Source organism: Mauremys reevesii, unplaced genomic scaffold, assembly GCF_016161935.1.
Source record: "Mauremys reevesii isolate NIE-2019 unplaced genomic scaffold, ASM1616193v1 Contig15, whole genome shotgun sequence".
NCBI classification, from domain to species: domain Eukaryota; kingdom Metazoa; phylum Chordata; order Testudines; family Geoemydidae; genus Mauremys; species Mauremys reevesii.
The window spans coordinates 845,401-987,000 of record NW_024100771.1 but is presented as its reverse complement, the minus strand read 5'-3'; the positions used below and the strand labels follow the sequence as shown (position 1 = coordinate 987,000).

Sequence of the window (141,600 nt, the reverse complement as noted above, 5' to 3'; positions counted from 1 at the left end):
TATGTCGTTGAATGGTAGCAGGCTAGACAGGCCTTGGCTGCTTGGTTCAACTCTAACCCAGGGTTTAAAGGGGCTCTTCTCTATAAAATATCCTGTGTTCTGCCAACTTTACTGTTTATTCACTTGTTACCTCCTCACAACTATCCCTTTGAAAGAGAAATCACACAGCTGCAATAGAATAAATGGGTTTGAAATCAGGCTCTTATCAGGCACTATTAATGTTCCCCAATTCATTTAAAGTTTAAGGCTGGTTAGAAATTTTCCGCTGTGTTCTTTTTAATGGAGAGTGGTTTTTCAGCTGAACAACAACAAATCTCAGAATCTGTCTGCTTTTCTCAAACATTTTGGGATTGTTTGGTAAAAAAACTTAAAACTTAAAAAAACAAACTGTTTTGGTTTTGAGATTTAAAACAAATCAATTTTTATCTGAAAGTTTTCATTTGCCAATAACTGGGGGAATATGGATTTATGGTTTTCAGTGAAAAATAAAAAAAAATCCCGATGGGAGGAAAAATTCCAATCAGCAGTAGGTATTTGATTAAACTCATAGTAAAGATCTTAAGCAGTTCATATTGTAATTCATATTTATCATCTTAATTTTCCCCTGTATGTTGATCCCCCAACATATTTAATTGAAATAGCAAACTTCCTATATTAGTCCTTGTGGATTTCTTCCCAACAGAAGACACATTCAGTCATCCAGCACTAGGATGTTTTGGTCAATATCTATCTATAGACCAGAATCTAGAAGTTAATGGCACAGGTATCTGAGAATCCTTTCACACCTCATTGTGCGATTGAACTAGATTCAAACCTGTTGCTCTCTGCAGACGAGCTGTGCGTATCTGGCTTTGAGCTGCACTGGCATTAAAGGACTGATGCTGTGGGAAGGTGATTTATCCATGTCTATCTCCTCACGCCCTGGAGCCCAGCACAGCTCAGAAGCAGAGACCCAGAGGCCAGGGCACAGAAACAAGGGTTTTAAAGCCAAAAGGTGATAAAGCCATTCTGATCCTCTAGTCTGACCCCAGCATAACACAGAGCGTATGATCTACAGCAGGGTTCCTGATTCCAGCCCAACTTCTGTGTTATCTGTGGCCCAGGATTAAAAGATGGTGACAGGCACCTACTGGGATTTATCAATGGTCCAAAATGAGCCAGGTGGGTAAATCCTATGAACATTCAGTGGGAGTTAGGCACCTGACCTGCTCAGACGCTATTGTAAATCCCACAAGGCACCTTGCACCTTCTTTAGGTGCTTAAACCCTTTGTCATCCTGGTCCTGTGTCTATCACAGGTAAAGTCAGTCAGGGCCGCCCAGAGGATTCCGGGGGCCTGGGGTCTTTGGTGGCAGGGGGCCCCTTCTGTTCCGGGACCCGCCGCCGAAGTGCCCCGGAGACCCGCGGCGGGGCCCCTGCCGCTGGCGGGACCCGCTGCCAAAATGCAGTCGGGTCTTCGGCGATAATTCAGCGGCGGGGGGCACCGGCCGCGGGTCTTCGGGGCACTTCGGCAGCAGGTCTCAGAATGGAAGGGCCCCCCCACCGGCGAATTACCACCGAAGACCCGGCTGCATTTCAGCAGCGGGTCCCACTTCAGCGGTAATTCGCCGGCGGGGGGTCCTTCCGCCCCGGAGCGGAAGGACCCCCTGCCGGCGAAGACCGGGAGTGGAAGAAGATCCGGGGGCCTGGGCCCTGCAAGAGTTTTCCGGGCCCCCCAGAGCGAGTGAAGGACCCCGCTCCAGGGTCCCTGAAAAACTCTCATGGGGCATCGGTGGGACCCGGGACCTGGGGCAAATTGCCCATCTTACCCCCCCCCCCCTCTGGGCAGCCCTGGTCACAGTGACAGTAGCAGGTGACTGGGATGAAGTGGCCACGTGATGGCAAGAAGGCTGCAAAGTGGCCCTTGTACAGTGGGTGCCCGTTTGATGACTTGATATTGCTGCTGATGTTGCACAATTTGTCAGGGTTCAGAAGGTTTCAGCAGATCAAAACAAGTGTGCAGCTGTCGTCCCATCATTAGAAAGACCGGGGATGCCTTGGTCATAGCATGAGGTGTGTATCTGTAGGAAAGTAAGAAGGTATCCAGACGCTTTTGAATAGAGTGTTGTCCCCTTGCTGAATTCAAAGCGTGTTTCATTGTCTGCACAACTCTTTCAGCTAATCCACTGGTGGATGGATGATATGGTGCTGAAGTGATGTGGTGTATCCCATTTGCCTTCATAAAATTTTGAAACTTCTGAGAGATGAAATGCGGTCCGTTGTCGCTCGCAAGTTGTTCTGGCAAACCAAGACGACTAAAGAGTCCTCGTAGTTTTTGGATAGTACTCTCTGCAGTAGTGGACTGCATTAGAAAGACTTCTGGCCATTTAGAATGGGCATCTACTGCCACCAAGAGCATGCTTCCTTCAAGAGGGCCAACGAAGTCAACGTGAATACGTTGCCATGGGTTTTCAGACCAGTCCCATGGGTGTAGGGGTGCCCACTGGGGTGCATTCCTCACACCCTGACATGACATACAAGCTTTTGCCTTCTCTTCAATAGCACTGTCCAATCCAGGCCACCAAAAAGAGCTTCGTGCAATTTCCTTCATGCGCACTATTCCACAGTGACCGGAATGTAGCTGTTCTAACATCTGTGATCTCAGTGGTGGTGGAATAATGACACGTCTCCCCCACAACAAACAACCAGATTGGACCGATAGCGCCGTCCTCCTGGACATGTAGGTAACAAGGTCAGATGAGACCGGAGAGGTTTGTCGAGTTTTTCCATGCATCACCAGGTCCATAACTTGGGACAATACTGGGTCAACATGAGTTGCCTTCTTTATCTGAGTAGCAGGGATGGGTGTATTCTCCTTTCCTTTTGGGCACTATCTTGTTGTTTGACCAGCAAAGGCAACCTTGAGAGGCCATCTGCATTGCCGTGCAGAGTGGATTTCCGATATTTGATTTCATATGTGTGTGCTGAAAGTAACAATGCCCAATGTTGCATACGACTAGCAGCTAATGGGGGAATGCCTGTGTAGGGTCCAAAAATTGATGTCAGAGGTCGATGGTCTGTGAGAAGAGTAAACTTCCGCCCAAACAGGTACTGATGAAACTTCTGAATTCCAAAAACAATTCCTAATGCCTCACGTTTGATTTGGGCGTAGTTAGTCCCTGCTTTGCTTAGACTGCGTGAAGCAAAAGCAATAGGTCTCTGTTCTCCCGACGGCATAATGTGTGACACGACTGCTCCCGCTCCATAAGGGGAGGCATCGCAGGCCAATTGTAGGGGTAAGGATGGATCAAAGTGCGTTAGAACTTCAGAATTTAGCAATGCATCCTTAGCTTTGTTAAATGCAACATCACAGGCTTCAGTCCACTTCCAGGCCTTGTTCTGCTCAAGGAGCTCGTGAAGTGGTTTTAGCAGTGTGGCTAACTGTGAGATGAACTTTCCTTAATAGTTCAGTAGTCCTAGAAACGAACGCAGCTGGCTTACATTTCGAGGTGGGGGAGCCTCCACAATAGCCTTAACTTTTGCAGGGGCCTTATGAAGACCCGCAGCATCAATGATGTGTCCCAAATATTCAACAGAGGGCTTGAAGAATTCACACTTGTCTTTGCGAACTCGTAGGCCATACTCTTCCAGTCTTTGTTGGGTAACCTCTAAATTCTTCAAGTGATCCTCTTCATTCCTTCCAGTGACCAGGATATCATCCAGATAGCATTGAACTCCTGAAAAGCCACACAAGAACTGGTCCATAGCCCTCTGGAACAGGGCGGGAGCAGATGTTATTCTGAATGGTAGGCAACAGTATCGATAAAGCCCCTTATGAGTCACAATAGTCAACAGCTCTTGGGACTTTTCATCGACGTGCATCTGAAAATATGCTTGACTCAGATCAATCTTACTGAACTTTTGTCCCTCAGCCAGGCCTGCTAAGAGGTCATTGATGCGGAGAAGCGGGTATTGCTCTGCACACAACACTGGGTTGACAGTGACTTTAAAATCACCGCAAATCCGGAGAGAGCCATCTTTCTTCACTATTGGAATGATAGGAGTGGCCCATAGGCTATGGGTAACTGGTATTAGGACTCCATTGGTGACCACGCGCTCAAGGTCTGTTTCAACTTTTGGCCTGATGGCATATGGCACGGTTCGGGCTTTCAGATATTTTGGTGGATTGTCAGGTTTAATGTTCAATGTCACAGTAATTCCCTTCATACTTCCCAGATCATTTCTAAAAACAGCAGCATGTTTCCTTAGTATAGGGGTTAGACTGGCTTCTTCTTTAGTCATCCGGTGCACTTCTGCCCAGTTCAGTTGAATCTTCCCAAGCCAAGACCTACCCATTAAGGCTGGGTAATAACCTCTCACCACAAACAGTGGCAATTTAGCAGCCTGTCCATTGAGCTCCACCTTAACATCAATAGTGCCCAACATGGGCACAGCTTCTCCCGTATAAGTCTTCAGAACAGTTTTTGTTGCCTTAAGCAGAAGATGCTGTAGCTTTTCTTTATACACAGTCTCGGAGACCAGCAAGACAGCTGTACCGGTGTCCAGTTCCATGCGTATAGGTTTGCCATCCAACAATGGGGTTACCCAGTATTCATGTGAGCCCATTGCCAAAGACAAAACATGCAGTGGCACTTCCTCTTGCGATGAGGTGTCACTTTGATCATCCTGGGTCTGCTCTAGGGTATGCAGGGTTCCTCTTTTTGTCGGCCAGACCACAGGCCTCTTTTTCTTTTGTTTACAAGCACACTCAATGTGTCCCTTTTTGCCACAGTGTCGACACACCAGGTCCTTACACCAGCATTCTGATGCCTGGTGACCCGGCTTACCACGCGGTAACATTCCTGACTCTGCACAGTTTTGTGGGTAGGTTCTTGTGACACTTTTTGTACCCTAGGGGATGCACCGATGGATTGCGCCTCCCTTGTAGCTAGTTCTATGGAGACTGCAATATCAACAGCCTTATGTAAGGTAAGCTGAGCCTCTGTCAGTAGGCACTTCCATATAGCTTCACTGTGCAGGCCACACACTAACCTGTCACGCAGGGCATCATTTAACATCTCCTTAAATTCACAGTGTTCTGCTAGCTTTTTTAAAATTGCTACAAATTGTACAACTGTTTCATCTTCTTTTTGGTCTCTTTTGTGGAACCTGTATCTTTCAGCAATTACCAGTGGTTTTGGGGGAAAATGGGACCCCAGGATTTCCACAATGTCACTGTAAGATTTAGTCTCAGGCTTAACAGGGTGTAGTAAGCTGCGTAGCAGGGAGTAGGTTTTAGCCCCTACAACACTTAAGAATATTGGCACCTTCTTCTCTTCTGTAATGTCATTTGCAATAACAACAAGCTCAAAATGCTCAGTATACACATGCCACTGCTCTATATTCTCATCAAAAGGTTCCAGTGGCCCAGTCAGAGTAGCCATGGTTTTTAGTTTCACTATCACAGTTAGTGCAAACAAGCAGTTTTTGTTTGTTTATTTGTTCTTTACCTTGACTTCTACTTCCTTCTGTTGCTGGGGCAGCACCGGAATCCCATCCTCGTCGCCACTTGTTACATCCTTGGGGACAGCCGGTTTAGGAAGAAATCACTTGAGAACAGAGAGCAGACAGCTAACAAAGCTACCATTTATTTACAGACATGAAGCTCACCTAACAGGCCAAAGCTGGCTGGGCTATCCCCTAATAATCTAACTCAGTTGCCATAGGAACAAAAACCATGAAAACCAAATACTCAACAGGAGGGCCACCTGCAAGTATTGCTAGTCCCAGCCACAGAAGGAGAAGAAAAAGGAGGAGTCAAGAGGAGGAGGGGGAGAAACCAGGAAAGTGAAACTGAGTGAGAGTAAAAGAGGGGGAAGGACAGGGAGAAGGGTAAAGGCAAGAGAGAAGGAATGGCTGGAGGTGGGGAGAAGGGATGGGAGAACAGGGGGCAATGGAGAGAGGGGGAAGAGTATGAACCAATCTGATGTGCATTGCTGTAAGCCTGGAAGGGAGAGCATATCCCCTGCTCCACAGGCAGTAACTGTCTAACCCACCCCAACACCCACTGGGGATTGAAGTGGGGACCTGCAGCGCTTAGCACAAGTCTCTACAGCTGGAGCTAGAGTCAGTCTGTGAAGTTCAGAGCTGTAAAACCTACAAACCCTGTGGCTCAGCCATCCAGGGGTGTGTGACACACTCACCAGAGGGTTACAAGTGCACTGAAGGGATCTTTCCACTCCCTCAGGAGAGGAGGGTGTCACTGAAGCTCACATAGAAAGTCAGGGTTACGGATGCTTTGGAAATTTCTGTAAATATAAATGCTACAGAACACTAAGAATTCAAAGCCCCTCCAGTTTTGAACCTCTTTGCTTTGTGTGGCAAGCTTTGGTCAAACCCTCCTGTCCTTCAGACAGTGTAAACTGGAGAACGTTGAGGCTATGTCTACACTACACAGCTTTTAGCGACAAGGCTGTGTCGACAAAGTGCTGTTTGCACTTGCACTTGCCGGGGCAAAACTTTTGTTGTTTTGTCCTTCAATTGCAAGTGTAGACTAAGCTATAGTCCCAGAACTCTGCCTTGCATGCAGTGACGGCACTCTGCAGGCAGGCAGTACAGTACACACTGGCACTGCATAATGGTACAGCTGATATTCAATTCCACACAGAGAACTACATTAAAAATGGTTACGTTGGTGAAGTCAAGCATGCAAATGTGAAATGCCAGAATTAAGATGCCTGAACAGCCAGATCACCAGCATCAAGAGTCAACAGGTCAGGTTAGAGCATCATAGGCACGATGTTTAGTGCAGTAACAGTAGCTTCATTTCTCTGTGGGCTCTGTGGGAATGTTGACATTGATTTCAGTAGAAGCAGGATCAAGCCCTATACAGGCAATTGAATTTGGGGGCTTGGGGCCAACTGCTAGAAAGGTCCAGTGCTGCGCCTTGGTTTTTGCTGCATTGTTTTCCCAGAAGCCACCAGTGTCCAGACTTTGTGGCTTACTCTGACAAGCTAGAGTTGATCTCCGTTTGAAGGCACAGCCTGAGTGTCTCTGTTTTGATGGCACAGTCTGGGGACCCACGTTGTCAGGCTGTAGATGGAGTTGGGTTTTATCTCTGATCCCTGCCGCTTCTGGTTTATGCAGCTGTAGCCATGGATCTCACCGTGCTCAGAGCTGCACACCTCAGGAGGGCATGGGAAGGAAGTGGCTTGGGGATGTTCCCCTCTGGGAGCCCCATGACCTGCTTCTGGGGGCACACTCAGGTTGGTTGGAGGAATTTACGGTGTCTGCCCTGACTCAGAAAGCTGCACATCTCTTCAGATACCTGCCAAGAACATCCTGACTGCAAACAGCAAGTTGTTGCTGCTGTCTGGCTCACAGACCAGAGAGCCCATCTAGTGGTTTATAAAGAATGAGACGTGGGAGGAGCACAGACATGAGGAGAAGTTCATACCAGGGTGGTTTTATCAGCGGTTCATGGGCACACGGACACCCCAAAACCCTGCAGTGGTGTCTCCTGTCCCACAGGGCTGGGCCTGGCTCCCTGCTGGGGGTGTGGTGACCTCGGGGTCTGACCACTTCCAGCATCGCCTTCCACCATGACCCTAAACCCAGCCTGGAGCAGTGTGGGGAGGGGCTGTAGCGTGAGCCTGCCTCTCACTCAAGCTGCAGTGGGGAGCCAGGCACAGCCCCATGGGACAGGACATACCACTACAGGATGAGTGTGGACTGGGTTTACTTTCCAACCCCCTGCCCTCTGGCCTCCCCTCGGCACTTGGCTGGGATTAGGGCTGCGTGCGGTGCTGAGGAAGAGTGTGCTGTTGTGTGTGGTCTGAGGAGAAGGAAGAGGAGGAACAGGCAGTGGCAGAGTGAAGCAGCAGTGGCAGTTAGGGAAGCCCATTTGTGCAAAGTCATCCACAATGTCACGCACGTTGCCCAGAGTCACGGACTTTCAGAGTCCAACGGTCGACTTTCCCACTCCGAAGTGGTTAGCGACTGATCGCTAGCAGTCTGGAGTAGCCAGGTTCCAAAAGTGCAATCGCCATGTGCTTCTCCACCAGCAGGGCAGCTCTCAGTCTCACTTGACCCAGGGCTGTAGGATGGGGCCCATGGGGGGGTCTATGCCCACAATGAGCCAGTGCAGCGAGGCCCTTCGCAGGCACATTCTGCAGTCTCCAGGGCAGAAGCAGGTACAGAGCTGAGCTCCCATTTTCAGGGCACGAAGCTCCATCCCCTAGTTCTGAAACTTTGAGCCCATAAGTTAATTTTATATGGAAACAGACTCTGCCAGTCCTAGCTCTTGCAGTGCTGTTGTCTGCTGCTGGGGCACTTCCTCTCTTCTCACAAACAACCTCCCTGCAGAAGTGCCAGGGGCTGCAGCTCCCCACACACAAGAGATGGTTTCCTTTAACCCTTCAGCTACTGCAGATACTAACTCTCCCACCTGCCACTATGGAGCACAAAGGGCCAGAGTCTTGGGCCAGGCTGAGCTGCTATTTCAGCAGGACCTGAAGGGACCAGGGCAGAGTCCACTGGTGACATTTTAAGCCCTATCTGGGCCTGATTGGGAGATTAAACCCCTGCAAAAATTCCTGCTACAGAACAAACCTTGAAAAGTCCCTTCCCTCCGCCCGCCCCCACCCCCGCCGCGCCATTCTCAAAGACCTGAGGGAATTCCTAGATTGGGGGAGGGGAGCACTTTTGTTAAACTGGAGCTAAAGGCTGCAGGGGAGAGAAGTGTCACTGGCGGGGAAAACTCCCAGGACTAAGGGAATTCTGTAGTTTTCTCAAAAACCACCAAGGTTCAAAAGCCTGGAGATCCTAAGTTAAGGCAACACTTTCAAACAAACCCCAATATTGGACAGTCAGCAAATGCACAGTTAGGTCACCAGACAGCCCCGGTTCTGTCCTGTGCAGCACCAGCCTCTCACCCCTGTCCCAGTGTACCATTTGTATGCCCTGTGCAAGGAGTGGTCTTTTATGAGGGAGGACTCTGTCTAAATGAGTGTTTGTTCATGGAGTTTCCAGGTTGGTGGGAGCTCTAACAGGCCCACAGCCACAGGCCAGGTCTGCACTTGAAAATTAGGTCGACACAGCCATTGCTCAGGGGTATGAAAAGTCCATACCCCTGAGAGATGCAGCTAAGCCAACCTAACCCCTGGCAAAGTCAGCGCTAGGTCCATGGTACATTGCTTCTGTCGACCTAGGGAGGTGGATTTCCTACTGTGCTGCCGTAGTGCTTCTAGTGTAGACCTGGTCTCTGGCTGCAGAAACATTAAAGTCTGACACTCCCCTGGATTTGCACAGTTAATCTACTTGTGCTACGGTGCCATCAAGCCATTACCATCTGGCAATGGTTAGGCCAAGGGGCAAGTTCATACTTCTATTTTTCTGCTGAACTCTGTCTGTTTGATTACCAGATTGGAAAGGCCCCGATCTGTGGCATTTCGACAGCAGCTCAGCTGCGCCACTTCATTCTTCGGCAGCAATTTGGCGGTGGGTCCTTCGCTCCGACAGGAACTGGGGGACCCGCCACCGAATTGCCACCAAAGTCCCGGATGTGCCGCCCCTTTTCATTGGCTGCCCCAGCACCTGCTTCCTTTGCTGGTGCCTGGAGCCAGCCCTGCCTATCCCACCACCTGCACATGTACATCTCCCCTGATCCCTTTAGGATCCCTTCATGATGGGGAGGGCTAATTCAGGGAGATCAGGGGGTTAAAAAGCCAGCTCATGAACAACTAGAGGCACCAGTGGAGAGATGCAGCAAACAAAGGAGTTCTGTGAGGGAATTTAGAAAGGGAGCGTGAAAGCCGGAGACACCTAATAAACAGTCTATAACCCCCCCTACAAGAATCAAAGTAATGCAGGCAGACGTCCAGCAGCAGGATGGGGGCTCTCCAGTTTATTGCACTGAATGCCTGCCTTGTGGGCAGGTGGTGTATGCGGGCATTAGGTACAAGCAACTTCTGGCCCTCCGAGACGGAGTACAGGCTCTGGAGACCGGAGTGCAGGGCCAGCTCCAGACCCCAGCATGCCAAGCGCGTGCTTGGGGCAGCGTGCCACGGGATGGCGGCAGGCAGCTACGGTGGACCTCCCGCAGAGGTCTACCGGAGCCGCGGGACCAGCGGACCCTCCGCAGGCACGTCTGCAGGAGGTCCACCGGAGCCACGGGATCAGCGACCGCCAGAGCGCCCCCCGCGGCGTGCCGCCCTGCTTGGGGCGGTGCAATTCCTAGAGCTGCCTCTGCTGGAGTGGGTGATGGTTAATGGGGAGACAGACATGCACTGGAAGGAGAGATACGGGGATTTCTAAGACCATAGATAAGCCCCATGTAGTGACACCTGTCGGAGAAAAACTCAGTTCTCGCTTTTTGTTTGGGTGCAGCAAAATCAAATACTTTATTATTTCTCCAGTAATTACAATGGAGGGAGAGAGTGCCATAGGACACAGGGTCACCCCAGTCCTGGACAGGTCTCTCAACTGGTAAACAATTACAGCAAGCTTTATACATTTGTTACAGACAATTTCTAGCAATAATACAGACCAGTGATGAGCTGCCAAATTTTTAACAACCGGTTCCCTCCTCCCTCCAAAATTTTAACAACGGGTTCCCTCCTTCCCCCCCCTCCGGGGGGGGGTCGTGCCCCATCCAACCCCTCATGTTCCTTGACACACACACTCCGAGACCCCTGACCCATCCCCCCCTTCCCTGTCCCCTGACTGCCCCTTGCCGCCCCACCCAACCCCTCCTCTCATTCTCAATGGCCCCCCAGAACCCCTACCCCATACAACTACCCCTTCTCTCTGTCCCTGAGTGCCCCCACCACCTCATCCAAACCTGCTCTTTCCTGACTGCTCCCGGGACCGTTGCCCCCATTCAATCCCCTGTTCCCTGCCCTCTGACCCCCAACCCCCAAACTCCCTACCCTCTCTCCAACACCCCTCCTGCCCCCTTACCGTGCTGCCTGGAAGTGGCTGGGCCGGGACAGGAGTCGCGGCCGGGCCGGAGGTTGCGGCGGGAGCCCAGCGGCCGGAGCCAGGTGGCTGGCCAGGTGGAGCCAGGAGGGCTGCGGCCAGAGCTGGAGCCGGGCAGCCGGGGCGCCGCCACGCCCAGACCCGCTGCGGGCCCGGCCCCTGGCAAAACAGCAGGGGCGGCTAGAGCCACGGGGCCAGGCTGGGCTGGAGGTGGGCGGCCATGTCCAGAGCCGAGCATCCCGGTAGGTGGGGGCACGGCAGGGCCGGGGTTGCGGCTGGGAGGGGTTCGGGGTTCGGGACGGGCCGTGCCGCAGCCGGTGAGGGTTGGGCGGGGACCCGGGACGGGGGCCGGGCACGGTCGCGGCCAGGAACGCGGGCCGAACGCGGGGCGCAGCCGGGGCGCCGCCGGGGAGGGTCGGGCGGGGACCCGGGACGGGGCGGGCAGGGTTGCGGCCGGGAGCAGGGCCGGGAACGCGGGCGCGGCCAGGAGGGTCGGGCGGGGACCCGGGGTGGGGAGGGTCGCGGCCGAGGCGGGGCCGGGACGCGGGGCGGCGCGGCCAGGGAGGGTCGGGCGGGGACCCGGGAGGGTGTGGCCGGAGCAGGGCGGCCGGGAGGTTCGGGAGTCGGGGCGGGGCCGGGAGGACGCGGGGCCGTGCCGCAGCCGGTGAGGGTCGGGCGGGGACCCGGGGACGGGGGGGGGCCGGGCAGGGTCGCGGCCGGGACCGCGGGGCCGGGAACGCGGTGGGGGGGGGGACGCGGCCAGGGAGGGTCGGGTGGGGACCCGGGGACGGGGGGGTGGGGGTGGCCGGGCAGGGTCGTGGCCGGGGAGGCGGGGACGGGCCGCGGCCAGGGACCGGCCGGGGCACACGTCCCCCCAGTTTCCTACCTCAGCGTCGTCTTCCTGGGCCGGGGAAGCCTGCTTGCTTCTTAGCCCTCCCAGGCTTCCCGCACGAACAGCTGATTCGCGGGAAGCCGTGGGGGAGGAGAAGCAAGGAGGAGCTTCATGGCAGGAGGTGGAGGCAGAATTCGCAACGGTTCACGCAAACCGTTTGCTAAAATTAGACGCCGGACAGAGAACTTTAGCATCCGGTTCTCTGTCCGGCGTCTAATTTTAGCAAATGGTTCGCGCGAACCGTTGCGAACCATCTGCAGCTCACCCCTGATACAGACGATCAAAAGCAACAAATACATTTTGTTTATACATAAGCTTTTCTGCTATCTTATTTGTCTTACTACTAAGAAAAAGCAAGCCTGCATATTTGGTTATCAATGCAAGGTCGCAATAACTTTGTACACAGTTCACTCTGTCTCACATTATCTTGCTTCTACAAATCTCACGTCATTAGGGTTACAGTATGGCCTGACTCTTGCTAACTGACTAACATGCATTAAAATCCCCTTCAAATCCTTATTAATTCTTTCCCTGCTTCCACACACCCCTCCCTGTCAGATGCTCCCAGGATGTGAAATATGGATTGAGGTGCCGGGTGTAAAAGCTTCATGCTGCCTGTGTCACAGGTTTCTACACAGCCCCAGGAAGGGTCGGGGGTGCGGACTGTAGCTATGGTGTCCGGTATTCCACACTCTTTGCTTGTGGGGAATGATGTTCTGGCTGTGAACACAGAAGGGCTGAATCAGGCCCCTCAGGTAGCTCCAGACAGGCAAAAGGACGTGTGAGCAAACCGCAGATAGAATAGCTGATGGGGAAAGGGGGTCACATTCCCCTGTTTAGACTCCCAGAGCATGGGCCGCATGTTTAATAGGCAGGGGAAGGCTGAGCCTGCCTAAACAGCCCCGCGTGGCCCCGCACGTGCTCGGTCCAGAGGCCCCCTCCCTCTGCTGCTACTTGGCCCCAGCCCAGACAGGCCGCTCCTCTGCCAGGAAGGGAAGCCTGCTGGGGCTGGGGCCAGGGACTTGGCGTATCTGGGGCTGCCCAGTGCTGCGGGGCCCTGGCACTGAGGCCATGCCGCCCAGTGCTCCAGAGCTGGGGGCAAAGAGGGGCTGTGCGCCACCTGCCACTCTGGGGCTGGAGGCGGGGGGGGGGGATCTGTACCCAACCGGTGCTCTGGGGGGCTGATGCTTTGAGGCTGGGGGGGGCATGTGCCCGCCTGGTGCTCCAGGGATGGGGGCCGCGTGCTGTTAGGATATAGATATTCAGGCCTGTCTGCAAAGGCCTAGACTTTAAGAACTTAGGTGTATTCTTATCACTTAGCTAGTTATAGAGGTATAAAAGAAAGAATAAAAAATCACTGTCTGTGTAGTGGCCTTCTCTTACTGTGACAGTCTGAGGCCTGGTTCTTTAGCAGCCATAAACTGGGAAATGTATGGTCATGTCCCCACATTCCAAACTAGTCATAATAAAATAAGGCAATCTGGGGCTGTTAGGAAGGTGATTCGATCTATCACCTCCAGGGAAAGGGAAGAGCCTAGAAATTTAGTTTGATAGTTTTCTGTCTGGTAAGAACTCACTTATCAATAGACACAGCTGGAGAACCCTTATGTCTGTATAGCTGTAGTTGTGAAACCCTCACTTCTGAATTGTTTTGTATGTTTATTTGCATGGTCTCTGTCTGGTTCTGTGATTGTTTCTGTCTGCTGTATAATTAATTTTGCTGGGTGTAAACTAATTAAGGTGGTGGGATATAATTCGTTAGCTAATCATGTTACAATACGTTAGGATTGGTTAGGTAAATTTTAGTAGAATGATTGGTTAAGGTATAGCTGAAAATATTACTATATAAATTAGGGGCAAACAGGAAGTAAGTGGGGATTCGAAAATAAGGAAAAGGAACTTAAATTTAAACTTACTGGAAGTTCACCCCAATAAACATTGAATTGTTTGCACCTTCGGACTTTGGGTATTGTTGCTCTCTGTTCATGTGAGAAGGACCAGGGAAGGGTGAGAGTGAAGGAATAAGCCCCCTAACACGTGCCTGCTCGATGCTCTGGGGGGCTGCATGGTGCCCTCCAGCCCAGTGCTCTGGGGTTAAGGGGGGTATTTGGCGCTTTGGAGGGGGGGGGCAATCACAGCTGCAGAAGGATCTGGGCTTCAGGATAAGGGGAAGGGAGAGGCGGGGCTCAGGCAGAAGGTCGGGCTGGGGCCTAGCCTCCCTGTGCCGGTGACTCACCCATCGCCCATGTCCCAGAGGAGTTAGGTGACACCCCCAGGTTTGCAGGCAAAGGCCTGAGGAGGAAAGGGGTGAGATCCCTGCTGCTTCGGAGAAGGGACAAGACTTACTGACTGAAAGGAAAATCCCCTGGGCCCTACAGCTCAGCTCAGGGAATTAAGCTCTCTGCTAACCCATCGGAGGGACCCAGGAGCTGTACAGACCATGAGGTTGGCAGTGTCTCCAGATACAAGTAAGGACATGGAGGCAGCTGCAGTGCACTGCCAATCTATGGCACCCACCCAGGGGGGAATGCCCAAGCGGTGGATCAGAAGTTGCTTGGGAGATGGTGAAGGATCCTGAGCCAGAGGGGAGAGGGAATTCAGCTCACCTTGACTCGGGTGGGGAACCTCCATCCAGCATTGGGGCAGCCAGCCCCTTGGGGGACAAAGGGAGCACCACAAAGTCCCTGGACACTGCATGGGAGGAGGGAGGGGGAGAATCAGGTCTCAAGTTTACATGCAAAGATTTTGAGCTCTAGCAAGGGTAAGAACTGGCATGTGAAAGCTCAGCCCCTGGGGTCTGAACTGAGAACTTATTCAGGATGGTTGACAAGTGACTCTACGGATTTTAGAAGGATGCTGCTGGCTTAGTAGCCGAATGTTTGTTATCTGAAGAGGTGAAATATGAAACTGTGAAAAGCAATGGCAGAACTGCCATCCAGGGCATACACCCATCAAGGCAATAAGCCAATGGGTTCCCTAGGGCACCGGTCATCACCCTCGTTACCACCACTTCGGTAGGCGGGAGATGTGACAAACTGACAATATCCTGTAATATCCTGAACACACCTTATGGAATTAAGATAAACTTGCTTGAATTAAGTTAGACCTTATAGAATTAGGGTTAATACTTTTGGGGTCCATTGTCTTAAAAATGCAATTCCGTGAGTGCTGTTGTTGCATTGTACGTAGGGAGGGGGGATGCTAATGAACTTCCCCCATTATCACCCTTGAAGTCGTCCTTTCCCCCACCCCTCCGCACCTGAGATATACATATGCTAGTTGGAACTGGATTCTCTAGCGACCCAGAGACAAAGAAAAGCTTTTTGGATAAAAGCCTGAGTTTAAAATGACTCAGGGCCTTCTTCCTGGTCCAGCAAATGGACAGAACCCTGGTCCCCCGAGGGCCCCAATCCTTAGGGGAGGATTGGAAGGACTTGGCCTGCTGAGGCCTCATAACATTGGGTGCTTGTTCTGAGCTGAAGCACTGATGGCTGCACAGGGCTGCACAGGAGAACAGGGCCAAGTAAATTTGATGCAGCTGCCAAGTGGCCTATGTCATCGATAAGTCTGCAGCAGCTGCTCCCTGCAGAGCGGGATGGGGGGACACATCCTGACAGGGCTGGGCTGCTGTGGCTGGGAGTGGTTCTTCACAGGCCCAAGGGTGGGTGGTGCCTTTGGGCAGAGACAGCACAGAGCTGCTCACTCCAGGGCACGCAGAGAGGCACTGAGCTTGGGCCCAGCTCCCAGGGACATACAGAGCCTGGGGAGACACTGAGCCCAGAGACGGACAGTAAGGACTGATCAGCCCCACCTCAACCATCTCTTCATTCAGGCCCTGAGCCTGGACAGAGCCTCACCCCAGGGAGACAGATTCAGGGTCCTGCATGTCTCTGACTCTCCCCAAGATAAAGAGTGATTTGTCTTCATGTAGCTGGGACAGGGCTGATGAGGGATCCCACTTCTGTCTGCACATCCCGGAGGGGAGAGATCTCTGCTGGGGAGACAGCTGGGCTCACTGGCCCCCAGGGCCAGGGTAGGACAGCAGCTGGGCAGGGCCCATCAGTAAGTGGGGGCTGCACGTGGCTCAGGCTCAGGGCTTGTTTGGGGCCACCAGGGTTTTTATCCCCAGGGGGAGGGGTTTGTGCAGAGGGGGATCCCCAAGGTGAAATTCCTTTTGGGAAAGGAGCGCCCCAAACTCTCTCATGCCTGGGGCATCTGCACAGAGGGACTGGAAACCTCCCCTCCCCCATTGCATCTCCCCTGGATCTGGGAGATGGGAACTTCCCTTCCCACTTACTGCTCCTGCTGCTTCTTCCAGTCTCTTTCCCCATCTCTTGCCTCCCCCACTCCCCTCCGGCTGAGAGATTCAGTCCTTGGCCCGGGGTGTTTGCTCTCCCGGGGCTGGCTCGGCTCAGGCAGGTGCTCAGGGGAGCAGAGCCTGGGTGGGGGGGAGGGTTAGGGAGGGCAGGAGCAGAGCTGGGACGAGGAGGAGCCGTTGATGCAGAGTCACTTTCCTGCCTGGCCCCGGCCCTTCCCCCGGGTCTGTCCCCTCAGCTGCAGACTCTGGCTCAGGAGCTGGTGTTGGCAGAGCTTGGGGCTGCCCCAGAGGCTGGTTCCAGACACCATACAAAGTCATCCCCCCCACCCAGGAGTTTTAATGGCCAACTCTTGAGTTTTCATGAAAGCTCAAGGTGGCTCAGGGCTGGTGCTGAAGGCAACTGCTGGGGGCTGAGGGGGGAGGGGCAGGGTCTGATCACTGCTGCGCTGGTCAGGGCAGCAGCAGCAGCCCAGAGAGGGGGACCCTCCCAGCCCCCCAAAGCAGGGATTGAGGGGAGGGCTAGGCCATGTCCATGGAATCTCTGGGGCTGAGCTAATGGGCTGGGTTCTGATCAATCCCATGATCCCTCCCCCCAACCCCAGTGGCCTCCACAACAGGGAACAGATGCAGGAGGGGAAGCAAATAGCCCAGATGGGGCCATGCCCCTGCTGCTCAGTGCAGACAGAAACTCCCAACCAGAGACCCCCTGCAACATCCCCCTCTGCTCAGCACCCTGCCCCTGCCCCCTCCATCCAGCACCCCGTGCCCCTGGCCTCTCCGCACAGTGCCCCCTGCCCCCTCTGCACAGCATCTCCTGCCCCTTCCCCCCGCACAACCTGCTACTGCCCCCTCTGCCCTGCAGCCATTAGTCATGGCAAGAGCCCTCCCCCACAGACCAGTAAGATGATTCCCATGGGAGTCCCCTCACACACACACTCATTTACAAACACACACAGCTATGTGCATGCACACATGCACATACTCACACACACACACACTCCACCTTAAAAAAAAGTCAGACTTTTGTTTTTGGTACTTGCAAAATTCCTTGTCAGTTTCCATACAGGGGACACGTCTACATATGTCCTCAGAGCTGTTCATATGTTTGTCTTATCTGCTGTTCTGGTTGCCTAAATCTGGTTCATGTCACCCACTGTGAATGTAGTTTCATTCAAATTAATTATTTACTTTTAAATGTGTTATTTGTGTTGCTATTATAACATTTCTTCTGTCATTTAGTATCTTTAATATTGAAGTTTTGGTTTTTTGGAATAACACAAGTTTATTCCTTGTGATCCTGTGATTTCAATGCTGACTGATTTCCCGGGTTGCCTATCTTGTGGCCCAGGGGAAGTAATTTGTGACAGAAGGGTGTGAAAGTAGAATGAATTATACTGTAAAAATACAAAGGATTAAAGAAATGCTGTATGTACCTTTAAGCAGAAATAAGAAATGTTGAAATACAGGTGCCAGGAAAAGAAACATTAGGCATAAACAATGGTGCTAATGGCGAAACGTTAACTGAAGATCGATAATTGTTAGTAAGGAAATAAGATATGCATGTCTAGCCCAGGTAAACTTATCAGATTCTGCTTCCTTTGTTATCTTGTTAAGTTCTCGCCCCTTTTATCTGTATAAATAAGATAGTTTGTTTCTTTCATGGTGCTCACGTTATCTGGGTGTTATTAGCAGAGCGCTGTGCTAATAAAACAGAGTGGTCTGACAAACTGTGAGTCCTGAGTCTAATTTTGACAAGGGGGTCCCCGTCAGACTTTGCTATCTGCACCTGTTCCATGGGTAGTTATTTGAAATGGGTGAATAGCAGCCCCTCCTGTCACACACCATTTCACACCTGTGAAATGTCTATTTTAAATTTGGACACAAATGAAAAAAAGATTTTTCTAATTTAAAAAATTATATTCCATTAGAATGTGTTTTGTGCCCAGATTTAAAACCGATTTCACTGTTGTAGCTCATTGTGCTGGGAGTGCTTCCATCTGGCGGAGATTCCACCTTTGGCCCATGGGGAACTGTGGATGTAGGTAATTGCGATAGTGCAGGGAAAAACCCCAGCGGGGTGTCAGTAACTGCTACCAGCTGGAACTTGTGACAGGGAGCAGTTTGTAACAGGACCCCTGGCTCCACAGGCAAGGTCAGTAGCTCCCTGGAGCAAGTGCTCTAAGTAAAGGTCTCAGGCGTGGGGCAGCCCCAAGGGCCATCAGGGGGCTCTAGCTCAGGGAGCTCAGGCAGGAGCCAGGGACCTGCCCTGAGCCTGGGAGACCAGCAGCAGGAACAGCAAACCCCAAACCACACACAACTAATGGAGAGCCAGAGTCACACACCATGGGGCAGGGACAGGAAAACACACAGGACTCTGGTGTAAATCAGGAATAACCCATTCGAGTCACTGTGACCCCTAAATCCTTTCCAGAGTCACTGCTTTCCAGGATACAGCCCCACCCCCCATTCTGTTGGTGTGGTCCATGTCGCTTGTTCCTAAATGTGGAACTTTCTACTTATCGGTATTAATAAACACTTTTTGCGGGGGGGGGGGGGGAGCAGGGGTTGCACTTCTGGAGGAATCTGAGTCCCCTTTCCCTGACCCCTGTACTTATGCCAGGACACACCGGGGACCCGTCCCTCTGGAGTTGTCTGAGTCCCTCTAAGTGCTTCTTATGCATGTGTCAGCATCTGGGGGGCCCAAACCCCCTGTTGTCCAGGAGGCCTTGTCTCTGCCTCCCATATATTTACAGAGATGTGGGGGGCCCTGCCCTTCTAGGTGTTATCAATCCAATCCCCTCTCTCTGTTACACAGCAAGTCAAGAGTTGGTGGGGGCCAACCCTTCCTGGGGTGTCTGAGCCTCTCTCCAGTCCCCTCATGTGAGCTGGGATGTGAAGAGTCTTGTCCCTCTACAGAGATCTGAGCCCCTCTCTCTGCCCCCAGGTGAGCCAGCAGCTGGAGAATCCCTGGGAGCTAAGAACAGACCTGCTAGGAAAATTCATATGCAGGGTCGGAATGAGCTCTCCCTGACATCTTGCGATGAGCTGGGGGAAAGACTTTAGGGACAGAGTAAGACCATGTTTTATATATGCCCACTATGCCTAGGTGCACAACAGAGGGAACTGCTCTGCCGAAATGATCACTTTTCGCTGGTGCGGGGTTACACAACACTCCAGTATTGAATGCGGGGTAATGGAATGTCATTAGCCCTATTTCATTAGCAAAGGGCAGCAGAGCTGTGCTTAGCCTGCCCTGACTGAGGTGAGTCACCCTCAACTGAACCTCACTTGCTAAGTAGAGATGCCAAATCCCTGTGAAAAGGAGGCAGGGTGGGTACAGGTGTTCCTAAGGGCATGGCTACACTTGCAAATGTAGAGCGCTTTGAGTTAAACCAGCCTTCGGAGACCACAGTAGGGAAAGCGCCACAGTCTGTCCACACTGACAGCTGCAAGCGCACTGGCGTGGCCACATTTTCAGCAGTTGCAGCGGCATTGGGAGGGTGAATTATGGGCCGCTATCCTACAGAGCGCCTCTTCCCATTCTGGTGCTATGGCTTGCGGGAAAGGGGTAGGTGATGCAGGGCATTCTGGATACTGTCCCAAAGCCCCATGATGCATCGGTTTGCATCCCAGCAATCCCTGTGCTTCCATCCATATTTGGCGCCATCTTTAAATGTTTTTTGTACTGCATGCTCTGTCTTCCGTTTCAGTCTGCAGGAATGGAGCCCGAACTGCTGAAGAATATGCTGACGAGTCTCACCAGCACTTCATGTTTGGCAGTCAAGTTACTCCTTAAGATCCAAACTGACAGCGAGGACTCTGAAGATATCGACTCGAGCAACGCATACCACATGAGATTGCTCGTGGCATTCGCGGACACGCTCAGCACTATGGGACGCCACTTTTGGGCTTGGGAAACAAGCACTGAGTGGTGGGATCAAATCATCATGCATTCTTCCAGATTGCAATAGCAACCCGCTTCTCCACCATCAGGGCAGCTCTCAATCTCGTGTCCCTGCGCCACAGGGTGGGGGTGAGCTCCTCACACAGTCCCATGAAAGTGGCTTTTTTCATCTGGAAGTTCTGCAGCCACTGCTCGTCAGCCCAGACTTGCATGTCGATGTGATCCAAATGATAACTCTAGCCTGTATTCTTGCATATAGGTTGTTAAACCCTGGTAATTGTGGGGAGCAGATTTAATCAGGCTCTATCCAGTACCACAGAAGTGATACCAGTATATACTGACAGCTACAGATTATTTTTCAAAACGGTAGTTCGAAGTGGAAATCCTTCTATGTGTCAAAGTTAGACTCAGGACTCACAGTTTGTCAGACCACTGTTTTATTAGCACAGCTCTCTGCTAACAACACCCAGATAATGTGAGCACCATGCAAGACACAAACAATCTTATTTATACAGATAAAAGGGAGAGAACTTAACAAGATAACAAAGGAAGCAGAATCTGATATGCATGCCTAGCCCAGGTAAACGTATCTTATTTCCTTACTAACTATTACCGATCTTCTGCTAATGTTTTGCCATTAGCACCATTGTTTATGCCTAATGTTTCTTTTCCTGGCACCTGTATTTTAACATTTCTTATTTCTGCTTAAAGGTACATACAACATTTCTTTAATCCATTCTTATTTTTACAATATAATTCATTCTACTTTCACAATCCCTCCTTTTGGTCAAGCTTTCGCCATGACCAACATTTAACTGGGTTCCACATATTAACCGTTCTTTATCTCTTTGTTCATCAGCGATATTTAAAATCATCATATTAGCACTCTATTCTGGGGCAGTTACCTGGGTGGCATGCCTTACACAATTTTGGATACAACAGGAGACTGCCTGAAAACATACAAAAATTATTAGGATTTCAAACAGGATAGTCAGGGCTCCCTGAAACAACCAGTTTCCTATGCAAGAGAAATTGAACAGTTTACTTAGCCACTTTCATAAAGAACTCGGCTCTTTATGGGGAAGATATGTGATTTGTTCTAAGTGGCTAGCGCGATCTGTTACCTCATTGGTGTTGTTTTTCAATGAGAGCGCAGTACCCTCCTTTGGCCGCCAGCACTATGTTTAATGCCTGACCGTTTTGGAGGGCCATCTATCAGATTGCCCCTGTTTCTTTGGCCAGGGCTTCTATACTTTCTCCAATTTTAGTTGCCAATATTTTAACTACTGCTTGTAACCTCAGGAGCCTTTTTGCCTGGCGTATTACTCCCCCAAGTGGGATAAAGGAACTGCCAATAGTCTTTTCCCAGGTGTCATTGCTGTTCCGTATTGTGTTAAATGAACGAGGTCCTCCAGTGAGGTCTGGGGAATTGAGTGGGATAGCCAGGACAGGAACACCAGTTTGAGAGTGGGCTGGGATGTGGCTGCAGACCCAGCATTTAGAAATATTAGGGGTCTGAGCTATCCACACTTGCTGCTGGATAAAAGAATTGTCATTGTGGATTCCCCAGACCTTAAGACACCAGCAGTTGAGGAACAGGCACCACCAGAGGCGCATGTTGGAGGCAGGGCCCTTCTGGTTCTGACAACCTCAACTGAGGGAACCGCAGTCACGGTTTTACGTCCACCAGGCAGCAGGCGCTAGGCTCACTACTGCTGCTTCTTGGGCCTTGCTTTAGGTCATCGTCTGCTTCTGGCAACCCTTACGAGAGTACAGATTGTAAGTTATTGCAGGCTGATCCTCTAAGTCTTCTTCTGGAGTCAAAATTGACTCTGCGTGGTCCTGAGGTAGTGATTGGTTCGCTCAGGGTGGTGCATTCTTACACTGCGAAGCATGTATTCACTCTGCAATGCCAGACCATTTAACAGCCCTCTGACTACTAAGCAGTACCTGATGATTCGTTGATGTTTTTTAAGTCTCTTTGCTTCTTTCCTTGACTCTGGCTGTAACAATGGCCTTCACACCTTATTTTTTCCTGATGCATACATTTCTCATTCACACAAACAGATTGAGAATACAAACAGTAGTATTTTATATCGAGCAAAAAGGCATTGCAAATTAAACCTTGCTAAGTTTTACAATTAATAACCAAGACAATTTACATTGAGACACAGGCCTTTAATGTTTTTTTTAATTTACTTAACATAGACACAATAGAGAATCCTGTCTCTTACTAACTAAATCTTAAAACAAAGAAATGTATATTTAACTAGGGTGCCTAATTTGTAATACGTATAGGAAACCATAGTAGACATTATAACACATCCTAAAACAAAAGGGTAACCATAATCACTCATAAGGATTGTTCTGCTCTGTCATTCCTTTCTGCTATTCAAAAAGGGTGGCTGACAGGATGAAATTAAATCATACATTAATTTTCATAGTACATTATAAAATCCAGCTCCTATATATTCCCCTTTTGACACTAAGATTATTAATCGCCAGTGTCACTTCTTATTTAGTCTGCATAATAGAAAATACTGGGAGGTGATTTGGGCCTGTGGCTCTAGCTTTGAATACATTTGTTTTATCCACTAGCACATTTTAAACATTTCAATTAAACACATACAATTTAAAACCAAAAACAATTAGGGGTAATATCATTAGTATGCTAGCAGCTGAGAGAGACTACTCAGAAAATATGTTATACCAATGGTAAGCTGTTATGTCTTTCTGCATTGGCAATTCTTAACATGTCCCCATTTGCATGTATAATATGAATGGTTCCGTTTCCCACATTGTTGTGTTTGTTTTTGTTTTTAGGAACTATGTTACTGTTGAGTCTGAACTTTTGATGAGCTTAAAGTTAACCCAGACTCGATGTCTCTATCTGAAACTTTTAATCAAAGCTCTGACCTGCGAACTACTCATGACACCCCTCCTCCCCTTAAGTAGACATCTCCCCCTTTGTCTTTTTAAATTTACATTTTAACCTGTTTTATCCTGTAGAATCTTGTTTGATTATGCATGACCATTATGATCTGTTAATCACTTTGTTTACTTCTGTGTATAAATATTGATGCTCACCCCTAATAAACTTGCCACACTTACTCCGAAGCCTTTTAAGCTAAGGATAGTGTGAGCCCGTTGATCAACGAATTGGTGTCTGGTCTCTGACAGATTGTGAGCCCCATACCAACTCCGCACGAACTCGGGTGCTGGAGAGGTGAGTAAGGACTTGCTTTTTACCTAACAATTTGGGGCTCGTCCGGGATTTCCTTCTGGTGCGGTGCCTCTGTCCAGTGGTCAGACCACTCATATACGAATTGGCAGGCGCCACGGGAGATTTCTCCCAGCCAATTCAATATTGAGGGGTCGTGTACTGGACAGCAGGATAAACGCCAGTTGGAAGGGCTCCTGTCAGACACCATGGGTCAAGGGACTAGCGTGCCTCTTGAGAGTCCGCTGGGGATTGTAAATAAGTTATGGAACGAAGGGAAACTCCCAGTACAGACAGGCATGTCTAGGAGGAAGTTGTACACACTGTGTGTAAGGAATTGGACTGGGTATACCGCGGTATTGGCCGACCTGGAGATGAGGTGGCCTTCGTATGGCTCTTTCGAACAGGCTGCCTTAAGAGGAGTAAGGAGCCAGATCGAAAAAGACCATCCGGGACAGTTATGTTACTGGTTTTGTTGGGACACAGCAGCAGAGCTGTGGAAATCTTTAAAAATTATGACAGTCAGGTATTCTCCCGAGAGTGAATCCCCTCCATGTTATTTCGATGAAGGGTGTAAACCACGGCGTGTTTTAACTCGTCAGTTGGTCCCCACTGCACCTGCCCCTATTCCTCCACAGGGGGACTCTCTCCAGAGCGCAGAGAGGAATCTGCAGGACTCCAGATTGGAATCTCTGCAGAGGGATAAGGAGGAAATGGAGGGGCACACCTCGGGAGGAGTTTTGCATGGGAGAAAGAAAGGGAAAGTAGTAAAAAGACAGAGAAAAAGGAAGAATATAAGTTGATGGCTTTAGCTTTTCGCGGTGGTATTCGAGGCAGAAAGCCGTGGACGTGGCAGGGGATTTCAGGGTGCTCGGGGAAAAGGGTCCTGGCAACCCCAGCCACCAGGAAATTGTTTTCAGTGCGGACAGCCCGGTCACTTTAAACGTGAATGCCCCTGGGGACGCCCAGAGGGTCCGGTCGCATCCGCAGATACTTACACCAGGGACGAATACACCCCTGCACCACCAGCCCAGCCCGTTCCTCAGGCCTGGATCAACTACGGGCAACAGCAGCAGCTGCAGCAAACTTCTCAATGACGGTACCCCGGGGGTGAAGGCAAACAATGTGATGGTCTTATTTCCTTAATGTCTTTAGCCGACTCCTTCCTCACTTTCTCCCCTCCCAGCAAAGAGCCTCGTCTAACCCTTTCAGTCCAAGGACTGCCTGTCTCTTTCCTCATTGATACTGGAGCTACTTTATCTCTTTTAAATCATGCCCCCTCTCCCTGGCTATCCTCTGAGGTTAAAACTGCAACTGGGGTGGAGGGCAACCCACAGTCTCTGGGACTCACTTTGCCTCTAAATGTTATTTATGCTGATAAATGTTTTTCTCACCGTTTTCTTTTTTCCCCAGCTTGTCCGATCCCTTTGATGGGCCGGGATTTACTCTGTAAGCTTGAGGCTACTTTAACCTGCACTCCTGAAGGGGTAGGATTATTGATGACAGTGTTAGGAGATTCAGCCCCAACTCAGGGTAATTGGGAACCCCCCCCCCTCCCCTGACCTCACTGACTTGCCTTTAACCCTCTGGGGAATTTCTGACACTGATGTTGGCCTGCTCCTTTCGGCAGAGCCAGTAAGGATTCAAGTGAAGCCCTCCTTAGCCCCCCCGTCAGTTCCCCAATACCCCCTGTCGCTGGAAGCCCGGGAGGGCATCCGCCCCATTATCGAGGGATTCATTGCACAAAAGTTAGTCCGCCCTCAGCGCACTCCCTGTAACACCCCTATACGGGTGTCAAAAAGCCTGTCAAAAAGCATCCTAAAAAGGACGGAGACCATATTCGTTGGCGCTTTATACAGGATCTACGGGTTGTTAATCAGTATGTGGTCCCTCTTCATGCAGTAGTTCCTGATCCAGCTACTATCATCAGCCAAATCCCCGGGATGCTGAGTGGTTCACTGTTATTGACTTAAAATCAGCTTTTTTTAGCATTCCTGTGCACCCAGACTCTCAGTATCTCTTTGGTTTCACCTGGGAGGGACAAAGTTATGTCTGGCAACGACTTCCTCAAGGCTACAGAGACAGCCCCACGATTTTCAACCAATGCCTCCGCCACGACTTGGAAGGCTTCACCAGTCCACAGGGATCCACATTAGTCCTATACGTAGATGACATCCTACTAGGTAACCGCGAAGAAGCCGCCCTCCGCATCGATGGTAAGGCACTTTTATTATACCTACACACCAGAGGCCACAAGGTAGACCCTAACAAGATTCAGTGGGTCTCACAGAAGGTCCGATATCTGGGTGTCCTGTTAACCCCAGAGGGGAGACAAATGGACCCAGTCCGCATAAAGACTATCCAAAACTGCCCTCTGCCAAACACCAAGAAGCAACTTCGAGGTTTCTTAGGATTAATTGGCTTCTGTCGCCCCTGGTTGCTGTCCTGCGGGGAGTTGAGCAAACCGCTCCACCGACTCACTGCTAACCTTGCTCCTGACCCTTTGCAGTGGTCCCCAGACATGATCCAAGCCTTTCAGTTACTCAAGGACAGTGTGGCCTCCTCCATGTCTCTCCGCCCCCCCAATTACAACAAACCCTTTCACCTTTTTGTCCACGAGAGGGGCGGAATTGCTAGTGGTGTCCTTACCCAACTGAGCGGGCCCCACCATTTCCCGCTTGCTTTTTACTCCCAGCAGATCGACCCTGTCGCTCAGGGAACCCCATCCTGCACCCGGACTCTGGCAGCAGCTGCCCTGCTGATCACAAAGGCAAAGAGCCTGACCCTGGGTCATTTTACCACGGTTTGGACCTCTCATGCCTTGTCAGCCCTTCTGCGTAGGGGCACAACCCAGGTCTTTTCGGCCCATCATCAGCAACAGCTAGAGGCCGAACTCTTAGAAGACACTAACCTAATTTTTGAAAGGTGTGGGCCCTTTAATCCAGCTACCTTGCTTCCTGACCTGCCAGTCCTCCAGAATCAGCACGACTGTGTGGAAGTAGTTTATAGCATCTTACGGATAAGGAACAACCTGTTTGACGTGCCACTGGACAACCCTGATTGCATCCTCTTCTCGGACGGAAGCTCCTTCTATGTTGATGGCAAGCGTTTCACCGGTTATGCAGTCACCTCTGAATGGGACATTCAAGAGGCCGCCTCACTGCCAGGCAACTGGGGAGCCCAGGCCGCCGAACTCTATGCCCTGGCCCGAGCTTGCCAGTTGGCCGCTGGTAAGACCGTTACCATTTTTACTGATAGCAAGTATGCTTTTACCCCGTACCAGTACCCGCTGCTGAACTACAGTCGTGGGAGAGCCTCGGAGCCACTCTGGTCAAAGGGACCAGGCTTATGCCGGATGGCCAAGCCTGCCTCCCTCGCTCCACATACCCCGTGGCAGTTCGCTGGCACCATGATAAGGGGGGGTCACTATGGCACACACGCCCTTGTGGACACCATCGCTCGCTTTTGGTATGCTCCAGGCATTCAACCCTACTGCCTGTCAATAGTGAAAGCATGCAGCACATGTCAGCGTAATGGACCTGCTCCGCCTCTTAACAAAATTAAGGGTGGAAGACCGCCACCTGCTGCTCCATTTCAACATCTTCAAATTGACTTTGCAGATATGCCAAAGGCTTTTGGGAAAAAGCACCTCCTTGTTTTGGTTTGCCCTCTGACTTCATGGGTCGAAGCTTTTCCTACTGCTAATTGTACTGCTGCCACAGTGGCAAAGATTCTCCTTAGAGACATTGTACCCCGTTTTGGCATCCTTCTCATGCTTGACTCAGATCGCGGACCCCACTTTACTGGTCATGTCCTTGGCCGTTTAGAACAAGGACTGGGCATTTCACACTCCTTTCATACACCCTACCACCCCCAGTCTAGCGGTAAAGTTGAGCGTATGAATAGGGAGCTTAAGCTTACATTGGCTAAATACTGTCAGGAAACAGGGTTAAAGTGGCCTCAGGTACTTCCCTTGGTCCTGTTTCACCTTCGTACTCGCCCAACCCGCGTATTGGGATTATCCCCCTTTGAACTGCTCTATGGACACCTCCCGCCTTTCAAAGGCGGGGCGCTACCACGTGCTGATGTTTCACTATTGGGAGGGGATCATATGACCGCGTGCCAGTTTCTCTCCCTACAGGCTCGCCTCCGTACCCTTTGGAAAGCTTCGCAGTTTTCCCAGACCGTGCCACTAGAAGAACAGATCCACCCGTTCCAACCAGGGGACTTCGTCTGGGCCAAAAAGTTCGTTCGTGGCGACACCCTCCAGCCGAGGTTTACTGGACCCCACCAGGTTCTTTTAACAACCCAGACTGCAGTGTTCCTGGAAGGACGCAAATCCTGGATCCACCACTCTCACGTCAAGCCAGCCGTAGTGGACCACAGTGATGGAAAAGCAGCTCTTGCCACCACTGAGGACACTGCCTCTGACCAGTGGACCAGCTTACCTCTTTCAGACATCAGACTTAAATTGACTCGAAAAAAATGAGAGGACCTTTTATTCTGACAACCGTATGTTTTTTATTATGCCTTTTTAGTTTATTTTCTGCTTATGAAGATAATGCTTTTATTAGATATTCCCACGAGGTTAAAACTTGTATTTTAGGAAATAGAAGTAATTGCTGGGTATGTACTCAATTTCCAGTAAATGCAGAATAGGGACTCCCCTTCACACCCATTCCCCTGACTACTGCTAATATGACTTGGACTGGATCTTTTACTCTAGCCGGTGGCATCCAACACAATCTTACATGGGACAAAACAGGAGTGCCAATTAACAGATATCTCAGGGTAACCAATCAGACAGGATCACTGTGTTTTGTTAAAGAAAAGGAGTCAACTTTTGTGGGAACAAGTAAATGCAACATGTATTTTAATGGCACCACCTTTAGTAAAAATCTTGGCTTCAAGTCTTGCGCATCCCACTTATCCCATATGTGGATCCCTCACCCCGATCCAACTTTTTCATGGGTGGGCAAGCCTTCAGAGTCAGCTTTTAAGAAGCCCTGCTCAGATCACGAGGGTGTCCAACTAATTGTTAAGGGATATACGATTGCCTTCTACAACTGCTCAAGCAGTACTACACTGCACTTTGAAAACACCACTACCAAATTGTGCCTCTGCGGTTCGCACAATGACCCCTCTACGTTACCAGGGGAACAGTGGTCCAACGGGTGGTGGGTTACCTCCTACTTTGAGAAATGGAATACCCGAAACGCACTGTATGGAACATACTGGGTGTGCGGGCCCAAAGCTTATTACTTCCTCTTCCCTGATTGGGCAGGGTCATGTTATTTAGCGTGGCTAACACCGCCTTCTCGCATCTCCCTCACTCCCCCTCATTTTCCCCACGTTCGTAACATCCGTGAAACTTTCAGAGATATTAATATCCGTGATGGTTTGTCGTGGCAGCAGTGGGCTGGTCTAGCAGCCCAAGGAGGAACTTGCGCCCTCATAAATGAAGAATGCTGTGTTTTTGTAAATGACACCTACCCTGACACTTTTCAACGTACCAAACATCTAAGGGAAATGGCTAAGAACTACTCCTCTGGCCAGCCACCTTATGAGTGGTGGGGAGCCTTATGGAATTGGCTGCCTGGATTTGGGTGGGTTAAACTCTTGGTGGGTATTGTTGGGGCCATAGTAATCCTTATAATACTGTGTTGCTGTATTCAGTGTGTCCCCTCTCTCATAGACTCATGTGGGTCAGTTTATTCTTTTCCTACTTCAGCCAAAGGCCTTACTCTCTTCGAGTTGGCCCAGGCTGAAATTGCCGAGCGGCCCTTGGCTCCTTAAAATGGGGTGTAGCTTTTGGTAAATAGTTAGCCCAAAGCTACAAATGGAGGAATGTTGAGTCTGAACTTTTGATGAGCTTAAACTTAACCCAGACTCGATGTCTCTATCTGAAACTTTTAATCAAAGCTCTGACCTACGAACTACTCATGACACCCCCCCTCCCCTTAAGTAGCCATCTCCCCCTTTGTCTTTTTAAATTTACATTTTAACCTGTTTTATCCTGTGGAATCTTGTTTGATTATGCATGACCATTATGATCTGTTAATCACTTTGTTTACTTCTGTGTATAAATATTGATGCTCACCCCTAATAAACTTGCCACACTTACTCCGAAGCCTTTTAAGCTAAGGATAGTGTGAGCCCGTTGATCAACGAATTGGTGTCTGGTCTCTGACAGATTGTGAGCCCCATACCAACTCCGCACGAACTCGGGTGCTGGAGAGGTAAGTAAGGACTTGCTTTTTACCTAACATTACCTTTTACCTTTTTAACAGATTGGATGGCAAACAGTTACCAATGCCAAGATTGATAGAGAACTCAGCTAAATTAATGCTTATAATAAGCTGAGACTTTTTGGTTGTGGCAAATAGTAAATGTGATTATTGGTAAACACAGTACTTACATTACATGTACATTTGTCTACTGGTGGGTGGCTAACACTTTCATTCTTTTAAAACACTTTTTTCCAAGAATTAACACACACATTGCCTGTTATACAATACTTTACAATACTAATTATTAATTTTATCCTACATACAGGATCCTAGTGAGATGTCTTTACTACAGGGCTTTGGAGCAACAGGCATGGATAATAAGCATACCCACTTTTGAGGAGTCCACTTGGTACAACCTCTAGTGTCCAATAGTTTCCCTTCCTCCCCAGCCCACTGGCTTGAGGTCTGAGGTAGCCAGAAGGATCCCAGGTGAAATCTGGGGAGTGGGCTAACTTTCCATATCTTTGCTTTCAGAGCCTGTTGGTGTGCAATTTTAACAACAATTTCTTCACTTAACAAATGTTGTCTCACCGTACTGGAGACGTGCTGCATCCATTTATATTGATAGGTATTAAACAATTATTTTTTTCTTTGCTTTAACAGATGTATCAAAACCTTAATATTCTCTGATATTACCCAAAACAGCTTATGTTCTAAATATCTGCATTTCAGTACATTCCATAGCTATCTCAGTATTTTTTTTTACCTTCATTTGTTTTTGTAATTGGTTGTTCTGTAGCTGGTATTAGCTTTTTCTGATTTTCTGAAAGACAAAAATAACATTTTTCTACCCCTTTTGGGGTGGCATTGATTATTGCTTAAAGATTCCTTTCTTTTACAAATACCCTTTCTGATTGCAGGCAAAACAGAGGAATTACCCCCATATTTTCCTGTGTTTTTTGTTCTATAGGCAAGCCAGGTTTTAATGGCTTCCACTTTTTAAGGGTTATGGGGAAATTATCCCACTGTTTAGTCATTAAATCCATGAGGTGGTGTACCTCAGTTTTTCCTCTTATATAGCAGACCAAGTTTGTAATGTTTTTCCTGCTGTGTTAAGCTTTAAGTTTATGCACAGGCAAAAGCTGAGAAGTATCAGGTATGTTTCTTATTTGCAGCTTCTTTTGTGCTGGCAGTTCTCACCTTTCTTTATCAGTTAAGTAATTTGCATCAACACAGGCTTGGCTTTTTGGATTCTAAGGCCTTGGCTACACTTACAAATTTGCAGCGCTGCAGCAGGGTATGAAAACACACCCTCTGCAGCGCTGCAAATTGCGGCGCTACAAAGCGCCAGTGTAGTCAAAGCCCCAGCACTGGGAGCCGCGCTCCCAGCACTGTCCGTTATTCTCCACAGGGAGGTGGAGTACGGACAGCGCTGGGAGAGCTTTCTCCCAGCGCTGGCGCTTTGACTACACTTAGCGCTTCAAAGCGCTGCCGCGGCAGCGCTTTGAAGTGTAAGTGTAGCCAAGCCCAAAGCCATCAGCAGAGCTCAGAGACTCTGTCTTAACACACAGAGATCTGAAAAAGAAAACACAGCCTATTGCGGCTTTTCTTGGAGCCCTAATGGGATTTTTTAATTCAGCAACATGTTCCATTTGCATTTCTTTTACCCCTTTCTACAAATATACACTGCACATGTCCTAGGGAAAATGTACATTCCTTCTGACTATAAACTTTTTAAAAAACATCAGCCATATCAATTTTTACATAAGGTGTAACTGTTTTTTTTTTTTTTTATAAACAGAGTTTTTATGTACCCTTATTAAAGTGACAGTCTGATTACACAGAGCCATTTTAAGGCTCAGTGTTTTTAACATTGCTTCTTTTTGTTTTGTGCACCTCACCTCTGCTGTTGCTTCAGCTATCCGCTATTGTTACAAAAAAAAACAAAAAAAAAAAACAACCAAACAGACAAAAAGACTCCAGAATCTCTCCCTATTCTCCTGATTTTGACTGCCCTATTGCAGCCATGACTTGGTTTTTATTTAAAAACATTTTAAATTTTATAAAGAATCAAGTTACCCCTTAAGGGTTAAATGCTAAATCCCAAAACCAAACAACACTAATTACCTGTGTCTTGCAAAAAGGTTTTGCAACTTTGAATTAAAGAGTTAAATGAATTTTTAGTGGCATTAAAAACAAAAACAAAACCAATTTATCCTACACCTACAAAACAGGAGTGTTACAAACCAGATGTGCTGGTTTAGATTCTTAGAACTTTACATATTTTCACAGACAAATAGATACATACACATTTTCTTTTTCTTAACATTCCTCTACACTGCTTTGTTTTTACATAGCTGTACATATATTTGGATGTACGAACAGCAGAGAGGCAAACAGAAGGAGTTTGCCTGGGATCCCTCTGAGCAGAGGTACGCTAAGTGCTGCAGTAGGGGGACTGCGCTGGTGAGTATCTGAGTGTCTGTTGGGGGGGGCAGTTTGACTGTGTGCTTGATTGTTTGATTGCTTGTTTGACCAGTTTGATTTCAGAGTGCTTTGTTCCAGCTGGGCCTGACTGTTATAAAAAGGCAGTCAGCTGCGAACCAGCTGAGCAGCGAACAGCAGAGAGGCAAACAGAAGGAGTTTGCCTGGAGAGAGCCTGAAGGGAGCTCTTAGAAGGAAGAGACCATGGATGCTGAGCAATCCGCCGTTGTGACCTGCACAGGATGCGCCATGTTTGTCTTCCTTCCACAGGATAGAAGCGACTTTGTCTGTACAAAGTGCAAGCTGATCTCCATCTTGGAAAAGAAGATTCAAGGTCTGGAGAAACGAATCTCAGCCCTGCGTTCCATAAAAGAAAATGAGGATTTCCTGGATAGACGTCAGGATCAGCTTCAGTGGGCACAATTTTCTGAAGATTCAGAGCAGGCTACGCAGCGGGGACAGAAGGCCAGCGAGGATAATTGGCGGCATATGACTTCCAGAAGTGGAAAGAGTACCAGAAACATCCATGTACCAGAAACACAGATACAGGTAAGCAACCGTTTTCATGTTCTCTCCACAGGTACTAGTGCAGAGAGTGGAGTGGATGATACACCTGAGGGAACAGAGCAGAAGGAGACGCCACTGATTGGAAGGCATGAGATGCACTGTCCTAGGGATGGGGGTTCCACGACCACCACTCCCAAGAAGAGGAGGAGGAGGGTTGTGGTGGTTGGGGACTCTCTCTTCAGGGGGACTGAGTCATCTATCTTCCGCCCTGACCGGGAAAACCGAGAGGTGTGCTGCTTGCCAGGGGCTAGGATTCACGATGTGACGAAGAGACTGCCGAGACTCATCAAGCCCTCGGATTGCTACCCCTTCCTGCTTCTCCACGTGGGCACCAATGATACTGCCAAGAATGACCTTGAGCACATCATTGCAGACTACGTGGCTCTGGGAAGAAGGATAAAGGAGTTTGAGGCGCAAGTGGTGTTCTCGTCTATCCTCCCTGTGGCAGGAAAAGGCCAGGGTAGAGACCATCGAATCGTGGAAATCAACGAATGGCTAGGCAGATGGTGTCGGAGAGAAGGGTTTGGATTCTTTGACCATGGGATGGTCTTCCAAGAAGAAGGATTGCTAGGCAGAGACGGGCTCCACCTCACGAAGAGAGGGAAGAGCATCTTTGCAAGCAGGCTGGCTAACTTAGTGAGGAGGGCTTTAAACTAGGTTCACTGGGGGAAGGAGACCAAAGCCCCTAGGTAAGTGGGGAAGTGGGATTCCGGGAGGAAGCACAAGCAGGAGACTGCAAGAGGGGAGGACTCCTGTCTCAGACCGAGAAAGCGGTACAATCAGCGAGTTATCTTAAGTGCCTATACACAAATGCAAGAAGCCTGGGGAACAAGCAGGGAGAACTAGAAGTCCTGGCACAGTCAAGGAATTATGACGTAATTGGAATAACAGAGACTTGGTGGGATAACTCACATGATTGGAGTACTGTCATGGATGGATATAAACTGTTCAGGAAGGACAGGCAGGGCAGAAAAGGTGAGGGAGTTGCGTTGTATGTAAGAGCAGTATGACTGCTCAGAGCGCCAGTATGAAACTGCAGAAAAACCTGAGAGTCTCTGGATTAAATTTAGAAGTATGAACAACAAGGGTGATGTCGCGGTGGGAGTCTGCTACAGACCACCGGACCAGGGGGATGAGGTGGACGAGGCTTTCTTCCAGCAACTAACAGAAGTTGCTAGATCACAGGCCCTGGTTCTCATGGGTGACTTTAATCACCCCGATATCTGCTGGGAGAGCAATACAGCAGTGCACAGGCAATCCAGGAAGTTTCTGGAAAGTGTAGGGGACAATTTCCTGGTGCAAGTGCTGGAGGAACCAACTAGCGGAAAAGCTCTTCTTGACCTGCTGCTCACAAACAGGGAAGAAATAGTAGAGGAAGCAATAGTGGATGGGAACTTGGGAGGCAGTGACCATGAGATGGTCGAATTCAGGATCCTGACACAAGGAAGAAAGGAGAGCAGTAGAACAGAGACCCTGGACTTCAGAAAAGCAGACTTCGACTCCCTCAGGGAACTGATGGGCAAGGTCCCCTGGGAGAATAACATGACGGGGAAAGGAGTCAAGGAAAGCTGGCTGTATTTTAAAGAATCCTTATTGAGGTTGCAGGAGCAAACCATCCCGATGTGTAGGAAGAAACGTAAATATGGCAGGCGACCAGCTGGCTTAACAGTGAAATTCTTGCTCGTCTTAAACACAAAAAAAAAGCTTACAAGAAGAGGAAGATTGGACAAATAACCAGGGAGGAGTATAAAAGTATTGCTCAGGCATGCAGGAGTGAAATTAGGAAGGCCAAATCACGCTTGGAGTTGCAGCTAGCCGGAGATGTTAGGAGTAACAAGAAGGGTTTCTTCAGATATGTTAGCAACAAGAAGAAAGTCAAGGAAAGTGTGGGCCCCTTGCTGAATGACTGATAGAGGATGTGGAGAAAGCTAGTGTACTCAATGCTTTTTTTGCCTCTGTCTTCACAGACAAGTTCAGCTCCCAGACAGCTGCACTCTGCAGCACGGTATGGGGAGAAGGTGACCAGCTCTCTGTGGGGAAAGAAGTAGTTGGGGACTATTTAGAAAAGCTGGACGAGCACAAGTCCATGGGGCCGGATGCGCTGCATCCGAGGGTGCTAAAGGAGTTGGCCGATGAGATTGCAGAGCCATTGGCCATTATCTTTGAAAAATCATGGCGATCGGGGAAGGTCCCGGATGACTGGAAAAAGGCTAATGTAGTGCCCATCTTTAAAAAAGGGAAGAAGGAAGATCCAGGGAACTACAGGCCAGTCAGTCTCACCTCAGTCCTTGGAAAAATAATGGAACAGGTCCTCAAGGAATCAATTCTGAACCACTTAAAGGAGGGGAAAGTGATCAGGAACAGTCAGCATGGATTCACCAAGGGCAAGTCATGTCTGACTAACCTAATTGCCTTCTATGATGAGATAACCGGCTCTGTGGATGAGGGGAAAGCAGTGGATGTGCTATTTCTGGACTTTAGCGAAGCTTTCGATACAGACTCCCACAGTATTCTTATCAGCAAGTTAAAGAAGTATGGGCTGGATGAATGGACGGTAAGGTGGATAGAAAACTGGCTAGATGGTCAGGCTCAACGGGTAGTGATCAATGGTTCCATGTCTAGTTGGCAGCCGGTATCAAGTGGGGTGCCCCAAGGGTCGGTGCTGGGGCCGGTTTTATTCAATATCTTCATTAACGATCTGGAGGATGGTGTGGACTGCACCCTTAGCAAGCTTGCAGATGACACTAAACTGGGAGGAGTGGTTGATACGCTGGAGGGTAGGGATAGGATACAGAGGGACCTAGACAAATTAGAGGATTGGGCCAAAAGAAATATGATGAGGTTCAACAAGGACAAGTGCAGAGTCCTGCACTTAGGACGGAAGAATCCCATTCACTGCTACAGACTAGGGACCGAATGGCTGGGCAGCAGTTCTGCAGAAAAGGACCTAGGGGTTACGGTGGACGAAAAGCTGAATATGAGTCAACAGTGTGCCCTTGTTGCCAAGAAGGCTAATGGCATTTTGGGTTGTATAAGTAGGGGCATTTCCAGCAGATCGAGCGATGTGATCATTCCCCTCTATTCAGCACTGGTGAGGCCTCATCTGGAGTACTGTGTCCAGTTTTGGGCCCCACACTACAAGAAGGATGTGGATAAATTGTAGAGAGTCCAGCGGAGGGCAACAAAAATGATTAGGGGGCTGGAACACATGACTTATGAGGAGAGGCTGAGGGAACTGGGATTGTTTAGCCTGCAGAAGAGAAGAATGAGGGGGGATTTAAAGCTGCTTTCAACTACCTGAAAGGGGGTTCCAAAGAGGATGGATCTAGACTGTTCTCTGTGGTAGAAGATGACAGAACAAGGAGTAATGGTCTCAAGTTGCAGAGGGGGAGGTTTAGGTTGGATATTAGGACAAACTTTTTCACTAGTAGGGTGGTGAAGAACTGGAATGGGTTACTTAGGGAGGTGGTGGAATCTCCTTCCTTAGAGGTTTTTAAGGTCAGGCTTGACAAAGCCCTGCTTTGAGCAGGGGGTTGGACTAGATGACCTCCTGAGGTCCCTTCCAACCCTGAGATTCTATGATTCTATGATTATTTACAGGCATTCTTTTGGAAAAGGGCCCATTTTCCCTTCAGAATGGCTGCGAAGAAACCAAGAATTCTCTCTGTTTAACATGGTGCTTTTTAACATTTTCACAAAGTTTAACTGCTTAATTCTCTCCAGCCTCTGCAGAGTTAACTTTTCACTCTCTTTTCTTAAATCACTTGTTTATCTCCCAAAATGACACCTTTATCAAACTCAGATTTCACCATTTTAAGTATTGTTCCAGGGGTTCATGCCTGCACTTACTGCTTTTCTTACTCCTGACACTATGTTCTTAGGGCTTTCAACCTGTTTTTCAGTTTCTTTATCTGTTGCTTGCCTGCTTGTCTGGGCCTGATCCTGCTTTTTTCCAATGAACCGTTTGTGAGTGATATTGTGTTCATTTCACAATTTTGAAAGAAATGTTTAAGGAAAACAGCTTGGAAAAGAGAAGACTAAGTGGGGATAGAGGTATATAAAATCATGAGTGATGCTGAGGAAGTGGATAAGGAAAAGTTATATACTTATTCCCATACTACAAGAACTAGGGGTCACCAAATGAAATTAATAGGCAGCAGGTTTAAAACAAATAAAAGGAAGTTCTTCTTCACGCAGCTTACAGTCAACCTGTGGAACTCCTTACCTGAGGAAGTTGTGAAGGCTAGGACTATAACAATGTTTAAAAGGGAACTGGATAAATTCATGGTGGCTAAGTCCATAAATGGCTATTAGCCAGGATGGGTAAGAATGGTGTCCCTAGCCTCTGTTCGTCAGAGGATGGAGATGGATGGCAGGAGAGAGAGAGAGAGAGAGATCACTTGATTATTGCCTGTTAGGTTCACTCCCTCTGGGGTACCTGGCATTGGCCACCTTCGGTAGACAGATACTGGGCTAGATGGACCTTTGGTCTGACCCGGTTCGGCCGTTCTTATGTTCTAAAGGGACCAGGAAGGATGGGGGCTAGTTGAGGAGCCCACCCTCCTTGCTGAATTGGTAGTGGAACACTAAAGAATCAGTTTTTGAGGCAGACAACAAAGGGAAACAGAACAAGGGGCTTTTTGTCCTTTTTACAATGAGATGGGTATATTAAGGGGGTAGGGATCGATCTGGAGTTTGGAGAATGGGGTAAATGGGAGCGCTCGGTCTGGTGGTGGGAAAGGAGACTTTTAATAAAGCTTTTAACTTATTATTTCAATATTTGAGGGAGGCGAGTTTTGATTTTGTCCACCTATGATTTGCCTCTTCCCACAACTGCATGAAACAATTAACCTCTCCTTTAGCCAATTTAGTTTGTCCTTTAAGACGTCCACTCGGCCTTTGTTTCAAGATTTTAACAGTGGCCACTGAGTTTGGGATCTCCCTGAGTTAGCCTAGACCATTTTTCTAGAAATTTACAGGAGTCCGGACCCATCCTAAATACATAAAATGAGCCCGCGTTCGTTTAGGGAACTGTCCCGACTTAGACGTCTGGTTACCCATACAGGAGGACTTCACACACCAATTGCACAAGAAGGAAATTTGGGTTCATCAGAGCGATGCCCGGTGCCACACACAAAAGGAGCCCACAGGCTACTGCCTCAATCGCCCTTGCTTTCACACCAAGGGTTTTACCCAAAGTGCGGTGCGGCTGCAATTGTGCAGATTCCACTCACTCAGACCGTGGGGACAGGAACCCCTTGATCAGCCCATCCCCAGACGGAGAGGGCACCCAGACTCAAACACTCCACAGGAGGACAGATAGACACAGAGACAGGACAGTCCTCAGTCCGGACAAAACACAGAAATAATTACCTGACCAGATTCCTGATGTCAGATCCCGGGATCCCTACCAGAACAGAGTGGGAACCAACAGGTTCGATGGCGTAGACTTCACTGTGGCCGTGTGCCTTTCCGTTCTGGTGGAGGACCACTGGGGCCAAATGCCCAGGTTCCGGCTGCCACGGTCATCCTACAAAAACGGTCAGGAATCACACGGCCCCAGTGAAGACGGTTGCCATCTCGGTAGGACTTTCAAATTGTCAAAGTTAGACTCAGGACTTACAGTTTGTCAGACCACTCTGTTTTATTAGCACAACGCTCTGCTAATAACACCCAGATAATGTGAGCACCATGCATCTTGCAGGAGGTCAGACTAGATGATCATAATGGTCCCTTCTGATCTCGAATTCTATGATTCTATGAAGACACAAACTATCTTATTTATACAGAGAAAAGGGCAAGCACTTAACAAGATAACAAATGAAGCAGAATCCGATAAGTTTACCTAGGCATGCATATTTCATTTCCTTACTAACTATTACTGATCTTCTGCTAATGTTTCACTATTAGCACCATTGTTTATGCCTAATGTTTCTTTTCCTGGCACCTGTATTTTAACATTTCTTATTTCTGCTTAAAGGTACATACAACTTTCTTTAATCCATTCTTATTTTTACAATATAATTCATTCTACTTTCACATATGACAGCACATGAGGGGGAGCAGAAGACTAGTAAAATTATATATCAACATGGCTGTGCAGAGCAGATACTGGCAGATCTAGGTTCTGAATTGAATAATGAGGTAACAGTTTACATTTGGTGTTATTTTCACTGTATGGTCACTTACACAATCATGGCTGTGTGACAGCGGTTGTGAGCAGCTACAAACTGAGCTCTTTGGAAGCCAGCACCCTGGTCACTGAGCACACCCAGGGCACCGGGTGCAGTTAGAGTAGGAGGGACTGAGTAGTTTGGGTTTAGAAGGGCAGAGGGGATCACTTGCACCTGTAGGGAGCCTGAGGAGGTCACTAGCTCAGCGCTGAGCAGAAAGCAGCAGTATAAAAGTCTAAACCAGGGAGCAGGAAGGAGGCTCCTTGTAACTGCTGCTATGTTGTGATGCACCATAAAAAGTAACACAGACACTTGGTGGAGGTTCCCCGGCAGACTGCCTGCTGCTTAATTCACACAGACGTCTGCCAGCCAGGGGTTGCAGGAACTGATCGGGGAACCCATTCATAGATATAAATTTAAAAAAAAACATTGCCTGCAATCTCTTTATGACACTTCATGCTGTCAATTGTGAGTGACAACACAATTTTACATTTTGTCAGATAGGGTAACATATAACATGTTTTTTACTATTTGGCAATATATTTTCCCCATGTAATAACACAATAAGACTGGATAAGAAACCACAGTAATTACACATAATTCAGTATGAAATAGAGAAAGGAACACAGATATTTCTGAAGAAGATTTTAGGGGGAAATTATCTATTTTTATATTACAATTTCCCTGTGTTAAAAACTAGTAAAAACACATAGCTTCAGCAGCCCATGCCAGCTAGACACCAGCAGTCAAGATAAAATACAAATGAATCCATCACAGGATAATTTTAGGGTATTTATTTTCAAATAATCAAGGTAAGTTTAGGGCACACAACCATGAATGTCATATTGTGAGTAAATCTTCAGAACTGAATTATTATATTGAAAATGTTCATAACACATCACGTTTAAAACAAAAAGTATTCCTAGCAATGCCATGTGCTTCCCCATATACTCTACTCAGTAGCTCTTCAAGAAATTAGGTTCAATCATTGGTTTAATTCCTTGAAATTAATCAGTCACTATTTTTACAGAGCATTCCAGAAGGTGGTGGACAGAAAACCCAGAGGAATTGTGATCAATTTCCTGGAGTAACTTTCTTTTCTTTGGCACCTTAAAGACTTACAAATATTTTCTAAATTAGAATAATAATTTTTCTTTCATATTTTTACATTGAGATTTCACAGGGGTAGAAAATTCTGACAGGAGTGAATGACCCCATCCACCCCCATCTGCTACCCCTGGGGCAGGAGCAGGGGACGGGAAAGGTGAGGGCTGGGGGTTGCCAGGTGTCTGGTTTTCGACTGGAACCTCCAGTTGAAACGGGAAACTGGCAGGTCTGGTCAGCACAAAATCTCCAGTTACTGCAGTAACTGGCCCCCACCACTAGGGTCGGGAAGAGCAGCAGTGCTGGGAGGGGCCAGTCTGTGCCGCGGGGTCACTGTCAGGGACAGAGATTCCCTCTGGCCTGAGCTGGGACCGAGCAGATGATCAGGGGAGCTGCATTTGTACCCCCAGCATTGGCACCAGGATAGAAATAAGGGCAGAGCGTCCCGGAGAAGGTGCCAGTGAAAGTGAAGAGATGGGACCTGTCAGTCACATTGTAAAACGAGACCTCGCCTGCCTCATAGTCCAGGAAAATCCCCACCCTGCCGGGCCTGACGCTCACGGGGAGGGGGGTCGGGGGGGAGGTGCCGGCCTTGTATCCCCCATCCCTCAGCCACACGACCCAGTATCCATTCCCAGGGGCGTATGCAAACTCCCCCTTCCTGCTCACAGATTCCCTACAAACCCCCAGGTCCCATCTCGTCTTGTCTCCCACCTCCACCTCCCAATAATGCCTCCCGCCCGTGAACCCCTCAGCACCCAGGACAATGGCATATCTATTAAATCTCTCAGGGTTGTCGGGCAGATCCTGGCGTTTGTCTCCGTATCTCACACGTTTCCGATCCTCAGACAGGACGAGCCAGGGATTTGCCGTGTCTGGATCCAGAGTCACGTCCACTGGGGAGAGAGTCACAGAGTCAGGGCCGGGGGCAGGGGCTGGTCACTGGGATCAAAGGGAAATTAACCTGCGTCCTGTTAATCACTCGGGGAGAGGGGGGGTTGTTGCCTGAGGGGAGTCAGGATCCCTCTGCCTGTGAGGAGACAATGGGGGGAAAGGGCAGGAGGAGCCAGGGAGGGGTGAGACGGTGTCAGGGGAGGCGGGGGAAGGGAAGTGACAGACTGATGCTGGGAGGAGAAAGGGGAGGGGGAGGTGACAGGAGCAGAGGAGGTGGAGGAAGGGGCAGAGGGGAGGCACACAAGGGCTAAGGGGTGATAAGGGAAGGGATGGGCACCAAGAGGGCAGAGGTGTGAAGGAAAGGGTTCCAGGGTGCTGCAGGGGGCGAGGGGAGGGGTGGGCACCAGGGCAGAAGAAAGGGATGGACCCCAGGGGGCACAGAGAAGCAAGGGAAGGGGCAGGCACCAGGAGGCAGAGGGGTATGAGGGAATGGGGGAGCTCCAATGGGCCAGGGGAAATCAAGGGCAGGGTGAGCTGCCAGGGGGTGAGATGATGAGGAGTGGGCGAGGTGGAACCATGAGGGGGAGGGAATGAACAGGCATTGGTGCCAAAGAGGAAGAATGGGGGTGAGGAGCAGGTGAGCAGAAGGGGGCAGAGAGGGGTGTGGAGACGGGCAGGCCCTAGGGGGGCAGAGGTGTGTGCAGGGAGATGTGGGCACCAAGGGGGCAGAGGATGAAGGGAGGGTGGGACCCAGAGGTTAGGAGAGGGGGAGGGGAGGGGTGGGGCAGTGCTGAGGTGAGGGGAAGGGCTGAGACCAGGGGTCCCAAAGGGGGGTGAGGGAAGGGACTTGCACCAGGCAGGCAGAGGGGGCAAAGGAAACAGAAGGCACCAGGGAGGCAGATAGGGCCAGGGTAGAGCTGGGACTTGGGGCAGAGGAGGAGCTGGCACCAGGGGACTGGAGGGGTGGTGAGGGGTGCAGGTGTCACAGAGCCATAGGGGGAGGGGAGGGGCAGAGGTGAGAAATAAAGAGAAGGTGGCATAGGCGATGGTGGCAGAGGGGCGAGAGGAGAGCAGGGTCAGTGGGGCAGAGGGTGGTGCGGGGCTGGTCACCAGGAAGGAAGGGGCCAAGGGGAGGGTCAAGTGTTGGGGGGCAGGAGGAGGGAAGGGGCAGGCAGTAGAAGGGTACAGGGGGAAGGGAAAGGGCAGGTGCCAGGAGATTGAGGGGACTGAGCAGGCACAGGGAGGGCAGAGGAGGGGAGGGACAAGCACCAGGGGGCAGAGAGGGGTGAGAGTCAGGGCAGGTGGGCAGAGGGAGGTGTTAGCAGAGGGGATTGGGGAGAGGCAGGTGCCAGGGGGTCAGAGTGGGTCTAGAGGAGGGGTGGGCACAGGGGGACGAGGGAAGGAGCTCCCAGCTGAGGGCCCAGCTCCTGGGCAAAAGGCTACAAGGGAAGGGGCGGCACCTTTTCTATTAATTGAAACTAGTCAGCAAACTCGACACGGAGTCACGAATAGATTCTGTTGACCCGAAATATAATTTTGCAGCAAATAAACTATTTGTCCAAAACATTTCACCCAGCTCCACTGCAAACCTGTCTGAGCAACTTAGGAGCCGCAATCCCAGTGACTTGCAATGACAGACTGTCAACATCCCCAGAAACGCAGTTACAGGAAGGCCAGGCTCAGGACATCAGCTATGAAACACTCCTGAGCTGCTGTTTAATTTGCCCTTTGCACACAAATGCCCCCGGGGCCCCTGATCTCACCCCCACAAATCAGGCTGAAAATGGAGACTTGGCTCCAGCCTGAACTCTCTGCCCAGAGCCATTTGTCCCATGGACTCTGCCAGCAGCACAGACCCTCTGCAGCTGCACCTGGGCGTCTCCCAGAGCGGATAACAGTCACAGAGACCATCTCAGAGCCCTAGGAGCTCAAGTGTCTCCATCTAATGACTGTGCCAGCCACCCCCCTCGCTCCCATTAACCAGCCCTGGGACAGACACACTGGGAACTTTCACACCCAGACTCTGGAGACACTTTGGGTCCTTCTACACAGCCTGCAGCAGTGAGTCTTGGAACAGGGTGGACAGATTCAGGCTTACGGGGCTCCCTCTTTGGAAGTAAAAATAACTGCATAGATTTTCAGGTTCTGGCTGGAGCTCAGGCTCTGAAGCCCAGAGTGGAGCCAGGTCTGCCCCTCACAGTGCAAGAGGGGACATTGTCTGTGTCCACATCCCCTTCACCCCCTTCCTGGGATGGGGAACAGCAGCCCCAGGGCCCCTCCCTTCACCTCCAGGGCAGGGGAGTGAGAGCCCTTAGCCTCCTGGGCAGTGGGGCCTCCCAGAACAGGTTCCTGGGTGAGCGCGAAGGTGTCTTCACACAGAGAGCTCTGTGCACCTGGCAAACACACAGATGTGCCCGTGGATCAGGATCCGGGATGGTGCTCTCCCCAGGAGTGATGGAAACTCCCTAAAAGTAGAGGGGTCACCCACTCATGCCAGCCCTTCTCCCTGAGCTCCTGTCCCCGCATCCCTGAACCCTCGCTCTCACACTGCCCCTTCTTCCTGAGCCCCTACCTTCACACCACCTCTTCCCCAACACCCTGACCCCCTGGTCTCTCCTCTCGGCCCCCTCCCACATCGTTGCTCACCCTTTCAGCTGGTAAAGAGTGGGAGGGAATAGCCCTCCCATTGGTAAAAGTGATGGGGCCATGGCCCCCCTCTTCCAGTGCCCCTTACTCACTCCCTAACCCCAGTAGGAGAGGACCCTTGGGGCAGTGTCAGTGAGTTCAGTGCTGGGGATACGAATGGGGTATTACACCCCAACTGCTGGAGCTCTGTGTATTGGAAGTTAAGGAGACAGAGGCCCTGTCAGCTCCCCACTGTCCTGCCAACATGGCTCAGCCCTGACATCTGCTGGAGCCTCTCCCTGGGGAAGAATCGTCCCTGCAGCCCATTCAGGCCTTGGCCTCCCTGCGGAGATGGCTGGTGAGGCAGCCGTTAAAGTGAGTTACGATGTGAGCTCCTGTCCGCTGGAAACTGGACTCTGAGCCTGGGCTGAGATCGGTGACTGGGGAGTGAAAGGCCCCAGCTGCCCTCACTGCCCCCCTGAGCCAGCCCAGCGCCGCCAGCCATTCAGTGCAATAACAGCGATGCTCAGGCTTGGTGACACAGCCAGTGCCCCCAGTGGGCAGGGCAAGGGCCTGTCCAAGGAGCAATGGGCACAATCTGCAGCAAGGGAGGTTGAGGCTGCAGATGAGGAAACACTTGCTAATTCTCAGGGCCATGAAGCTCTGGACCTGGCTCCAAGGGAGGTTTATAAGAACAGGTTGGACAAATCCCTGCCAGGGATAGTCTAGTCCCTGACCTAGCGTGGGGGACTAGACTAGGTGACCTCTCGAGGTCCCTTCCAGCCCTGCATTGCTCTGGTTCTAGGTTACAGCAGTTCCTGGGGCTGGGCCCAGGGGGCTCTAAGTGTGGTGAGTGGCACGTGACAGAGTTAACACTGTTCGTGACCATGGCAGCTGGCAGCTCAGCGTCCCTGCCAGGGGCCTGGGCTGGCATGTGGCTGCCTGTACCTGGCTCAGCAGGGTGTTACTGGGCCATGTGGACAGGACCTAGGGTAGCACCTGTCCATAGGGTGCCAGGCGTCTTTTTTTGATTGGAATGCCTGGTCAAAAAGAGACCCTGGAAGCTCCATTTGGCACCACCGACTGGGACATTAAAAGTCTGGTCAGTGGCGCAGCTGAGGCCTGAGGCTAAGGCTGGCTCCCTGCCTGCCCTAGCTCCATGCAGGTCCTGGAAGTGGCCACCAATTTACTTCCCTGGAGTTTGAAACTTTTCTAGCAGAACATAACCAAGTGTCAGCCATGGTCAAGCCTCCCTTTGAATACAGGTTGGCTCTGAGGGGCGGGGGGGGGGGGGGGAGGGAATGTATCAAGGGAGCTGGCTCTTTTATGGGAGTCAGGGATCAGACTACCTGTGACAGGCTCCTGTAAGGGAGAATGAGACAACCTAGACCAACCTGGAAGTAATTAAATCCCTGGGTGGCTAGTTGGCAGCCAAACAGCTAATGAGGCTGATAAAGGGTAACCAGGGCTCAGCTAGGGACAGGAAGCTGCTGAGGAGAGGAGCTCCCAGGAGAGCTCACCAGAGCAAGGAGCCTGGAAGGGGAGCTCCTAGAGCAGTGGTCCCCAAACTGTGGGTTGTGCCCCCCTAGAGGGTGTGGAGGAACATTTGGGGGGCATGGCAGGGCCTGGACCAGCCACCATGGGTGGTGGGAAGGGAACGTAACCCAGCCCTGCTCTGTCCCCAGCTCCACTCTGGCCCCACCCTAAGCCCCAGCTGCATCTCTGGCCCCGACCTCAGCCACCGACTCCTAGCCCTGCTCCAGGCTGAGAACCCAGCTGCAGCCCCAGCCCCAAACGCGGTTCCGCCCCCGGCCGAAACCCCCAGCTCCCGGCCCCAACTGCAGGTCCACTCCCAGCCATGGCCCCCAGCTTCTGGCCCCAACTGGAGCCCCGTTCCTGGACCAGCTCTTGACAGCAGCTCCCAGGGTGGGGGCGCAAGCCAGGCAAGGGAGGACTTGATCAAAAATGTTTGGGGACCACTGTCCTAGGCAGAGGAGCTCCCCTAAGGGGGAGGAGCTGCCAGAGATGACAATGACAGCAGCAGCTGTAGCAGGACAGAACCCAGGAGAGCTGCCCCTGGCTGGAGAAAGTGGATGCAGAGAATAAAGGCACAGACTGAAATGACTCCAGCTCCGGCAAGGAGGAGCTGGAGTCATCTGGAAACTAATCCAAATCCAGCTCCGGGAAGGACTGAGGGCTCCTGACTTGAAGACAGTGAAGAGCTTGAGTGAGAGCTGCAGGCTGGAGCAGAGTGAAGGAAAAGATTTTATTTCGGGGTTTACTTGGACTCAGAGTGGACCCCAGCAGGGGACTTTTCTCTCAGATCTTTTAGACTGTGAGGCGTAATTTAAGGAGTGCCTAAGAGAATAAACTGAGGCAGGAACCCTGCCCAGGCACCCTGAAACGGCTGAGGGCGGTACATGAGGGTTTCACCCCATGATGAGTCTACAAACCTGGAACCCATTTAACAGAACTGCTGCCCCTTCCCCATGCAGATAGAGCCTCACGCTCTTCAGTCTGTCTGCATGGGCCCCTTATCACAGGGCCTGACCTCAACAGAGCCTGCAGCACAGAGTGGGAACCTGGACCAAACACAGCATAGGGTTTGGGCACCCACCTGGCTTCCAGCGTCCCTGTCCCACCTCCCAGGCTGCTCCCCCTCCCCCACAGCCTCCAGCTCCCCCTGACCTCAGGCTGCCTCTGCCCTGTCCTGTTCCCTGGGGGTGACCCAGGGCCCAGCATGGAGCCATCAGGGTCACTACAATACTGTCTACCACACCCAGAAGACAGGCACAGGATGGGCTCAGGGAGTTCCTGGCCCCACAATGAGACCCTCCTGCCCCCTCCCCCAATGTTTGCTGCTGCCCTTGCTGGGCCTTGTCTGCACTCAGACCAGGAGCCCTGTGGGGCCGGCAGCCCCTTGTTCTGTCTCTGCAGGGCCTGGCTCACTCGTGGGCGCTATATCACTGCCCAGCACCTAAGGGCTGCATGACAGCGGGGGGCCTTGCCCATTGCACACAGAGACCCTGGGGCACTGGGAGCCCTGGTTACTCTGCCCCACACATTCAGCCAGCAACTCCCCCGAGCTGCTGGACCCAGGTCCCTGTGGTCACAGCGTGGGCAGTTGAGTGGCACTGACCAGCCGGGGTTGCTGGGGTGGGGGGAAGGAAAGGGTTACTCCCAGCGTGGTGGCACACGGTGTGTGTCTCTGAGCAGGTCCCTGCCCACTCACTCGGCCATTTGCCCCAGACACAGAGAATCCAGGTGCCGAGGGAAGGAGCAGCCCCAGCAGTGCTGCATTGGCCCTGGCATGGGCTGAGTCTGCGAGTGCAGCAGCAGAGGCAGCGGCAGAGAGAGGGGCTCAGTCATTGAGAGCAGCAGCGTCCCCACCTGCAGGGGAGGCGTCAGCACTGGGACAACAGGCCGGGCTGGGTCAGGGGCTGGGAGCTCCGGCAGTGAGCGCGGTGCCAGCACCAACAGCCCTGTTAGAGACCCTGGGCCTGGCCAGCCTGGAGCAGCCGGCGAGTGACTCAGGGCCTGGGACCCTGCCCAGGAAGGGGCTTCTGGGGGCGGGGCTGACAGGAGGCTCCCCAGAGGCTGGTGATCTCCTAGAACGAGGCACTGAGGGGCTCAGGGTCCCGACAGGCTCCGGGGCCAGGGGTGTGGAATGGCCCAGAGCCCAGCCGTGTTCAGGGCCCAGTGGGTACAGACTGTGCTGGGCTGGGAGCAGTGAGTTGGGAGGGGAGCAGGGATGTGCTGGCTCCAGCCCATCACAGAGAGGAAGCTGCTTCCCCCACAGCCTGGGGTTCCTGCTCCCCGGAGCCCTGAGATCCTGGCCCTGCAGCCGGCACCGACTGTGCAGCCTCCATCAGCCAGGACTGACACACCCAGATTGGCCCCTTCGACTGCCCCTGCTGGGGGTGGGTGGGAAGAGAGGAGCAGCAGGGGAGGATGAAAGAGCCAGTTCAGCAATCACAGACCGAACTCACTGAACCTTCCCAGTCCCCCTCTCCTCTGCCTTAGTTTCGTCTCTGTCCCTCCTTGCTGTCAGCTTTGTGCCTTTTCCCCTGGTTTCCGCGCTGGGGATTTGGGGAGGGGTTTGGATGGGGGCAGCTCACGCTCAGCCGTTGTGACACGGTCACACTCTTGTGAGTGACTTTCACTCACTGAGCAGCAAACCACTGACCCAACCTCACACTGGGCTGTGCTCAGAGCAGACGAGGGGCCCGTAGGATTCAGCCTGTTACCCAGTAACACACGGCCCAGGTCAGACCGCAGCAGCCAGACTGGCCTCTCCTCTGCTCATAAGCTGGGCCACCCTTGGCTAATGGGGGCTGGGGCAGTGCTGAGCGATGGCCACACAACGCAGCCCTCATATGTCCCAGGAGAGAGGCACAGACACGTCACCCATTACCCATCTGTGCAGCTCCCAGCACGATGGGCCCAGTCCAGGCCTCACAGCACCTGGCTCAGGGACACCCAGTAACTCAGCCATGGAGGAGTCAGGATGGCAGTGACGGGGCCTGGTCAGATACCTGGGCAAGTACCAGCAGGTGGCTGTAAGTAGCAGGCAAACTGCCCAGCACTGAGCACATCAGCCTCCAGCTATCACAGCTCCAAGCCTGTCAGCTGGGTGCATGCGTGTCCTGGGGTCCCAGGCTCTGTCCAGAGCCGCAGGCACAACACAGCTGAATGTCCCAGTGGAATCACTCACCTCCAAATCTCTGCAGTGCTTCCCTCATGTCAAGAGAAATTTCATACACGTTCTTCAGGTCAGTAGAAACAGCTTCTGGTTCCTGGAGTTTCACATTCTCACTCCTATGAAGAAAGTGTCCCATCATCACTCAGCTGTTCTGTACACACATCATCCCACAACCACCACCACGAATATAAGAACAATAAAAATAGGAAACACACCTGCTCAATGTGCTTTTCACATCCTGAAAGGAAAAAGAGAATTAATGTTCTGTATTAACACAATGTGCATAAAGCTGAGGGAGTCTCACTCTGGGCATCAAACTTTCATCTAGAAAATAGATCAACCCTCCCAGGCTTCACTCTTTTGTGGTAAAATCTCATACACTATTTTGCATTAACACTTCTTTCATTTATGTAGGTAAGACAGGAATTTAGCTAAAGGATTCTCCCTTCTAGGGACTCAACCCACCAGTATCTGTGTTTATCGACTGGGTTGGGTCCCATGTTCTGGAGTCACAGCAGGGATGGGTTCAGCCAGGGGCGGCTCTAGAAAATAGGCTGCCCCAGGCAGCGCGGTGTGCTGCGCCGCCCTTCCCCGGTCCCGCGGCGGGTCCCCTCTTCCCGCGGCTCCGGTTGAGCTCCCGCGACAGGTCCACCGGAGCCCCGGGACGAGCGGACCTCCCGCGGGCATGACTGCGGACGGTTCGCGGGTCCGGCGGCTCCGCTTGAGCTGCCGCAGTCATGCCTGCGGGAGGTCCAGCCGAGCCGCGGGACGAGCGCCCCCTCTGCAGTCATGCCTGCGGCAGGTCCGGTCGTCCGCGGCTCCACCGGCCCAGCCTGCCGCCCCCTAGATTTGGCCGCCCTAGGCACCAGCTTGGTTTGCTGGTGCCTAGAGCCGCCCCTGGGTTCAGCTCAGTATCATTCTTGTATCATCCATTTAATCTCCCACGGCCTCACTGGGTCTCCATGAGGAGAATTCCCCTCTAACATCAACTGGGATATTTTGGAACTGATGGAGCCCTTAGCCGGATGTTCTGTTTGTCAGTAAACCACAGAACACATTTACTCTAATTGTTGAAATCCAGACCCAGGGATCTGAGTTCTAATTCTGGATGGGTGGAGAATTTTGATGCCATCTCACCTTTAGGAGCTCGACAACGGGTTGCTGACACTTCTCCTCGATCTCTGTGATCAGCTGCTGCAGAGAGGAGCTTCGCTGGGAGAGTTTGGTTACATTTTCCCTTAGTCTCTGCAGAGTCTCCCTCTCCTCCTCCTCCAGGCTCTGCAGAAGCAGCTGCTCCTTCACTCTCAGCAGTGTGTGCAGTTTGCTAAATTCACCTGCAATCATCTCTCTCTTATTCTTCACTTTACTCTGGAGATAGAAAAATAGTAAAGGCACAGAGAAAACATGAGCCAGATGTTGAATTACACAGACTGGGCCTCTGTCCATGAAGCAGGGGATTAGGTCAGTATCAGGTTTGTAAGGCTATTTACTTATTTGGGAAACGTCACAGTAACAGTAGCAGGTGACTGGGATGAAGTGGCCACGGGATGGCAACAGAGGCTGCAAAGTGGCCAAGCGGCGCCTGGCGTGACACTGACCTGCCCTGGCTCTGCTCACTCAGGGGATGTCCCCACTGCAATGAAGGTGTGACAGCACCGTGTGTAGACACACCCAGGCTAGCTTTGATGTGGCTAGCTCGGGTACTCGTAGCTATGAAGCCTCAGCAGCACAGGCTGTACAAGCCCACCCAGACCCCTGGGTATTACTCAGTGACTAGCCTGCAGCTGGCTGTTGGGGCCATGTAGATGCACCCTGGGGTCAGATTTTCCACAGAGCTCCACACCCGCAACTGAGTTTGATGTTCAGAAGAGCTCAGCTCCCAGCATGCCCCCAGCCCAGCCAGCTCAGTGACTCTGAACCTCACCCATGGGGGGCAAATCATCCTCCCAGCTCCAGTGTCTGGCCCAGGCACTGGGCAGATTCACTGCAGGGATGGTGGGTGCAGAGCGAGGAGGAACAATCTGTTTCCTCCAGGCTGCAGAGAAGCTGCAGAGCTTTGTCACGGAGGGCACTGAAAACCGATGGCTGTAGCAGCCGACACACCATCCCCATCTGCAGGAGGGAAGCAGGACCCATGTAATAGTGAAAACACTGCACCCAATATTGAGAATTTGCCCCTATCAGATCTCAAGGGTGGGTCTGCACCACTGTACAAGGGCCAGGAACTGCCCCTCCTCTGCCTGCAGGAGCTGCTGTGCTGAAATCCCCACCAGAGACACAGCCTGATGCTGCCAGCACCCTGGATGGCAGGTATCATAGGCCAGGGGAGGCTGGGCTTCCTCAAACAGGATGCAGCGCCCCTCCCTTTGGAGGATGCTGCAGATCTGCTGCCTTTGGAGTGCTGCCTGCGCTCCGCCGGAGGCCCTCACTCCAGCTCTTCCCCCAAAGCAGAGCAGGAGGGGAGCGTGGACAGGGCCTAGGGGAGAGGAGGCCAAATGGGGGTGGAGCAGTGGGCAGGGTGATGATCCGGGCAAAGGGGAGGTTCCGGCACTCACGCCCGGCCTCCTCAAATGCTGGAGGCATGCGCTGCCCCTGGCTGGCACCAAGCCTGTGCAACGGAGCAAATAACCAGAGCAGGGTCATAACCTCCTCCTGGAGCTTTACAGCCCCGTCATTCCTGGGAACGCTGCAGGGGGAAGGGCTCAGGGAGGAATAAACCCAGACACCCACCTGACACTCTGTGGTTTTCTTCTCCTCTTTAGATGTCAGGGCCAGGACCTCTTCCAGCTCCTTCCTCAGAGGGCCCAGGGCTCCCTGGAGTTTCTCCTGCAGGGACATCGCGTGTGATAAACAGCCATTAGTCTGCCTGTCCGATGGGTGGACAGTACTGTCCATATTGGCATTTCATACATGAGCAGTAAATACCCTGGAAGGAGGCAGCAGACTGGGCTCTGCCGGCCCCAAATGCCTCATGGGAGCAGAGACGCCAGTCTCATAGCAGGGGCTCTGCTCCCTGCAGACACTCAGGACTTCTCAGAGCCTGTGTCTGAGCTAAAGCTTCTCATCACTGAGCACAGGCCAGAGGGGAAACAGCTGGGAAGTTTCTGAATGATCCCTCCCGCCGGTGCCAGTGAAGAGTTTGGGGCAGCACCTCACTGCGCTGTACCCAGACCCAGGCCAGGAACAAGACCCCACTGTGCTCTCGTCTGTCCAGGCTCCCATGTGGCCTCCCCCAGGCAGCGGCTGAGCACCTGAGCCAGCGCAGTCCCATTAACTGTACAGGGTGAAGCTGTGATGTGGCTGGAGGTCAGTGAGGAACAGGGAACACTCAGTCTGGGGGAATGTGCCACCCATAATTATAACTGCTCCAGAGCTGTAATACCACACGGCTCTCTTTCCCTTTGACAGCGTGTGATTCATTCACACAGCACAGGAACGTGCTCCTTCCCCATCAGCCCTGCTCTGTGCAACACCCCTGGCAGCCCCCCAGAGCCGCCTCCTGAGCCCCCCTCCAGAAGTTTCCCCATTTCACTCTTTTTTCTCTGAGCCCTTGAGTTCTCTCCCGCTCTCTGCCCAAGGGCCCAGCTACTGCTGAGAGCTCCCAGGGAGCTGTTCGGTGACACCTCTGCGGTGCTGCTGCAGGGAAGCAATGGTGGAGGGAGGGAGCCAGCAGGGGATAGTGAGACAGGAGGAGGAAAAGCAGTCATTGCACTCAGCAAAACATCTGCATAAATGAGCCAGGATCAGAAGGTGGGTGGGAACAAAGGTGGCTGGATTCCTTGAAGCTCCACCCACAAAATAAGCTCCACCCATGTGAGTTAACAAAAGGAGACACCATGATTTGTTTGTGAAAGCTATTTGGTGCCCCCCCCCCACCGTCCTTTTAATAGTTTTTCAAACGGCCAGTAGGTGGAGGCAGAAGCCTCCAGAAACCTCACGTACACAGTACCCTGAACTTTTCAACTATCTTTCCTCTTGCGGAAAAATCTTGCTCCAAGCCAGTTTTCCTTGACCAGATAATGGTTTCACTGGGCCCGGTAACCACCAATGAAGTATTAACACGGCATGGTCTTGTCTAAAAATGTATAAAAAGCTTGTAAAAACTTGTGTGCAGTAAAGTCTTCTGTATCTATTACATAGCTCTCCTTTCTTCTGCAGAATAAAGCATCTTTCCTTATCCCTGTCAGGCTGTTATTGGCTCTCAGCTAGGCAGACCCGATATTTCGGTAACAGTTTCTGGCGACTCCAGACAGGAATTTCCTAGCTCGGACATTGGACTCCAGACGGCTGCAGCGAACTGGGAACGGCGCCAATGGGGTGTTTAGCCCCTCTTTCTCTGCTTCACTGTGGCCCCTGGGGTTCATGTTCCGATAAAATGAGCCCTAATAGGACAAGGAAACACTATCTGCTTTTGGTGCACTATCTGGTTCTGGTTCTATTCTGTTTAACCAGTTACTGTTGTTTTTCTGCTCTGTTCATTTGGGCGTTAGGTGTGTGGGCGGAACTGAACTTCTCGTTCGTAATTCCTCAGAGTGGAAGCCATGTGTGCGATGAAGCTCTGAGGTTGTATTGAGATCCTTCGGTCCCGTCCCCTGTAACGGACGGTGTAATAAAAGTAGGAAAACCTGAATTAAACCGCAATTCCCACTGATCTCTGAGTAATTCTCTTTTCAGGTTGAGTGTCAGCAGACAAATAAGTGGGTCTCTGGAAAAACCCTCTAAGGATAGCCCTTTAGATTATATGTTAAGTAAATGGCCTTTACCCGGTGTTCAGAAAGGTATATCAAGGAAGCGCTTTGTACAACTTTGCACCCAGAACTGGCCAACCCTGGGGACTGCATGGCCTGAATTTGGCTCCTTTGATATTCCGACTTATTTAACTCCTTTGCGCCTGATATTAAAAAATCAAGCGCCTGGTCAAATAAACTATTGTTTTTTGTGGGACGATGAGGCTCATCGTCCTTTAAAAAAAAAAAATCCAGGCCCCTCTATTCCCGAAAGCTTCTGCCCCAAGTGAAGCTGATTGTTGGAAAAATACCCCCCCCCCATGTATTGTCCTAGACCGCGGCCACCCTCGGCAGCAATATCACAGGCTGTGGCGGACCAGGTTTCCTTGTCTACGGGGCCCAAGACAGTGCCCCCCACAACCGAAGACTGAGGCAACCACAATTCAAGTTAACGAATCCACTAGTGGAGCAACGGGTAGTGGGTACTCTGTTCTGTCTACTGCCATTAGTCCGTCTCGTACGAGACAGGGAGTAGTCTATGGGGAGGATACGGTTAAATCCCAGGCACCCCTTCAGACCATCCCGGTACCCACTATGGATGGAGAGGTTGTAGACCGTTATGTACATGTCCCTTTTAATACAGCAGATCTTATGAACTGGCAAAACACTATGCCTCGCCTCAGAGACGACCCGGACATCGTTCACAGGCAATTCCGTGCTTTTTTCAGTCTTATAATCCTAATTGGCAAGACGTGGGCCAACTTTTAGATTGCCTACTGCGCACGGAGGAGAAAGAGCAAGAAGTCCTAAGGGGGGCCCGGGAGGCAGTGGAAGCTGCTGGTGACAGGCGTAATTTAATAGCTCTCACTAACCCTACCCAATGGAACCCGAATAATTCAACCCAACAGGCAAACTTAAAAAAATTCCTAATCCATGTTTTGACAGATATAAAACAAGCACAAAAAAAAAACACCTCTAAATTGGTCAAAAGTCCATAATACTGTGCAAAAAGAAAAAAAACCCACCCTTCTGACTTTTATAAAAAACTTTGTAAAGCATTTTGTACTTTTACTAATATAGACTCCAAAGCTGCGGACACACAGTCCACGGTCAGGCTTATTTTTATTTCTCAGTCAGCTCCGGACATTAAGAAGCGGTTGCAGCAGCTTGAAGGTGCTAAGAAAAAGTCCCTAAAAAAACTGGTAAGCATAGCCACCCATGTGTATCACACACAAAAAAATAAAATTCAAAAAACCAAACAGGTGAGAATGCTAGCAGCCCTTGTGAACGTGGGGAGCGAAAGACAAGGAGGAAGGTGGGGACCCCTCCCAAGTGACAACCAAAGGCAAATCATGGGGGGGCCTCCAAGCCGTGCAAATAATATATGCCATTACTGTAAGCAACTTAATCACTGGAAAAGAGAGTGCCCAAACCGACGTACCGGACGACAGCCCCGACCTCAATATCACATGGAAATGGAAAGGACAAACGCTGTCAATGGTAAGAAATAACGGCGACCCGGGGGTCCACTTGTTACCTACTCAAATAACTTTGCCACTTATGTTTGTTCCTCCACAGACCCCCCAGATCCATTTAACTCTGGGAAAAACCGCTTATTCTTGTCTTTTGGACTCGGGGGCTGCCCTTTCCACTGTTATTGCCAAGCCAAAAAAAATAAAATCTCACAAATAAAAGCATTCCAGTAATGGGTATAGGCGGAAAGCCATTTAAGTGTTCTGTATTGCAGGAGGCTGCTATAAAAAAAACAAAAACAAAAAAACTATTTGGTGTCGCTCCAAAAGGGCGGGGGGGCCCTTTTCATAGTTTTGCAAACGGCCAAGAGGTAAAGGCAAAAGCCTCCAAAAACCTCACGTACACAGTGTGGGAACTTGGCAGATAAGTATGTGAGAGCTGGAGTGTTTAGACTTCAAGGTTGAGGCTAGTTTTTATCTGCTGGTAGGCAGTAAACAGGATAATAAATTAGAAGGTTATACAAAATGGCAATTATCCAATGAAGTTACAGTTGTGCCTGTGTGTACCTTATTAACCAATTAGCAATTGCTTGATTGCTTGGCCTTTATTGTATATAAGAGCATGCTGGAAATGAATAAAGAACTCTCTGCTTATGATCACATGGGTTGTCAGACTCTGTCCATGCTCTCCTGCGATGCAACAAATGGTGACCCCGACGTGATTCGTATCGAATGAGGATAGTGTTGGTGGCCTGAACTGAAAAGAAGAAAAGGAGCCGCAGGGCGTCCGAAAAGAGGGGCACACCTGAGCTCAGTGTTGAGCGGCGGCCGCAGGGCGTCTGAAAAGAAGGGCGCACCTGAGTTCAGTGTCGAGCGGCTAGGAGCCGCAGGGCGTCCGAAAAGAGGGGCGCACCTGAGCTCAGTGTCGAGCGGCAAGCCGCAGGGCGTCTGAAAAGGGAGGCACACCCCAGCCCAGAGGTGAGCAGCTAACATGGGAACCGCTGCATCAGCGGAAGAAAGGATGGTGCATGAATATTTGATGCGCATCGCGGAGCGGCAGGGAGAGAAGCTCCCCTCTGATACGTTATCCCGTCTGCTGCGGTGGGGACGGAGAAGGGGACTTTCTGTTCAACCAAGTACAATTTTTGATAAAACTGTTTGGGAGCGGCTAGGCTCCGAGCTTTGGAAGTCGGTGGCTCAGGGCGATAAGGAGGCCTTCTCCCTGAGTCCAGTATGGAATAAGGCGAAGGAGATAGTAGAAACTCTCGCGGCCGAGGCAGGAGTGCAGGCGGCCCTTTCTGAGCTTTGCCGCCCAACGTCCGGAATGCCTTCTGTGTTGCCGGTTGGAGCCAGAGAGTTTTTCAGTGGTGAGGACACGGTGATACCTTTGGCTTCCAACCCCTACCCTATGGATGATGTTGCCCCTGCTACGGCCCCACTACCCTCCAATGTGGCTATCGGCCCCGACATGATTGATTCTGCTACGGTCCCGTTACCCCCCGATACACCCGAGCCTATGGAGACAGCCTTGCCGTATGCACCCCCTCCAAAGCCATGCCGTGTCCACGGGGCCTGGGGGCAGGGGCGGCTCTAGGCACCAGCAAACCAAGCTGTTGCCTAGGGTGGCCAAATCTAGGGGGCGGCAGGCTGGGCCGGTGGACCTGCCGCAGTCATGCCTGCGGGAGGTCCACCGGAGCCGCGGACGACCGGACCTGCCGCAGGCATGACTGTGGAGGGGGGCTCGTCCCGCGGCTCGGCTGGACCTCCCGCAGGCATGACTGCGGCAGCTCAAGCGGAGCCGCCGGACCGTGCCCGCGGGAGGTTCGCTGTTCCCGCGGCTCCGGTGGAGCTCCCGCAGTCATGCCTGCGGCAGGTCCGCTCGTCCCGGGGCTCTGGTGGACCTGCCGCGGGAGCCCAACCGGAGCCGCGGGAACAGGGGACCCGCCGCGGGACCGAGGAAGGGCGGCGCAGCAGACCGCGCTGCCTGGGGCAGCCTAATTTCTAGAGCCGCCCCTGCCTGGGGGTGCCACGATTGCGGGGGGACAGAGGAGGCTTGGGTGGAACATGTGCCATCAAACCCATATCCCGATTTGACTACGTTTACTCAGTTTACTCAGTCTGATGCCTTCTATAAGGAGATGGAGCGCCAGGGTCGACAGCTGCAGCATATATGTGACAAGTTGGACCAATTGGAAGGTTTTCCACGTGGATCATCGCGATCGCATCTTCACAAGTGTTTTCATTTGACTCGCCCCCCCGCCCTGCCTGGCCCCGGGGACCCTCCAATTGGGGACCCTCCGGACCGTGTACAGCGCTGGCATGGGGTCATAAGGGAAGCCATCCTTGAAGGTTTGATACCCAAGGCCTTTCCGGTAATTACGCCAGACCCTCAACATCCTAACCATAGGCGGTGGGCTCCTTTGGACTGGAAGTTGATCCGTGAGGCGCAGAAATCGATTATGGCTTATGGACTAGATAATCCGTATGTACAGTCTATCATTGAACAGGTGTTTGCTGGACAAGCAATGTGTCCATATGATGCGATTAAGCTAGCTGATATGCTTCTTACACCTACACAGAAATTGTTGTGGAAAGATCATTGGGCTAAGAGGGTCGACTTGGCTCTTGTCCGCAATTTGGATTTGTCGGACGATGATCCTCGGCGCGTGGCCACTACTGATATGCTTTTGGGAGCAGGCCGCTTTGTTGACCCGCATTTGCAAGCCCGCCTCGATCCCCGGATCCTGCAGCAGTCGCAGGAGCTGGCTTTGGCTGCCTTTAAAGCGGTGCCCCAGATGGGAAGGCCGAGCCCTCCCTACGCTAAAATTATGCAAGGCCCGTCGGAACCTTATTCCACCTTCTTGGATCGCCTTTGCGAGGCTATTGATAGATCTCCTAATCTGATGTCAGAGGCCAGAACTGCAGTTGGACTTGATCTTGCAACCCAGAATGCAAATCCCACTTGCCGCCGTATATTAGCCACCTTGCCCAAGACTGCGACCCTGATGGAAATGATTGAGGCATGTGGTAGGGCCGCTATGCTTGAGGAGACGGATAAGGCAGCAATTCATGCTAAGGCACAGGCCTCTGCACTGGCCGTGGCGTTACAACCCCTGCTCGGGCGACAGCGGGGGGCTAGAAGGCCGACCCGGCCAGCCGGCCCCTGTTTCGGTTGTGGAAAACCCGGACATTTCCGGCGGGACTGCCCTGTGCAACATGGACAGCGGGCCTCTGATGTGTCACCTGAAGCCGCTACCGGCGCTTGTACACGATGTGATAAGTTTGGACATAGCACCGTCGACTGTTGGTCGACGTTACGAGAAGGATGGAACACCGCTGCCGGGAAACGGATCATGGAGCGCCCCTCGGAGGAGCGCGACGACACAAGTGCCTCCACCCGCCAACCCGGCTGCCTGGAACACCTCACCGGAGCAACCCGTGGCAGTGCCGGAGTGGACTTGGCCACAGCGACAGATGTAGTTTTAGAGACTGACAAGGTTCAAGTTCTTCCTTCCAACATCGATGGTCCATTAGGATTTGGACTGAGTGCCCTTTTGATTGGCCGTTCGTCAACATCGAAACAAGGTATTTTTGTTTTGCCTGGCCTTCTTGATGCCGACTATACGGGGAATATTGGGATAATGGTACGTGCCCTCTGTCCCCCTGTGACTATAACTGCTGGTACACGTCTTGCTCAGTTAATACCTTTCAAGGGATGTGGGCCCCGATCGACCCCGATTGACCGCGGGTCTCGAGGGTTTGGATCCACTGGCCCTCCCCAAACTGCCTTTGCTATGGACATCACTTTGTGCAAGCCCACCCGAACTGCTCGGCTTCAGGGATCCGATGGGCGGCAGATCACTCAGGAAGCTTTTATTGGGGATGCAATGCAGAGTGGGGTAACTGAGGCACCTGTGACGACAGAGGTAGAAGATACTGTGTTTACCTTGGACTCAGAGCCCACTGAAGCGGTTGCAGTTGAGGCCCCCATGCAGAATGATGTAGGAGATGTGCCATCTAACCTAGTATCAGAATGCCCAGGGGCAGTTGTAAATGGGGCCCCTCTACAGAGCGACATGTGTCGCTCAAGAACTGCCTGTATGTGGAAAGGGAAACGAAGAGGAGCCTATGGAAGCAAAACAAACATTTCTACTGACTGCGACAAGTTCAAATGACAATCAGCGAGAGGAAACCAAGTTTGAGCTAAGGACGGAAGTGGAAAAGGATTTGTTTGAATCTGGAATCAGTTGTGCCTGTGTGTACCTTATTAACCAATTAGCAATTGCTTGATTGCTTGGCCTTTATTGTATATAAGAGCATGCTGGAAATGAATAAAAAAACTCTCTGCTTATGATCACATGGGTTGTCAGACTCTGTCCATGCTCTCCTGCGATGCAACACACAGTACCCTGAACTTTTCAACTATCTTTCCTATTCTGCCGCAAAGCAAAAAAATCTTGCTCCAAGCCAGTTTTTCCTAACCAAATAACGGTTTCACAGGGTCTGGTAACCACCAATAAAGTATTAACACGGCATGGTCTTTATCTAAAAATACATAAAAAGCTTGTAAAATCTTAGTGTGCAGTAAAGTCTTCTGTATCTAATACAAAGTTCTCCTTTCTTCTGCAAAATAAAGCATCTTTCCTTATCCCTGTCAAGCTGTTATTAGCTCTCAGCTAAGCAAACCCGATATTTCGGTAACATGTTCAAATGGTGCATTGTTCAAAACAGGATGGAGTTGCTGATTGGCTCCAAGGGGCTCCTGGGGCCAGACTCCCCTCATGGGGCTAGAATGTACCCCTGGACTCTGCTAGGCTCTCTGGGCCTGGTCCTTCTTTACTGGGGGGAAATGGGAGGTGGCATCTCCCTAACATCACCCACTTGTGGCACTGGAAGGAGGCAGCAGTAGCAATAAATGGTGCCGAGCTGTAATTCTTCCTCTCTGCTCTCACACGGGGAACAAAATAATTAACAGTGTTGATATTTAAATGATCAGTTCTCCAGTCTGAAGGTAACACACTTGCATAGACTGGCCTGCAGCTCTTGTGATTTAAACCTCACTGACTGTTAACACCGACCGTGGTGTAAAAAGTCCCCTTATTTCAGCAGTGGAAGCTGGGTTTGAAAAACATTCAGAATCTCAGAGAAAAGTTTCCCACATCAGGTATCTTAAGACTTGATATTCTGATTCTGTCACCACACTGCCAGGTCATTCATTTTGTTACAGCATCTCCCATACAATTAAGGCTTTACAGAGCTGAATGACGCATTACACCCATGACAGGCAACTTTCAGTGAAATCAGCATGTAATTAAAATCCAAAAGTTATTACTCATTAAACTTGACAGCAATTCCCTACCTTGTACTCCTGGGCAGCCTCCTTTATGGGAATCACCTTGTGATCTCTGTGATCCCGGGACAGATAGCAAACCACACAGACAGAAGTTTGATCCTCTTCACAGAACAGTTTCAGAGCCTCCTGGTGTTCCCCACAAACCCTCTCCTCTCCTGCTCCCTTTGCTGCCTGTAAATTCAACCCTTTGACTATTTCTACAACATTTGCCAGCTTCCTGTTGGGCCTGAGGTTTCCCTGTTGCACAGTTTCTCTGCACTGAGGGCAGGAGCTGTCTGTATTTGATCCCTCCCAGCACTGGGCGATGCAGGCTCGGCAGAAATTGTGCTCACAGTCTATAATCACCGGGTCCTTAAAATACTCCAGACAGATGGGGCATGTAGCTTCCTCCTGGAGACTTTCCACGGGGTTGTCTGTGGCCATGGCTCCTGTCATAAACAGATAGTTAAGGGTTAATGTCTCTTTTACCTGTAAAGGGTTAAGAAGCTCAGTAAACCTGGCTGACACCTGACCAGAGGACCAATAAGGGGACAAGATACTTTCAAATCTTGGTGGAGGGAAGTCTTTTGTTTGTGCTCTTTGTTTTGGGGGTTGTTCGCTCTTGGGACTAAGAGGCACCAGACATCAATCCAGGCTCTCCAAATCTTTCTGAATCAGTCTCTCATGTTTCAAACGTGTAAGTAATAGCCAGGCAAGGCGTGTTAGTCTTATTTGTTTTCTCAACTTGTAAATGTTCCTGTTTGCTGAGAGAATTTTACCTCTGTTTTCTGTAACTTTGAGCCTAAGGCTAGAGGAGGTTCCTCTGGGCTATGTGAATCTGATTACCCTGTAAAGTATTTTCCATCCTGGTTTTACAGAGATCATTTTTACCTTTCTTTCTTTTAATTAAAGCTTTCTTTTTAAGAACCTGATTGATTTTTAGCTTGTGTTAAGATCCAAGGGGATTGGATCAGTGTTCACCAGGAACTTGGTGAAAAAGCCTCTCAAGGCTGCCCAGGGAGGGGAAGGTTTTGGGGGGACAGAAAGTGATCCAGACACTGAAATTTCTAGATGGTGGCAGTGTTACCAGATCTAAGCTAGTAATTAAACTTAGAAGTGTCCATGCAGGTCCCCACATCTGTACCCTAAAGTTCAGAGTGGGGGAGGAACCTTGACATGGTGAGCAGCAGTGTGGGAAATTGTGGGGGAGGGGGGATCAGACAGTATTTTAGTCAGACAACTATTTTATGACAGACAGATTCAAAAAGTTAAAAAGTGTAACTGTTAATACACAAATTGTCAACACCTCATGTCAAAACATGCTAAGTAAATATCCTTAAATTAAACTCAAATAAGTTATCAAGCAGCATTTTTCTTACCTTACCTATTTGTCAATTTCAGTTCTTATCAATGGAAATGTTTTTTCATCAGTTTGTGTGGGCAAACTGAAATCAACATTTACTGACATCTACCGATAAAATCTAATCCTTTCAAGTCTAGGGATCTTCAATTCACAGGCCAAAAACATTGGTTACGCTGGAATCAGTGTTTCAAAGTCCTGATGCTAACGTAGGCTAAGGCAGCTCTGCCTCAGTGTAAAGGGGACGCAGTGTCAAAAGTGTTGCCAACATTCATGATTTTATAATGAATCTCATGAACTTAACAATGGCCAGACTGGGTCCGACCAATGGTCCATCTAGCCCAATGGTCCATCCTGTCTTCTGACAGTGGCCAATGCCAGGTGCCCCAGAGGAAACGAACAGAACAGGTGATTGAGTGATCCATCCCCTGTCGCCCATTCCCAGCTTCTGGCAAACAGAAGTTAGGGACACCTAAACAAAGGAAGTTTCTAGTTTTCTTGGTTGCAGACAAAAGACTTAAAATGTGACCTGAGTCAGCCTAAAGCGTGAGAATCAGAAGGCAAATAGAAAACTCAACATATACTTTTTTTTATTTTGGTCTCACAAAAGGAATCACATCATTTTGGGTGTACTGACTCATGATTTTCAAAAGTTTGGGGTTGGCAATACTGTGCCACTGAGAACTCAGCCTTAAATCCCCATCCCCCATGGAAAGTCCCCTAAGTTCCTGCCATCATTTATCTAAAACAGCATAAGAACATAAGAAAGGCCGTACCGGGTCAGACCAAAGGTCCATCTAGCCCAGTATCTGTCTACCGACAGTGGCCAATGCCAGGTGCCCCTGAGGGAGTGAAGCTAACAGGCAATGATCAAGTGATCTCTCTCCTGCCATCCATCTCCATCCTCTGACGAAAAGAGGCTAGGAACACCATTCTTACCCATCCTGGCTAATAGCCATTTATGGACTTAGCCACCATGAATTTATCCAGTCCCCTTTTAAACATTGTTATAGTCCTAGCCTTCACAACCTCCTGAGTTGACTGTGCGCTGCGTGAAGAAGAACTTCCTTGTATTTGTTTTAAACCTGCTGCCTATTAATTTCATTTGGTGACCCCTAGTTCTTGTATTATGGGAATAAGTAAATAACTTTTCCTTATCCACTTTCTCAACATCACTCATGATTTTATATACCTCTATCATGTCCCCCCTTAGTCTTCTCTTTTCCAAACTGAAGAGTCCTAGCCTCTTTAATCTTTCCTCATATGGGACCCTCTCTAAACCCCTAATCATTTTAGTTGCTCTTTTCTGAACCTTTTCTAGTGCTAGAATATCTTTTTTGAGGTGAGGAGACCACATCTGCACACAGTATTCGAGATGTGGGTGTACCATGGATTTATACAAGGGCAATAATATAGTCTCAGTCTTATTCTCTATCCCCTTTTTAATGATTCCTAACATCCTGTTTGCTTTTTTGACCGCCTCTGCACACTGCGTGGACATCTTCAGAGAACTATCCACAATGACTCCAAGATCTTTTTCCTGACTCGTTGTAGCTAAATTAGCCCCCATCATGTTGTATGTATAGTTGGGGTTATTTTTTCCAATGTGCATTACTTTACATTTATCCACATTATATTTCATTTGCCATTTTGTTGCCCAATCACTTAGTTTTGTGAGATCTTTTTGAAGTTCTTCATAACCTGCTTTGGTCTTAACTATCTTGAGCAGTTTAGTATCATCTGCAAACTTTGCCACCTCACTGTTTAGCCCTTTCTCCAGATCATTTATGAATAAATTGAATAGGATTGGTCCTAGGATTGACCCTTGGGGAACACCACTAGTTACCCCTCTCCATTCTGAGAATTTACCATTAATTCCTACCCTTTGTTCCCTGTCCTTTAACCAGTCCTCAGTCCATGAAAGGAACTTTCCTTTTATCCCCTGACAGCTTAATTTACGTAAGAGCCTTTGGTGAGGGACCTTGTCAAAGGCTTTCTGGAAATCTAAGTACACTATGTCCACCGGATCCCCCTTGTCCACATGTTCGTTGACCCCTTCAAAGAACTCTAATAGATTAGTAAGACACGATTTCCCTTTACAGAAACCATGTTGACTATTGCTCAAGAGTTTATGTTTTTATACGTGTCTGACAATTTTATTCTTTACTATTGTTTCAACTAATTTGCCCGGTACCGACGTTAGACTTACCAGTCTGTAATTGCCGGGATCACCCCTAGAGCCCTTTTTAAATATTGGCGTTACATTAGCTAACTTCCAGTCATTGGGTACCGAAGCCGATTTAAAGGACAGGTTACAAACCTTAGTTAATAGTTCCGCAACTTCACATTTGAGTTCTTTCAGAACTCTTGGGTGAATGCCATCTGGTCCCGGTGACTTGTTAATGTTGAGTTTATCAATTAATTCCAAAACCTCCTCTAGTGATACTTCAATCTGTGACAGTTCCTCAGATTTGTCACCTACAAAAGCCAGCTCAGGTTTGGGAATCTCCCCAACATCCTCAGCCATGAAGACTGAAGCAAAGAATCCATTTAGTTTTTCCCGCAATGACTTTATCATCTTTAAGCGCTCCTTTTGTATTTTCATCGTCAAGGGGCCCCACTGGTTGTTTAGCAGGCTTCCTGCTTCTGATGTACTTAAAAAACATTTTGTTATTACCTTTGGAGTTTTTGGCTAGCCGTTCTTCAAACTCCTCTTTGGCTTTTCTTATTACACTCTTGCACTTAAGTTGGCAGTGTTTGTGCTCCTTTCTATTTGCCTCACTAGGATTTGACTTCCACTTTTTAAAGGAAGTCTTTTTATCTCTCACTGCTTCTTTTACATGGTTGTTAACAGATTTGTTAACAGTTAGCAGAGTTAACAGATAGCGAAACAGAGGGCAAGGTGTGGGAATGTGCATGGAGCTGGGCTGTGGGCCCAAGCAGCAAATGAGTACAGCCCCCCTGACGTAAAGGAATCACTTATAATGCTCAGATTTATATTTAGGTCCTTAGAGCCTTTGCTGGAAAAGCCAGGTCTGAAAACAAACTGATCACTGCCAAGGAGCTATTGCCAGCACCACGTAAGCAAAAATCAGGAGGCTGCTGAAGAAAACATGAGGATTTTTCTTCTAAAAAATTATATTCTGGACTGCTTGTTTGTTTGTGAGCAGTCAGGATTTGCTCTGGTCATGTTCTCAACATTTTCTACTCAGCCCTGAGAGCAAGAAACAGACCTTTGTTAAAGTGAGAGCTGAGATGGTCACGTAATCAACAGGATTCCAAGAGCTGTGGCATTAAGAGAAACACCAGTTAGTGAAGGAGTCAGTGTGAAGTCAGGAAAGCCTGTGACAATCCCAATATGATGGTTTTGTGATTTGATGTGGACAGGAAACAGCTGCACCCCTAGCTATTGTAGGTCCTTACTTGGCCCCCAGCCCCGCACTGTCTGAGCAACTCACAAACTTCCATGTGCTTAGACCAGGGGCGGATCTAGCCATTTCACCGCTCCAAGCATGGCGGCACACCGCAGGGGGCGCTCTGCCGGTCGCCGGCCCCGTGGACCTCCTGCAGACGTGCCTGCAGAGGGGCCGCTGGTCCCGCGGCTCCACCTCCCAGAGCCACGGGACCGGCAGACCCTCCGCAGGCACGTCTGCAGGAGGTCCACCGGAGCCATGGGACCGGCGGACCCTCCGCAGGCACGTCTGCAGGAGGTCCACCGGAGCTACCTGCCACCCTTCTGGTGACCGGCAGAGCCCCCCCGGCATGCCGCCCCAAGCACGCGCTTGGCGTGCTGGGGCCTGGAGCTGCCCCTGGCTTAGACTCATCAGGCTGCTGTGCAAAGACACCTGTACCTGCCAGTAGTGTGGGGGCAGAGTCAGGGCAGTGCCTTCAGCTGATGTTACTGAGCATGCTCAGTCTGTGTGAGCATGGTCACTACAAGCCAAGCAGCAAATGGGGAGGGGGGGCAGGGGGAAGGCACATGGGTTTATTTGTCTCCCTCCTCCCCACACAAACACAATGGCTCTGCTGCTGTGCCATATGGAAGGTTGTTACCCTCATTTAGAAGAGGGGAAAGTCAGGGCCAGACAAAATAAATGACTTACCTGACTTCACACAGAGCAAGACTTGGATCTGTGCAGGTTAACTTAGCACCTTAACTACAGGGCAAACCTTTTCCTCTACAGCCAGAACCTGGGAGAGAAGGAGGAGGAGATGGATGGGGACACACAAACACAGAGTTTTCTGATAATCACCTCACTGATACTCCCCACAGGCACTAGGCCAGTCTGTGCAGAGTCAGGTGATAATGGTGAGATCACCAGTCCCTGATGTGGGCTTTCAGGGGGCTCGGCTATCCCATGATTGGCTTCCTTTGATTGGCCCCTGGCATCTAATTAGGCCTAGAAATCTGCTTCACTGCCTTTGGGCTGTGTCTCTAGAGAACCCTGAGACAGGGGTTTTACTTTTTTATCCACCCTTCCTGTACCTTTTCCAGCTCTGGGCTCTCTCCTTTTATTCCAGGCCTTGTTTCCCCAATTGGTTGCAGCTGTGGGTGCCTGTCTCCATGATTGGCAGCTGAGGCAGCTGTGTGGGAGCATGGTCAGGCTGCTTGCCTGCAGGCAGGAGAGGCTCCCCTCCCCCTACAAAACTCTGCTCAGTATGGGCCAGGGGGTGTAGACCCCATTACAGGTGGACAGGAGTGAAAGTGAATCATTTTGTGGACACAAGAACAAATGGATATAAACTGGACACTAGGAAGTTTAGACTTGAAATTAGACAAGAGTGAAGTTCTGGAACAGCCTTTCAAGGGGAGCAGTGGGGGCAAAAGACATATCGGGCTTCAAGACTAAGCTTGATAAGTTTATGGAGAGGATGGTATGATGGGGTAGCCTAATTTTGGCAATTAATTTGGCAACTGATCTTTGATTATCAGCAGGTAAGTATGCCCAGTGGTCTGTGATGGGATGGGATCTGAGTTACTACAGAGAATTCTTTCCTGAGTGCTGGCTGGTGAGTCTTGCCCACATGCTCAGGGTTTAACTGATCACCATATTTGGGGTTTGAAAGGAATTTTCCTCCAGGGCAGATTGGCAGAGGCCCTGGAGGTTTTTTGCCTTTCTCTGCAGCATGGGGTATGGGTTACTTTCTGGAGGATTCTCTGCAGCTTGAGGTCTTCAAACCACAATTTGAGGACTTCAATGGCTCAGTCATACGTTAGGGGTTTGTTGCAGGAGTGGGTGGGTGCATGGGGTGCATTGTGCAGGGTGTCAGACTAGATGATCATAATGGTCCCTTCTGACCTTAAAGTCTATGAGTCTATTTTTCAGGCCTGCTCTGAAATGCTCAGGCTGTGTCTGATACCTAGTCACTTACTGTGCTCAGCTGCCCACAGCCCCATCTCCCCTGTGGAAACAGGGTTAAAGGATTTAAATACAGGCCTCTCAGTTGTAAGAAACAGAGCAACTGCCATGGTAAGTCTTAGCCTAATCCCGTGGGACCCATAGAAGCAGGGCTCACATCACAAGCAAGTGGGAAGACAGCTGAGTAGAGTCAGTGTGACCCAGCCTTGAGAGAGTGATGTTTTGAGAACAGAAGTGAGAAAATACAGGAATGGGCAGGACATAAACAGACTGCAAATGTTTTTAATTACTGCAGACTACTAAAATGTATAAATGCTTGTGTGATATTGTTTGTACTTTGGAAAAACTGAGGCAGAGATGCTCCCTGCCAGCTGTATTCTTCCCTTGCAATTGCTCAAATAAAGGTGGATTTTGTTGCTTCCAGCCTGAGAATGGAGTTTGTTTCTTCCACACCCTCCACTTCTGTTTTCATTCGCTAGACAAGCTTTCCACTGGGGATCCCTCATTTCTGAAAAGATCTCTGTGGAGGAAGGGATAAGAAACAGAGACACAAACATCTCTCCCTCACCCACAATCTCTGCCAGTCCCTGCTCCTCCTGTGGTGCAGAACTAAATTTAAAACCAGCCCACTGGGGCTGTGAGCAGGTAAATCTCCTCCCTCCCCCAGCAGCTTCCCCAGGGCAATAACCCAATGCCTCCCCCCCACCATATGGACAGAGGCTGAAAGTCCATCTGATGGCAGCTCAGGGGCCTGTGGAATGTGCTGAGATCTCAGCCTGGCCCCTAGTGGGGCAGGTGACACCCCCCCCCTCACACACCCAGGAAAGCCTGCCTCCAATTTTCTCCCTTCTTCTCAATCCCAGCAGCAAGGCCAGGGACTAAGGGGTGTTTGGAGACCACACTCCTCCAACCAGGTGATGGCTGAGGCCCAATGGCCAAGGGAATCTGGGGAGCAACCTTCTGGAGCCAGAAAAGGAGCTGCAGGAGTGATGGGAAAGGCCTGCTTGGCAGAGATGCTGCTGGGGAAGCAGCTGGTTACTTCACGAGCACCCGGCTAGGCTCAAGCAGAGGATCTCACTGCTGCTGGTTGGTTGGTTTGTTTTCTGCTGATGAATTGCCTGAGAGTTGCAGTCATCAGTCAAACACAGGTGACAAGCAGTTATTTTTGGCTAACAGAAGTGGCCTCCAGGAGCTGTGAGGGGGAGGCTGGAGAGATGAGTCCCTGGGCCCATGTCACTTGCAGCTGACTGTGCCCATGAGACAATCCCCAGACTGCTGAGGGGAACAGTGGGATGGGGGGTGGGAATCATGGGCTGGGGTAAAGTGAAACAAGCCAGAGGACATGACCATGGGTGGTGAGTTCTATGGGCCCATGGTGCCTGGGCACCAGGAATATTCCTGGCCCTGGCCCAGCTCCAGCAATGTCTGAGCCCAGGTCTCCCCCTTAGCCCTGTCTTCTGCCTAGGGTGCCTCCCAGGCCATTTAAAACAGCCCAGGACTGGCACCGGCACCACAGCAGAGCTGAGCAACTTCCTGCCTGCTCGATCCACGTGGCTGCTGGCCCCTCCCTGTAGCCTCTGGGAGGGTGGGTCTGTGTCCTGCCCCAAGTGCACCTGTGGCCAATAGGAAGCTGTGGGGGTAATGCCTGGGGGTAGCAGCACATGGAGACTCCTGGCCTGCCCTGCCTAGGAGCCCCAGGTAAGTGCCGCACCCATCATCCCCTCCCAGAGCCTGCACCCAAACTCCTGCCTGCACCCCTCATCCCCTTCTGCACCCCCAGAGCCTGCACACAAATACCATCCTAGAGCCTGCCCCCCAGATCCCCTCCCCACCCAACCTCTTATCTGTACTGCACCCCAATCCCCTGCCCCAGCCCAGGGCCAGCACCCCAGACCTCCTCCCCCCCCATTCCCCCCCCCCAGAGCCTTAGGCAGGTGGGGGCCGAGTTGCAGGGGGCAGGTTCTGGGCACCACCAAAATTTCTACAAACCTGCCACCCCCGGCCATGAGGGCAATTCTCACTTTACCTTCCCAGCCCTAGCCAGAGCCAGGCATTGGTAAGTGCCACCCAGGGAATCCGGGCTGCTCTGGGGTGCCCCAGACCCTCCACCTCCCTTGGCAGGAGGCCCAAGAGCAGGGTGGGCCACTCAGAGCAGGCCAGGGGACAGGACCTCAGGGAGAGGAGGAGTAGCAGGGGTGGGGCCACTGAGAGGGACCAGGCCTCATGGCAAGGGGGGCGCTAAGGCCAGCTTCAGCTCCCACACCAGGAAGAGGCTGGCACTGCCAGCAGGGGCTACACTTCACAGGAGGGGAGCTGATCACCTTATCCGCTCCCCTGCCACAAAGTGCCACCCCTGTCAGTGCCATTCCACGTCTGCCCAAGGCTTGCATTTTGGGGGTTGATGTGGCTCCTTGCCCCTCAAACAGTGCCCATGTTAAAAAGTGGGGGGGCCCATGGCCCCTCTGGATACGGTGCCCCAGTAGACACTGCATTGCTTACATCCACTGTTACTGGCTTTCAGGAGCCATCCCACAATGGCCCGACACTGACAGTACAATTGATACAAGCACTTCTGGTGAGGACACGCACCACCAACACAAGGGGAAAAGTGCAGACAGGCACAAGCGATGCAGTGACTGTGATGGTTGTGTGCAGATGCAAGTTAGTTCGACTTAATTTTGTAGTATAGACATGCCCTGAGTAATAGTCTACCTAGGTCTCATTGCCAGGTTGATCAGCCTCACTCCCAGCCTGGGGGGAGCAGAATGGGACTCAGATCCAGAGTTACTTTATTTCACTGTCCGTCCCACAGAGTTTCTGCTGCATTTCTTCCCTCCCTCCTCCATTAGTTTAGGGCAACAGAAATGACCTCCAGGAGCACTGGGGAGGAGACTGGAGAGATGAATTCCTAAGTCTGTGCCATTTGCAGCTATTGGTGCCAACAATGTGATTTCCAGAATGTTTTGAACAGCAGCAGCATTGGAGGGGAGAGGGCTCCATCCCCCGTGCACAGGAGAAAGGAAAAACCAATCTAGGGCAGTTACTGAGCTGGAAACTCCACCAAAGAAACCTAAAAGAGGCAAAAGGGAGGAGGAGCATAGGGAAGAGGGTGAGAATTGCAGTTGCTGAGTGCAACGAGCCTTCTGCAGTTGGTCTCAGGTCCCTTTAGACCCTGGCTGGGGAGTTTGGGAAGCAGCTTCCTGAGCCCGAGAAAGTTAAGTTGACTGTGGTGGGAAGGAAGCACTGACCGGAGATGCTCTTGGAAATGCAAGTAGATACACAGACTGCTCTGTAACTGGCCACATTTTCTGCTCCTGGAGGAAATTCTTCACCACTGCAGACACACTGAGTCCCTGAGGTGGCTCAGCTTCTGACTGCACCCATCTGGGAGGCTGTCACACCCCCCAGGGCCTAGAAGACAGGTGGGGAGGAGATTCCTATTCATGTCACCCTCTGAGAGCCCATATAAGGGCCAAAGGAAGAAGAAAGGGCAGGAGGTGAAGCAGGCCCTGAGCCTCTGCCCCATCCTCACCTCCTCAAATGTGGAGCTTCCTGAGCTTCAGTTGGGCAGACAGTCTGTAGCCCTGGCACAAAGGTCCTTCTGCACCATATGGGGCAGGGAGATTCCTGCCTGGGAGCACGGGGAATGGGATGGGGGTCAGAGCAAGGAAAGAGGGGAGGGGTACGGGAGTGAGGGGAAGAGCTTATGCCCCAGACGAAGGAAGTTTGGGGTCAGAGGGAAGGAGCCTGGTCCACAGAGAGGGGAGAGAGTTTCTGTCAGTGACAGGGGCCTCCATTTTCCCTCCCACTAGCCCCCATTTACAGTGAGACAGAGCAGTACCTGCAGCAGGGAGCGGGAGTTGCTGAACATGGGAGGGGAACCTTTAAGGGCATCAGATGAGGCGCAGTTCTTGCAGCACCTCGGGCACCTGGTGCAAGTGCTGGATGATACGGAGCTGGCACATCACCTTGGCTGTGACATCCTCCAGCTGCAGGGGAAGGAGAACATGTCAGAGACTGAGACACTGCCCAGGAATCAGGGAGAATTAAGGGCACCTGGAACCAGCACCATTTCCACCCAGCAGCTGCTCATGTCATAGGGTCAGGTCCTGCCACCTCCCCTTCAGTGCCCCGACAGCTGTTCCCATCTGGGGACACCACTGGGGACACCACCCAACCCATCTGGGGACACCACCCATCTGGGGACACCACTCAAGTTCGTAGTACCCTCTCCTCCTCCCCTACCTCCATCCCCACCCAGGTAGGACAGGGAGGGGGGCAGGAGGGATTCTGGCAGCAGGGAGTGGGATGCGGGGACATTGAGACCTTTCCACAAGTCACCCCAGTGACAAATGTTGACGCCACAGGATGGCAGCCCTGGTGAATGGGGCAGGTCAGCAGCCCCTGCTGACTGAATCCTCCCGTTCTCTCAAGAGTGGGTCCAGCCCTGCCAGCAGCAGGACAAGCTTCCCCCACCCATGTGCCTCAGAACTGCCTGGCCAGTCGCCATCACCCATCAGTCCTGGGCCTCCCAGGCTGCCAGTGATGGGAGCAACTCTGGGTGGTGGCTCGTGTGACCTGGACGCTAGGCCATGGAGAAATTGGTGCAGCTCTGTGGGGCAGGAAAGGTTCACAGAGGGCACTTAAGGGGCTCTCCTGCCCTTCCCAGGAGTGATAGCAGAGCATCACATCCGAAGAACACAAGTCCAGAAGTCCCCACTAGGCAGAAGTGAAAGTAAGCTGGCGGTCAGGCTGGGGCCAGGATTTAAAGGGCTCAGAGCTCCCCGTGGCTGCGGGCAGCCCAGAGCCCTTTGAATCCCGGCCACGGCTCTGATGGCAGGGCTGGGGCCAGGATTTAAAGGGCTCCCCTCAGTGCCAGGAGCTCTGGGCCCTTTAAATCCCTGCCCCAGCCACACAAAGCTCCAGGTTCCCCCCAGCCACCGGAGGCCCGGGCCTTTTAATTTGCCTCTGAGGGCTCCCAGCCACCTTTTAGCTGGGAGCCCCTGGTTGATTTAAAGGTTCTGGGTCTCCCAGCCACAGCTGGTTCCCCAGGGCCTTTAAATCTTGAAAAGCCAAGCCTCTTATGGATGAGGCCACGCCCCCCTCAGGACTCCGGTAAGTCCTGCACGTTACTTTAACCCCTGCCACTAGGCTCCTTGCTCCCAGGCCAGCCAATGGTGATAGGATGGGAATGAGGCCTGGGCCCTGCCCCAATCTCCTGAGTCTAATGCAGCTGCTCACCTTGTCCCCCATCAGCTGCTGGGCTTCCCCCAGGATGGAGTATGTGAGGAGCAGCCCAGCCTGGCTGACACGCAGCAGGGGTCATGGATCGCCAGCATTGCTGTCTGGAGGAAGTATTTTCTCTGCCCCTCAGAGAAGAATTTTCCAAAGACCTAAAACCAACAGGACACAAGGCTCTAGCAGATTGCCCAGAGCCAGCCTCAAGCCCTGGTGCCCCAAAAGGAGGGTAAGAGCTGCTGTAGCCAAGGCAGTTCATTCCCCAGGAGCCTTTCAGGGTCCCATGGCTCAGGGAAACTTCTTTATTAAAAGGTGGCAGATGCTTAGGGACCAAAGCCTCCAGTGGCTCTTTCTGGAGGGCAATTTATCGCAGGGGCCATGATGGGCTGGAAATGGATCTCTAATGTGGGTGAGCAGGGCCCACTCTGCTGTGCAGTGCACAGAGATGACAGGGGTCCCTGTATTGCTTCCAGCAGAGAGATCTCCTGCACCTCAGTGGCTAGAGGAGTGTGCGGGGGGGAGGAGGGTTGGAGCTGACAGACCAAAGTTTTATTCCTCCCAAATTATTGTTTTCTCTAGTAGCTGGGTAAGGCTTCTGCAGCTCCTTGGTTTCTTCCAAAGGGAATCCAATGTGCAACCTGACCAGGATAAGGAGACTCATGTCCCTGTCCCCATCACAGACACTCCTATGAAACTTTTCTTCTGCTGCAGCCATGCAGCTTGTGGGAGGCAGGACAACCTCACAGTCTCTCTCACGTGGCGTCTGTAGATGTCCTTGTAGATCCAGGAGCCATTCCAAGGTCTCCTCTGTGCTGTTGACTCCAATCTGGGGGCACTGGATTATGGTGGGTTCCAAGGTTTGGATGTTCTCACCACAGTTGTGAGACGGGGGGAGGAGGGTCTTTGATTTTCTACTTGTGCAGCAAGTAGCCGCAACTTGGGGCCATGACAATTTGCTTCTTTGGCACAGTGGCTGAGGTCCAGATACTCTGCCATTCCCTGGCCGGGTCTGGAGACATGAGGGGGGCGCATGTGGTCCATATTGGCTCTGGAGCTCATTGTGTCCCCTACCCAGTTCCCAGGTTGGGGCATTCTGCTTCCTGACTGGCAATGGAATTGAGCAAACCCCACCTCTTTTCTCTGCTTCTCCAGGGTGCAGGGAATTAAACAAGGGTCTCATCAAGCAATAGTGACTGACTGACCCAGTGCTCTCCTCTCACACACTTGGGGATCAGCCAGGGGGACAAGGAGCAGAGAGACACCCAGAGCCATAATCCTATCTTAGCTCACCCACCTGGGGATTCTGCTTATGCCACATAGCAATGGCTCCATGTAAGACACTCAAATCACGGCAACTAGCGAGGTTCCAGTGTGGGACCTTTAGCACCAGCCTGTCCCACTGGGTGCTGGGTGAGGAACTCTGAGCTGGAAATAAGGAGTGGGCTCTTGTCCTGTCTCCAGGAAGCATCCACTGCAGGGACCCCAGCCAGCCCCACTCCCTGAGCTGTGTCATACCCTGCCACAGTGTCCTTACCTCCCCCACCCTGGCTGTGTTCTTATAGCCCAGGAGCCTGCTGTCCTGGTGCCAGTCGTGGAACCACAGATCTTCTGCTTCATGTATGGTCAGCCCTGGAAAAGAGAAAGAGAGACACTTTGATCATTCTGGTTGCAGTTTCTGTGTCCTTCCAATCCCATTGGTGGCTGAACAGTGGAGTGGAGAAGAACAGAGGCAGAGAGAGACTTGTACTCCAGCTGGGGTCAGGCTGAGAGAAATTGTCTGGGATCCCATTATCCACCTGTGGTCACTCTCAGTCCCCTATTGGGTTCCGTGTGCCAGCGGGTTCCTTACCCCTCTGTTGGAGCAGCAGCTGGTAGAGCCGGTAAGTCCCCTCCCTGGCCTGCCGGCTGATGTCCTTGTCTGGGTCACTGACAAACAGAGCCAGCTGTGCCACGTGGTGACCCATCCTAGGGAACTCTGCTGAGATCTAATGGAAGGGAGAGGAGAGGGGACTCCATCAGCATTTTCTTGTCAGCTCCTTGTCCCCCCTGGTCCAGAAGGCTCCTTCCCCTTAGCCCCTCTGCAGGAGATGCTGGGGGAGAGGAGTCTGAGATAGACCCTTCATTTGCTCTGCTGCCAAGGGAACCAGGAGCTGCTTTTGGATGCCAAGCAGGAGCTGGAGCATGGTCCCCTTAAAGGCCCAGGGACAACACTTAATCAGGACAAGAAGAACTTGACTCAAGCCTATCTCATTCCCTGCTCTGCCTCTGCCTCCCCAAGAGGAACACTCCAAACCCACAGCCCCTGCAGCAGCAGATCCTACAGCCCGTTGGAACCAGCCCGCCTACGCCTGGAGTCAGGAAGCTGGGGTCAGAGGTCACTTACGTCAAACTCAGGGAGGGTGACTGCATATCTGAGCAGGGCCGTGCTGCTCCTAATGGCCCTGGCTCTCTCCTGGGACACCCTGGACACGATCCAGAGGTTGACATGCTGTGGGGAAAGGAGGCAGGTCAGGATCAATGGGCAGGTGGTGCTTTGCAACCCCTCCCCAGCCCCAGGGGCCCGAGACATTATGCGCAGGGGGAATAGCTGAGTCATTGATCACAGAGCTTTAGAAGGGGATTCTTTCCCCCAGGACACAGCTTGTATCCCGCAGTTCACAACTTGTCAGGGTCTCTCTAGATTGGGACAAGGTTTGGTGTCCAGGCTGGTCCCATCCTCCCAGAACTCCTGATTCCTGAACAGTTCACCAGAAAGGAGACTGAACCCTCGCCCTTCCCTACTACTAAACTCCTTGGTGGGATGTAGTGAGTCACTGAGAGCACAATCCCTCCAGGAATTTCAGATCATATCAGAGAGAAGGGCTGATTCCCTGGGCTCCTCCTGTTTCTCTAGGAAGGAGCGTGTGCCTCTTCTCTGAGAACCAGCTCCGGAATCTCATGGGGTGTGTGTCTTGGGGGGAAGGTGGGGAGGACGGAGGAAGGGGGGGGGGTTCAGACTCTCACTCCCCAAGACAGCCAGGGACCCTGTGGTTAGTGCTCAACAGAACCAGGCAGAGCTTTGGCTTGAAGTCCCAGCTCCTTCCTCTGTCCCTCAAGAAAGCAAGACCTGACACTGCATTGCACTGACCTCCCCAGCCAAGGACACCCCACTGGGATCCCAGCTAGGAGGACAGAGTAGAAAGTGGATCTTCCAGTCTCTCCTTACCAGTCCCCCAAAGAGTTAAGGTAAAATTGGTTCCCACCTCTCCTTATGGGGCTCACCTCCAAGATGGAGTGGAACCTGTCTGCGTCTGGGGTCTCTGCCAGCAGGTTCCACAGCATGGCATCCCCCCACTTGGAGCTTTTGGGTTCACAAGATGGGGACCTGCATGGACTCCCCTAAACTAAAATCCTAGTTTAGATTTGGTACGCTGCCACCACCCAATAACGTACGTGTATTGGGACACAGTCCTTCCCCAAAATCCTTGGGGATCCCAAGAGCCCCAAATCCATGGAGTTTTTACACCTAGTAGAAGTAAACCATTCTCCCCTGCTTCCTCCCCCTTCCCTTCTCCTAGGAGAGATACTGGGATTCAACTACAGAGGGATGCCTTCCTCCTCCCTCCTCCCCTTTCCCTGAGAATTCACCCAAGGAAAGATCAACCAAGTCCTTAACAGAAAAGATTTATTAAAGAATAAAAAGAAAGTAAACTGTCTCTGTAATACCAAGATGGAACAATACACAGGGTCTAAACTTATCAATCTTTGGAGAGAATCCCCCCTCCTTTCTTTCTCAGTAAAAGCAATAACAGTACAGAATTAAAGAAATTCTATAGCAAAACACACAATTGCAAATGTAGAAATAAACTTATAATACTAGTACGCCTTTCTAATACTCACTAGACTGAATAGATGAAAGTATTGCAGAAACCTGGGAGGACTTGATTAAGATGTCTGGACTCCCTTAACTCCCAAGAGAGACTCTCTAAAACAAAGAACAGAAAAAAAAACTTCCCTCCACAGAGATTTGAACATATCTTGTCCCTGTCCCTGATTGGTCCTCTGGTCAGGTGGTCATCAGGTACTGCTTGTTAACCCAGTACAGGTAAAAGAGACCTTAACCCTTAACTAACTGTTTATGACAGCATCCAGGAGCTCTGGCATGACTTTGTGCAGAGCCTGCAAAGCATGGGTCAGAGTTAGGGAAACTGGGCCTACACCTGCCACAGGATGGGAAGAGGGGTCTCTGGGATGCACTGGTGAGACTCCCAAACACATATCCTGGCCTCTCTCCTTCACATCCCACTGCAGGCAATTAGCAAGGATTGATGACACCTGGATCTTTGATCCATGAGGTTAGCAGGTCTCTGCAAAGGGCCCTGTAGGCAGAAGAGGATGAAACAGCCAAGTTGCTATGGATGGAAGCTGGGCTGCTGGGCAAAACACGGCAAAAGAAAGAAAGAAAGCTCCCAGAGAGGGGTAATACTCTGGAGGGAAGGATCCAACCCTGCAGCTTGTTCCATCTCTGCCTACACCACCCAGCGAATCAAGGGAGCAGGGACCATGGATGTAAAAGGGCCCCATTAGGGGTGGTGGATCATCAGGTACAAGCCCCTCGGTGTGGGAGGGGATGCTAGGAAGGGACAGGATGATCTTAGTTCCAGCCCAAGTGGGGAACATTTGTACCTTTTCTCTGCACTGGAGCTGCTCTCTGATGACCTTGAGAGCAGCTTCATCTATGAACATGTCAAGCCATTCCTCCTCCTCCTCTGAATCCCTAGGGGTCCCTGCTGCAGGGAGAGAAGGTAACAGGGTGACGCCTGCTGCCACTTGGGGGAAGGACAGGGGCGTGGTGGGGAGAGCAGGATTAAAGACTCCCCCTTCCCACCTCAGGCACCCAGGGGATATCAGGCCCCACACCACCCTCTCAGGGATGCCTTCAGCCCCCAACAGCTTCAGAAGCCCATAGCAGAGAGCCCCCCCTCCACTGTCCAGGACTCCAGGGGAGGTGCCGACACCCCCAGCCCCAGAGCACCAAGAGATAAAGTGGCAGCAGCTCTTGATGCCCCCACCCCCAGTTCCCCTTGCTGCAGAGGCAGCTGTGTGACTGCTGCTGGTGTCAGTGGGGTTCACATGGCTCAGGCCAGACACCTGCGCTGGGGACCCCCCCTGCCATATCACTGGGAGAGTTTCTGGGCCCAGTGTGTTCACATCCCCGTTCTCACCCCTCCCTGAGCCCAGCCTGGCTCCTCACCTGGAACAAAGCAGCAGCGTCCATCGGTGTCGCTGCTGCCAGAGTCCCAGGCGCTGCTGCTGTCCCATGCTGAGCTGCTGGTGCTGGGACAGGGATCTTCCACCTCTTGGCCTGAGGGGGCTGGAAGATCCTCAGTGACCGGGCAGGGCGATGCCTCCTGCTGGGAATGAGGGCTGGGATCCTGGGGCCACTGCTGCCCACACAACAAGCCCCAGAGCCTCCCTGCCCGGCACCCCTCCTGGGCTGGGTCCTGTCTGCAAAACCGCATCCTGAGCCAGCTCTATCTGGGCCTGGTCGAGGCCTCTCCCAGCTCGGAGCCTGCTCTGGGAGCTGGTTTTGTTCGCTAGAAGGCTGGGCACTTCCGCCTTCTGGCCTGGATGGGAGCTGCTTCCCCGCCAGCAGGGACGGAGAGGTGGCTCTGCCCCTTGGGAAGATGGCAGCTGCTTCCCTCAGGCTCTGGGCCACCTGCAGAGCCTTCTTCCTGAACATCCTCAGGAGCCTGGCCATCCTGGAACCGAGTGGGGAGCAGGTGTGAGTCTGGGCTCAAGGCAGCCTTTCACTCATGGGCCTTTTCAGTCCCTCCTCAGCCCTGCTCCAATCAGAGCAGCCCCTTCTCCCCTCACAGGAGTGCAGGGAGTGCAAGCTACACACACTGGCAGGAGTTCATTGCATGAGCTGCTCCCAATGTTCCCACTCCTAATCCCCGCTGCTGCTGCAATATCCAGGAAGTCTCATCCTTTTAGAGCAATGGGGTCAGTCCCAAAGACCATCGGTTACTTTGGACAAGCAGCCCCCTCCTGTCATCCCAGACCACACTCCCCCGCCCAGGCTAGAGAAGGAACAGAACCCAGGAGTCCGCACTTCTCCTGGGAAGCCATTACCCACATGAAAGTCACAAAGACCCTAGGCACAGAAAGACAAGGGCCCTCCTCATTCCCCATTGATTTACATGCTCAGCAGCTCACCGGGTCTGCCCCAGCTCAGAGACTCTCAGCCTGGGGAACAGTGTTGCACAAGGGAAGGGCTGGGAGCCCCATTGCTGGGACCTTGCCAAACACACTGGAGACGGCTCTGGAGAAGCCCCTGCCCAGTCTGAGAGTGAGGGACTCTTGGGGGCTGTTTGCAAATGAAATCCTCCTTTGGAGATATTCTCTCCCCCTCTTTCTGCCTCTCCCCACACAGACAGGGGAAGCCACCGAGGAAACCTAATGCCACTCACTTGCTCTAGCTGATGGTATGATGGATGGTGGATGTTCAGGGTCAGCAGATGTCCGGCGCCCTCCTCCTCACTCTCCAAGCCCAAGGCAGGCTGGAGAGGGTGGTAACCTGACGAGTTACCCTGCCCAGCCAGCAGGCAGGGTGATGACATTAGGGCGATCGACTGGCTGTGAAAACACGATTCTGTCTTATTCCCAGGAGACAGAGAAAGTCAGCCAGCAGCAGCGGGGTGCAGAACACTGCCCTAGTGCGGAGGTGACAGCGGCTCCAGGATCCTGACATCCCAGCACTTTACACATCTTCCGGGAGCCTCCCAACCCCCCTGGGCTGTAGCCACAGGACCCCAACCCTACTGATGGCAAACGGGCCTCTGCTACCGGCTCAGGGTCACACCGAGTGTCAGAGCCATGGATTGACCCCTTCACTAACCACTGCTGCACACTCCCTCCCACAGCTGGCAATTGCAACCAGGCCCTAATGTCCGGTCCCCCTGCCTTTGAGAGGGAGTGTCACTCCTGCTTCCATTGCTGCCTATTGATCTGTGGGACTGGGCAAGTTGCTCCCCCTCTCTATGGCTCTCTGGGAATCACATCCCCGAATGGGCTTTAAAAAAGAAAATGGTTAAAGTTTGCCCCAACTCTTTCTTGTTTCTCTACACCAGCCATTTTAGCAAAGTTTAGAATTCTTGACGTTCAACACCTGGAAACATCCCTTTCTCCATCGCAGACAGCTTGAGCCTCCCTTCTCACCCAGGCTCTCTGCTGCCTGGAGTTAGAGAACTGACCCTATTCCCATTGGACCTACCCAAAGTGTCACACAGCAAAGCAGTGACAGAGCCAGAAAGAGAAGCCAACAGTCCTGACTCCTGTTCTAACTAACAGACAACAACCCCCACGGAGGCAGGGATAGAGCCCAGGAAATAAGTGGTGAAAATTTTCATGGGAACCATTTTCTGTCAGAAAATCCATTCAGACTAAACCACTTTGTTTCTTGAAATCATAACATGTAGGATGAAAATTCTTTGCAAACAAATATTTGTTTGCAAAACAAGAGCATCTCCTGTTTGTCACAGTGCATTAAACTGTCTCGTCGTACACAAAGAGGAGACACTGTGATCTAGAAAGTTAGATGAGATGCTTCAGTCTGATCTAAGTAGTTGCTGCTCTTAACAATTTCAAAAGAATAAAATACCAATCAAATAGAATATTATGTCATAATCTGATATGGCTCAATGTGATAGGACACCTCCTATTCTGCACTGCTACTAGTGACATTCTTCAATGGATCCCCATCATCCACCCATCACGAGGTAGGTGGGAGAGGATTGTTATTTGTACTTGACAGAAGGAGAAACTAAGGTTGAGAAAGGAGCAGTGACTTGTCTTAGCTGATGAAGCCAGTCAGTAGCAGAGTTGCTCTCAAATGAGCTACAGACCAACAGTTGTTCGTAGTAATTATTCAGCAAGTACTTTAGAACAATTGGAATGTTAGAGAGGATCATGAAGTGCTCCGAAACAATGAATGGAGAGCAGCATCAACATTGGTCGAACATATCACTGGTTGTGACTTATTTGCTTGGTCATAAAAGAGAACAACAAAGACCAGAGTTTCCTCCCTTTCAATAGCCCCCTCTTCAGCCAATCAAGGTTGAGACTTTGAGGGGTGGGAGGCTAAAGCTTCTCATCAAATAGCCCAAAGAATGGCACAGGTCATCACTGAGGGGATCACTCTCGGAGCACTATTCCAGTCTCACCTCTCTGTGAGGGCCTCCCACAACCCCCCTGATCCCTGCTGCACACACAGAGCTCCTGGTGGTGGAAAGAGAGCAGAGGAAAATGACAAAGGAAGCAAGAAGAGAAAGGTAGGAGAGAGAGAGAAAAAGGGAAAACAAAAAGGAGAAACCCCAATGTCCCAGTAATTCTAAGTGACAAAGTCCTAGGTCAGAAATAAAATGTTGCCCCCACAGTCTAGAGTTTTCTTTTCCTAAAAATCAGCCGGCACCTGATGGATCAGACTGAACAGGTTCCAAACCTCTCGGAGGCTCTTACCTTCTATACAGGGACATCTGTTGTCTAGCAAAATCAAGAAAAGAAAAGGAGAAAACTCCAAAGAGGATCCTCCTTGTGCTCACGTACATGAAAGTGAATTCTCTCTCAGTCCTCAAGGAGAGACCTCGAGAAGGAGATGTGCTGAAGCAAAGCCACAGGGATCTCCAAGGTTGCCCCGGTCCTGCACCCCAGTCCTGCCTGGCTGATGTCAAGATCTCTCTGTGAGATCATCGCCTCCCCACCACCTTTGTCCAATAGGCTGAGGTCCTGCCAAAGGCCCTTTTGATGTCACTGCCTCACCCACCTCTCCCCTGCAGTGCTGATGTCCTGCCCCTGTCCAGCCACATTGGATGTTTCAGCTGCTTCCCCTGGATCACCCCATTCAATGACTCTTCATTGTGGGGATGACACCGACTACGCAGTAAAACACGAGACGCTCTTCCCCATGCTACATTCAGTTTTTCACAAATTAGCAGACTTTATGGACAGAAGAGACAATTACAATGGACAGAAGAAACAATGGCTAACAGGGAGTTTCACAAGGGAGTTCTCCAGGTGAAGGAGCAGCAAATACAGCATCTGTGGGGTAAGTGACTGTCTGTAGTGTGTGTTTGTTTGTGTTTGGGGGTTACTTGCTGTGTGCTGAGCTCATGTTTGTCAGTCTGTTTGTTTGGTTGGTTGTTTGAAGGACCATGTGCTCTGGGTGACATTTGGAGGCAGGTTTGAAAGCTCGAAGCCTCTGGTAATTGGCTGAGCCTTAATTAGTGGGCGGGGCATTCACTCAGGCAAGGGCTTTAGAAAGCCACGCACAAGCGACCAGGGGCTGCTAACAGGAACTCCCTGTTCCTATCGATAGGAAGAGAGCATTTGAGGTTGGGGACGTGTTTTGTTAATTGATGTGAGAAAAAGAAAGGAAGGGTAATATCTTGATTACCTATTATATGTAGATGGAAAGTTAAAAATCACATGAATTAATGCTGACAGAAGTTCAAAGATTGTTATATAATCTTGTGTGAGTTCACATAAATATATTGCTTTATTAATGCTACCATTTTTAACCTATTAATTTTCAAAGGTGTAGTGCAGGAGGTGGGTGCATGTGCCCTGCCTTCCAGAGAGAACCAGTCAAGATAATAAAGAGAGGGGGAGCGGGAAAGAGAGAGCAGCTGCACATGTGTGTAATTGTGATGTTTATGACACATACATTGTAACTGAACAACCCAGTCTGACAATTTAATATTTTATTTTATTAAGATAAATATTTTGGATTTCCTGAAATTCCACAACTGAAATACAAATGACATTATTTAGAGAAGTTAAACTTCACTATAGATTTGAGGGAAAGGGAAAAAACATGTAAATAATTCAATTTCTACAAATATATTTATATGCTTGTTTTTGAGATACTGTTGAAATGTAAATTAAAATATTCTTGTATTTACATCTTGTTACAATAATGTTTTCTAAATTAGAATAATCCTTTTTCTTTCATATTTTACACTGAGATTTCACAGGGGTAGAAAATTCTGACAGGAGTGAATGACCCCATCCACCACCACCTGCTACCCGTGGGGCAGGGGCTGGGGAAAGGCGGGGGCTGGGGGTTCCCAGGTGTCCGGTTTTCAACTAGAACCTCCAGTTGAAAAGGGAAACTGGCAGCATCCGGTTGGTGCAGTAACTGGCCCCCACCATGGGAGGTGGGAAGAGCAGAAGGGCTGGGAGGGCCAGGCTGTGCTGCGGGGTCAATGGCAGGGACCGAGATTCCCTCCGGCCTGAACTGGGACTGGGCAGATTATCAGGGGAGCCACGTTTGTACCCCCAGCATTGACACCAGGACAGAAATAAGGGCGGAGTGTCCCGGAGAAGGTGCCAGTGAAAGTGAAGAGATGGGACCTGTCAGTCACATTGTAAAATGAGACCTCGCCCGCCTCATAGTCCAGGAAAATCCCCACCCGGCTGGGCCTGATGCTCACGGGGAGCGGGGTCGAGGGGGAGGTGCAGGCAGAGTATTCCCTATCCTTCAGTATGAGTCTCCAGTAGTTTTTGTGTGTGAACTTACCCTTCCTGCGCACAGATTCCCTACAAACCCCCAGGTCCCAGCCTATCTTGTCTCCCACCTCCACCTCCCAGTAACGCCTCCCGCCCGCGAACCCCTCAGCGCCCAGGACAATGGCATATCTATCAAATCTCTCAGGGTTGTCAGGCAGATCCTGGCGTTTGTCTCCGTGTCTCACACGTTTCCGATCCTCAGACAGGACGAGTTTGGGATTTGCCGTGTCTGGATCCAGAGTCACGTCCACTGGGGAGAGAGTCACAGAGTCAGGGCCGGGGGCAGGGGCTGGTCACTGGGATCAATCAAAGGGAAATTAACCTGCATCCCCGTTAATCGCTGGGGGCTGGGGGTTGTTGCCTGAGGGGAGTCAAGGCCCCTCTGCCTGGAGGAGACAATGAGGGGGCAGGGCAGGAGGAACGGGGGAGGGGTGAGAAGGTGTCAGGGAGGCGGGGAGGGGAAGTGACAGGCTGATGCTGGGAGACTAAAGAGGAGGGGGAGGTGACAGGAACAGAGGGGGTGGAGGAAGGGGCAGAGGGGAGGGGGACAAGGGCTACGGGGTGATAAGGGAAGGGAGGGGCACCAGGAGGACAGGGGTGTGAAGGGAATGGCAAATTCGAGGGGGCTGCAGGGGAAGAGGGGAGGGTGGGCTCCATGGGAGAAGAAGGGGACAGACCCCAGGATGCTGCGGGGGGCAAGGGATGGGAAGGCACCAGGGGGCAGAGGAGTGTGAGGCAATGGGGGGAGCTTCAATGGGGCAGGGGAAATCAAGGGGCGGGTGAGCTGCCAGGGGGTGAGATGATGAAGAGTGGGGGAGGTGGAACCATGAGGGGGGAGCGAATGAACAGGCATTGGTGCCAAAGGGGCAGAATGGGGGGTGAGGGAGCAGGTGAGCAGAAGGGGGCAGAGAGGGGTGTGGAGAAGGGCAGGCCCTAGGGGGGGCAGAGGCATGTGCAGGGAGATGTGGGCACCAGGGGGGCAGAGGGAGGATGAAGGGAGGGTGGGACCCAGAGGTTAGGAGAGGGGGAGAGGAGGTGTGGGACAGTTTTGAGGTGTGGGGAAGGGCTGAGACCGGGGTCCCAAAGGGTGGGTGAAGGAAGGGACTTGCACCAGGCAGGCAAAGGAGGCAAAGGAAACAGCAGGCACCAGGGAGGCAGATGGGGCCAGGGTAGAGCTGGGACTTGGGGCAGAGGAGGAGCTGGCACCTGGGATCTGGTGGGGTGGGGTGGGGTGCTGTTTTCAATGAGCCATTGGGGGTGGGGAGGGGCAGGGGTGAGAAATAACGAGATGGTGGCTGGGGTGTTGGGGGCAGTGTGGTGAGAGGAGAGCAGGGTCAGTGGGGCAGAGGGTGGTGAGGGGATGGGCACCAGGAAGGAAGGGGGCAAGGGGAGGGTCAGGTGTTGGGGGGCAGGAGGATGGAAGGGGCAGACAGCAGAAGGGTGGGGGGGAAGAGCAGGTGCCAGGGGATTGAGGGGGTTGAGCAGAAGGGCAGGCACAGGGAGGGCAGAGGAGGGGAGGGACAAGCACCAGGGGGCAGAGAGGGGTGAGAGGCAGGGCAGGTGAGTCGAGGGAGGTGTTAGCAGAGGGGATTGGGGATACGCAGGTGCCAAGGGGTCAGAGTGGGGCTAGAGGGAAGGGGCGGGTGCTGGGGTCAGAGAGGGTGGGGAGAGGGGCAGGTGTCAGGAGGGCTGAGGGGAGTGAGAAGGGCGAAAGTCAGGGCAGCAGAGAAGGGTGAGGGGTGGGGTGGGAGACATGGCACAGAGGAGAGAAAGGAGAGAGGTGGATGTCTGGATATAGCGGGGGTGTGAAGTGGTGGGAGGGCTCCAGGGTGCAGAGGATGTTTGGGGGAGAGGGGCAGATGCCAGGATGGCAGGGGGAGAAGGGATGGGCTCTTCCAGTGGAGCAGAGATGGGTGGAGGGCAGGGGCATGTGCCAGGGTGGCAAAGTGGGAGTAGAGGGGCAGGAACCCAGGGGAGCAGAAAGTGGGTGAGGGAGAGGCAGGCCCCAGGGAATCTCTGTTGCTTTTGGGCCATGTGTGGTTGGTTTCTCGCTCAGAGCAGGTCGGTGCTGTCCCCACACACACTGTGCATGCAGCCCTGCCCCACGGGGAGCAGCTGGGACTCTCCCATACTAGTGGGTCTCACAGGCCCCACCTTCCAGCCAGGAAAACCCCCCAGCCAGCCCCTCCCCTCACCCGGCCCAGCCCCACCCCCACGGGGGCAGTGGTTTCTATTGGGATCACTTGGGGGGCAGTACAGTGGAAGATTCGAGGGGGGGATATAAATGCTCACTAATGGGCTGTTGCTAATGAGGCCAGGGCAGTGGGGAGGGGAGGGGGCATTTCACCACTTACTGCCCCCTCCATCTGGGAGAAGCTGCACCAGGGGCCAGACCCAGTTCACACCTGCACAGCACGTCTCCACTAGGGGTTTGCACTAGTGCAGCTACATCAGTGCAAGGAAACCCCGGCAGACATGGCCTGAGACACTGCTGTGCCAGGGGCCGTAACCCCTCCCCTCACTGGGGTTATGGATCATTAATTACAGGGTCACTGGAGCAGAGGAGCTGGACTCTGGGCTCCCACATGTGGGCCCAACACACTGGGGTGCAGAGTCATTCTCACCCGCATGCTCTGGCCCAGGGCCCATGGCAGTGTTCAGACACTGGGGGATGTCAGACACCTGGAGTCCAGAGGTTCAAGTCCTCATAGAATCACATGGGGAGATTGAACCTGGGGCTCCCAGCTGAGGGCCCAGCCACTGGGCTAAAGGCTACAAGAGAAGAGGCAGCACCTTTTTCTCTTAATTGAAACTAGTCAGCAAACCCGACATGGATTCACAAATAGTTTCTGTTGACCCAAAATATAATTTTGCAGCAAATAAACTATTTGTCCAAAACATTTCACCCAGCTCCACTACAAATCTGTCTGAGCAACTTAGGAGCCCCAATCCCAGTGACTTGCAATGAGAGACTGTCAACACCCCCAGAAACGAAGTTACAGGCAGGTCAGGCTCCGGACATAAGCTATGAAACACTCCAGAGTGACCATGGCAGCTGGCAGCTCAGAGTCCCTGCCAGGGGCCTGGGCTGGCATGTGGCTGCCTGTACCCAGCTCAGCAGGGTGTTACTGGGCCATGTGGACAGGACCTAGGGTTGGCACCTGTCCATAGAGTTGACAGGTGTCTGTGTTTTTATTGGGACGCCTGGTCGAAAAGGGACCCTGGTGGCTCCAGTTGGCACAACCGACTGGGACATTAAAAGTCTGGTCAGTGGCGCAGTGGGGGCCCGGGGCTAAGGCAGGCTCCCTGCCTCCCTAGGTCTGGGCAGCTCCTGGAACTGACCACCAATTTACTTCCCTGGAGTTTGAAACTTTTCTAGCAGAACATAACCAAGTGTCAGCCATGGTCAAGCCTCCCTTTGAATACAGGTTGGTTCTGGGGGTGGGGGAAAATGTATCAAGAGGGCTGGTCCTTTTAGGGGAGTCAGGGACCAGTAAGGGAGAATGAGACAACCCAGACCAACCTGGAAGTAATTAAATCCCTAGGTGGCTAGTTGGCAGAGAAACAGCTAATGAGGCTGATAAAGGGTTACCAGGGCTCAGCTGAAGGGATCCTAGGGACAGGAAGCTGCTGAGGAGAGGAGCTCCCAGGAGAGCTCATCAGAGCAAGGAGCCTGGAAGGGGCTCCTAGAGCAGTGGTCCCCAAACAGTGGGTTGTGCCCCCTCAAGGGTGTGGAGGAACATTTGGGGGGCCTGACAGGGCCTGGACCAGACCCCATGGGTGGTGGGAAGGGAACGTAACCCAGCCCTGCTCTGTCCCCAGCTCCACTCCAGCCCCACCCTAAGCCCCAGCTACATATCTGGCCCCGACCTCAGCCACCGACTCACAGCCCTGCTCCGGGCTGAGAACCCAGTTGCAGCCCCAGCCCCAGCCCCAAACATTGTTCCACCACCAGCCAAAGCCCCCAGCTTCCGGCCCCAACTGCGGGTCCACTTCCAGGCACGGCCCACAGCTTCTGGCCCCAACCGGAGCCCCGTTCCTGGCCCAGCTCCTGACAGCAGCTCCCAGGGTGGGGGCGCAAACCAGGTAAGGAAGGGCTTAATCAAAAATGTTTGGGGACCACTGTCCTAGGCAGAGGAGCTCCCCTAAGGGGGAGGAGCTGCAGAGATGACAATGACAGCAGCAGCTGTAGCAGGATAGAACCCAGGAGAGCTGCCCCTGGCTGGAGAAAGTGGATGCAGAGAATAAAGGCACAGTCTGAAATGACTCAGCTCCAGGAGGGAGGGCTGGAGTCATCTGATTCCAGGATGGAAACTTATCCAAGCCCAGCTCTGGAAAGGACTGAGGACTCCTGACTTGAGAACAGTGAGGAGCTTGAGTGAGAGCTAGAAACTGGAGCAGAGTGAGGGAAAAGATTGTATTTCGGGGTTTACTTGGACTCAGAGTGGAGCCCAACGGAGGACTTTTCTCTCAAATCTTTTAGACTGTGAGGCGTAATTTAAGGAGTGCTGAAGAGGATAAACTGAGCCAGGAACCTTGCCAAGACACCCTGAAGGGGCTGAGGGTGGTACATGAGGGTCTCACCCTATGATGAGTCTACACACCTGGAACTCCTTTAACAGAACTGCTGCCCCTTCCCCATGCAGACAGAGCCTCGCACTCTTCAGTCTGTCTGTGTGGGCCCCTCACCACAGGGTCTGACCACAACAGAGCCTGCAGCACAGAGTGGGAACCTGGACCAAACACCAGGGCCGCCCAGAGGGGGGGGGCAAAGGGGGCAATTTGCCCCGGGCTCCGCAGGGGCCCCCCAAGAGAACAGCGGAGGCTCCCGCCTCCGCCCCTCTCCTGGAGCCTCAACGCACCAAGCGCCGAGTTTCCGCCAGGGCCCCTGAGCCCCGCCCTGCTCAGAGCCGCGTGGTCAGGGGGCGGGGCTGGGAGCTCAGCTCCCTCCGCTCGGCGTGGAGCTCCCAGCCCCGCCCCTTCACCACGTGGCTCTGAGCGGGACGGAGCTCAGGCCCCGCCGGCCACACGCTGCGGCTGCTCCGGCGAGGCGCTGAGACTCCGGGTGAGGAGGGAGCCGGGGGTAAGAGGCTGGGGCCGGGGCGGGGGGGAAGCGGGACCCGCTGCCGAAGCGCAGCCCGGTCTTCAGCGGCGGGGGGCCCTTCCGTTCCGGGACCCGCCGCCGAAGTGCCCCAAAGACCCGCGGCAGGGACCCCTCTCCCGCCGAATTACCGCCGAAGACCGGGCTGCACTTCAGCAGCGGGTCCCGCTTCGGCGGTAATTTGGCGGCGGGGGGCTCCCGCCGCGGGTCTTCGGGGCACTTCGGCGGCGGGTTCCGGAACGGAAGGGCCCCCCGCCGCCGAAGACCCCGGGCCCCCGGAATCCTCTGGGCGGCCCTGCCAAACACAGCACAGGATTTGGGCACCCACCTGGCTTCCAGTGTCCCTGTCCCAGCTCCCTGGCTGCTCTCACTCCCCCACAGCCTCCAGCTCCCCCGACCTCAGGCTGCCTCTGCCCTGTCCTGTATCCTGGGGTTGACCCAGCGCCCAGCGTTGAGCCATCGTGGTCACTACAATACTGTCTGCCACCCCCAGAAGACAGGCACAGGATGGGCTCAGGGAGGGGCTGGCCCCACAATAGGACCCTCGTGCCCCCTCCCCCAATGTTTGCTGCTGCCCTTGCTGGGCCTTGTCTGCACTCAGACCAGGAGCTCTGTGGGCCCGGCAGCCCCTTGCTGTGTCTCTGCAGGGCCTGGCTCACTCGTGGGCAGGGGAGGGGTCAGCGCTAGGACAACAAGCCAGGCTGGGGCAGGAGCTGGGAGCTCTGGCAGCGAGCGCGGTGCCAGCACCAACAGCCCTGCTGGAGACCCTGGGCCTGGCCAGCCTGGAGCAGCCAGTGAGTGACTCAAGGCCTGGGACCCTGCCCAGGAAGGGGCTTCTGCGGGGCTGATAGGAGGCTCCCCAGGGGCTGGTGATCTCCTAGAAAGAGGCACTGAGGTGACTGGCTCAGGGTCCCGACAGGGTCAGGGGCCAGGAGTGTGGAATGGGCCAGAGCCCAGCCGTGTCCAGGGCAAAGTGGGCACAGACTGTGCTGGGTTGGGGGCAGTGAACGGGGAGGGGAGCAGGGATGTGCTGGCTCCAGCCAGTCACAGAGAGGAAGCTGCTTCCCCCACAGCCTGAGGTTCCTGCTCCCCGGAGCCCTGAGATCCTGGCCCTGCAGCTGGCACCGACTGTGCAGCCTCCATCAGCCAGGAGACACACACCCAGCTTGGCCCCTTCGACTGCCCCTGCTGGGGGTGGGTGGGAGGAGGGGAGCAGCGGGGGTAGGAGGAAGGGGCCAGTTCAGTGATCACAGACCGAGCTCACTGAACCTTCCCAATCCCCCTCTCCTTTGCCTTAGTTTCTTCTCTGTCCCCCCTCGCCGTCAGGTTTGTGCCTTTGCCCCTGGTCTCCGCGCTGGGGTTGTGGGAGGGGTTTGGACGGGGGCAGCTCATGCTCAGACGTTGTGACAGGGTCACACTCTTGTGAGTGAGTCTCACTCACTGAGCAGCAAACCACTGACCCAACCTCACATTGGCTGTGCTCAGAGCAGACGAGGGGCCCGTCGGATTCAGCTTCTTACCCAGTAACTCACGGCTCAGGTCAGACCACAGCAGCCAGACCAGCCCCTTGTCCACCTCAGAAAGCTGGGCCAGCCTTGACTAACGGGGGCTGGGGCAGTGCTGAGCGGTACCCACACAACGCAGCCCCCACATGTCCCAGGAGAGAGGCACAGACACCTCATCCATTACCCGTCTGTGCAGCTCCCAGTACAATGGGCCCAGTCCAGGCCTCACAGCACCTGGTTCAGTGACACCCAGTAACTCAGCCATGGAGGGGTCAGGATGTCAGAGTGACGGGGCCTGGTCAGATACCTGGGCAAGTACCAGCAGGTGGCTGTAAGTAGCAGGCAAACTGCCCAGCACTGAGCACATCAGCCTCCAGCTCTCACAGTTCCAATCCTATCAGCTGGGCGCAAGCGTGTCCCGGGGTCCCAGACTCAGTCCAGAGCCTCAGGCACAACACAGCTGAATGTCCCAGTGGAATCCACTCACCCACGAATCTCTGCAGCGCTTCCCTCATGTCAAGGGAAATTTTATACACGTTCTTCAGGTCAGTAGAAACAGCTTCTGGTTCCTGGAGTTTCACATTCTCACTCCTATGAAGAAAACATCCCCTCATCACTCAGCTGCTCTGTACACACAGCATCCCAGAACCAAAACCATGAAGTTAAGAGCAATGAACATGGGAAACACACCTGCTCAATGTACTTTTCACATCCTGAAAGGAAAAAGAGAATCAATGTTCTGTATTAACACAATGTGCATAAAACTGAGGGAGTCTCACTCTGGGCATCAAACTTTCATCTAGAAAATAGATCAACCCTCCCAGGCTTCACTCTTTTGTGGTAAAATCTCATACACTATTTTGCATTAAGACTTGTTTCATTTATGTAGGTAAGACAGGAATTTAGCTAAAGGATTCTCCCTTCTAGGGACCCAACCCATCAGTATCTGTGTTTATCGACTGGGTTGGGTCCAATGTTCTGGAATCAGAGCAGGGATGGGTTCAGCTCAGTATCATTCTTGTATCATCCGTTTAATCTCCCATGGCCTCACTGGGTCTCCATGAGGAGAATTCCCCTCTAACATCAACTGGGATATTTTGGAACTGATGGAGCCCTTAGCCAGATGTTCTGTTTCTCAGTAAACCACAGAACACATTTACTCTAATTGTTGAAATCCAGACCCAGGGATCTGAGTTCTAATTCTGGATGGGTGGAGAATTTTGATGCTATCTCACGTTTAGCAGCTCGACAACTGGTTGCTGACACTTCTCCTCGATCTCTGTGATCAGCTGATGCAGACAGGAGCTTTGCTGGGAGAGTTTGGTTACATTTTCCCTTAGTCTCTGCAGAGTCTCCCTCTCCTCCTCCTCCAGGCTCTGCAGAAGCAGCTGTTCCTCCTCTCTCAGCAGTGAGTGCAGTTTGTTAAATTCACCTGCAATCATCTCTCTCTTATTCTTCACTTTGCTCTGGAGATAGAAAAATAGTAAAGGTACAGAGAAAACATGAGCCAGATGTTGAGTTTCACTGACTGGGCCTCTGTCCATGAAGCAGGGGATTAGGTCAGTATCAGGTTTGTAAGGCTATTTATTTCTTTGGGAAACGTCACAGTAACAGTGGCAGCTGACTGGGATGCAGTGGCCACAGGATGGCAACAGAGGCTGCAAAGTGGCCAAGTGGCGCCTGGCTTGACACTGACCTGCCCCTGGCTCTGCTCACTCAGGGGGTGTCCACACAGCAATGAAGGTGTGACAGCACCGTGTGTAGACACACCCAGGCTAGCTTTGATGTGGCTAGCTCGGGTACTCACAGCTATGAAGCCACAGCAGCAGCACATGCTGTACAAGCCCACCCAGACCCCTGGGTATTACTCAATGACTAGCCTGCAGCTGGCTGTTGGGGCCATGTAGATGCACCCTAGGGGCAGATTTTCCACAGAGCTCCACACCCGCAACTGAGTTTGATGTTCAGAAGAGCTCAGCTCCCAGCATGGCCCCAGCCCAGCCAGCTCAGTGACTCTGAACCTCACCCATGGGGGGCAAATCATCCTCCCAGCTCCAGTGTCTGGCTCAGGCACTGGGCAGATTCACTGCAGGGATGGTGGGTGCCGAGCGAGAAGGAACAATCTGTTTGCTCCAGGCTGCAGAGAAGCTGCAGAGCTTTGTCACGGAGGGCACTGAAAACTGATGGCTGTAGCAGCCGACACACCCTCCCCATCTGCAGGAGGGAAACAGGACCCACATAATAGTGAAAACACTGCACCCAATATTGAGAATTTGCCCCTATCAGATCTCAAGGGTGGGTCTGCACCACTGTACAAGGGCCAGGAACTGCCCCTCCTCTGCCTGCAGGAGCTGCTGTGCAGAGATCCCCACCAGAGACAGAGCCTGATGCTGCCAGCACCCTGGATGGTAAGTACCATAGGCCGGGGAGGCTGGGCTTCCTCAAACAGGATGCAGCGCCCCTTTCTTTGGAGGATGCTGAAGATCTGCTGCCTTTGGAGTGCTGCCTGCGCTCCACCTGGAGCCCTCGCTCCCGCTCTTCCCCCGAAGCAGAGCAGGAGGGGAACGTGGACAGGGCCTAGGGGAGTGGAGGCCAAATGGGGGTGGAGCAATGGGCAGGGTGATGATCCGGGCACAGGAGAGGATCCGGCACTCACGCCCGGCCTCCCCAAATGCTGGAGGCATGCGCTGCCCCTGGCTGGCACCAAGCCTGTGCAACGGAGCAAACAACCAGAGCAGGTTCATAACCTCCTCCTGGAGCTTTACAGCCCTGTCATTCCTGAGAACGCTGCAGGGGGAAGGGCTCAGGGAGGAATAAACCCGGACACCCACCTGCCACTCTGTGGTTTTCTTCTCCTCTTTAGACGTCAGGGCCAGGACCTCTTCCAGCTCCTTCCTCAGAGGGCCCAGGGCTCCCTGGAGTTTCTCCTGCGGGGACATCATGTGTGATAAACAGCCATTAGTCTGCCTGTCCGATGGGTGGACAGTACTGTCCATATTGGCATTTCATACACGAGCAGTAAATACCCTGGAAGCGAGCAGCAGTCTGGGCTCTGCCGGCCCCAAAGTTCCCGTGGGAGCAGAGACGCCAGTCTAAGAGCAGGGGCTCTGCTCCCTGCAGACACTCAGGTGTTCTCAGAGCCTGTGTATGAGCTAAAGCTTCACATCACTGAGCACAGGCCAGAGGGGAAACAGCTGGGAAGGTTCTGAACGATCCCTCCCGCCGGTGCCAGTGAAGAGGTTGGGGCAGCACCTTGCTGCACTGTACCCAAACCCAGGCCAGGAACAAGACCCCACTGTGCTCTCCTCTGTCCAGGCTCCATGTGGCCTCCCTCAGGCAGTAGCAGAGCCCTGAGCCAGCGAAGTCCCATTAACTGCACAGGGTGAAGCTGTGATGCGGCTGGAGGTCAGCGAGGAACAGGAAACACTCGGTCTGGGGGAATGTGCCACCCATAATTATAACTGCTCCAGAGCTGTAATAACCGAGGGCTCTCTTCCCCTTTGACAGCGTGTGATTCATTCACACAGCACAGCAACGTGCTCCTGCCCCGTCAGCCCCGCTCTGTGCAACACCCCTGGCAGCCCCCCAGAGCCGCCTCCTGAGCCCCCCTCCAGAAATTTCCCCACTTCACTCTCTCTTTTCTCTGAGCCCTCGAGTTCTCTCCCGCTCTCTGCCCAAGGGCCCAGCTGCTGCTGCAGCTACTGCTGAGAGCTCCTGGGGAGCTGTTCGGTGACACCTCTGCAGTGCTGCTGCAGGGAAGCAGTGAGGGAGGGAGCCAGCAGGGGCTAGCGAGACAGGAGGAGGAAAAGCAGCCTTTGCATCCAGCAAAACAGCTTCATCAATGAGCCGGGATCAGAAGCGGGGTAGGAACAAGAGTGGCTGGATTCTTTGAAGCTCCACCCACGTGAGTCACCAAAAGGAGACACCATGATCTGTTCTAATGGTGCATTGTTCAAAACAGGATGGAGTTGCTGATTGGCTCCAAGGGGCTCCTGGGGCCGGACTCCCCTCATGGGACTAGAATGTACCCCTGGACTCTGCTAGGCTCTCTGGGCCTGGTCCTTCTTTACTGGGGGGAAATGGGAGGTGGCATCTCCCAAACATCACCTGCTTGTGGCACTGGAAGGAGGCAGCACTGGCAATAAATGGTGCCGAGCTGTTATTCTCCCTCTCCGCTCTCACACGGGGAACAAAATAATTAACAGTGTTGATATTTAAATGATCAGTTCTCCAGTCTGAAGGTAACACCCTCGCATAGACTGGCCTGCAGCTCTTGTGATTTAAACCTCACTGACTGTTAACACCGACCGTGGTGTAAAAATTCCACGTATTTCAGCAGTGGAAGCTGGGTTTGAAAAACATTCAGAATCTCAGAGAAAAGATTCCCACAGCAGGTATCTTAAGACATGATATTCTGATTCTGTCGTCACACTGCCAGGTCATTCATTTTGCTATATCATCTCCCGCACAATGAAGGCTTTACAGAGCTGAATGATGCATCACACCCATGATAGGCAACTTTCAGTGAAATCAGCATGTAATTAAAATCCAAAGTTATTACTCATTAAACTTGACAGCAATTCCCTACCTTGTACTCCTGGGCAGCCTCCTTTATGGGAACCACCCTGTGATCTCTGTGATCCCGGGACAGATGGCAAACCACACAGACAGAAGTTTGATCCTCTTCACAGAACAGTTTCAGAGTCTCCTGGTGTTCCCCACACACCCTCTCCTCTCCTGCTCCCTTTGCTGCCTGTAAACTCAGCCGTTTGGCTATTTCTACAACATTTGCCAGCCGCCTGTTCGGCCTGAGGTTTCCCTGTTGCACAGTTTCTCTGCACTGAGGGCAGGAGACATCTGTATTTGATCCCTCCCAGCACTGGGCGATGCAGGCTCGGCAGAAATTGTGCCCACAGTCTATAATCACCGGGTCCTTAAAATACTCCAGACAAATGGGGCATGTAGCTTCCTCCTGGAGACTTTCCACGGGGTTGTCTGTGGCCATGGCTCCTGTCATAAACAGATAGTTAAGGGTTAATGTCTCTTTTACCTGTAAAGGGTTAAGAAGCTCAGTAAACCTGCCTGACACCTGACCAGAGGACCAATAAGGGGACAAGATACTTTCAAATCTTGGTGGAGGGAAGTCTTTTGTTTGTGCTCTTTGTTTTGGGGGTTGTTCGCTCTTGGGACTAAGAGGGACCAGACATCAATCCGGGCTCTCCAAATCTTTCTGAATCAGTCTCTCATGTTTCAAACGTGTAAGTAATAGCCAGGCAAGGAGTGTTAGTCTTATTTTTGTTTTCTCAACTTGTAAATGTTCCTTTTGGCTGAGAGAATTTTACCTCTGTTTGCCTCAGGCTAGAGAGGGTTCCTCTGGGCTATATGAATCTGATTACCCTGTAAAGTATTTTCCATCCTGATTTTACAGAGATAATTTTTACCTTTCTTTCTTTAATTAAAAGCTTTCTTTTTAAGAACCTGATTGATTTTTATCTTGTGTTAAGATCCAAGGGGATTGGATCTGGACTCACCAGGAATTCGTGGGAGAAGGGAAAGGGGATGGTTAAATTCTCCTTGTGTTAAGATCCAAGGGGTTGGATTGGTGTTCACCAGGAACTTGGTAAAAAAGTCTCTCAAGGCTGCTCAGGGAGGGGAAGGTTTTGGGGGCACAGAAAGTGATCCAGACAAAGAAATTTCTGGATGGTGGCAGTGTTACCAGATCTAAGCTAGTAATTAAGCTTAGAAGTGTCCATGCAGGTCCCCACATCTGTACCCTAAAGTTCAGAGTGGGGGAGGAACCTTGACATGGTGAGCAGCAGTGTGGGAAATTGTGGGGGGAGGGGGAATCAGACAATATTTTAGTCAGACAGACAATTATTTTATGACAGACACAGATTCAAAAAGTTAAAAAGTGTAACTGTTAATACACAAATTGTCAACATCTTATGTCAAAACATGTGAAGTAAATATCCTTAAATTAAACTCTAGTAAGTTCTCAAGCAGCATTTTTCTTACCGTACCTATTTATCAATTTCAGTTCTTATCAATGGAAATGTTTTTTCATCAGTTTGTGTGGGCAAAGTGAAATCAACATTTACCGACATCTACCGATAAAATCTAATCCTTTCAAGTCTAGGGATATTCAATTCACAGGCCAAAAACATTGGTTAAGCTGGAATCAATGTTTCAAAGGCCTGATGCTAACGTAGGCTAAGGCAGCTCTGCCTCAGTCAGTGTAAAGGAGACGCAGTGTCAAAAGTGTTGCCAACATTCATGATTTTATAATGAATCTCATGAACTGAACAATGGCCAGACTGGGTCAGACCAATGGTCCATCTAGGCCAGTATCCTGTCTTCTGACAGTGGCCAATGCTAGGTGCCCCAGAGGGAATGAACAGAACAGGTGATCGCGTGATCCATCCCCTGTCGCCCATTCCCAGCTTCTGGCAAACAGAAGTTAGGGACACCTAAAGAAAGGAAGTTTCTAGTTTTCTTGGTTGCAGAGGAAATCTTAAAATGTGACCTGAGTGCAGGGGGAGGGATAGCTTAGTGGTTTGAGCATTGGCCTGCTAAAGCCAGGGTTGTGAGTTCAATCCTTGAGGGGGCCACTTAGGGATCTGGGGCAAAAATTGGTCCGGCTAGTGAAGGCAGGGGGCTGGACTTGATGACCTTTCAAGGTCCCTTCCAGCTCTATGAGATTGGTATATTGCCAATTATTACCTTTTTTTATTACCAGCCTAAAGCATGAGAATCAGAAGGCAAATAGAAAACTCAACATTTTTTTTTATTATTTTAGTCTCACAAAAGGAATCACATCATTTTGGGTGTACTGACTCGTGATTTTCAAAAGTTTGGGGTTGACAATACTGTGCCACTGAGAACTCAGGCCTTAAATCCCCATCCCCCATGGAAAGCCCCCTAAGTTACTGCCATCATTTATCTAAAACAGCAGAGTTAACAAATAGGGAAACAGAGGGCAAGGTGTGGGAATGTGCATGGAGCTGGGCTGTGAGCCCAAGCAGCAAATGAGCACAGCCCCCCTGACGTAAAGGAATCACTTAGAATGCTCAGATTTATATTTAGGGCCTAGCCATTTTGCCACCCCAAGCATGGCGGCACGCCACAGGGGGCGCTCTGCCGGTCGCCAGTCCCGTGGCTCCGGTGGACCTCCGGCTGCCGTGCCTGCCGAGGGTCTCCTGGTCCCGCGGCTCCACCTCCAGGAGCCACGGGACCAGCGGACCCTCCGCAAGCACATCTGTGGGAGGTCCACCGGAGCCGCCTGCCGCCTCCCAGCAACCGGCAGAGCACCCCCCATGGCATGCCACCCCAAGCATGCGCTTGGCTTGCCAGGGCCTGGAGCTGCCCCTGGCTTAGGCTCATCAGGCTGCTGTGCAAAGACACCTGTACCTGCCAGTAGTGTGGAGGCAGAGTCAGGGCAGTGCCTTCTGCTGATGTTACTGAGCATGCTCAATCTGTGTGAGCATGGTCACTACAAGCCAAGCAGCAAATCAGGGGCTGCGGGGGGAGAGGCACATGGGTTCATTTGTCTCCCTCCTCCCCACACAATCAGGGCCTGCTTTAGGAAGTGCAGAGCCCCGGCAGGGATGACTAAAAAAAACCCCAACACACATGGGGCTTGTACTCAGCGGGCAGTGCTCCGAGACTTCAGCAGCAGGTCCCTCACTCACTGCAGGTCTTCAGCAGCACTGAAGGACTCACCTTCAAAGTGCGGCTGAAGACCCAAAGCACTGCCAGATGAGTAAAAATTAAAAAGGTACCTCTAGCCAGGGAAGGGATTCTCACTGGGCACGGGGCCCCATTCAGGGGAATTGGTGGAATAGGCCTAAAGCCGGCCCTGCACACAATGGCTCTGCTGCTGTGCCATGGGGAAGGTTGTTACCCTCATTTAAAGAGGGGAAAGTCAGGCCCAGACAAAATAAATGACTTACCTGACTTCACCCAGAGCAAAACTTGGATCTGTGCAGACTAACTTAGCACCTTAACTACAGGGCAAACCTTTTCCTCTACAGCCAGAACCTGGGAGAGAAGGAGGAGGAGATGGATGGGGACACACAAACACAGAGTTTTCTGATAATCACCTCACTGATACTCCCCACAGGCACTAGGCCAGTCTGTGCAGAGTCAGGTGATAATGGTGAGATCACCAGTCCCTGATGTGGGCTTTCAGGGGGCTCGGCTATCCCATGATTGGCTTCCTTTGATTGGCCCCTGGCATCTAATTAGGCATAGAAATCTGCTTCACTGCCTTTGGGCTGTGTCTCTAGAGAAGCCTGAGACAGGAGTTTTACTTTTTTATTTACCCTTCCTGTACCTTTTCCAGCTCTGGGCTCTCTCCTTTTATCCCAGGCCTTGTTTCCCCTGTTGATTGCAGCTGTGGGTGCCTGTCTCCATGATTGGCAGCTGAGGCAGCTGTGTGGGAGCATGGTCAGGCTGCTTGTCTACAGGCTGGAGAGGTTTCCCTCCCCCTACAAAACTCTGCTCAGTATGGGCTGGGGGGTGTAGACCCATTACAGGTGGACAGGAGTGAAAGTGAATCATTTTGTGGACACAAGAACAAATGGATATAAACTGGACACTAGGAAGTTTAGACTTGAAATTAGACAAAGGTTTCTAACCGTTAGAGAAGTGAAGTTCTGGAACAGCCTTCCAAGGGAAGCAGTGGGGGCAAAAGACATATCTGGCTTCAAGACTAAGCTTGATAAGTTTATGGGGTGGATGGTATGATGGGGTAGCCTAATTTTGGTAATTAATTTGGCAATTGATCTTTGATTATCAGCAGGTAAGTATGCCCAGTGGTCTGTGATGGGATGGGATCTGAGTTACTGCAGAGAATTCTTTCCTGGGTGCTGGCTGGTGAGTCTTGCCCACATGCTTGCCATATTTGGGGTTTGGAAGTAATTTTCCTCCAGGGAAGATTGGCAGAGGCCCTGGAGGTTTTTCGCTTTTCTCTGCAGCATGGGACATGGGTCATTTGCTGGAGGATTCTCTGCAGCTTGAGGTCTTCAAACCACAATTTGAGGACTTCAGTGGCTCAGACCTAGGTTAGGGGTTTGTTGCAGGAGTGGGTGGGTGAGATTCTGTGGCCTGCATTGTGCAGGGGGTCAGACTAGATGATCATAATGGTCCCTTCTGACCTTAAAGTCTCTGAGTCTATTTTTCAGGCCTGCTCTGAAATGCTCAGGCTGTGTCTGATACCTAGTCACTTACTGTGCTCAGCTGCCCACACAGCCCCATCTCCCCTGTGGAAACAGGGTTAAAGGATTTAAATATAGGCTTCTCAGTTGTAAGAAAGGGAGCAACTGCCATGGTAAATCTTAGCCTGATCTCATGGGACCCATAAAAGCAGGGCTCACATCAGAAGCAAGTGGGAAGACAGCTGAGTAGAGTCAGTGTGACCCAGCCTTGAGATAGTGATGTTTTGAGAACAGAAATGAGAAAATACAGGAATAGGCAGGACATAACATAAACAGACTGCAGACGTTTTTAATTAATGCAGGCCACTGAAATGTATAAATTCTTGTGTGATATTGTTTGTACTTTGGAGAAACTGAGCCAGAGCTGCTCTCTGCCAGCTGTATTCTTCCTTTGGAATTGCTCAAATAAAGTTGTCTCTGATTTTGTTGCTTCCAATCTGAGAGTGGAGTTTGTTTCTTCCACACCCCCCAGTTCTGTTTTCATTTGCTAGACAAGCTTTCCACTGGGGATCCCTCATTTCTGAACAGATCCCTGTGGAGAAAAGGATAAGAAACAGAAACACAAACACCCACAGTTTCTACCACTCCCTGCTCCTCATCTGGTGCAGAACTAAATTTAAAACCAGCCCACTGGGGTTGTGAGCAAGTAAATCTCCTTCCTCCCCCAGCAGCTCCCCCAGGGCAATAACCCAATGCCTCCCCCACCATATGGACAGAGGCTGAAAGTTCATCTGATGGCAGCTCAGGGACCTGTGGAATGTGCTGGGATCTCAGCCTGGGCCCTAGTGGGGCAGGTAACCCCTCACACACCCAGAAAAGCCTGCCCCTAATTTTCTCCCTTCCTCTCAATCCCAGCAACAAGGCAATTCTTCACCACTGCAGACCCAGAGTTCATGTGTCCTGCAGAATGCTTTTCTGTAGAAAATACATTTCTGCCCAAGAAGTGCTGTAGTTCCACCTCTTTGCCACCAGAGGCTGCCGTGGCACAAGAATAGCCTGGAGCATGAACTCAGCAGGCTGTTCTGGCACCACCGCATCCTCTGGTGGGGAAAAGTTGGAACTGCAGCACTTCTGGAGGAGAATGTATTTTCTGTGGGGAAATAAATTCTGTGCGTGCCCAGTGGTGCAGAATTCCACCAGGATTAGAAGTTCATCACAGCAGCCTGCCTATGGAGCCAAGTTAGGACAGAGTGGGGCACACAAGGCCATAGGTACCAGCTTCTTCCTTTGCATGGGGGTGCTAGGAATGCCCCTCTGCCATGTATATTGGCCAAACCAAACAGTCTCTACATAAAAAAATGAATGGACACAAATCAGACATTAGGAATGGTAACAGGAAATCAAGCCTGGGGAGTGGGAGCAGGAACAGCTAACACATGGTCCAGAAGACAGGGGAGCTCGGGTGTTCAGACAGCTTCTTGTTCCTGCTGTTGGTTTGAGGAGGTCCCGGGGGCTGAATAGCTGTTCTGGGACTCTGCCAATAGGCCTCAGGAATGGAGCCTCAAACTGGGTCTGGACTTTGTAAGTCTTAGGTAAGCAGTTTTTAGGAGGCTTCCAGGTGGCCTGCTGGAGTGAACCCTGCTCCCATGAACCCTGCAGACCCGGGTTAATGACCCATGGGTCATGACAGTGATTGATCTCTCCCCGCTCAAACCTCCTGCAGGAAACAGTCTCCAGGACCTTGGACACATCCTCTGAGAATAAAAAAACAAAGTCATCATAATAGGATATCTCCTAGAAGTGGAAGGGGCCTTGAAAGGTCATTGAGTCCAGCCCCTTGCCTTCACTAGCAGAACCAAGAACTGATTTTTGCCTCAAATGACCCCCTCAAGAATTGAACTCACAACCCTGGGTTTAGCAGGCCAATGCTCAAACCACTGAGCTATCACTCCCCCCAAGATAAGTAGGCTATGCAACAGGAGCCCCCTCTTTGTTGCAACAGCCCCAAGTGCCCAGAAGAGTGACCAGTTCTTACCTCCAGGAGATGCATGGGATCTTCCATCTAAGCCTCAATGGGACCCATGGTGCTTGGTTTGACAGGAGGAGATCATCTCTCCCCACCGCTCTCTGAGTTGGGCTGGCTGCAGCATATATCTGTGTAAGAGGCTGGGCCAGAGACTGGAAGAGAGATGTTACAATCAGGGTCAAGGCACTCCAGAAGGAGAACAGAGGGTCTAAAACCGAAAGGCAAAGCAATCAAATCACTGGATTCAACAGAGAATTTTTGTACCATACAGGGACATCAAATAAGGTCTGTTAGGAAAGCTGAGATGTTAGTCTGGAAACTGCTAAGGCCAAGATTGTGACTCTTAAGATTCAGTTTTAGTCACTACAAAGTGTGTTTTGTTTTCTTTGTCTGTTTGAAATGTGTCTCTTTCTCTTGTTTAGTATCACTTAAATCTCTTCGTTGTTACTATGCTTCCCAAAGCACTTCAGTGTTGTGTGTTTGAGTGAAGTGTGAGTCTCCAGCCTACCTAACAGGCTGAGCTGTGCCCTGTTTCTTTGAAGGTAGCGAATAATTTGTGAATGGTGCTGGGCACAGAGTCCACGGGCAGTTCACCAGGCATCTCCTGTGAAGCCCAAAGAGAACAAAGGAGCAGGAGAGATTCAGGCCCCACTGACCCATGGGAACTTTCCAAAGAGGAGGCTACACAGTGCTCCAGACACAGCCAGCAGGATCCCTCCCACAAGCTGGGCCATGTCCTTCCCCTCCCAGCCCCACAGCTTCTTCCCCACCCCAGCCTCAGTAACCCCTCCCATCTCCCTGGTCTCCCCACCCAAGCTCCAATACCAGGCTGTTTCCATAATGGAAGCAGCTTTGTACCAGAGTTCACTCACCGCTAGATCCTGGCCGGGCCTCGTCTCAAAGCTTTCTAGCTGGGCTAGCAACCCCGTTGATAGTCACTCTTGCAGTTTGTTGGCTGGTAACTCAGCCATCCAGCCAGGTGACTGCCCTTTAGTCCACTGCTTCCTGGGTCATGCTCCTTCCAAACAAAGTCCAAAAATGTCTTGAAGAGAAACAAGGCCTTTCACCCTCGTGGGAAGCTCTTCCTCAGCCTGATTTCAGCTTGGCCTGCCCCTCTTGGGTTTCTATGGTCTTCTATGTCCCCTTCCTTAGGGACGGTGGGAGAACCCAGTCCTACCCTGGACTCCAGGTTTTGGCCCAAGGCCGTATACTGAACAGCTAGGGCTGCTTCTGTACTTTTGCTGCTGTTTTCCCTTGTTTCCTCTCAGGTGGGGCTCACTTGGTCATCAATTTGGCCTAGCTCCAGGCTTTGCAGCCACAGGCTAAGCCACCCTATGAAATACCCTCCTCCTTAAAATCCGGCCCAACCCGGGGGCAAGTTCTACTCTTGTCCAATCTTCATTCCTCACCATCTTTTCGCCGTCACTGGCTGTGCACTCATACAGCCTCGTACTCACCAGAACTCAGAGGCCATCCTTCTCTTCCTGCAGCTACTCATTCTCATTAACAACTGCTTGCAGAGCCTTCTTCTGAAGCCACAAGCTTCTTCTGTAGCCTTTTTTCTACTGCTGCTGCATCCCCCAAAACCTTTTCCATTAGGGTCTGAGCACACACCACTGCTCAACTCTCGTGACTGATTCATCTCTGTGCCAACCATTTCATCCTTCACCTCCCTGCAGCACCCGGCAGGTGTGTTGGAGGATGGTCTGCAAGGTCCATGGCCACCCCTGCCATCTCCAACTAGCCTGCTTCATGTGTTTTTGTCCAAGACGACACCTCCTTTTTTTCTACCTTCTTGGGGCCCTGGCCCCTCTTTTTGCCACTCAGGAATTTCCTATGCAGGCCGGGTCTTTCGATATGGCCTGCTTCTCTGCACCCAAACCAAAGAACTTTTGTTTCCATCTTGGCATTAGGCTATGCTTGTACACTTTCTCATGCACTGCTCTCCTGGGCTAACCTTCTCAGCACTGACCCAGCATGCTCGCCGAGTCTGCTCTTTTTGTCGATGGACGTAGCAGGTTGATTTCCCTTTGCAGGATCTCTCACGGGTATTGCTGCTGCTCCCTCAAGATTACCAGCAGCATCTGTAGCTCTGCCTGCACTTCCTTCTGCTTCTGTTGGGTTTCTAGGAGCTGCTGGAGAAACCCCGAGACCTGCTTTGGCTGCTTAACCAGTCCCTGGAACTCAAATGGGAAATCCCACTTGTGGGGACGGACCTTCCTTCAGTAACCAAGACTTCCATGAGCCCTCATGGATGACAGGGGGAATTCAGTCCTGCTGACTATGCCAATAATCAATGAATCTACTCATTGTTAGGTGCCCTCTGGTCCTCCATCAATGGTCACTCCAGCACCATGGCAGTCTCTCTGCCTGGTAATTCGGCCCTTTGACCGGCTTATCACCTTTAGTCCATGCTTCTGGGGCTCAGCTTGTCATACACTGAAAGTCCAAAGAGCTCTTCCCAGAGAAAAATGTTATTTTGCTCTCGCTGGGGCTCTGGCTCAGCCTGCAGCTCCCTTGCTGGGTTTGGTAACCCACTCTGGGTGCATGTATGCTCCCTTCTTTGGTGCCAGTAGAGGAACCCGGTCCCACCCTGACACTGGTAGCAGCCCAGGGCTCTGTACTCAACAGCTAGGGCTGCTCTTTTCTCTTTGCTGCAGGTTTCCCTGGACTTCTCAACATCCTACCTCTCTTCTCAAGTTCCCTTCTAGGCTTTCCTTGCTGCTTTCAACTTCCTACCTAGTTCTCATTCCAGTTCATAGCCCAGCTAGGCTTTATCGACGCTGAAGTCTGGTTCTTTCAGGGCCAATACATGGTCCCTCTGAGGTAGGACTCATTCTGTAATCAGTTTGGCTAAGCCCCAGGCTCTTCAGACCAGGGGAAAGCACTCTCCTTTCCCTGTTACAGACCTGCTCTGCCCAGTCCTGCTCTTACTGGGTTGAGCTGAGTCTTGCCCACATGCTCAGTGTTTAGCTGATCGCCATATTTGGGCTTGGGAAGAATATTTCCTCCAGGGCAGATTGGCAGAGTCCCTGGGGGGTTTTCACCTTCCTCTGCAGTATAGGGCACGTGTGGTTCACTTGCTGGAGGATTCTCTGCACCTTTAGTCTTTAAAGCATTATTTGAGAACTTCAATAGTTCAGACATAGGTTAGGTGTTTATTACAAGAGTGGGTGGGTCAGATTCTATTGTGCAGGAGGTCAGACTAGATGATCATAATGGTCCCTTCTGATCTTAAAGTCTAGGAGTCTTTGAGTTCAGACCTCCCCAGTTCAGACCTGGTTTCCAGAGGGGCTAAGTTCACAAAGGCACGACTGGCTGCAGTTGGAGTTTTGCTGGTTTTGGTGACTCTGACATTCATCATTCAGAGGCTGACAGGTTTGTTGAGGGGATGGTGAAACCCCATTGCTGATCAGAAGGAGGTCAGAGTCAGGTCTCTAGGAGCTGAAGGTTCGTTTGTCCTGCTGCGGGAAGTGGAGCTGGAGAGCGGAGTTGTTATGTGAATGAGACTTCATGATGGAGTTGGAGACTGAGGGACCGGAGCCTCCTCCCAGAAATGCTCCCAGGAGAACAGGTTTGAGGACATCCCTGGGGAGCTTCTTGCTAAGAAAAAAACAAAAGTGGCACATTGATGGAGATGTCTCTGTCGCAGGGATGGGGGAATCTCCCAGCCAGGCTATGCAGCTGGGATCCCATTTCTCCCTCAAGAGACCCATATGCCCAAAGAAGTAAATGGCTCTTACCTCCATGAGGGAGCGGGGTTTTCCCTCTCGGCCTCTTTGAGAACTAGCACTGCTTGGTTTCATAGGACAAGGTGACCTGTCCCCACTGCTCCTTGAGGTGGCTCAGCTTCTGACTGCACCCATCTGGGAGGCTGTCACACCCCCCAGGGCCTAGAAGACAGGTGGGGAGGAGGTTCCTATTCATGTCACCCTCTGAGAGCCCATAGAAGGGACAAAGGACGAATAAAGGGCAGGAGGTGAAGCAGGCCCTGAGCCTCTGGCCCATCCTCACCTCCTCAAATGTGGAGCTTCCTGAGCTTCAGTTGGGCAGACAGTCTGCAGCCCTGACACAAAGGTCCTTCTGCGCCATATGGGGCAGGGAGAGCTCTGCCTGGGAGCACGGGGAATGGGATGGGGGTCAGAGCAAGGAAAGAGGGGAGGGGTATGGGAGTGAGGGGAAGAGCTCATGCCCCAGATGAGGGAAATTTGGGGTCAGGGAAGGAGCCTGGTGCACAGAGAGGGGAGAGAGTTTCTGTCAGTGACAGGGGCCTCCATTTCCCCTACCACTAGCCCCCCATTTACAGTGAGACAGAGCAGTACCTGCAGCAGGGAGTGGGAGTTGCTGATCATGGGAGGGGAACCTTTAAGGGCATCAGATGAGGTGCAGCCCTTGCAGCGCCTCGGGCACCTGGTGCAAGTGCTGGATGATGCGGAGCAGGCACATCACCTTGGCTGTGACATCCTCCAGCTGCAGGGGAACGAGAACATGTCAGGGACTGAGACACTGCCCAGGAATGAGGGAGGATTAAGGGCACCTGGAACCAGCACCATTTCCACCCATCAGCTGCTCATGTCTGAGTGGTGGATTCACGCTCCTGATCCCCAGGATGGAGGCTTCTTGTCCTCTCTAGTGACCTTCAGTGCCAACCCCCCTCCTTGTAGGGTTAGCTCCTGCCACCTCCCCCTCAGTGCCCCTGACAGCTGTTCCACCTCCAACCCACCTAGGGACACTGCTCAAGTTCGTAGAACCCTCTCCTGCACCCCGACCTCCATCCCCACCCAGGTAGGGCAGGGAGGGGGGCAGGAGGGATTCTGGCAGCAGTGAAGTGGGATGTGGGGAGGTTGAGACCTTTCCCCAAGTCACCCCAGTGACAAATGCTGAAGCCACAGGATGGCAGCCCTGGTGAATGGGGCAGGTCAGCAGCCCTTGCTGACTGAATCCGTTCTCTCTGGAGCTGGTCTAGCCCTGCCAGCAGCAGGATAAGCTTCCCCCACCCATGTGCCTCAGACCTGCCTGGCCAGTTACCATCACCCATCAGACCTTGGCCTCCCAGGCTGCCAGTGATGGGTGGTGGCTCGGGTGACATGGACACTAGGCCATGGGGAAATGGGTGCAGCTCTGTGGGGCAGGAGAGGTTCACAGAGGGCACTTAGGGGACTCTCCTGCCCTTCCCAGGAGTGATAGCAGAGCATCACATCCTAAGAACACAAGTCCATGAAGTCCACAAGTCCCCACTAGGCTCCTTGCTTCCAGGCCAGCCAATGGTGATAGGATGAGATGGAGGCCTGGGCCCTGCCCCAAGCTCCTGAGTCTAATGCAGCTGCTCACCTTGTCCCCCATCAGCTGCTGGGCTTCCCCCAGGATGGAGTATGTGAGGAGCAGCCCAGCCTGGCTGACACACAGGAGGGGGTCATGTATCGCCAGCATTGCTGTCTGGAGGAAGTATTTTCTCTGCCCCTCAGAGAAGAATTTTCCAAAAACCTAAAACCAACAGGACACGAGGCTTTAGCAGATTGCCCAGAGCCAGCCTCCAAGTCCTGGAGATAGAATGGCCTCAGCATCTGGTGCCCCAAAGGGAGGGTGAGAGAGCTGCTGTAGCCAAGGCAGTTCATTCCCCAGGAGGCTTTCAGAGTCCCATGGCTCAGGGAAGCCCCTTTATTAAAAGGTGGCAGATGTTTAGGGACCAAAGCATCGAGCGGCTCTTTCTGGAGGGCAATTTATCGCAGGGGCCATGATGGGCTGGAAATGGATCTCTAATGTGGGTGAGCAGGGCCCACTCTGCTGTGCAGTGCCCAGAGATGATAGGGGACCCTGTATTGCTTCCAGCAGAGAGATCTCCTGCACCTCAGTGGCTAGAGGAGTGTGTGTGCGCAGGGGTGGGGTTTGGAGCTGACAGACCAAAGGTCTATTCCCCCCAAATTAGTGATTTCTCTAAGGCTGAGTAAGGCCTCTGCAGCTCCTTGGTTTCTTCCAAAGGGAATCCAATCTGCAACCTGACAAGGATAAGGAGACGCATGTCCCTGTCCCCATCACAAACACTCCTAGGAAACTTTTCTTCTGCTGCAGCCATTCAGCTTGTGGGAGGCAGGACAAGCTCAGACAGTCTCTCTCACATGGCGTCTATAGAGCAGCATTCTGTAGATGCCCTTGTAGATCCAGGAGCCATTCCAAGGTCTCCTCTGTGATGTTGTGGAAATCACCAATTTCACCTTTGATTCCAATCTGGGGGCACTGGGTTATGGTGTGTTCCAAGGTTTGGATGTTCTCACCACAGTTGTGAGACGGGGGAAGGCGGTGAGTGTCTTTGATTTTCTACTTGTGCAGCAAGTAGCCGCAACTTGGGGCAGTGACAATGTGCTTCTTTGGAAAAGTGGCTGAGGTCCAGATACTCTGCCATTCCCTGGCCGGGTCTGGAGACATGAGGGGGGCGCATGTGGTCCATATTGGCTCTGGAGCTCACTGTGTCCCCTACCCAGTTCCCAGGTTGGTACATTCTGCTTCCTGACTGGCAATGGAATTGGGCAAACCCCACCTCCTTTCTCTGCTTCTACAGGGTGCAGGGAATTAAACAAGGGTCTGATCAAGCAATAGTGACTGACTGACCCAGTGCTCTCCTCTCACACACTTGGGGATCAGCCAGGGGAACAAGGACCAGAGAGACACCCAGAGCCATAATCCTATATGAACTCACCCACCTGGGGATTCTCCTTATGCCACATAGTAATGGCTCCATGTAAGACACTCAAATCACGGCAACTAGCGAGGTTCCAGTGTGGGACCTTTAGCACCAGCCGGTCCCACTGGGTGCTGGATGAGGAACTCTGAGCTGGAAATAAGGAGTGGGCTCTTCTCCTGTCTCCAGGAGGCATCGACTGCAGGGACCCCAGCCAGCCCCACTCCCTGAGCTGGGTCATGCCCTGCCACAGTGTCCTTACCTCCCCCACCCTGGCTGTGTTCTTATAGCCCAGGAGCCTGCTGTCCTGGTGCCAGTCGTGGCACCACAGATCTTCTGCCTCATGTATGGTCAGCCCTGGAAGAGAGAGAGAGAGACACTTCAATCATTCTGGTTGCAGTTTCTGTGTCCTTCCAATCCCATTGGTGGCTGCACAGTGGAGTGGAGAAGAACAGAGGCAGAGAGAGACTTGTCCTCCAGCTGGGGTCAGGCTGAGAGAAATTGTCTGGGGTCCCCATTATCCACCTGTGGTCACTCTCAGTCCCCTATTGGGTTCCATGTGCCAGCGGGTTCCTTACCCCTCTATTGGAGCAGCAGCTGGTAGAGCCGGTAAGTCCCCTCCCTGGCCTGCCGGCTGATGTCCTTGTCTGGGTCACTGACAAACAGAGCCAGCTGTACCACGTGGTGACCCATCCTAGGGAACTCTGCTGAGATCTAATGGAAGGGAGAGGAGAGGGGACTCCATCAGCATTTTCCTGTCAGCTCCCTGTCCCCCCAGGGCCAGAAGACTCCTTCCCCTTAGCCCCTCTGCAGGAGATGCTGGGGGAGAGGCACCTGAGATAGACCCTTCATTTGCTCTGCTGCCAAGGGAGCCAGGAGCTGCTTTGGGATGCCAAGCAGGGGCTGGAGCATGGTCCCCTTAAAGGCCCAGGGACAACACTTAACCAGGACAAGAAGAACTTGACTCAAGCCTATCTCATTCCCTGCTCTGACTCTGCCTCCCCATGAGGAACACTCTGAACCCACAGCCCCTGCAGCAGCAGCAGATCCTACAGCCCGTTGGAGCCAGCACACCTACGCCTGGAGTCAGGAAGCTGGGGTCAGAGGTCACTTACGTCAAACTCAGGGAGGGTGACTGCAAATCTGAGGAGGGCCGTGCTGCTCCTAATGGCCCTGGCTCTCTCCTGGGACACCCTGGACACGATCCAGAGGTTGACATGCTGTGGGGAAAGGAGGCAGGTCAGGATCAATGGGCAGGTGGTGCTTTGCAAATGAGCCCCCCCACTCCCCCAGCCCCAGGCGCCCGAGACATTATGCGCGGGGGGAATAGCTGAGTCATTGATCACAGAGCTTTAGAAGGGGATTCTTTCCCCCAGGACGCAGCTTGTATCCTGCAGGTCACAACATGTGAGGGTCTCTCTAGACTGCGACAAGGTTCGGTGTCAGGGCTGGTCCCATCCTCCCAGAACTCCTGATTCCTGAACTGTTCACCAGAAAGGAGACTGAACCCTCGCCCTTCCCTGCTACTAAAATCCTTGGTGGGATGTAGGGAGTCACTGAGAGCACAATCCCCCCAGGAACTTCAGATCACATCAGAGAGAAGGGCTGATTCCCTGGGGTCCTCCTGTTTCTCTAGGAAGGAGCGTGTGCCTCTTCTCAGAACCATCTCCAGAATCTCATGGGGTGTGTGTGTTGGGGAGGTGGGTTTTCAGACTCTCACTCCCCAAGACAGCCAGGGGCCCTGTGGTTAGCGCTCAACAGAACCAGGCAGAGCTCTGGCTTGAAGTCCCAGCTCCTTCCTCTGTCCCTTAAGAAAGCAGGACCTGACACTGCATTGCACTGATCTCCCCAACCAAGGACGCCCCACTGGGGACCCAGCTAGGAGGACAGAGTAGAAAATGGATCTTCCAGTCTCTCCTTACCAGTCCCCCAAAGAGTTAAGGTAAAATTGGTTCCCACACCTCCTTATGGGGCTCACCTCCGAGATGTAGTGGAGCCTGTCTGAGTCTGGGGACTCTGACAGCAGGTTCCCCAGCATGGCATCCAGGAGCTCTGGCATGACTTTGTGCAGAGACTGCAAAGCATGGGTCAGAGTTAGGGAAACTGGGCATACGCCTGCCACAGGATAGGAAAAGGGGTCTCTGGGAAGCACTGGTGAGACCCCCAAACACATATCCTGGCCTCTCTCATTCACATCCCACTGCAGGCAATTAGCAAGGATTGATGACAACTGGATCTTTGATCCATGAACTTAGCAGGTCTCTGCAGAGGGCCTTGTAGGCAGAAGAGGATAAAACAGCCAAGTTGCGATGGATGGAAGCTGGGCTGCTGGGCAAAACACGGCATATGGAAGAAAGAAATCCCTCAGGGAGGGGTAATCCTCTGGAGGGAAGGATCCAACCCTGAAGCTTGTTCCATTTCTGCCTACCCCACCCCTAAATCTGGAGCTCCAGTGAATCAAGGGAGCAGGGACCAAGGACCACTCTGGAAGAGGAGGAGGATGGAGGAGGAGGATGTACCTGGATGTTGATGGTGTCCTTCTCCATGCCCAGGGTGAAGACGGAGCGAAGGGCAGCTCACAAGAGGCAGGTCTCTAGGTCAGGCTCAAGGGCTGGTTTCATGGTGCTGGCAAGAGAGAGGAGCTGGTATTAGACTGTGCAGTATGGGGGTGGGACTGTCGCCAACACAGACACGAAACCACAGGGATGTAGGCACAGGCTGGCGAGAATGGAAACTGAGGCACTGAGCTAGGGAATGACAAGGCCAAGGCATCACAGACAGACAGTGGCAGGACAGGAATAGCGCCTGTTCCCTGGAGCCTGCTGCCCGTCCTGTATCTGAGCCCGGGAGTGAGCCCCTCCCCAAGGCCCCTGGAATGTTAGTGGAGTGAAAAGAACAGCCCAGCCAGGAGAGAGTGAACCTTCCCACCCCACCAGCTCTGCCAGAGGAGCCACTCCTGGGAGGTGACCTGGGAGTGAGAGGGACAGTGACTCCCAGCCTTGGGCCTGAGCAGCACTGGGGTTAGGGGAGCCAGTGGGGGTGGGGGGGCTGTCTCAGTACCTGAGGTTGCCCACTGCAACCAGGGAGTTGGTGAGGATGGCGCTGGGTGGAGAGTCTTTAGGAAGCTCCTCAATGAGCTCCTGAGAGACGCGAAGGAGACAAAGGAGTATGAGAGATTCGGGCCCTACTGACCCCTCCCAACAAGGAGATTACACAGCCAGTGCCCCAAATGGCCAGCAGGATCCCCCACTACCTCCTGCTCCTCCCATTTCTTCCTGCCCATCAAACTTGTCTCCCTTCCAGGATTCCTGCCCAGCTCAGTCCCAATCCCCTTCTTTCCTCCTCCCTGTCAAAACTGCCCCCATTCAGCACCATCCCAACTACCAAGCTGAGACCATGTGATTCCTTGTCCCCCAGTCTCAGCTGCCCTCCAGCCCCACAATTTCCCCACTGCCCAATCTCACAATTTCTCCCTTCTCTTCTCCCCAGCAATCCCTGCCCTCTGCTGCCCCCTCCAACACCACCCAGCCCCCACCCATTAGCCTGGCGATACCCCATGGCCAATCCCATGTCTCTCTCCTCCCTCCAGCTGCCATATGATGTGCCTCACTCAGCACAATCCTCTCCACCACAGACGCCTTGCAGCAGCGCGGCTCCAGCGTGTCCTGCTCTCTGTCCTGTGCAGCAAGACACGTGGGGTAGATGGCCTGCAGGAACATGAGCTACTGACCCTCATCCTGTACCCACCAGGAGTGGGGGATAGCAAGAGAGAACCTGTTAGCTAGGGACCTTCCTGCCCCACCCACACCAGCTCCAGGGTTCAGGCCTCAATGACGCATCGTGGGGACCCGCCTAGTGTCCAAATCTCCCACCACTCCTACACAAGCAGGATCAGGAACTGGGACAGTGCCTGTGGGGGGAGGAGACCTTGGCTGTTGTGGGACAAACTCCCTCATCTTAGGGGTCCCACATCATGAATGTAAAAGGGCCCCATTACAGGTGGTGGATCATCAGGGACAAGCCCCTCGGCAGGGGGTGGGGATGCTGGGAAGGGACAGGACAATCTTGGTTCCAGCCCAGGTGGGGAACATTTGTACCTTTTCTCTGGACTGGAGCTGCTCTCTGATGACCTTGAGAGCAGCTTCATCTGTGGACATGTCCAGCCATTCCTCCTCCTCTGAATCCCTGGGGGTCTCTGCACAGGGAGAGAAGGTAACAGGGTGACGCCTGCTGCCACTTGGGGGCAGGAGAGGGGCGTGGTGGGGATAGCAGGATTAAAGACCCCCCCCCCTTCTGACTTCAGGCACCCAGGTCAGATCGGGCCCCACACCTCCCTCTCAGGGATGCCTTCAGCCCCCAACAGCTTCAGAAGCCCATAGCCAAGAGCCCCCCCCCCCCCACTGTCCAGGACTCCACTGTCCATGGGAGGTGCCGACTCCCTCAGCCCCAGAGCATCAAGAGATAAAGTGGCAGCAGCTCTTGATGCCCCCACCCCCAGTTCCCCTTGCTGCAGGGGCAGCTGTGTGACTGCTGCTGGTGTCAGTGGGGTTCCCATGGCTCAGACCAGACACCTGGGCTGGGGACCCCCCCCCCACACCATATCACTGGGAGAGTGTCTGGGCCCAGGGTGTTCACATCCCCGTCCTCACCCCTCCCCGAGCCCAGCCTGGCTCCTCACCTGGAACAAAGCAGCAGCGTCCATCTGCATCACTGCTGCCAGAGTCCCAGGCGCTGCTGCTGTCCCATGCTGAGCTGCTGGTGTTGGGACAGGCATCTTCCACCTCCTGGCCTGAGGGGGCTGGAAGGTCCTCAGTGACCAGGCAGGGCGATGCCTCCTGCTGGGAATGAGTCTGGGCTCCTGGGGCTGCTGCTGCCCACACAACAAGCCCCAGAGCCTCCCTGCCTGACGCCCCTCCTGGGCTGGGTCCTGTCTGCAAAACCACATCCTGAACCAGCTCCATCTGGCCTTGGTCAAGGCCTCTCCCAGCTCGGTGCCTGCGCCGGGAGCTGGTTTGTTCGCCAGAAGGCTGGGCACTTCCGCCTTCTGGCCTGGATGGGAGCTGCTTCCCCGCCAGCGGGGATGGAGAGGTGGCTCTGCCCCTTGGGAAGATGGCAGCTGCTTCCCTCAAGCTCTGGGGCCACCTGCAGAGCCTTCTTCCTGAACATCCTCAGGAGCCTGGCCATCCTGGAACCGAGCGGGGAGCAGGTGTGAGGCTGGGCTCAAGGCAGCCTTTCACTCCTGGGCCTTTTCAGTCCCTCCTCAGCCCTGCTCCAGCCAGAGCAGCCCCTTCTCCCCCCACAGGAGTGCAGGGAGTGCAAGCTACACACACTGGCAGGAGTTCATTGCATGAGCTGCTCCCAATGTTCCCCCTCCTAATCCCTGCTGCTGCTGCAATATCCAGGAAGTCTCATCCTGTTAGAGCAATGGGGTCAGTCCCAAAGACCATCAGTTACTCTAGACAAGCAGCCCCCTCCTGTCATCCCAGGCCACACTCCCCCGCCCAGGCTAGAGAAGGAACAGAACCCAGGAGTCCGGACTTCTCCTGGGAAACCATTCCCCACATCAAAGTCACAAAGACCCTCGGCACAGAAAGACCATTTATTCAGAGAAACAAAAGACAGCATTTCCCAGACAGACAGCGGAAGCCACCGAGGAACCCTAATGCTACTCACTTGCTTTAGGTGATGGTATGATGGATGGCGGATGTTCAGGGTCAGCAGATGTCCCTCACCCTCCTCCTCACTCTCCAAGCCCAAGGCAGGCTGGAGAGGTGGTGACCTGAGGAGTTACCCTGCCCAGCCAGCAGGCAGAGTGATGACACTATGGCAATCTACTGGCTGTGAAAACAAGAGTCTGTCTTATTGCCAGTGCACGGAGAAAGTCAGGCAGCAGCAGCGGGGTGCAGAACACTGCCCTAGTGCAGCAGTGACAGCGGCTGCAGGATCCTGATGTCCCAGCACTTTACACACCTTCCTGGAGCCTCCCAACCCTCCTGGGCTGTAGCCATGGGACCCCAACCCTACTTATGGCAAACGGGCCTCAGTTACCGGCTCAGGGTCACACCGAGTGTCAGAGCCATGGATGGACCCCTTCCCTAACCACTGCTGCACACTCCCTCCCACAGCTGGCAATTGCAACCAGGCCCTAATGTCCTTTCCCCCTGCCTTTGAGAGGGAGTGTCACTCCTGCTTCCATTGCTGCCTATTGATCTGTGGGACTGGGCAAGTTGCTCCCCCTCTCTATGGCTCTCTGGGACTCACATCCCCAAATGGGCTTTAAAAAGACAATGGTTAAAGTTTGCCCCAACTCTTTCTTGTTTCTCTACACGAGCCATTTTAGCAAAGTTTAGAATTCTTGATGTTCAACACCTGGAAACTTCCCTTTCTCCTTCGCAGACATCTTGAGCCTCCCTTCTCACCCAGGCTCTCTGCTGCCTGGACTTAGAGAATTGACCCTATTCCCATTGGACCTACCCAAGGTGTCACACAGCACAGCGGTGACAGAGCCAGAAAGAGAAACCAACAGTCCTGACTCATGTTCTAACTAACAGACAACAACCCCCATGGAGGCAGGGATAGAGCCCAGGAAATAAGGGGTGAACATTTTCATGGGAACCTTTTCTATCAGAAAATCCATTCAGACTAAACCACTTTGTTTCTTGAAATCATAACAAGTAGGATGAAAAATCTTTGCAAACAAATATTTGTTTGCAAAACAAAGCATCTCCTGTTTGTCACAGTGCATTAAACTGTCTCATTGTACACAAAGAGGAGACACTGTGATCTAGAAAATTAGATGAGATGCTTCAGTCTGAGCTAAGTAGTTGCTGGTCTTAACAATTTCAAAAGAATAAAATACCAATCAAATAGAATATGATGTCATAATCTGATATGGCTCAATGTGATGGGACACATCCTATTCTGCACTGCTACTAGTGACACTCTTCAATGGATCCCCATCATCCACCAATCATGAGGTAGGTCGGAGAGGTTTGTTATTCGTACTTGCCATAAGGAGAAACTAAGGTTGAGAAAGGAGCAGTAATTTCTCTCAGTTGATGCAGCCAGTCAGTAGCAGAGTTGCTCTCAAATGAGCTACAGACCAGCAATTGTTCATAGGAATTCTTCAGCAAGTATTTTAGAAGAAGTGGAATGTTAGAGACAATGAATGGAGAACAGCAGCAACATTGGTCAAACATATAACTGGTTGTGACTTATTTCCTTGGTCATAAAAGAGAACAACAAAGACCAGAGTTTCCTCCTTGTCAATAGCCCCCTCCTCAGCCAATCAAGGTTGAGACTTTGAGGGGTGGGAGGCTAAGGGTTCTCATCAAATAGCCCAAAGAATGGAGCAGGTCACCACCAAGGAGATCACTCTTGGAGCACTATTCCAGCCTCACCTCTCTGTGAGGGTCTCCCACAACCCCCCTGGCTCCCGCTGCACACACAGAGCTCCTGGCGGTGGGAGGAGAGCAGCGGAAAAGGACAAAGGAAGCAAGAAGAGAAAGGTAGGAGGGACAGAGGAAAAGGAAAACAAAAAGGAGAAACCCCAATGTTCCCAATGATTCTAAGGAACAAGTCCTACATTGGGAATACAATGCTGCCACCTCAATCTAGTGTTTTCCATTCCTAAAAATCAGCTGGCACCTGATGGATCAGACCCGGTCCCAAACCTCTTGGAGGCTTTTACCTTCTATACAGAGATGTCTGTATTCTAGCAAAATCAATAAAAGAAAAGGAGAAAACTCCGAAGAGGATCCTCCTTGCAGTCACTTACGTGAAAGTGAATTCTCTCTCAGTCCTCAAGGAGAGACCTCAAGAAGAAGATGTGCTGAAGCAAAGCCACAGGGATCTCCAAGGTTGCCCCTGTGCTGTACCCCTGTCCTGCCTGGCTGATGTCAAGATCTCTCTGTGAGATCATCGCCTCCTCACCACCTTTGTCCAATAGGTTGAGGTCCTGCCAAAGGCCCTTGTGATGTCACTGCCACGCCCACCCCTCCCCTGCAGTGCTGATGTCCTTCCCCCTGTCCAGCCACACTGGATGTTTGAGCTGCTTCCACTGGATCACCCACCTCAATGACTTCATTGTGGGAATGACACCGACTACACAGTAGAACACGAAAGGCTCTTCCCCAGGCCGCAATCATAAGTTAGTAGACTTTATGGCCAGAAGGAACCATTAGAGCATTTAATCTGATCCTCTGCGTATCCTAAGGCCTCCTGTATGTCAGAAGAGCTGGGTTTTTCTTTTACTCAAACATTTTCCAGAAAGGCATCTAGTCTTTATTAGAAGATCTCAAGAGATGGGGAAGCCATCATCTCTCTTGGTACTTTGTTCCAATGATCAATCACACTCTTACAAATCTGGGTCTTATTGTCATTATACTTTTTCTGATTTCTGCTTCCATCCATGGGGTCTTGTCATGCCTGTCTCTGCTAGATAAAAGAGCCCTTTTATACTCAACATTTTCTCTCCATGGAGTCAAGCAACTCACCTCTCATTCTTCTTTTCTACATATTAAACAGATTGAGCTTTTTCAATGTCTAATTACAAGGCATCATCCCCATCACTCAGTTATGAATCCTTTCTGTACCCTCTCCAATTTTAACATAATATTCAAAATGTGAACAAAAGATCGGTAGTCAACATTCCAATATCAGTCTCACCAATGCTGGATCACTTCCCTTTCTATACTCACCACTCTATTCATTCAAGAATGGCTTTAACCTTTTTTACCACAGTTTCACATGGACAGATTATGTTGAGCAGCTCATCCACTATGGCCCCGAAATCCTTTTCAGGGTCACTGCTTTCCAGTGGACTGCCCCCCATTCTGTAGGGTGCTGCCTGACGACTTTGTTACTGGAAGTATGGGTTTGCATATGGCTTTATTAAAACCTAATTATTTAGTAAGTATTTTAGAATAACTAGCCCATTAGAGAGAGAATCATTAATTACTCAAAGTCAATGAATGGAGAAAAGCAGCAAGAGTAATCAAAGACATGTTTGCTTATTTCCTTGGTCTTAAAAGCGAGTAACAAAGACCTGAGTCTTCCCCTCTCACAATAGCCCCATGCTCGGCCCAATCAGCATTGAGACTCTGAGAATCAGAAAGCTGAGAGTTCTCACCAGCTGTCCCAGGTCACCACCGGAGGGAGTCACTCTTAGAGCACTATTCCAGCCACATGTCTTTAGGATGGCCTCCTGCAATTAGAGTTGGAGTGTAACCCTCCCTCCGCCCCTCACTCCACATGCACAGAAGAGGTCCTGGTGGTGAAAGGAGAGCAGGGGAAAAGGACAAAGATGCAAGAGAAGAAGAGAAAGGAGGGAGAGACAGGAAAAGGGAAAACAAACAGGAGAAACCCCAATGTTCCCAGTGATTCTAAGGGACAAAGTCCTAGGTCGGAAATAAAATGCTGCCCCCACAATCTAGTGTTTTCCTTTCCTAAAAATCAGCTGACACCTGATGGATCAGACTGAACAGGTTCCAAACCTCTTGGAGGCTCTTACCTTCTATACAAGGATGTCTGTTTTCTAGCAAAATCAAGAAAAGAAAAGGAGAAAACTCCAAAGAGGGTCCTCCTTGCGCTCACGTACATGAAAGTGAATTCTCTCTCAGTCCTCAAGGAGAGACCTCAAGAAGGAGATGTGCTGAAGCAAAACCACAGGGATCTCCAAGGTTGCCGTTGTCCTGCACCCCTGTCCTGCCTGGCTGATGTCAAGATCTCTCTGTGAGATCATCGCCTCCCCACCACCTTTGTCCAATAGGATCAGGTCCTGCCAAAGTCCCTTGTGATGTCACTGCCACACCCAGCCCTCCCCTGCAGTGCTGATGTCCTGCCCCTGTCCAGCCACATTAGATGTTTGAACTGCTTCCCCTGGATCACCCCACTCAATGACTCTTCATTGTGGGGATGACACCGACTACACAGTAGAACACGAGAGGCTCTTCCCCATGCTACACTCAGTTTTTCATAAATTAGCAGACTTTATGGACAGAAGAGGCAATTAGAGCATGTAATCTGACACCCTGCATATCACATGCTTTCTGTATAGCATAGTAGCTAGTTTTTGACTAAACACGTTCCAGAAAGGTATCTAGTCTTCATTAGAAGACATCAATAAATGGGGAATTCCCACCACTTCCTTTTCTAGTTTGTTCCTTTGATGATTCATTCTCACTGTTGAATATTTGTGCCCTATTTCTAATATGAATTGGTCTCTTTCGAGTTTCCAGCCACTGGGTCTTGTTATGCTTTTCTCTTCTAGATTAATGAGCCCTTTAATACCTGATATTTTCTCTCCATGAAGTCACTTCAGCATTTCAATGACATCACCTCCCAATCCTTTTGATAATCTAAACAGGCTGAGCTCTTTCAATAGCTCACTAGTAGGCATTTTTCTCCGGCCCTCAAAACCTTTCATTGCTTTTTGCTGTCGCATCTCCAATATTTAAAAATCTTTTTTAAAGGTGGATTCCAAAACTGGATGCAGTATTCCAGGATCAGTCTTACTGATGGTGTGTCACCTCCTGCTGTACACTACATATATGACAGACAAAAACATGGTACAGGTACAAAAACAGACCATGTGATTAGACAGAGAGATAGGACCATTTCTTCTCCTAACACACAACCTCATTTAATCATAATCATAGATTTCTCTTTGATTATGAATTATGTTAGCTAGCTAGATAGATAACAAATAACCTATGAAAATTATTGTGCTTCTTTTCCTGTTAATGATTGTCTTTGTCCACATCATGATTTTCTTATCACTCCTTATTAAACATTATTTAGCAAAGGTTTTTTGTGACTATATCTTACTCAATCGCTCATTTACAAACAGCTCATCATAAGTACTCGGTGTTTGGATTTCTAGCTGTTTTGACTGGATACATTTTAAACATGCTGTCTTTTGTTTCTCTGAATAAATGGAAGTATCACACATGGGTTCCTGAAAAATCAAGGGGCTAATTCTCAGCTGGTTTAAATTGTCATAGCTCTGTTCAAGTCAATAGATCTCTGAGAATTTACACTAGCTGAGGATCTGGTCCAAAATCTCATGATTATGAAATTAAAACTCACTTTGAATATTCTGTACAAAGGCCCTGATTCTGCAGCCACTTCAGCACATTCTAAACTTTAAACACACGAGTGGCCCCATTGAAGATTTAAAGAAAAACTTATACTTAAGTCCTTGTTGGTTATGGGTTAGGGTTATGGATAGGGCTTAAGGCTAACACCAAACTGGTGTCAGACCCTGACACTGTACAAGTTACTCTCCTTTCCCAATCAAATAAAGCCCTGCAATTGGTGCATTGGAATTATTCTCCCTTCCTGGGTTCTGGATTCTTAACATGAAATAACAGTTTATCCCAAAGCCAGAATCTCTGGGTCTTCTTCTCCAAACTCACCAGTCCAGTACGCTGCTTCATTACCAACCTCTCCCTCCTGGACCTCCTGCTCACCAGCATGGTCATCCCGATGGTGAGCAATCAGGAGAAGAGTTCCTTCCCTAGCTACCATGCCAGGCCTACTTCCACTCCCTGATGGACTGCATGGAGTTCTTCCTCTCTGATGTCATGTCCTTAGACTTCTATATGGCCATCTGATACCTACTGCAATATGTCACCTGGCTGGTGGTTGCCTCATGGCGAGGGGTAACATTTGCAAAAGCACTTATATGACAAGGTTCCATTTTCAAAAAATGCCTACGTCACTCAGGCCAGATTTTTAAAGGTATTTAGGTGCATTGTGAGATTTTCAAAAACATCTGATCTCTTAACACCCATTGATTTCTATAGGTATTAAGCACCTAGGTTCTTTAGGTAATCCTCCATAGGCACCTAAATACCTTTATAAATATGGCCGTATTATATTTATAAGTGCCAAAGTCACTTTTGAAAATAAGACTCAGGTACCTAAATAACTTGGTGGGGGATGATAATTTTATCCAATGGCAGTAATTGGAGGAGAATCTGTGTGTGTGTGTGTGTGTGTGTTTATATGAGAAGAAGAGGGAGAATGTATAGCAAGACAATGTATAGCAAGGTCTACACTGGAAAAGTTTTTCTGATATAGCAATATAAACAAACTCTCCTAAAGTAAATGTACTAGTAGTTTTGCTGGTATTGCTTACACTGGTTCTCTGAGAGAAACAAACCACACTGCGGAAGCATCTTTAAGCTGGTTTAACCATGTTTACACTAGGGATTTTACCAGTATAGAAATATTACAAAAAAAAAATCACACTTCCAAGCTGACATTACTATGATGGAGAAAGTTTATAGTGTAGCTCTGCCTTATGTGTTTTTGTGAGGTATCAGAGGGGCAGCCGTGTTAGTCTGGTTCTGTAAAAGCAGCAAAGAATCCTGTGGCACCTTATAGACTAACAGACGTTTTGCGGCATGAGCTTTTGTGGGTGAATACCCACTTCGTCGGATGACTTGCATTCACCCACGAAATTTGTATGCTGCAAAACGTCTGTTAGTCTATAAGGTGCCACAAGATTATTTTTGTGAGATTACATTATAAATGCAATGTACTGAGACATTGCTTTCAGTGTGTGTTTGCTAGTCAAGTACACTGCTCACATGTGTGTTGTTGTCAGTGTACATTATTGTGAGTGTATATCTGAGTTGAAATCAATGTGCATGTGGGTTTTCTTTTTCTGTGTGTGTCCTTGAGAACATACATGATGTGAATGTACATTATCATATGTTTATTACTGAAAAATATTGTGTACTTTTTGTGCGTGTTGTCAGTGCTTCTTCTGGAGTGCAAGTGTACATTATTGTTGTGTTTGTGAACACACATTTTTTTTGTGTTTATTAACGAAAAATATTGTGTGACTACATGTGTGTTGTGACTGTGGATTATTGTGTGTGTGTTTCTACATGTACCCGATTGTGTATTTATGGCAAATATTATTTTGTGCATGTGTATGTTTGGAAGTTAACATTAATAATGACTTACCGCTGAGCCTGGTATAAAAATCAAAAGCTGCTGTCTTCCTGCAGCTCCTAAGATGGTGAGATTTTAGTCCATTCAAAGGTCATGCCTACAATGCATCATTTCCTCACATGCCAAGTCCAGCTCATTTCAGGAGTCCTTCAACGTTTGTATTTGCTGTCTTGATAATTTTAAAACAAAATTAGCAATAATTATTTTGAGCCACATTTTCAAATGTCACTTTTATTCTGCATCCTGAAAAAACTCCAGAATTGTGCAAAAAATTACATATTTGGGCTTTTATTTTCAAGGCAGTCTAAGCAAGTTCGTGCACTAGATAGGAATTCAGAACTTGCTCCAGGCCCAGGTCCTCCAAGGTATTATGCAGCCCAGCTCTCATGGGACTTGGTTTTGTCTCTGACATACTTGGTGGATCTGAGCAATAGCCAATACTTGGTGCTTCACAGCAGGTGAAAAATCAACTCGTCCAGTGCTGAACATGGAATGTCACTTTTTCCTTATGCCCGGAGGCCAGTTCAGAAGAACTCAGTTCCCATTCAGGCAGCAAATTAAATGCTGCCTATGGATGAATTTAATCTGATAATGATGTCAGCCTCATGATAGCCTCTTATAGAAGGAACTGTCATAACTCAACTCTGATAGATGATCAGGAAAAAAAGTCCCATTATTCACTGCTCTGCCTATCTAAAATGTTTATATGGCTGCCATGAATGCAGTATCTGAGCCAGAAGTGCTCAAAAACATTCCAATCCAACGTTTTCCAATGGAAAGATTGCAGGGTTCACCAAACAACATTTTCACAGAAAGTTTTCACTTTCCTTGAACATTTTCTGTTTTTCATTTAAAGAAATGAAAACTGGAAAAACAAATATTTTTGGCTGAAAATTGTATTTTTAATTTAATTTAATGGTTTTTGACAGTTTTCAGACACAAAAGTTCAGTTCTGAGAAATGTTGGGGATTTTCTTTGACCAAAAAACCACAAAATTTTCATGAGGAAACTAAGTTTCCAACCACCTCTGCTTTAACCACTAACTCTTTAATATATTTATCCTCACCCCAACCCTACAAGGCAGGGGAAGTACTATTATATCCATGTTATAGAAGAGAACTGTTGTCCAGACACAATGACGTGCCCAAGATCATACAGGAAATCCATGGCAAAACAGGGAGCTGAGCTGGGTCTCTCAGGTTCCAGGTTAGCGTCCAAACCACTGGACCATTATTCCTCAGTCACTGCTGTCACACTGTCTGGAATGGCTAACAACTGTGAGTGCCAATCTCAGGTCAGACTGGCAGAACACAGGGCAGACACCCGAACCTGGTGGTATATTCTATAATTAGATGTCACCAAGCCAGTAATAAATGTGAACTCCTGGCTCACTATATTAGTATTACCATGGAGTCACAGACAGTCCCCTAGGCTCTTCAGCCAATCTTACCACCCAGATAAACTGGACTTTGGGATAAAAGGTTAATAAACAAAGATCACATTATATTAGGTTCCTCCCAACCACAAAGGGTCAGTCACTTATCCCAGGTCAGTGGATACTCTAGATCTCACATCAAGGGCAATGCTGGCAGCCAATTTCTCTAGTAAACTAACTAAAGGTTTATTAGCTAAGAAAATAAATGAAAGTTATTGAGAGGTTAGAGCAGGTAAAAGACATTAACAGGTTTGGACAGTCCAAGTTTGTCAGTCCAGAGTGATAGCAGAGATGTGGTAATCTGCTAGTTTTCCATAAGTCTATCAGGGTTACCCAAAATAATTTGGGGGATCGCTATCCTGCAGCTGGAATGTTCCCTGAAAGTGTCCAAACAGCGCTGAGATACAGAACCATTCCCTGGATCCATTCCCATTGCTGTCTTCCCCGGAAAGCAAGTGTTTCCATCCCAGCAGGGGTTTTTTCTCTGTTCACTCAAGGCAGACTGGGTCTGTGGATTTCCCTTTGTCTAACACAATGAGCTGTGCTTTGACGTGAGCATGTTCTTTATTTACATTTCCAAGGCTCCAATCGCATTTGATGGGCAAACGTAATTACCAGGATGCATGCGATATAAATTGCAATGTAACAGCACACAACAATCCTTCCTTAGTTTCCATGAAGTTCACACGTCAAGTAAATTCACACTTTGGATCTAGGGCAGTTGTTCCCAAACTGGGGTTCATGAACCCCTGGGGGTTCACAAAATGTTACAGGGGGTTCTCAGGGAAAAAAATCCCTAATGGCGGATAGAGCTGTTCCTAAGGTCCCTGGGCAGCATGGGGCCAGTAGCCTGGTGCCCCTGGACTTCCAAGAGCTAAGCAGATCAAAGCAAGCCTATCTATCACACTGAGGAGATTTAAACTTCAAGACTCCCATAAAAGAACAACAAAAAATATCCACCTACTTTTCCATTTTTTTAAATTAAATAGGCCGCTAGTATTGTTTTTAAAATAATTATGAAGAACAAGTTTAAGCTTTGCTGTACCGTGCGTTGTTTGCCTGCACTGCTCAAGACCTGAATGCTTGTGTACGAGGAACTCTTTGAGTTGGCTTCTTAGGGTACATCTACACTACGGGATTATTCCAAATTTACAGAAACTGGTTTAGTAAAACAGATTGTATAAAATCGAGTGCACGCGGCCACACTAAACACATTAAATCGGTGGTGTACGTCCACGGTCCGAGGCTAGCGTCGATTTCTGCAGCGTTGCACTGTGGGTAGCTATCCCGTAGCTATCCCATAGTTCCCGCAGCCTCCCCCACCCCTTGAAATTCTGGGTTGAGTTCCCAGTGCCTGATGGGGAAAAAATCATTGCCGCGGGTGGTTCTGGGTACAGCCTCACCCCTCCCTCCCTGAAAGCAGCAGACAACCGTTTCGCGCCTTTTTTGCTTTGTGAACTGTGCAGACGCCATAACACAGCAAGCATGGACCCTGCTCAGCTCAATACTGCAATCGTGGATGTTTTAAACACCTCGCGCACTCTCATGCAGTATATGGTGAACCAGGACCTTCAAACCCAGGCGAGGAGGAGGCGGATACGGCAGCGCGGCGATGAGAGTGATGAGGACATGGACACAGCATTCTCTCAAACCGCGGGCCCCTGCGCTTTGGAGATCCTGATGGTAATGGGGCAGATTCTATCCATTGAACGCCGATTTTGGGCCCGGGAAACAAGCACTGACTGGTGGGATCGCATTGTGTTGCAGGTGTGGGACGATTCGCAGTGGCTGCAAAACTTTCGCATGCGTAAGGGCACTTTCATGGAACTTTGTGACTTGCTTGCCCCTGCCCTGAAACGACATAATACCAAGATGAGAGCAGCCCTCACAGTAGAGAAGCGAGTGGCAATAGCCCTGTGGAAGCTTGCAATGCCAGACAGCTACCAGTCAGTCGGGAATCAATTTGGAGTTGGAAAATCTACTGTGGGGGCTGCTGTGATGCAAGTAGCCAAAGCAATCACTGTGGAAGCAGGGAAAGAATTAACAAGGATTTGAAGGGATCTTAATGCATGTCAGTTAGTTAGCATGAGTTAGGCTAACTGTGACCCTAATGACGTGAGATTTGTAGAAGCGAAGATAGTGTGAGGCAGAGAATAAACTGTGTGAAAAGTTATTACGACCTTGCAATGATAACCAAATATGCAGGCTTGCTTTTTCTAGTAGTGAGACAAATAAGATATCAGAAAGGCTTATGTATAAACAAATGCAATTGTTTCTCTTTACTGTCTGTATTATTGCTAGCTATTGTCTGTAACAAAGGTATAAATGCTTGCTGTAATTGTTTACCAATTGAGAGAGACCTGTCCGGGACTGGGGCGACCCTGTTTCCTAGGACACTCCCTCCCTCTATTGTAATTACTAGAGAAAGAATAAAGTATTTGATTTTGCTGCACCCAAACAGAAAGCGAGAACTGAGTTTTTCTCCGACATCACTAAGCTGCTGCTAAGAAAGGTTGTGACTCTGGGAAACGTGCAGGCCATAGTGGATGGCTTTGCTGCAATGGGATTCCCTAACTGTGGGGGGGCGATAGATGGAACCCATATCCCTATCTTGGCACCGGAGCACCAGGGCACCCAGTACGTAAACCGGAAGGGGTACTTTTCAATGGTGCTGCAAGCACTGGTGGATCACAAGGGACATTTCACCAACATCCACGTGGGATGGCCAGGGAGGGTTCATGACGCTCGCGTCTTCAGAAGCACTACTCTGTTTAAACGGCTGCAGCAAGGGAATTACTTCCCAGACCAGAAAATAACAGTTGGGGATGTTGAAATGCCTGTCATTATTCTGGGGAACCCAGCCTACCCCTTGATGCCATGGCTCATGAAGCCATACACAGGCAGCCTGGACAGTGGTCAGGATCTGTTCAACTACAGGCTGAGCAGGTGCAGAATGGTGGTGGAATGTGCATTTGGCCGTTTAAAGGCACGCTGGCGCACATTACTGACTCTCTCAGACCTCAGCCAAACCAATGTCCCCTATGTTATTGCTGCTTGCTGTGTTCTCCACAATCTCTGTGAGAGTAAGGGGGAGACCTTTATGGCGGGGTGGGAGGCTGAGGCAAATCACCTGGCTGCTGATTACGCGCAGCCAGACACCAGGGAGATTAGAAGAGCACACCAGGAAGCGGTGCGCATCAGAGAAGCTTTGAAAACAAGCTTCATCACTGGCCAGGGTACGGTGTGACTGCTGTGTTTGTTGATGAACACCCACCCCCCTTGATTGACTCATTCACTGTAAGCAACTCACTCTCCCTCTTCGAGTACAGCTTACTTATGCAAATAAAGTCACTATAGTTTAAAAATCATGTATACTTTATTAATTCATTATAAAAAGAGGGAGAAAAGTAAGGGTGTGGTTTGGGAGGAGGATAGGAGGGATGAAGAAGGCCACTAAAAAAATTTCACAGTAATGACAGCCTTCTGGTTGGGCTGTCCACGGGGGTGGAGTGGGCGGGTGCACGGAGCCTCCCCCCACGCATTCTTACACGTCTGGGTGAGGAGGATGTGGAACATGGTGAGGTTTGAGGGTGGTTATACAGGGGCTGCAGCGGCACTCTGTGATCCTGCTGCCATTCCTGAAGCTCCACCAGATGCCGGAGCATGTCAGTTTGATCACGCAGCAGCCCCAGAGTTGCATCCCGCCACCGCTGATCTTCCTTCCGATCTTCCTGCTGCCACCTCTCATCTCGGGTGTCCCTCCTGTCCTCACGTTCACTGGCATCTTTCCTGTAATTTGATACCACCTCCTTCCACTCATTCAGATGAGCTCTTTCCTTGCATGTAACTTCCATAATATCCAAGAACATTTCATCTCGCGTCTTCTTTTTCCTCCACCTTATCTGTGCTAGCCTTTGGGATGGAGTAGGGAGGCTTGAAAAATTTGCAGCTGCATGAGGGAGAGAAGTATTTAAAAAGATACATTTTACAGAACAATGGTTATACTCTTTCACAGTGAACAGCACTATTCACCTTACATAGCACATATGATTTCCCTACAAGGTCGCATTTTTCATCTTAATACTGAGTGCCTGCAGCTCTGGGGTTACAGATCTCACAGACACAGGTCCGGGCATCAGAATTCAGCTTGCATGCGGCCATGGTAAGCCACTGTCTTTCGGCTTCTGCAGTGATTTACCCCTCCCCCCAACGCATGGCTAATACCATGCAAGCTCCCTGCTAATCACCACCCTTCCCCCCACCCCCCACTGCGTGGCTGGTAGCTGCGAAGATCCCCGCTGACCAAACGCGAAAAAGATCATCGGCATTTCACTCCTCCCCTCCCCCCGCTTGGCTACTTGCAGGAAAGGATTTTTTTTAAGCTGCTACAGTCCACGAACCCAGTAGGAAAATGGCCATCCCCCTTACTTAAATTCCTGATTTTCAACCAGGTTATCCTGAACGATATCACTTTGCTGAGGATAACACAGCGAGATAAAGAACGGATGCTTCTTGAATGTCAGCAATTACCGGGACCATACGCAGCTATGCTTTGCCATGCAATGATACCTGATTACTTGCTACATGCATGGCGTGGTAAAGTGTCCTACCATGGTGGATGGAACAAGGCTGCCTTGCCCAGAAACCTTCTGCAAAGGCTTCTGGAGTACCTCCAGGAGCGCTTCATCGAGATGTCCCTGGAGGATTTCCGCTCAATCCCCAGACATGTTAACAAACTTTTCTAAGTAACTATACTGTCTGCGAATGCATCCCAAGTCCTCAGGGCAAATCAATCATTAAAAAACGCTTGCTTAAAAAACAATGTTTGATATTTGCAAAGGTACACTCACCAGAGGTCCCTTCCATGGCTTCATTGTCTGGGATAGTGGCTTGGGAGGGCAGGGAGGGTAATTCCATCAGGGTGAGAAAAAGCTCCTGACTGTTGGGGCTCATGGAGTGCTGTGTGTTCTCTGCAAGCTCGTCGTCCTCTTCCTCCTCCTTATCTTCCCCGTCCGCATAATCCTCAGCCATGGCAGAGATTACAACCCCCACCTCGGAATCCATGGACAGGGATGGGGTACTTGTGGTGCAGCCCCCTAAAATTGCATGCTGCTCAGCGTAGAAGCGGCATGTTTTTGGCCCTGCACCAGACCTTCTGTTTGCTTCTTTGGTTTTCTGGTAGGCTTGTCTGAGCTCCTTCACTTTCACTCTGCACTGCAGTGAGTCCCTGCTGTGGCCTTTATCTGTCATAGACTTTGAAATTCTTTCAAATACTTTTTCATTTCGTCTTTTGGAACGCAGTTCTGTTAGCACTGAATCCTCTCCCCATATAGCGATCAGATCCAGTACCTCCCATGCAGTCCATGCTGGAGCTCTTTTTCGATTCTCAGGAGACTGCATTGTTACCTGTGCAGATGAGCTGTGCGTGGTCACCTGTGCTGATGAGCTCTCCACGCTGGGGAAGCAGGAAATGAATTTCAAAAGTTTGCGAGGCTTTTCCTGTGTATCTGGCTAGTGCATCAGAGTTCAGAATGCTGTCCAGAGTGGTCACAGTGGTGCACTGTGGGATACCGCCTGGAGGCCAATACCGTCGATTTGCGGCCACACTAACTCTATTCCGATATGTTAATCCCGATATTAGCGCTACTCCTCTCGTCGGGGAGGAGTACAGAAGCCAATTTAAAGAGCCATTAAAATCGATATAAAGGGCCTCTTAGTGTGGACGGGTGTGGCATTAAATCGGTTTAACGCTTCTAAAACCGATTTAAACACGTAGTGTAGCCTCTGGCCTGGTCTACACTATGCGTTTAAACCGGTTTTAGGAGCGTAAAACCGATTTAACGCCACACCCATCCACACTAAGAGGCCCTTTATATCAATATAAAGGGCTCTTTAAATCGATTTCTGTACTCCTCCCTAACGAGAGGAGTAGCGCTAGTATCGGAATTACCATATCGGATTAGGGTTAGTGTGGCCACAGATCAACGGTATTGGCCTCCGGGTGGTATTCCACAGTGCACCACTGACCGCTCTGGACAGCAATCTGGACTCGGATGCAGTGGCCAGGTAGACAGGAAAAGCCCCGCGAACTTTTGAATATTTCCTGTTTGCCCAGCGTGGAGCTCCGATCAGCACGGGTGGCGATGCAGTCAAAAATCAAAATAAAAGAATAGCTCCAGCATGGACCATGCGGATGTGATTGCTGTAAGGGCAGGCAAATCTGTTCTATCAGAGCTCCATTACAGAAGACGAAATTCAAAAGCATTTTTAAAAAATCTCCAGACAGACACCATAGCAGGGACTCAGCGCACTGATGCATGACAAGCGTAACGAAAAGCCAAAGAATCAAATGGATGCTCATGGAGGGAGGGAGCGGGGACTGGAGGACTCAAGCAATCCCACAGTTCCTGCAGTCTCTGAAAAGCATTTGCATTCTTGGCTGATCTCCAAATGCTTCTAGGGTCAAACACAGTGTCTGCGGTGGTTCAGGGCATAGCTCGGTAATTAACCCCCGCCCCCAGAAGTGAAAGGGAAAACAATCCTCTCTTGACACTTTGTCACCATATCTTTACTGAATGCTGCAGATAGACGCGATGTTGCAGCAGTCAACACCAACATCCTCGCTCCCTCCCCCCCCGCCATGGGTGGCTGATGGTACAATATGACTGCTATCCAGCATCATCATCAGCCTTTTGGCACATGGGGCAGTGCAAAAGGACTGATAACCATGCCGACTAGCATCCAGTGAGGTCAACCATGGGCACCTGTGTAAAAAACTCCTGATTTTTCCTGGTACATGGTGCAGTATGGCTGGTAACCATCTTCATCATATCAACAGGCGGCTGAGCTCCATCAGCCTCCGCCCTTCATGTGTAAAGAAAAGATTCAGTTGTCCCTGGACTAGCAGCAGGATGCTGGGCTCCTCTCCCCCACACTGCTTAATGTCCTGTCTGGACTATCATAGCAGCTGGAGGCTGCCTTCCACTCATTTCTCACTAACAAGTCACTGTGTCTTATTCCTGCATTCTTTATTACTTCATCAGACAAGTGGGGGGACACTGCTATGGTAGCCCAGGAAGGCTGGGGGAGAACAGAATCAACAGGTGGGGTTGTTGCAGGAGCACCCCATGTGAAAGCATACAGCTCATAATTTCTGCGGGATCTGACACAGAGCAGCTGTGCTCTCTGGTTCTACGATACACGGTTCTCTAGTACACTTGCCCCATATTCTAGGCAGGACTGATTCTATTTTTAGATACCAAAAAGGAGGAATTGACTCAGGGAGTCATTCCCAATTTTGGCTTTTGCGCCCCTGGCTGATCTCAGCCAGGAGCACTTATGACAGCAGCAGATGGTGCAGTGCAAAAGGACTGGTAACCATGATCATCTTATTGCCAATTTATGGCATGATAGATGGTACAGTATGGCTGACAACCATCTCTGCTGTCATGCAAAAGCAAATGCATGCTGCTGTGTAGCGCTGCTGAATCGCCTCTGTCAGCGGCATCTAGTATACATACGGTGACAGTCACAAAAGGCAAAACAGGCTCCATGATTGCCATGCTATGGCATCTGCCAGGGCAATCCAGGGAAAAAAGGCGCGAAATGCTTGTCTGCCGTTGCTTTCCCAGAGGAAGGAGTAACTGACGACATTTACCCAGAACCACCCGCGGCAATGATTTTTGCCCCATCAGGCACTGGGATCGCAACCCAGAATTTCCAAGGGGCGGGGGAGGCTGCGGGAACTATGGGATAGCTACGGAATAGCTACCCACAGTGCAACGCTCCAGAAATTGACGCTAGCCTCGGACCGTGGACGCACACCACCGATTTAATGTGTTTAGTGTTGCCGCGCGCACTCGATTTTATACAATCTGTTTTGCTAAACCGGTTTATGTAAATTTGGAATAATCCCGTATTGTAGACATGCCGTTAAATACCTTCATGCTGTTTCAAATCTGATCCTCCATGATGAAACATAGGAGCCTTGTCTTATAACAGGCTTATTCAAAGTGACAAGCTACAAAAGGCAGATCTTGGAAGAGTGTTGCCGTTTTCATAATGTAATAAAAATACTGTAATGATAAATAATAATAAACAGTGTGTAATAAGCATGTCAAATTTTATATTTCCAAGATCACTGCTTTTATAATTTATACTCAGATAAAGGAGAAAATCCCTGGAAATATTCATTTTTAGGAGGGGGTTCGCGAGACTTGACATTTTAGTGAAAGGGGTTCACAGGTTGTTAAAATTTAGGAACCACTGATCTAGGGTTAATTAAGTACAGGGATAGACATAATGTAAAGGGATAGCATTCAACAGGTTACAGGTAAGTGAAGACAATATCAGTCCCATTTCCTTTGAACTAAATTAACACTCGAGTGAATTAGTACACTTAACATTTCTTTGATAGTCACACGATAGTGATGGTAATCTAGTATGTAGGCCTGTTTATTTGCCTGCGATAGAATTTTGGGTTTTGTTTGCCCACTTGAATTTTGAGGTTTTTAAAATATAATTGTTTGTGTCTTATACCTGTGTCAACATATGTGAACAAGGGGGGGGGAAACACTGTGTGTTGCTTCTGCCTACAGCCCGAAGGGGTTTTTTAGTACAAAGAGAAAAGATAAGAAATAGAGTTCAAGTGTTGCTGGATATGGTGGGAGTTTGATATACAGTGTATAATTGACGGCTGCCTGACTCCTCTCCCAAGACAAGGCCAATTACCAGTTGGGAGGGGCCAGGGAGATGGGGTGAAGCTATAAGGAACAGTAAAAACCAAGGAAAAAGGTAACCCTGACCGGTGCATAACCTCCCTCCCTACCCCTCCCATGGGGCACAAAAGACGTGGTACTGAAGCCCCCAGATTCAAGACCTTCCAATACGGGATAGGACCATACATTGCAAGCGTGGTACCAGGGCCGTACACTACAGGTATAATTAAGCCCACTACAAAGGAGGAGGGAGAGGAAGCTCTACTGGTGTAAAGAGCTGTGGTTAGGCTTGCTTGTTAACCCCAATAAACATTGCATTGCCTGCAGTTTGGACTCTGGCTATCTGCTCTCTGTCTGCATGACAAGACCCAAGGGAGGGTAGGGGAAGCCCTAACAACACACAAGTGCATTGGCCTATTGCTCTGACCTGAGCTGGCCAGTCAGTGTCACAATTGCTACATGACCAGAGGGAGCAACATTACCAAGGTCTGTCTTCACAGGGATAAAAAAACCATGGCTTACCTGGGTCAGCTGACTAGATCTCACAGGGCTCGGGCTCCAGGGCTGAAAAATTGCTGTGCAGACATTTGTACCCAGGCTGGACCCTGAGCTCTGGGATCATACACAGCAATTTTTAGCCTCACTCCCCAAGCTCTGCAACCCTGAGTCAGCTGACCCAGGCCTGCCACAGCCATGCACAGGGCTTTTATCCCTGTGTTTACATACCCTAAGGGACTGGGACCCATGACACCCAGGTTATATTCCTCAGAGCTGCTGTGTGACCTCTGGCCAGTCACTTCCCCTCTCTGTACAATCTGAAAAATGAGGATGATGATATTGACACAGCTTGATAAATCACTTTGAGATCTACAGCTAAGTTGTATTGTTATCTAGATCTACAGGGTAACCAGTCACAGAGCAGGGAAGAATATCTGAAGAGTGCAGCTGGGTGAGAAATGGGTTTCCCATCTTGCAAGACTTTTCAAGATTTTGAGAGAGACAAAGAAGATGAGGAACATTTTTTATTGGACCAACTTCTGTTGGTGGATGGGACAATCTTTGGAGCTTCACAGAGCTCTTCCTCTGGTCTGGAGAAGAGAACCATAGTGTCCAAGTTCAGTAGAAGGTGGGATAGATTGTGTAGGAGGACAGGGAACCACGGAAGATTTTGTTACGGCCTAGCTTAGGCAGTTTTGCTTTCTCATCGCCCGGTCATTGTAGGACACAGCATGCCAGTTCCAACCTGCCATAACCGGCTGGAACCGTTGCATGGAAAGCCCCTAGTCTGTTGGCCAAGGGGGCGGCCCCAGAGGGTGGAAAGTCCCTATTGCATTATGTATGAGCTGGCTTGCTGCTGTTTATATAAATATGAGTATGATTTGTGTTTGCTTTTGGACTCCGTACCAGGCCGAGCTCTGGGGCACTGGGTTTCCTGCCTCCGTGACAGCAACGCTTGGAGTCCCCATTGCGGGTGTGTCACTTTACCTTCATTAAAGCCAATAACTCACAGTGTGTGTGGGCCTCATTCTTGCAGAGCACCTTGGGAGGGCCTACGGCCCCCATAGAACCAAACAAGTGGCGCAGCGAGTAGGGTGCTCTGGGAGACGATGCCGTTTTGGCCGAAGGTAGGGGAAGTAGGGAAGCCATCGTTGTCCCTACAGCACATACCAGGGTGGCCCCAGACAGAGCTCTGGGGCCAGTAATGCGGGTTTTAGCCGGATGGGCTGCCCCGGCCGACTGGCCGGAGTTCCAGCAGGTGGCTGAGGTTACTCCCGGGCAGCTGCTCGAGGGCTTACAGTGGTTGCGGGCACACCGGCGGTCTGGGGCGGAGCGGCGGGCGATGGGGAAGCTAGGGTGGATCCTCCTAACTGCCCTTCGGGCCCAGGATGAGGAGGTGCTCTGCTTGCAGCAGGCCCTGGATGGGAAGACATTGGAGTGCACGGCACAGGCAGAGGCCCATGCCGTGGCCCAGGAGGTCATCACCTCCCAGGCAGAACACACCCAGGAGTTGACGAGACGCTGTGAGGTGCTGGTTGCCCAGGTTGCAAATAAGCGATGCCTCAGGCTCGGGCAGCAGCCGGTGACCATGGCCCATTCCGGGCGGTGACTGCGGCCCCCTTCTGGGATCCCGAGGCCTGGGACGGGAACATATGGGATTCGTCCTCCTCCTCAGAAGGGGAGGAGGAGACGAGGCCCAGAATAGCTCATGCTCGCCCTGTGCGAGAGCTATGGGTGGAGGGCGGCGAGCTACAACCGGAGGTCGTTCGGACCTACAAGACGAGCGAGTTGCAGGAGATCGTAAAGACGTTTCGGCAGGAGCCTGGAGAAGGCATCCTACGCTGGCAGGTCCGAGTCTGGGACAACGCTGGGAACACCGTTATGCTCCTCCGGTATGAGCTGCAACAGCTGGGTGTCCTGTCACAGGATTTGCAGGTACGTGTGCAACTGTCCAACCCCCCGCAGCTTCAGGTACAGAGGGGGGACGTTGAGTCCCGCTCCCTGTACCGCTGGTTGGCGGCAGCGGTGGGCATGGCCTACCCGTCAGTGAGGGAGCCGGAGGCACAGGCAGGCCCCTGGAAGACCATCGCCGAAGGAGTACAGACATTGTGGCAACTGGGGATGGCCTGGGCTGTTGAGACGGGTGGCACTGAGGGACCCAATAATATACTGGTGACTAAATCGATCAAGGCCACCCTGTTACGCTTGGCCCCAGATGAGCTGAAACCCTCCCTTCTTGCCGTCGTCATGGCATCGGATGGGCGGGTCGGAGACCAAGCCGCTACCCTCATGCAACTAGAAACTGCCCTGGCAGGGGTGTGACCCCGGGCCGTTCGGGCTGCAAAGGGGCAACAGGGGAAAGGGCAGGCCGGCGGGGGACAGGAGAAGGGAGAACTGCGGGTACCCTGGAAAACGTTGTGGTTAGATCTTTTGCATCCCTCGCAACGACATCAACGGGAAGCCGACAGCGGAGTTGTATAAGCAGTGGATGCAGTTACCCCCTGCCAAGAGAAGCGCCGGGGGCGAGGGGGAAAGTGAGATAGAGCACAGCAGGACCGCAGGGCCTTCCGCCCCACCAGCTGAGTGGCAGTTGCCGCACCCCTACTGAAGGTGTGGTGGGTCCTCCATTCCGTGCGTGGCAGCAGCCACGTATGGGAGGGAGGCGGGGGACCAACGCCCCTATGTGCCCCAAGCGATCCGCTGGCTGATGGGAGGAGTGCAGCATGTGTTAGCGCTGCTCGACACCGGGGCCGAGGTCAACATCCTACATTCGGCACAGACCCATGGCCGAGCTGCCCTGGTGAAAGGCCTCAGAGGAGCTGAAACCCAGGCATATGAGGTCACAGTCACCTTGACCCTAGGGAAGGTGCCTCTGTTCCGGACCATGATCCTAGCCGCTGCTATCGGGGAGTACATCCTGGGCATCGATGTCCTGTGGGGCCGTTCGGTGGATACGCAGTACGGCCTTTTTGCTTTTGGCCATCCCCAGTACGTAAGCGCGGCGCGGGTGTGGGAGGTGCGGATGTTAACCATCTTACGAGGCGCCCTTCGCTGGAAGCCGGTGGTATTGCCTTCCCCAACCGCCGTGGTCTCTAAAAAGCAGTACCGCCGCCCGGGAGGGGAGGAGGAGATCACCCAAACGATCAGTGTTCTGCTAGAGGCCAAGGTCATTAGGCCCACCTTGAGCCCCTACAATAGCCCCCTCTGGCCAGTACGGAAACCGGATGGGACCTGGCGGATGACAGTGGACTACCGTGAGCTTAATAAGGTGACCCCCCTGCTGACGGCTGTTGTGCCGGACATGGTAACCTTGATCGAGCACATTGCAGCGGCTGCCCAGCCATGGTATGCTGTCCTGGATCTTGCCAATGCCTTTTTCTCCATCGCTATTGCCCCGGGTAGCCAAGAACAGTTCATCTTTTCATGGCAGGCCCGACAATACACCTTTTGCGTGTTGCCACAGGGGTGGAAGCACTCACCAACCATATGTCATCAATTGGTCAGTGCTGACCTGGCCCGCGTACAGCTGCCCCCGTTGGCTCGCAGCTATCACTACATCGATGATGTCATGGTCTCAGGCCCCTCTCGGGAAGTGGTGGCCGATGCCCTGCATACTGTTGCAACTGGCCTGGATGCGTGGGGCTGGACTCTGAACCCGCAGAAAATACAGGGTCCCACTCAGACGGTAGTTTTCTTGGGCATCATGTGGGCAGGGCCAGAGCGACAGATCCCTCAGAAGGTGCGTCAGACCATGCAGGGCTACCCCGCGCCCCAGACCAAGAGGGAGTTGCAGGCTTTCCTTGGCCTCCTTGGATTCTGGCGCACATTTATCCCCCACCTTGCCTTTTTGATGCGGCCCTTGCAGGCCCTCGTATGGAAGGTGGCCCCATGGCACTGGGCGCATAGCCACCAGACCGCTTTTGATCCTTCGGGCCATATCATTGGCTGCAGCATTCCAGTGGGCCTCTGTGGTCCTGGCCTTCGTATGGGCGTCTACGTGACGTACGGCCAGGGGGGCCTGTTGGGCATAGCAGAGGAGCTGCCACCATAGCACCACCCCCCACAAGGGCCGGCCAGCCAACTCCCAACCCTTCGCTTCCCAGGCAGTCACCCAGGTGCGGAGGCCCTTGTACAGGGCCCAGCTATCCGTATAAATATACGCTCGTGGTGGGGAGCCTTCAATTGCCAGGGTAGCTGCTCGCAGCTGAGCCCACTGGCTAGAGCTGGCTGTCCCCCAGGCCATAGCCACAACTTCCGCATAAGGGGCATATGCTATGGCCCTCCATTGCCGGGTCCCCTGGGCTGTATAGGCCACTAACCCATCCGTGAACCATGCATAGCCCTGCTCCTCAGCGGGCAACTGGTCCACCGGAGGAGCCTCCTCCACCGGCGAAGGGGGCACTGGATCCTCCACGGGGGGCAGTTCGTCCATGAGGGAGGGCACATGTTCAAAGGTGACTGCCCCCAACAAAACAGCGTGGGGGGTGGAAATGGTGGGCCGCCCTAACAGCATGTGCTGTTGTAAGTAATGCTTCCACTTGAAGTGGGTAGCACTCTGGGCGACTCCTGTCTGCACCTGGGCGGGGTCCTCCTGCACCCAGCGCCCCAGGGGAATGGGTGTACGCACTATCACCAGCGTAGGGCCGGTCACACACTCTGTATCCTGCAATACCCAAACCACGGCTAGGATCTGTTTCTCTAGGGGGGTGTAGCTGGGCTCTGCTCCCTTCAGGGTCCGGGACCAGAAGCCAAGGGGCTCTTTCTGCTGGGCCCCTACCGGCTGCCAGAGCCCCCAGGAGGCCACGTCTGCCACTGTGATGACTTCCAGCTCAAAGGGGACCCCCGGCAGGGGGGCGTGGAGCCGGACGTGCATGAGCAGGGCATCTTTACACAGATCTACGTTGTCATATCATTAAAGATGCTCAGCACTCAGTTGCTCCTGTGTTGAGACAACACTGTCCTTTGTAGGTGACAAATCTGAGGAACTGTCACAGATTGAAGTGTCATCAGAGGAGGTTTTGGAATGAACTGAGAAACTTAACAGTAACAAGTCACTGGGACCAGATGGCATTCACCCAAAAGTTCTGAAAAAACTCAAATGTGAAATTGCAGCACTATTAACTATGGTTTGTAACCTGTCCTTTAAACCAGCTTCTGTACCCAATGGCTGGAAGATAGCTAATGTAATGCCAATATTTAAAAAGGTCTCTAGAGGTGATTCCGGCAATTACAGACTGTTAAGTCTTACGTTAGTACCGGGCAAATTAGTTGAAACAACAGTAAAGAATAAAATTGTCAGACACATAGAAGAACATAAATTGTTGGGCAAAAGCCAACATGGTTTCTGTAAAGGGAAATCATGTCTTACTGATCTATTAGAGTTCTTTGAAGGGGTAAACAAACATGTGGGATCCGGTGGACATAGTGTACTTAGATTTCCAGAAAGCCTTTGACAAGGTCCCTCATCAAAGGCTCTTACATAAATTAAATAGTCTTGGGATAAGAGGGAAGATCCTTTCATGGATTGAGAACTGGTTAAAGGACAGGGAACAAAGGGTAGGAATTAATGGTAAATTCTCAGAATGGAGAGGGATAACTAGTAGTATTCCCCAAAGGTCAGTCCTAGGACCAATCCTGTTCAACTTATTCATAAATGATCAGGAGAAAGGGGTAAACAGTGAGGTGGCAAAGTTTGAAGATGATACTAAACTGCTCAAAATAGTTAAGACCAAAACAGACTGTGAAGAACTTCAAAAAGATCTCACAAAACTAAGTGATTGGGCAACAAAATGGCAAATGAAATTTAATGTGGATAAATGTAAAGCAGAGGGTGGAGATGGATGGCAGGAGAGAGATCACTTGATCATTACCTGTTAGGTTCACTCCCTCTGGGGCACCTGGTGTTGGCCACTGTCAGCAGACAGGATACTGGGCTGGATGGACCTTTGGTCTGACCCAGAATGGCTATTCTTATGTTCTTAATATCTCCCACAGACTCAGGGAAATTATTTTAAATATTTGTTCACATTTTTGTGTCCATGAGTATTGCGATTTCAGACATTCTAGTATTCATTTATCCCTTCTACTGACTATCCGCATGAATAAGTGCTTTCTAGTGTGAGTAAGGGATCCACAAACTGTCCCTCATCCCTTCTGCTTTATAAATTAATTAATGGAATTGACACCTTTGTGCATTTTCCCCTCAGGTCTGGGCTCTGCTCCCCTCATCTCTGTGGAGGGTCACCAGGATGGAGGGATCCAAATGGTTTGTCGATCAGCTGATGGGTACCCAGAGCCTGAGGTGCTGTGGAAAGATCTCAATGGACGACATTTACCATCACTCTATGAAACAACATCCAGAGTGGATAACAAGCTGTTTGAAACAGAATCTGCTATCATTGTAACAGAACATTCAAACCAAAACTTGTCCTGTTGCATCAGGAACACCGTTCTCAATCAAGAAAAGGAATCAGCAATGTATATAGCAGGTCAGTTACCATCCAAATCCCACACTGAACTCACCACCACTAGAAACAAAACAAAATATAGGAAAACAAGAACTGAAACATCTGTGGAGGATATTTCATAATCCACATACAAACACAGAAGATGAGAGGCTGGTATCTTTACAGGGTCACAGTTTAGGCAAATTGATTCCCTTCATTGTGAGTACTCAGTCTATCAACGTTTTGGGTTTCATGTAAATTTAATGTTAAGTCTGACTTTCCTGATATTCTAGCACACACGTACCCAGGTACAGACACAAACTTCCAACCTTTTCAGAAGAAACTTTCACTCAATCCACTGACACAGTATGTTCCTGCAACCTTCACTTCATCTTAATTTTTTTAATGGGGTAAATTTTATACTGTGGCTTCTTTGTGATCTTCTTTCTCCCTCAACTCATTGTTCATTACTTGTGTGAAATGTCACCTCAGTCATGTAATGTTCTTTCTATTGATTTTCAATGGGACTTGTGCTCCTTAAGTCACTTTGGTCTGGATCCACAAATGGACTCATTTTACCCTTGTCTACACACAAAAGTTGCACTGATTAACTATTTAGTTAATTGATGAAACTTGCTTGGGTGAACGTGCATATAAGTTTCAGAGTGCCCTATATAGATTTAGCTCCAGTCAATTCCTTACCGACTTCAGCTAAATGGAGGTAGGGCGCTATTAAACCGATTTATGATTTAAGGTTTTTGTGCATCAATTTATTCAAATTGGTGCAACACTCATATGTTGTCAACTCTTGAACCAATTTAAGAATGGCCACATAAGAGTTGCTCCAATTTCACTGTATCAGAGCACAAACCCTGGGCAGAGAAAGCTTTAGGTACATTTCAAAAATTCCATCCTGAGTGGATGTTTGAATCACTGTGAACACAAGAACAGTAAATCAAGATTAATTAGTTTGCTACAGAATTCTTTGGAGAAATTGTGATTACGATTCCTTCAAATATTTGCAGGGCAATAATGGACTTTTCAAAAATATTCTAATTAATCTGACAATTTCTGAATGTTGCTGAACACTAAGGATTAAATTCTTTGCTGGTGTAACTCTATTGAAGTAAGTGGGGTTTTATGAACAGACAATTTCCCCCTGAATTCTATGGCTGTCTGAATAGCAATGCATCAAATGAGGCCTGTTTTTTTCCAGGATAAATCAGTGGTAAAGCTGTGTTGATAGGAGCCATTTTTAAAATCAGTTACTGGTCATTTGTGTAGTGTAGACATGGCCATTCTTTCACTCTTATCTCACAGAAATCCTGCTGGATACTATTTATGTATTTGTATGGAATAAACCATCTGATTTTCGTCATCACTTCAAAATAAAGACAAGTTCTGGATGTCGTTTTTTTCAGATCCATCTTTCCCGAGGATGAATTCCTGGATGGTGGCTCTAAGTGTGATCCTGGTGGTTTTGTTTGGTTTCATTGACCTCACTGTTTATCTCTTTAAAATGAAAGGTAAATATCAGAGGGAGAAATATACAGTATATACAGGTTTTATGTCAATAAATAAATAGGAGGAATTTTCAGAATTTAATATTAGGAGAATTTGTGACCTGCTGATCTTGTCCTATATAAAGAAGAAGAATGCATGTGAATTTATTGATAGAGGGTAGAGGCAGATGTGTGTGGTTTAAGGCCTGATTGAATGTTTCCAGGGAACCCTCTCCCTTTAAAAGTCCTTCCAATTAAGGGGTGAGGTTGGCATAGCTACATGTCTGAGGGGTGTAAGTTTTCAGTGCAGACCAGTCTCAGAGTCTTTCAGAAGAATCTATATCGGTCTGGCTTGTTAATTAAGTTGTGATTAAGTGGGAATTTCCTGCAATATTTTTATGAATTCTATGTATGCTTCAGTTTCCTCTATATGTGACATTGTTACCCAGTGGGGATAAAAGGACTGTTTGCTCTCAGGCTAAGAGACATCAGTATTGGTGTTATGGGCCTTAGTCCCCATATCGATGGAGCATCAGAGAAGATAGCGGCAAATCCAGTCACCGGATATTGACACCTAGCAACCATCAACTCAGAGGGAGCTGGATTTCCCCACATCTAAGCAGGGAAGCTGAGTAACATACCCCAGCTCAAGAAGAAAGGACTGGAGAGGTGTGAGGTGGGGGATACGAGTTGGCTGCTGGAAGGAGTTGGGGCTTTGACCTGGAGTCTGAACAAGGAGGTCGAATGGAGATACAGACAGAGCTTGAACAGTGGGGTTCAGTACAGAATCTGGGCTCTGGGCTGACCAGAATGGTCTATGCTTTAACCTTCAATTCTCTGTGATAACCTACAACCTTCCTATGCTGTGTTCACCTGAATGTTTTGACAATGCTCTTTGAGTGCCACTGCAAACACTTGGTGAGGTGTGTTTATCCCTGAAGGGTATGCAAGTCTCTACCAGGAGAATCTCAGCTGGACTCACTGAACAGAGATCAGAGTGCAAAGCAGGAGTGCTGAAGGCCCAGAGATCCAGCCTGAGGAGGTGGCAAAGCTGTGTGGCTTACCCAGGAGAAAGAGAGAGACACCTAGGGAGTCTGGCAGACTGAAGAGTCTAGAAACTGTTGTGAAGCTCAGGGTGTAGCACCAATCAAGTGAATTTGTGACAGAAGTTTCAGTACAGCTAGATCCCAGACAGAGTTTATCTTCAACCACTCCCTGCTGCAGTCAGCTTGTACCTCATCTGAAGGACCCTTGTGAGTGGCAGAGGTTCATAAGTTATCTTCAGTGGCTCTGTTGTAAGAATCAGATATCTCTGATTTCCAGCAGCCGCCCTCTTCCTGTGACAAATTCTCCCTTTCAAGATCATTTCCTCCAAGTGGAAAAGATATAGGACCTGCAAGATGCCTATTTAATGCCAGTTGAGCCCAAAGGAGTTGTCCTCTTTTCCTGACTGGGATGGGGATGTGCCTCAGAACAGGATGTGATAATCTAGTTTCATAACATTTGGGGTAAATTTAAATTAGACAAAATTCACACCAAAATATTATTTAGGGTGGTGGGGAAACAATAGAAAAGAGGAAATTGAATAGAAATAATCACCCGGCTTTAACTTTGATGATAAAGAGAAACAACACATAAGAGAAGGAAAGCTCATAATAAATATTTATATGTATTTCTGTGTATGTTTAAGGGAAACAAGATCTAGAAATTGATAAATGTCATTTTCCTTCCGCTGAGAAGAAAGTTTTTGTACAAAATTGGATCCTCTTGTAGGAGTTTAATCGGGTCACAGGCTCTGACTTTTATTTTGCCGGTGGGCGCTCCATCCCCACTCTGCCCTCTCCCCCGAAGCCCTGCCTCCACTCTGTTCCATCCCCAATGTTCCCTCCTCTGAGAGCCTCCCATCTACTACTCTCTGCCCACTCCTCCGAGGGCCTCCTGCCCACCACTCACTCCTTTCCATCCCATCCCCCTAGCGCCTCTCACCTGCCACTTGATCCATGGGGTGGAGAGGAGTGAATGGCGGGGGGCTTCAGGGGAAGAGGCAGAGCAGGGGAAGGAAGGGGTAAAGTACAGGTGGTGTCACAGTCCCTGGGTGCTGAGTCAGCCCTGGGTCCACCTCCAAACAGCTGATTGGTGGCCAGCTGGTGGGTGCTGAGCATCTCCTATTGTTTTCCTCTGGGTGCTTGAGCCCTGGAGCACTCACAGACTCGGAGCCTATACATCAGTGGATTAAGTGGCCTAGTGGTTAGCACACTTAATGCCACCGTCCAGTGGGCAGGTTTTGCAATCCTGGCCCTCTTTTAATCAGAGGTGCAGTGTGGTAGGCAGTGATGGGGAGCACGGTCTCTGATCCAGCACAATAGGAGGGTCAACAGTGTCTGACCTCCAGTGATATCCTCCAAATAACCTTACTTGAGTCACTTCCTACCAGCTGCTGGTCTTCCCAGCTTCAAGTCCAACTTAAGGTGAAAAGAAAAAGAAAAGGCACCCAACCATCAGCCTCAACTGGGTCTAAGCGAGCAGTCAGTCCCTCGGGGAGGCTGCTCCGGTGCCCTTGTCTGTAACCTTCAGGGTAGGTCTGTCCCCATCCTGTGCCTCTCCCTTCTGAGCTGGGTTGCTCCCTTTTCAGCCCTTTCTCCAATTGGAGCATGATCTACAGGGCTGGAGGGGTGGGGTTACCTGGCACAGTACTGTTCTTTCACCCTGTCACGCCCAGAGTGGTGTTTGTGTACCCCTCACGCACCCTCCCCCTCAGGCCCCCCTGGGCTGTGGTGTCCTGGGGCTGGTTTGTGTCCCCACCATCCCCACTCAAGCGGAGTACCCTAGGAGTTGGTCCTGGGGCCGGTTTTGTTCAACATCTTTATCAATGATCTGGATAATGGGATTAATTGCACCCTCAGCAAGTTTGCGAGTGACACAGTGGATGAGAAGCTGGATATGAGTCAGCAGTGTGCTCTCATTGCCAAGAAGGCCAACGGCATATTGGGCTGTATTAGTATGAGCATTGCCAGCAGACCAAGGGAAGTGATCATTCCCCTCTATTCGGCACTGGTGAGGCCACACTTGAAGTATTGTGTCCAGTTTTGGTCCCCCCACTACAGAAGAGATATGGACAAATTGGAAAGAGTCCAGCGGAGAGCAACAAAAATGATTAGGGGGCTGGGACACGTGACTTATGAGGAGAGGCTGAGGGAACTGTGGTTATTTAGGCTGCAGAAGAGAAGAGTGAAGAGGGATTTGATAGCAGCCTTTAACTACCTGAAGGGGGTTTCCAAAGAAAATGGAGCTTGGCTGTTCTCAGTGGTGGCAGATGACAGAACAAGAAGTAATGGTCTCAAGTTGCAGTGGGGGAGGTCTTGGATATTAGGAAACACTATTTCACTAGGAGGATGGTGAAGCACTGGAATGTGTTACCTAGGGAAGTGGTGGAATCTCCATCCTTAGAGGTTTTTAAGGCCTGGCTTG

General features: G+C 51.0%; 2 protein-coding genes and 3 long non-coding RNA genes across 11 annotated transcripts; all 5 read right to left on the bottom strand.

The window, feature by feature from the left end:
- Window positions 1–39,273: 39,273 nt before the first annotated feature.
- LOC120393130 (E3 ubiquitin-protein ligase TRIM39-like) lies at window positions 39,274–65,158 on the bottom strand. The gene is made up of 7 exons (XM_039517731.1): window positions 65,063–65,158; window positions 59,627–60,048; window positions 50,799–50,894; window positions 49,206–49,436; window positions 48,284–48,306; window positions 48,081–48,184; window positions 39,274–40,743 (listed from the first exon to the last, which is right to left on the bottom strand). Exons 2-7 carry the CDS (start codon window positions 60,041–60,043, stop codon window positions 40,184–40,186), a joined length of 1,431 nt encoding a protein of 476 aa, XP_039373665.1. The 5' UTR covers window positions 60,044–60,048; window positions 65,063–65,158; the 3' UTR covers window positions 39,274–40,183.
- A 7,533-nt stretch (window positions 65,159–72,691) lies between these two features.
- On the bottom strand, window positions 72,692–74,044 carry LOC120393139. Its single transcript, XR_005591920.1, has 3 exons — window positions 73,941–74,044; window positions 73,407–73,542; window positions 72,692–73,186 (listed from the first exon to the last, which is right to left on the bottom strand). It is a non-coding gene; the product is annotated as an uncharacterized LOC120393139 (long non-coding RNA).
- Window positions 74,045–81,765: 7,721 nt separating this feature from the next.
- On the bottom strand, window positions 81,766–96,991 carry LOC120393131 (E3 ubiquitin-protein ligase TRIM39-like). Of its 2 annotated transcripts, none has more exons than XM_039517733.1 (7): window positions 96,811–96,991; window positions 93,300–93,721; window positions 91,543–91,638; window positions 89,947–90,177; window positions 89,402–89,424; window positions 89,199–89,302; window positions 81,766–82,355 (listed from the first exon to the last, which is right to left on the bottom strand). In XM_039517733.1, exons 2-7 carry the CDS (start codon window positions 93,714–93,716, stop codon window positions 81,799–81,801), a joined length of 1,428 nt encoding a protein of 475 aa, XP_039373667.1. In that variant the 5' UTR covers window positions 93,717–93,721; window positions 96,811–96,991; the 3' UTR covers window positions 81,766–81,798. The 2 variants fall into 2 exon arrangements, with proteins under 2 accessions (XP_039373667.1, XP_039373666.1); XM_039517732.1 differs by lacking the exon at window positions 96,811–96,991 and adding an exon at window positions 96,661–96,734.
- A 1,206-nt stretch (window positions 96,992–98,197) lies between these two features.
- LOC120393136 lies at window positions 98,198–104,872 on the bottom strand. Of its 3 annotated transcripts, XR_005591916.1 has the most exons (6): window positions 104,215–104,872; window positions 103,636–103,785; window positions 100,765–103,495; window positions 99,902–100,044; window positions 99,581–99,620; window positions 98,198–98,458 (listed from the first exon to the last, which is right to left on the bottom strand). It is a non-coding gene; the product is annotated as an uncharacterized LOC120393136 (long non-coding RNA). The 3 variants fall into 3 exon arrangements; XR_005591917.1 differs by lacking the exon at window positions 99,581–99,620 and having other exon boundaries at window positions 99,902–100,100; XR_005591915.1 differs by lacking the exon at window positions 99,581–99,620.
- Window positions 104,873–105,009: 137 nt separating this feature from the next.
- On the bottom strand, window positions 105,010–114,398 carry LOC120393135. 4 transcript variants are annotated; one of them, XR_005591912.1, is made up of 11 exons: window positions 114,346–114,398; window positions 112,242–112,406; window positions 111,247–111,981; window positions 110,666–110,763; window positions 109,629–109,708; window positions 109,088–109,193; window positions 108,547–108,642; window positions 107,684–107,788; window positions 107,147–107,282; window positions 106,591–106,925; window positions 105,010–105,376 (listed from the first exon to the last, which is right to left on the bottom strand). It is a non-coding gene; the product is annotated as an uncharacterized LOC120393135 (long non-coding RNA). The 4 variants fall into 4 exon arrangements; XR_005591911.1 differs by lacking the exon at window positions 114,346–114,398 and having other exon boundaries at window positions 112,242–112,680; XR_005591913.1 differs by lacking the exon at window positions 114,346–114,398 and having other exon boundaries at window positions 106,831–106,925; window positions 112,242–112,680.
- Window positions 114,399–141,600: the final 27,202 nt, after the last annotated feature.

Bases quoted from the DNA above. Each gene is read 5' to 3' on its own strand.
- LOC120393130 (XM_039517731.1), bottom strand. From the start codon at position 60,043: ATGGCCACAGACAACCCCGTGGAAAGTCTCCAGGAGGAAGCTACATGC. The intron at 50,895-59,626 runs GTAGGGAATTGC...ATGTCCCTGCAG, and splicing joins AGGCTGCCCAGGAGTACAAG to GAGAAACTCCAGGGAGCCCT. The intron at 48,185-48,283 runs GTGTGTTTCCTA...CTTTCTTCATAG, and splicing joins GTGAAAAGCACATTGAGCAG to GAGTGAGAATGTGAAACTCC.
- LOC120393131 (XM_039517733.1), bottom strand. From the start codon at position 93,716: ATGGCCACAGACAACCCCGTGGAAAGTCTCCAGGAGGAAGCTACATGC. The intron at 89,425-89,946 runs GTGAGATAGCAT...TTTTCCTTTCAG, and splicing joins CAGTTGTCGAGCTGCTAAAC to GATGTGAAAAGTACATTGAG. The intron at 82,356-89,198 runs GTGAGTGGATTC...CTCTCTCCCCAG, and splicing joins AGCGCTGCAGAGATTCGTGG to TGGACGTGACTCTGGATCCA.